This window comes from Dermacentor variabilis, chromosome 9 (genome assembly GCF_050947875.1).
Source record: "Dermacentor variabilis isolate Ectoservices chromosome 9, ASM5094787v1, whole genome shotgun sequence".
NCBI lineage: Eukaryota > Metazoa > Arthropoda > Arachnida > Ixodida > Ixodidae > Dermacentor > Dermacentor variabilis.
In genome coordinates, this window is record NC_134576.1 from 69,726,889 (window position 1) to 69,871,067 (window position 144,179).

The 144,179-nt window shown below is 47.6% G+C and overlaps 1 long non-coding RNA gene across 1 annotated transcript; it reads left to right on the forward strand.

The window, feature by feature from the left end:
• Positions 1–23,520: 23,520 nt before the first annotated feature.
• On the forward strand, positions 23,521–96,800 carry LOC142558050 (uncharacterized). The gene is made up of 2 exons (XR_012822937.1): positions 23,521–23,710; positions 96,359–96,800. It is a non-coding gene; the product is annotated as an uncharacterized LOC142558050 (long non-coding RNA).
• The last annotated feature ends 47,379 nt before the right edge of the window (positions 96,801–144,179 follow it).

Here is a 144,179-nt window from a genome sequence, read left to right on the forward strand (position 1 = left end):
TTGCAATATTCATAAGAAAGAAAGGAAGCAGACGTGTGCGGCCTTGGGATAATTACAACCCGATTTCTAGCGCAGCTACTTCCGTCGAACAGTTGCAATAGAAGTGTCAGTTTCTATTGACTATATGGCATGCTTTAAAATGTTGCTCATATATATATATATATATATATATATATATATATATATATATATATATATATATATATATATATATATATATATATATATATATATATATATATATATATGACAGTCGGCGTCAGTGTGTTTCTGGCCAGACTTATAGACGATGGTCACATCAAATTCCTGCAACCGAAGGCTCCATCTTGCGAGACTGCCTTAAGGATCGTTGAGATTCGCCAGCCAGCAGAGTGGTGGTCGCTGACGACACGGAAGGGACGTCCGTAGAGGTATGGGCGGAACTTCTGGATAGCCCATATGACTGCCAGACATTCTTTTTCAGTTGCTGAGTAGTTTTTTTCAGCAGCAGACAAGGTTCGGCTGGCATACGCAATGACGCGCTCAACACCAGCTTGAAACTGTACGAGTGTCGCTCCGAGACCAACGTTACTAGCATCAGTATGCACTTCTGTGTCAGCCTCGGTGTCAAAGTGACCAAGGATCGGTGGTGTCTGTAGACGTCGCTGAAGGTCGTGGAAGGCGTCGGATAGTGCCGGGCCCGAAACAAATGTGACGTCGTTCTTGATGAGTCATCGCAAAGGTTCGGCAATTTCAAAAAAATTGGGTACAAAATGGCGGTAATATGCACAAAGCCCTAAAAATCGGCGGACATCGTGTGTTGTCTTCGGTATTGGGAACAGAGCAACTGCCAGGGCTTTGTCAGGGTCAGGGCGCACACCGGTGCTGCTGACAATATGACCTAGAAATTTGAGGTCCTCGTAGCCAAAGTGACGTTTTTCGGGCTTCAGGGAGAGGCCGGTGGTGCGGATAGATTGAAGAACCGCCTCAAGCCGCTGGATGTGTTGTTCAAACGTGGTGGAAAAAGCAACTACATCGTCTAAGCAGACTAAACACGAGTTCCATTTGAGGTCAGATAAAACTGTGTCCATCATGCGTTGAAATGTGGCCGGAGCGGAACACAATCCAAAAGGGAGGACGTTAAATTGATAGAGACCATCGGGTGTTATAAACGCCGTTTTTTCCTGGTCCCGTTCGTCAACTTCAATTTGCCAGTACCCACTACGCAGATCCATTGAAGAAAAGTAGCGGGCATGTCGCAGGCGATCCAAGGAGTCGTCAATTCGAGGAAGTGGGTAAACGTCTTTTTTCGTGATCTTGTTCAGTTTGCGCTAATCGACACAGAATCATAGTGAACCATCTTTCTTTTTAACTAATACAATAGGTGAAGCCCAAGGACTTGTCGATGGTTGAATGGCATCAACCTCGAGCATTTCTTTAACTTGATGACGAATAGCATCCTGTTCTCTCTGCGACACGCCATAAGCGTGTCGCAGAGGTTGGACGGTCGGTTCTGTGATGATTCTGTGTTTGATTAAATGAGTCTGTTTGACCTTCGACGTGGTAGCGAAAAAGTCGCTAAATGACGATAGCAGAGTGAGGAGCCTCTCCTTCTCGTTTTGGTCTAGCTGTGGGTTGACGTTGATGTGACTGGTCAAGTCCACATCGCTGGGTTCCGGAATCGAGATTGTCGTTACCGAAGTGCAGGCGTTGGACTCGGCCACCGTTTCAAAGTAGGCCATGGTAGTATGCCTCGCAAAGTGCTTGTATTCGCCACTGAAGTTGGTAACTAGAATCGTGGTTTGCCTATGTTGGAGGTCAACGAGACCTCTTGCGACGGCGACTTCGAGATCCAGCAATATGGTGAGGTTACCTTCGGCGATGCCTATTCCTAGTTGGTCTTGGGGGCATTCAACGAGGACGAAGATGCTACTTCGAGGCGGTGACGTCACGCAGTCATCGACCACGCGTAAAGCCGCGCGGTGATGTTCATCCTTCACACTCGAATCCGAAGAAACATAGTTAGAAAAAGTCACGAACAAGTCACCAAGGTTAATGATCGCCCCATATTCCTGGCGAAAATCCATGCCCAGTATAACTAGCCGAGAACACTTGGGCAGCGCAAGGAAAGACGCTACGAAACTAGAAGTAAAAATTGCAAGTCTGGCGGTGCATCGTCCAATGGGTGACACGAGGTGTCCTCCGGCCGTAATCAGATGTGAGCCGTTCCACGCTGTCAGCACCTTGCGTAGCCGAGTGGCCAGTGAGGCACCCATAAGCGAGTAGTCAGCTCCCGTATCGACAAGTGCAGTTACCGGATAACCGTCGATGGAAGCAGTAATAGCAGCAGAAGTTCTTTTTGCAGTTTCGAATGAAGGCGTCAGCGGTACGTCGCGAGGGGGTGGCGTCGGCGGAGGATATTTGACGGTTCGCATGACAGCGGCCTCACCCTCGGAGGTCGCCGTTTTCAGTTTCCCCGGCGCGGGCTTCCACCGTTGACTCCAGCGGAATCAAAGGCGGGTCGAGCACGGTTTGGTGACGCGTATTGACGAGGTGAAGGCGACCGTGGCTGTCTTCGTTGTGGGGCAGGAGGAAGCCGGTTACTTTCTAAGTATTGCTCGATTTCGTGCGGGCGTTCGCCATACCGTGGGCAACGGGCGTCTGGATGGTATCCCCGCAGACCAATCCGTCGGTACTGGCAGTCGCGATACATGTGACCAGCCTCCCCGCAGTGATAGCACAACGGACTGTTGTCGGGGGCGCGCCATACTGTAGATTTGCGCGGACCAGGATGAAAGGCTGCTTGCGGATTCGTGCGATGGATCGGACTTGGGGAGCGTTGAGAAATCCCAGCAGGCTGCTGCGAAAAACGGCCCGTCGATGGGAGGTTCGGGTCGTGTTGGTGGCGAGGGATGAACCACTTTGCCGATTTCTTCCCGAATGACATCCGTAAGAACTGAGGCACTGGGAGGTGCCGGAGCCAATGCATAGGACTTCTGCAGTTCTTCTCGAATAATTTGTCGTATTAGCTCGGTAAGGGACTCCCTGTCGTCATTTGGAGGTACGAGGGAGCATGCAGCAGTCGCAGTCATGGTGGTCTGGCGTTCATACTGCGAGAGCCACTGCCGAAGCATACGTTCCATGACTGTTGCCTCACGAACGCACTGAGAGACTGTTGTAGGAGGATTGCGCACGAGGCCCGCGAAAATCTGTTCCTTTACGCCTCGCATTAACAGACGCACCTTCTTGTCTTCTGGCATTAGTGGATCGGCCCGACGGAACAATCGCGTCATGTCTTCGACGAACATGGTGACGGTTTCGTTTGGAATTTGGAACCTCGAAGACAGTGCCTGTTCGGCTCTTTCTTTCCTTTCGGGAGTGCTGAAGGCTTCGCAAAGCAGTCGGTAAAACTCCTGCCAGCTGGTAAATGAGGCTTCGTGGTTCTCGTACCATACTCTCGCCGCGTCTAAAAGGGAAAAGTAGACGTTCTTCAACTTATGGCGATCGTCCCAGTCGTTAAAGGCGGCGACCCGGTCGAAATGGTCCAAGCAGTCTTCAACGTCCTCAAAGGCGTCGCCATGGAACGGGTTAGGCGTGCGAGGCCCGTTGAGAATGCATGGTACCGCAGCATTTGGGATCCCCTCGGTTCGGCTTGCGGTAGTTGTTGACATCTTCCTCACGGAGCTTGCCAGGCGACTGTATTGCGGTGGAAGACCTTAGAGGCGACGGCTGCTTCGATAGATTTCTGCCGTCCCCGAGGTACTGGCGTCGGTAGCTTCTGGTTCAGGACCCGTAGGCATACGATTGATGCATACCCCGCACCTCCACCAGTTTGTCACGAGAGGAAAAGCCAGTGAGTCAGTTCGAAGCGAACGGCCGTTTACAGGTCGTTTTTGCAGCAGCTACCACGCACACTTCTTCCTCGACTTCTAGCGTAACTAGTGCGTGCCAATATATATATATATATATATATATATATATATATATATATATATATATATATATATATATCTATTGGCACGCACTAGTTACGCTAGAAGTCACGGTTTCAAGCGGAACAGTCATATATATATATATATGACTGTTCCGTTTGAAACCGTGCCCACAAGTAATGCTTTGGAGCACTTCTTGCTGTGAATTTTTAAAAAGCCAGCAATTTATCAGCACACATATTACTTAAACATAACACTCACCATAACGTCATTCCTTCCTTCGTGCTCCCTCCCCTCCCCATCTCAATTTCTGCTGGATTTGATACCTGTTGAGTTCACTGTTCTCCCAGGGCAGCGGGATAAATGCTCTGTTCGCAAAACACATTCATAAACCTGCGGATCGCTTGCATGCGTAATTCACTGCAAATGCCATAATTAGTCCTATTTCCTTGTACTTTACCTACATATTGCCTACAACGCGCCCTTGATATTCGCTGATTATAAACAGAATGTCTTGTTTAGTTTACCGAGGACATCGCTGAAACCCAGTGGGAACATGTTATGACGCCTGAAAATAGGGAAAGAAATTTCCCATTTTTTCTTATCAGTAATTTCCCATCAGTAATTATTTGCAACGCTTCTAACTGGACCACGAAGGTAAACATTTTGTCGCGCATTGCGTTTACCGTGTCCCCCGCCCACTTTCCAAAAGGTATAAACATTTTATAGAGCTATGTCGGGACAATGGGAAGCATAGTTGATAGCAGCCATATCACACGCTCTTAGACATGGATAAGAATTTTTTTACGAAGTCTGTGCTTGATACAGCCATACTTCGCACAGAGAGTTTCCATACTGTACCATCACATTTCCCTAAATTTGGCCTTGGTGGCTTTTATAGGTCTTCGAGTGCAGCAAGATCAGTTCTCTCCCGCATGTTAGGCACGCTAATAACACTCTAGAGTGCCTGCACACGTAATTTATTGCGAAAGCCCATGTATTTTGAACTTCACCTTCACTTCACCCATTAACTTGTCCTTACAGTCCTAAACAAAACGAATCCATCTCTTACTTTTTTGAGGGTACAAGGCGAAACTAATATATCATGCACTAAGAAGTAAAAAAAAGGAAAGATGAGGGTTCAATAATTATTCTTAACGTTTCTAAATAAGCCAGAAGCAGTAACGCTTAAAATGCTGGCTATTCCTTCAAAGCATAAACTATATGAAACGCAGAGTTCTCTTGGGACATTGGGAAACCTAGCTAATAGCAGCAGCGTGGCACTTTTGAACACTTGTTTAGAATTTTTTGAACGCTGTATTTGATCAACACGCATTTACCATTGCGCATAAACTTGGTGTATTGTTCCCCTTTTGTTCGCAAAATTTGACCTCATTTGTAGTTGTAGTTACGTCAGCGCTACCAAGTTTTACGCCGCTCGTAAAACAGACGAATAAGTTTATCGACCACTTGCATATGTATTATACTGGAAATTTAGCATTTAAACCACCTATTTGGAACATTGCCTACAAATTGGCCATGTCATGCCCCTAATTTTCCCCCCATATATAAACAAAATGCCTTGTTTAGCTCACCATGGATACGGAGAAACAAACTACGAATCTCGTATGAGGCACGACTACACATGAAAAAATGGGGATTTATTAATTATGTGCAACATTTCCATTTAAAGCAGGAAAGTGAAAGTTTGGCAACGTATTACGTTTCAAATTATCTCTATTTTCACGAAACGTCAACCGTCTATTGTGCTCTTGTTTTAGGAGTCTGGGAAGCATTTAGATTAGCGGCAGTATGAGACTCTGGAACGCTTCAATGAGTAACTTTCTACAAAGACTGCAATGAACCTACGCAGAATAAACATATATCGCTCGTCACTCAGAACATTGCTTCGTACTTCGAATGAACATAAACACCATGCCCCACATATTTTACCAAGGATCCAGGGAAAAATTACTAAATGCCGTGTATAACTTATAGGTATTGGGAGAAAGCGACTATCAGTAGCTGTTTACAAAGCCCGTAGGCAACCTACACAGTGCGAATTTCGGTACACGTCAGTAAAAAGTGGACCTCTTGTTTCAAAATACTGAATATCTGCTGGTTCTTTCTCCTGCCGGGAAACAAGTAATAGTGCAGCTCTTATCTATAAACAGCCTGAAAATGAAATCGTGAAAGTCAGAAGTGACGCATTCCTTTAGGAAAACTTCACGTCAGTGTTCTATTGGTAGTGAAATGGCTCTGTACGTCCGACCAAGGTAACTTTATATAGCGTATCTACGATAAGCCATGATTGCACTATGAAATTGGACAGTTATAACCGTAAGAGCTTTGATTAGATTGTTGAAGGCGTTAATATACTGGGACTGCAACGCTACGTAGGATATCTGTAGACACAAATAGTTACAGCATTTGATAAGCCAAAGATTTCATGCCATAAGGCACGCCAGTGGTTGGGCGCGGCTGATTGTAATCCTTTCTCCGGACCTCCCCCTCGCCCGAAGGTTAGATCTACGAAGCTGATTGTGTATTCGAATACGGAAGTAGCGGTCGCCATAACCTGGGCATGATGCAAGTTGCGCAAGCTGACATTTGTTAGGGCGGTAACTGCCCAGGGTCACGCGTTCTCCTCAGCGCGAGTGTGTATGGTCAATTGCGCGCGTCGCCCGCTACAGGGTATCCCGAGAAGGCGCAAAAGACAATCCTCGCCGTCGAAGCTGGGGATGCGTACTAAAGAAAAGTATGACTATGTGCCCACTCTATCAAAGAAGAAAATTTAGCGTCAGCTGCAGTTTTGTTCGTCTTTCCAACGTGCAGCCGAAAGTGCCCGCTATAAGAAGGGGGGGGGGGGGGGGGAAGGACAAATGACATACTTTGCCTCCGCACTTCTGAATGTTGGGGGGGGGAGGCAAGTGCCCCCCTTGCAACTCCCCCCCCCTCCCCGGTAGATACGCCTATGCAATAGGATGACAAAGTTGTATATGAAAAAAATGTGCTGGGCCAGTCGGTACATCTTAGCAAATAGATAAAGCCAGATAAGTAGATAAAGAAAGTTCCTGGTACGGTCTTGCGAACGTGAGACCCTCTTCTGCATATCCTTGTTGTAATCTTAATTTGAATTTTTTTTATTTGATCTGCAACATAAAAACAAGACGATGAAGACGGTGGGAAGGCTGGACTGTCAATTTAAATTTATTACGGGAAGAAGAGAAACACATGTTCCGACTAGCCTCCAGGCATATGCTCAAAGAAACATTGCAAAAAATATTTTCTAGCACAGCACCACTTAATAGTTTTACAATGCCACCGCACCGCTAAGGAAACTCATCTCTTTATCGTCCAGGCTCAGATAAGCGTTCCCGACGCAAGTTTTGTTCTGCCTAATTAAGTAAAATGTAAAGCAGGCATTGCATATAAGCTCCTATTATCATGTAGACGTTTCTGCTTAGGTGGTGTCGCTAAGGAAAGTGTATAAATGTAAAAGAGAAGAAACAACAGCGAAGCGGCTCACCTTCAGCTGCACTGCCGTGCACGCGTGTGTATGCACTTTAGTAAGACTTAACATCATCGTGAGACATAAGGATAGCGTAGCCCGCTTGATCATTGAAGCTTACCACATAGAGAAAGCAAGACAGATCCATCGCACATCCAGCAGTCGCATCAACAGAAAGTGAAATGCACTATCTTGACAAGTGGCAAACGCGTTGGTCGTACGTGCACGCGGAATGATGTAGCATGTCCAAAGGAAAGGTTTTCCGTTGTTGCGGGTGAGTATTTATTTTTTTTTATTCTTGCGCTGTGATAGGGTTGTTATACATGTGTAGCTATGATTTGAACAGAAGTTGAGTTGAAGCGCTTGTGTGTCTTCCTTTCCTACGGCCTACGTAAATGTTGCACTGTTTGTTTAGATCGTGTAATGATGTGAAAGGCCTCCACAATATCACTTTCTGTGCTTGTTTTCTAGCAGTCTATAACGGCGCCTGTCTTATGAAACTCAGCGGCGCACCCGCACTGCCTACAGCGACTAGGCAGGTGAGGGCCTTCAGTCACGGAAAGGGAAGCCTTGTGTTCCCTGAGGCGACTGCTTATCACTCAATATCAAGTCTTCATTTTGGCTTATACCCAGAATTCGGACACTCACCAGCCGCAACTGACATGTGCAGGCTTGGCCCAGATTTGCCAATAAATTGGACGGTCATTTCCTTCTGGAAGGTACTTGGTGTTCCCATTGGTGGTCGTTTATTTAAACACCAGTATGACCGACGCTTACCTTTCCACACTTATTTAGTCTCTGAAGCGCAGCCAACGTCATGTCTCCCATGCTTCCTTTCACCCTAGATTCTCTTTCGTCAGCCAACGTACGTACCTATGGCGGTGAAAACAATACGCACATTAAGCCTGTTTACCACGTCCTTTTAAAAATAAGCCTGCTTTGTCCTGATAGGGTTACACTGAGGACAAGAAAATTGCAGTAATACTAAATAATAAGCGTAGTTCAGTGATTATAAGAGCGCAAAGCCATTGAAACATTTTGAGTAAGCCGTCGTGTTCATAATGCGGTGGCAAGCCGGAAGTATTCAAACTTAATTTTATTCTGCGGACCAGCACGGTCCTTCAGTTGCGTCACACGCAAGAGGGCACCACTCAAACTTCTCGGGGCCAGAACACACGGTCAACGTTCTGTGACAGCGAATAGCAGCCAGAGTGGCGAACTTCTGTGCGTGCATGACTGGTGCCAAGTAGTATGCTACACTTCCACGGCACTTTGGTTTCGTTTCTCGGAGCCCACAATGAATCGGCGAACAAAAAAAGGTGAAACCTCGGGACCTCATTTTCGCCAACTTGCCACCGTATGTGCAAGAAATAATGATGGCAAGGAAAACAAAGGGGCACTTATTTGTAGCTTTTTTTAAATTGAAGTTTAGGAGTGATAAGCTAAAGGGGGAATGAAAGTACACAAAGAAGTTCCCAACGCTGGGAACCGAACCCAGAGCCTTCCCATTAGGCATGTGGGGCACTGACAATTTCGCTGCGGGAGCCGTTGTTTCTACGTCTATATTCTTGGATATTTATGTACCTACACAATATTTATGCCTAGAAGTTTTACCCAGTGCCACACAAGGCCATGGCGCTGGACGTGGAAGGGCCTTTTTTTTGACAGATGACGTCATGCAGGACGTGAACTTTATGAGCAAGTATAGCGTTGCTACTTGCAAAGGTTTAGCAGTTGCCATAATGCGTAACACCAAACCGAAGAACTAAAATATAAGTTTACCACAGCGCGAATTCTATGCTTATTAATAGCGTAAAGGTGGTTTTAGATGAAGCGGTTGTGTTTGCTGTTCCCTCAGTGTAAACAAGCACGAATGCGACGTCTTTCTTCTATCGGGGACTGTCTTACGTAGTGATGTCAAGTACGTGCTTCGATTACGGAACATTGCCTTCACTGGCGCAACAACCTGTCCACAAGTAAAGTCGTTTGACACAGGGAAGGTCAAAAAGTGTTTCGCTTTAACAGGCGTTTAGCTCAAACAACGGAAGGTAAAAAAAAAACGTTTCTTCTAAACAGACGTGACATGGTGGCGACGTTACCAAAGTTACACAACTACATATTGTCTTTCGCCTGACAGGGAGGGCGGCCAAGGATGTTAGGGACGCTTACTTCTACAACTTCTGGGTACGCCTGTTTTATATAATCTGGGAGCCCTTATTCGGGCACCATGCGCTTTCGGGCTGAAATTTGGTATGGCCAATTAAAGGAATAAATAAAAAATTGGAGGACGCTTAAGCTTCGCCGTCAAGAGTGGAACGCGACAGCGTTCCCGTCGAACCGCCAAGGGGTGTAAGACAATGGGCTACGGCGCAGCGACTACGCGCCCCGCATCGGACGCGGTGAGCGTCGAGCAACGCAGCGTTCGGCGCGACAACGAAATGTGCGCCTGAGCAAGCGACGCACGCCTGAGCCTTAGAAACAGCTCGTTTCTAAGGCCACACCGCGTTCACTAGAGGCGCTTTTGTACCGCTTTGAAGCATCGAAAAATAAAGAAAAAAAAAACTCGTGGCTCAGTGGTAACGTCTCCGTCTCACACTCCGGAGACCCTGGTTCGATTCCCACCCAGCCCATCTTAGAAGTTGCTTTTTATTTATGAAGTGCCTGCCGTGATTTATCGCTCACGGCCAACGCCGCGGACGCCGACACCGACATATGGTTCTATATGCCAATACCACGATCTCATTATGAGGCACGCACTAGTGGGGAACACCGGGAATTCGGACTACGTGGGGTTCTTTACCGTGCACCTAAATCTAAGTACGCAGGTGTTTTCGCATTTAGCCCGCATCGAAATACAGCCGCTGTGGCCGGGATTCCATCCCGCGAACTTCATGCTTAGCAGCCCAACACCATACCAACTAAGCGACCACGTGGGCTGAGGGAAATTTACAGTGCGGTCAACTGTTAAACGGAATAAGTGAATGCAGAACCCGTTTGCTTTCTTTTTTAATTTCTGGCGAGTGTACAATCGCACTGGTTTGCAGCAGATTACTTGTGATTGGTGGCGCCAGCACATTTCTACGCGCTGACCTAGACTTTGCCGGTACTTGCAGCGATATAGAGAGTTGGAAAAGCGAGAGCCGCATAACACTGCCTTCTTAAACAGTGGACATACATACATACTGAGCGATCGATTTTGGCCTCAGGTCTTCGCGTCATTGCGCTTAAGAAAGTCAAAGGCCCATCGATGAAGATTCCTCTATTACAATGTGTTTTTATACACGACAAGGAAGTAGTCATAATGTTGGCAAACGTACTTTCATGATCAGTCCGCAGGATGACGCTATCGCTTAGTATTTTGGTGCACTGGTGAAATTCCCAAAATAATGCTGCAGTGTAGCTGCTATTTGGCTTGCTTTCTATCTCTCTCATGGGCCTGAAACTCTCATCCATCTGTTCACAAGGCACTATTTCGTCGCCATCCATTGTAAACTATAAGAAAAGAATAGCTACTGGGTTTGCTGGACAAACAGGGAGGTCTTCAGCCTGAAAATGGCCATCTTAACATGCACCCTTTCAAGTTCAAGTAAAAGTCGCACTCTGAAGCAGTATTGTAACACTGTTCCCGCCGGACATAATGAGGGGTAAAGATGTTGTTTTCGGATATTTCTTAATAAACTAGTGATTCTTTCTTGTTCATCATTATTTCGGTTTATTTAGGTAAATGACCACTACACAAACAGGCTAACACTGAACGGCAACTGTACAAATTTCATAAAAAAATTATTCAGGAAAAATAAGAAATAGAATAAACTCTGAATTTTCTACAAAATATGGCAGGAACTAATTTACAGCAATATCGCCCGCGGGTGGACAATTCAGCCCAGCTGTTTGCAGATGAACTGAATATTTGAATACAAGTTAGAGAGTATTTGAGCATAACCTCTTCGCTACCAGTGTCCATATGCGTGGGTACTTTTTTATAACGCCACTTACTCTTGAGCGAAAACTGGCGAGACTATAATATCACGCGTGTTTTTTAGCCTCGACCATTGTTTACACAGATTCCAAAAGAGGACATCATAGAGTGGTCCAGGTGGCCATTAAAACAAGAACATTCCTGCGAGCGTTTTCTCCTATTTTACTGTTTGCTACTAGTGTCTTCATTTCGTATATCTTTGTGGACACTGCTATCAATGTATTCGTTGGCCTTCACTGGGGACACTTTCTTTAAAAGCCAAGTACATCTCAGGAAATAGTTCGAAAGCAGTCGAATCGCGCAATTTATCATCTTGCATTATGGCTTACCCTGTTTCCAAAGTAGGCCCCATATGTTAGCTGAAGTGGCTATTAAAGAAAAGAAAATGGCTGGGAGCAGCTTACGACGCATTTTCATCTTTTGTGTGCACATTCATGGATACGGCTTTCTGGCTTTAAAGTATTTTTAAGTCCCCAACTTTCTTTCTGTGATTTCTAGCAACCACACTACAGAAAAATTTTAAAACAGTAACTCATTTTCTTGCTCACATTGTTGACAGTAGGGAAGAGAATAAATGTACAATATAGGTTGTAACAGCTGAAACTTCTTCCACGTGATAGCCGATAAAAAGCTGTGTTTAGCTTATATTTCACATTTGACACATACATAACCCAACTTTAAACTCGCTTGAATAACGGTAGTCCCGGATCACCGAAGGGGTTCATGAAAAATTCACTCGCTTTAATGATGATTTGTGGGAGATGTTAACGCCCCGCACATTTCCAGGAATGCTGAATTTCGTACCGGATTTGGTTATATCAGGAAACTGCGAAGACTCGCGCTGAACGGCTGTATAATGCTTCCGAGTATTTGAATAAGTTTTTTTTTACTTCATAGGTAGAAATTGAACACATTATATCTTCTACGCACACGAGCCCCGTCGTGTACCGCATAATCACCAGGTGTGAAGTGCGTGCCGCATATAATTCAGCAAGGGCAGTAGACAAACTTATGATGTAGTTCGAATAAACAAACATCTTTCGTTAACAGCGCATTCATCTAGATGGAAAGTGGGTCGTCGCGCTGCTAATCAAAGATGCAACATTACGAACATGACTGTTCAGCTACCCTTTCGAATAAACACTTATGCTGCCCTATAGAGGATTTTGTGCTTTCCCGCATCTTCACAAGCAACTTCACAAGATCACTGATAAAGCGCAATTCGTGGTTTCTTCCCCAACAGAAGCATCAATTTGGGTTTCAGGCTGCTTGCCAACGTATAGAAGGGAGGAGGAAGTTGTAGATGACAACTCTCAAAGGTTGTAGCCACATCTTCTAGCCAAGTTACATCTTTTTACTGATGGCGCCATCTTTGGCTGGCATGTCGATATCCTATTCATGCTACAAGAGCTAGAGGACGCGACTGCTCAATGTAAACATTCTTTCGTAGCACCAATGAGTCGGCACCGACTACTATACAGTCCAGCAGGGCGGAGCAAGCGGGGCGAACGCGTTCTCTCTTGTTCTTTCAGAGCGTTTGCCGCTTTCCAGAGACTAACCAGGATGTTCTTTGTCTAACCATTTTCGTACTCTCATCCAAAAAGTTCTGCAGTATCTGCATTGGTGCCGTGTGACTGCACAATGGCACCATACCACCGTGTACAAAGCCTGAAATTGCCATAGAACTGATCTGTGAAGACATTTTTGGGAACTGGTTTTTGAGGAAGCAGCACTTGAAGGTACCGGCTGGCTCTCCCGTACTGTTAGGGTATGGTGGTAAGGGGAGCGCCCCTCATAGCACATACTGCAACGCAGTGTCACAAATAATCTCCTCCCAAACCATGGTAAAAGCATTGTTCAATGGCATCCGGAGCCGGTTATTTATGAGGTATGTTTATATACTTGGTTTTTGATTCCTGAAGCGGCAACATTCCTTTTCACTGCAGTGGTGACACCGGACCGTGGAACACCGTGTTCCAGGAGCTTCCGCCAGTTCACTGCCAAGCACTACGTTACAAGAGTCCTTGATACTGTGTACCAGCATGGTGCTCCCGCCTGTATACAAGTAGTGGGGCACTGCATCCTCGATCCAACGTCAATTCCCAAGTTCTTGCAGTTAAGCTTTACCATGGCACTCCTGAAGCTCGAGACACGATTCCACCTCCGCAACCCCACAATCCAGCAGTGACGATATTACATTACGACGGTCATGCATCCTCTTACATTGCGCTGCGATGCTCCACCTCCTGGGCCAGAAGCTCGTGACGCGCTTAAGACCTTCGTGATATCCCTATACATGAATCTCTATATTGTGCCACCTTTCTTGCTGGCAGCCACGCAGCCAGATTACTACAAACATTCGTCCGACACAACTGCTTTGCCCTTTCCCAGCAGCGTCGAGACCTCTCGGTCCGCCAGGTGTAAACGTGGCGACACATCTATGTCCACTACTGACCAAATGTCCCGGAGTGCACGCGACTCTTGCTGAGCGGACGCGATTATAAGCAACACTGAGTGCTGCTGACTGGGACGTGTCTAGGAATTTAAGGCGCCGCCGCAATGCACAATAGGAACCTAATAGACGAAGCATAAAAAAAGTATTTCGATATACGAGCCGAATTTTGATAAATCTTATAGGAAGGATGTAGGGAGTGTATTGCCTTCCAGTAAGATATGCATTTATGGCGCTGATTCGTAACTTTACTGCTGCGTTATAGCCGCTTTTTTTTTCAGGATTAGAAGACTGCAATAACGCGGCAAGTATGTTCCCATTAGGTGCAGTAAAAGCGTACCTAATCAGAAGGAGGCACCTTGTCGGCGTTTGTTAAGCAACCCAAGAAAGTTTATTTACGGATCTTGCCGCATTGGTTCGGTTTTTCTGTGCTTTGGCAAACAGAATTAGAACTCCGGCTTTGGTTCGGTAGTGAACATTTCGTCATTGAATCAGTGGTCAAGAACTTTAAAACAACATTAAACGCTTCCAGATCTGCGAGATAGCAGTCCGTGAAGAGCCACTAGATGTAAGGACACAGGCCAACGCTGAAATTCCTGCCTTCACGCCAGTGGAGCATCCCTCTACTTGAAACACATGAAGATTTGTTGTCAGTGGTAAAGGCTTGAACTTTAACTTTTTCTTAATCTCCTCTATAGAAGTGGTTATGTTCAGTAATCTGTCAAATATAGCTTCAAGTGCTCGTATCAAGTCCGTTGAAGAAGCAGCCGAATAATGAACTATCAATGGAGCTCTGAAAATAAATATAATGTTGATATACGATATCCCTTATCGAAAAAAACTAAATTTACTAAAGTGCGCTCAAGTTAGAAACATTTTGGTGGCGATAATTGTGTTAATGTTCTAGGAATCGCGTATCCGCTAACTTTTTCATGTTACAGAGCTTTGACTGCAGGGCTAAACTTTACATACACGTTTGTGATGATCCTGTGTTATCCCCTTCACTCATGTCAGTTCGCACATAGCTAAGCGGATTACCGGCCTCGGCTGTCCTAAAGACCTACTTAACCTACTTACTACGTAGAGCTCACCTACTCGGCAACGATCATGAATCGGAAGTAACTAGAAAGTTAACTAGTCGATGCTAACCTAAGTTACAGCATCAGCATAGACTCGTTTTCATACTCCCTCTTTCGTACCTTGCCTTGTTTATCTCGGGCACTTATTTGCCGCCCACATCCGCTTTTTCTAGACGGTATGACTATCCCTCTCGGAAGGTGCGCTGCTTCGGACCTCAAGGGGGCTTTCGACAAGATGTCCCACGCCAGCGTGCTCCAGAACCTGCGCAAGACGGGGCGTGGCCACAAGACCTACGGCTATATTAATGATTTCCTAACCAATAGAGCAGCAAATATCCGGATAGGATAGCAACGGTCAGAGCCTGTGGAGTTCGGAGACAGGGGTACCCCACAGGGGTCGGTCCGGTCCCCTCTGCTTTTCAACCTGGCCCTCCTGCCCCTGCCCGAACTACTCAATCAGATCGAAGGCGTGGAGCACGCGTTCTATGCCGACGATATAAAGGTGTGGACAAACCGCGCGGGGTCCGATGCCTGGGCGGAGGACGCCCTGCAGAGAGCGGCAACGACCGTCCACGAGTATGCCACGACCAGCGGCCTGAGCTGCACTCCACAGAGATCGGAGCTGCTCATCGTACAGCCCGCAAGACCAAAGAAAGAGCCGCCGCCGACCATAATTATCACCATCGACGGCACAGAGATCGAGCCATCGCAGCAGATCCGGATACTGGGCCTGCTGTTGTGCAGTGACGGCAAGGCGCACGCAGCCGTCAACAAAATCAAGACCACATCAGAGCAGGTCCTGAGCATAATCCGGAGAGTCACCAACGGGAACAGAGGGATCAAAGTAGAAGACGCACTGCGCCTGGTGCAGGCATTCATCGTGTCACGCGTAACGTACTCCACCCGGTACCTCCAGCTTGCGAAGGTGAACCGCAAGACGCTGAACACGACGTTAAGGAAAGCAGTCAGACTCGCCATGGGAATCCCAGTCTACTCGTCAATGCAGAAGCTGCTGGAAATGGGTGCCCACAACACGGTGGAAGAGCTGGTGGAAGCACAGCTATCTCACCAGAGAGTAAGGCTGAGCCGGACAGAGCACGGTCGGGCGGTCCTACGCAAGATAGGATGGCAAATTGAACAGCAACCGACAACGCAGCCACTCCCCACAACATGGAGAGACATTATTAAGGCCAAGTCCCTTCCCCGGAACATGCAGCCGGAGAGGAACGACGAGAGACGCTCAGCGCGGGCCAAGGCACTGGCTCGACAGCTGGAAGAGGATTCCGAGGTTCTCTACGTCGGCGCCTCGCTTCCCTAGCACGGAACCAGAGCAACGGCGGTCGTCGCCACCTTCGATAAACTGGTCACAGGCGCGTCGATATAGACGACGAATACAGCCGAAGCAGAAGAAATGGCCGTAGCCCTCGCACTCGCACAACGGGGAGCGAGGACCGTGGTCACAGACTCCCAGACAGCCTACGCAACCTACCGCAAGGGGAACATCTCTCCCGCGGTACTAGCGACCCTCACCAAATGCAAATCACCGGGACGGGTCGTTGAGCTCGTGTGGGTCTAGGCTCCCTCGCAAGTGGAAGGCAACGCACTCGCCGACCACTATGCCAGAGAACTGTCAATCCGGGCCGAGGACAAGGCAGAGCTACGGCACACCGTGACAAGTTACAAAAAAATCACCCAAACGTACAGAACCGCCAGATGTAGGCTTCCCCGTCCACATCCGCAACTCAGCCGAATGCAGCAAACGATCGTGCGACGCACGCAAGCGGGGTCGCTAGCGCATCCCGTGCTCTTGCACAAGATGTTCCCAACAGAGCATGTCACTTCATGCCCGTTTTGTAGATGATCAAAAGCCACTCTAGCACACATTCTTGCAGCGTGCACTAAGCTGAAAAACCCCCACCATGCCCCCCCCCCGAGTGATGGCAGACCTTGTTGTCCAGCCCCGACCTATACCGACCCAGCTCACGCTGGCGGCTAGGGGGCAGAAACTGCTGGACGCATATGGGACCTGAGCAGAAGGTTCCACACCATCTGGTGCCAGCGCGCACCAATCTTTACTAAGAGCTCGGTGTAAAAGTTGATTCTCTCTCTCTCTCTCTCTCCGGGCAGCAACAAAAAAACTTTATGATGGAGTGGCGCAAGTTCTTCAGTTCTCTTATAGACCACGAATGCCACAGTCTGCGAGCGCCTCATCATGGGGTGTATTCTGGGACTGGATATTATCGCCCAGATCCAGACTCGCTCCTAATGTGGTAGGAGACTTGGCAACGCGCCAATACACCTGAGCTCAGTGTGCGCATCAGCACAAGGAGCGCATTATTCACACGGAACTGAGCAGGATGCGTCAATTTCTTGCGTCACCTGGGCATATGTTGTTGCCTTTGGCCGATATGCTCCAGCGTTTTCTCCCTAGCGCTGTTAAGCATTAGGTCGCGGAATTAAATCCCGGCCGTGATGGCCGCATTTCGAATTGTGGACAAAATACAAAACGCCAGTGTCCCGTGCGTTAGGGGCCCGTTAAAGATCGTCTGGTAGTGAAAATTAACCAGGCGTCGCCGCATTCTGGCGTGCTTCAAAATGAAATCATGGTTTCGCCACGTTAAACCCCAAAATTCAACTAAATTTAATAAAATATTCGTCTCGAGCTGGTTTTCATTGTTGTCCAAACCGACCAAACTGTGGTTCTTCAGGAAGAATGGCATTGCGACCATAAAGCAGTCCAAATGATGTCAATGATGTAGGCTACCGAACAGGTTCGTTAAGAAATCTGACAGCACCTAGGCAGTCAATACGGATCGAGTTCACAAGGGTTTTCAGGACATCTGTTAAAGTGCGCTGAATCAGCTCCACAAAATCAGTTGTGGACGGGTGGCCAGGAGACGCTGAAGATCGTCCTAGAATAGCGTCCTGCACACAAGGACGGAAATTAATTCTCGTCTGTGTGCTGTACTAAAATTAAGTAAAATGCTGAATTGAGTGATAGGTTGTATGTTCATAGTTTATTACTAGACTCTTAAAAAAAAGGTAGTCTATAGTGACTCTTTTCGGGGTGTATCTGCTCGTCGCACATATGATGACCCTTTGGGTGGTAACACGTACTCTCTTAGAAATACAGTGCGGGCGACTCCCTCACAGTACCGGTGACTCTCTCTCGTAAGACCTACTGAGGTGTACGTATTACTGCCAAAGCAGGAGTTGATGGGAGTACCTCAGTGGTCCATGCAAGTACCCCTTGGTAGTCAGCGGTACGCCTTTAGAATGGCAACAATGACCCTTCCTATGGTAGTCATCTGAAGACTCACAATGGTGGTGTACATGACTACCATGGCAAGAGTTGGTGAAACTACATTTTGGGTGGTAACACGTACTCTCTTGGAAATACAGTGTGGGTGACTTCCTCAGTACCGGTGACTCTCCCGCAAGAACTACTGAGGTGTATGTATTACTCCCAAAGCAGGAGTTGATGTGACTACCTCAGTGGTCCATGCAAGTACCTCTTGGTAGTCAGTGGTACCCCTTTGGAATGGCAACAATGACCCTTCCTAGGGTAGTCATCGGAAGACTGACAATGGTGGTGTACATGACTACCATGGCAAGAGTTGGAGAAACTACCTCCAGGTACTTAACCGAACCCTTTGCAGCAACTGCTGTGACCGCTGCCTGGGTAGTCAAAAAACGATCTCTACTTTAAGATGGAAGCTCACAACATAATAGATTTTAGTCTGCGTGTGCAACAAAGGCCTAGTTCTTCAGCAGCTCCTAGCCACCATTATATGCTATGATAAACTGCAATACTATAAACACCTAAAAAAACACTGAGCACATAGCACTACAGTGAGTAAAACACCAAGAGCGAAAATTTCACTACTATAACTGTATTAACCTCTAACGCATCAATGTACTATACCTGGCAAAAACAGAAGACAGCAGTCTGATTTGCTCAACTGGAATCAATGGCCAACCTTGAGAAAAACTATGCTTCAGTTTAGAAGGCACAATGAACAGCTACAATATGTCCAAGGTTATCAGGTATTGTAGCATTTCAGGCATTTCAGCAAGAATTTAATTCTTTGCCATGACAAATGGCCCATTTATTTCTATATATCATGGAGGCATACGTGGACAGAATAATTAAATTTCCATATTGATATTAAATGGCCAATTTACAATCTCACCAAATCAAAGCACTCATACAGCATCGATGACAATGGAAGAAATATGCCTAAAGACCAGATAAATGCAAAACAGGGCATGACAAATAGTGCCAGTTTAATATACCTGCGCTGCCTGCGTAGTAGGTACATCCCATAATGTTTCAAAAGTGCAATTTCTTGGCCATCCTTTCATCCAAATTGTCAAAAAAGACTGTTGTCTCACTTCTTAAATGTTTCCGTTGTGCACTGCCACCATGTTTACGTCAAATTCTGTCTGCTCCGGTAAACATGTGAAAGAACAGCACAACTGTTAAACACTTGTAAAAATTTTATTCAATAAAAAATATGCACACATCAGAGTAACCTTTAGCAAGAGCACATATAGTGATGACAAGGAGCACTTAATTCTTGTAAGCAGAGCACCCAGTTTAGAGAAGAACAGGAAGAGCCTGAGAATAGCTTTACTGCATCCGTTAATGTTCTCGTGGAATGAACCACAAATGGCGTTGCCACCATGGTATATCGCAAGCCCACACATGTCAAAATACCTAGATTTTCGTTCTGTAAACCTTCATCATCATCAGCCTGGTTACGCCCACTGCAGGGCAAAGGCCTCTCCCATACTTCTCCAACTACCCCAGTCATGTACTAATTGTGACCATGTTGTCCCTGCAATCTCCTTAATCTCATCCGCCCATCTAACTTTCTGCCGCCCCCTGCTACGCTTCCCTTCCCTTGGAATCCAGTCTGTAACCCTTAATGACCATCGGTTATCTTCCCTCCTCATTACATGTCCTGCCCATGCTCATTCATTTTTCTGGACTTCAACTAAGATGTCATTAACTCGCGTTTGTTCCCTCACCAAATTTGCTCTTTTCTTATTCCTTAACGTTACACCCATCATTCTTTTTTCCATAGCTCGTTGCGTCGTCCTCAATTTAAGTAGAACCCTTTTCCTAACCCTCCAGGTTTCTGCCCCGTACGCGAGTACTGGTAAGACACAGCAGCTATACACTCTTCTCTTGAAGGATAATGGCAACCTTTTGTTGATGATCTGAGAATGCCTGCCAAACGCACCCCAGTCCATTCTTATTCTGCTGATTATTTCAGTGTCATGATCCGGATCCACGGTCACTACCTGTCCTATGTAGATGTATTCCATTACCTCTTTCAGTGCCTCGCTACCTATCGTAAACTGCTGTTCTCTTCAGAGACTGCTAAACATTACTTTAGTTTTCTGCAGATTAATTTTTAGACCCACCCTTCTCTACTTTGCCTCTCCAGGTCAGCGAGCATGCATTGCAGTTGGTCCCCCGAGTTACTAAGCAAGGCAATATCATCAGCGAACTGCAAGTTACTAAGGTATTCTTCATTAACTCTTATCCCCAATTCTTCCCAATCCAGGTAACTGAATACCTCCTGTAAACACGCTGTGAATAGGATTGGAGAGATCGTATCTCCTTGCCTGACGGCTTTCTTTATTGGGAATTTGTTGCTTTGTTTATGGAGGACTACGGTGGCTGTGGAGCCACTATAGATATTTTTCAGTATTTTTACATACTGCTCGTCTACACCCTGATTCCGTAATGCCTCCATTACTGCTAAGGTTTCGACTGAATCAAACGCTTTCTCGTAATCAATGAAAGCTGTATATAAGGGTTGGTTATATTCCGCACATTTCTTTATCACCTGATTGACAGTGTCAATATCGTCTATTGTTGAGTAGCCATTACGGAATCCTGCCTGGTCCTTTAGTCCTAAGGTGTTCCTGATTCTCTTTGCGATTACCTTAGTAAATACTTTGTAGAAACGGACAGTAAGCTGATCGGTCTATAATTTTTCAAGTCTTTGGCGTCCCCTTTCTGATGGACTAGGATTATGTTAGCGTTCTTCCAAGATTCTGTAAACCTTAAGGGCAACCAAATGCTCGGTCACCTCATCGCTAGTAACCTTGCTTTTCCATCTTCGGTCGAGCCCTAAAGGCAGAAAGCAGAGGTGATCTTGGTGCGAAATGACATGGCAAGTAATGGTCAGCTTCTGTAACTGCTAAGTGGGCAAGAATGTTACGCCTCGGCGCCCATCCGCCAAGTGGCGGCAAAGAAAAGCAAGCGTGCTACCATCCTGTATGCAGGTGGCATGAGTGGGACTTTTACCAGAGTGTTGAATGACTGCAATGTTTGTGTGGCGCATGTCCTTTCCAGCAAGCTAAGTGATGAAATGGTGCACGTGAAGAACTTCCTTGGTGTCGTGTATGTATTCCTATGCAAAAAATATGATTCACTGTACAATGGCAAATCTGAAAACTTCGAAAAGTGCCTAAAGCAGCATCAGCACGAAGGCCAGAAACGCAACCCTGTTTTCAAAACATTATTTATTTATTTGTTTATTTACTTATTTAACCATACTGCAGGGCAATTCTTTGGCCCTAGCAGGAGGGGCATTTTCGAAACGACAAACAATGAATAAAAGTAATAAATTAGAAAACAAGCAAAAGTAACGCTAAAACAATGGAGAAGCAATATTCAAGAAAACAAAAAAGAAAGAGAACCAAAACAGAACTAAAACCAGCAGAAAATACGTATATTTATACAATTTCAAGTATTTATAGCTCACAAAAGAAACGTTCCAGTTCTGCTGAAAAGTCATTGGCCTTGATAACACTCCAAACACCAGGAGAAGATAGGCAACTCTATAGACTAAGACTAGGTATTCGTTATAGCTACTGTATTACCTACGCGACTACTACTACAATCACTGCATCTTCTGATAGCGTAAACCAGAGGACTTTATGCGATTCTGTGATTCGTGCGATAACTTGCGAGTTGCAGCGCCAATTCGGAGCCGCAGAACACTGTCTATTTCGCGAGGCTTTGTGGCAGTATGCAGCGGAGTGCTTCTCGAACAGTTGTCAACTAGGCTGCTGTAGACGATGTCCCGTGTCCTATGCTGACCATTATACAGTTACCTATGTCTGTAATGGATCCGCTCTGATCATTCTCTTTCGTTCCTTTTTTTTGCCAGTAGTCTAAACGTCTTTTGGTTATCTCGACTTCTGTCCTGTTAATGCTTCCATTCGCTTCAAATCCCAGATCCCCTGGAAATTGGACGCCACCTGCCAGTTTTCCTAGGTGATTATCATCACATTCTATTATGATGTGCTGAACTGTGTCCGGATTTTCGCTGCAGCAAACACATGCCTCATCTGGATGCAAATATTTCGTGCGGTATGTTTCTGACCTCACACAGCCAGCTCCGCTCTCAAAATGGCTGCCCTTTGTGCTAACGCACGAATAACCTTTTGCACACCGACCGGCGAGTGTCTCCACGTAGGCATGTTTTGGAACCCGTTATTGAATATAGTAGCACAGGTTTCTATCCTCACAGAGACAAATAAATCTTGTTACAGCTAAGTAATGATTGAAAGAAGCCAATAGCACACTGAGCTGCCCTGCTCTTGCACACGTGTCTCCTTGGCGGCTGCACCATAGCCGACGGATCACTATGGTCGTAGCACCATAGAAACATATATCTGCGTCCATTAACGTTTGTGTTGCGTGGGACTCTTGGCACTTACTGACATAGCCCAAAATAAACCTGGTTTCAATATAAGCCCGCCTGCACTTATCAACGTTCTCCTCCATCCCTAGGGCCCGGTGACCCCAAGTTTTCACTGCGTCTTGACGTCAAACATTTTCCAGCTCGGTCAACATTATAGGGGATAGCTTGCTAAAGCCACGTGTAACGAATCATGCAAGACTTTTATCGCTTACGTCTTCGAAAGTGTATTACCCATCGCCTTGCTTTGGTAACGTTCAGTTGAGAAAGAAAACTATTACTCGATCCTGCATAAGTCCCGCGCACAGATGGAACCATTGCCGCGCCACGCATGACGCAATCGGAGCTAACTTTAGACTCTCGCTCGGTGTTCAGGGAGACATAGCTCGGAAGTCCATTCGTCGATTCGAGCGGGAACAGTCGCGTTTGAGGGAGCACATTTGACCATAGTAGGCATAGCCGCCCAAATCTTTCACTAGCGTGCGCAAGCGGCGATTTTTCTATGCGTCAGCGCCATGCGACGGAGCCAAGTTACACACAGGGCGAAAGTAAGCGTATGCCCACAAAGCGCGCTCAGCTGGGCCGATCGTCTGCTATTCCTTCTTAAAGAGATACAGAATAAAAATCCAAGAATATTGGGAAAGCACCACAATTGCACTCCTACGACACGATTGCTCTTGTATGAATTCATTATTCGGGTGATTTTTGAGCGGATGGCTTTATTTTTGACGCCCTGCCAGCGGCCACCGGGTCACACAGAACGCGCTCCCGACAAGAAGCCGGCGGATCTGACGTCACATCGACGGGGCGAACTGACCGGCTGACAACTGTTTTGTTTTCCCTGCGTTGCGTCGTGCACGTTGCTGTGTTCTCGTGAGAGTGATGACATGTGCGGATATTATGACTCCGATTTCGATGAGCCGCCTGGTGAACGAGCACACACGATAAAGGCATATGCATACGGTCCGTCCGCGTCATCTAGCAACAATGATGAAGACGCGCCGCAGCGTTCCCCCTCCGCGGTGCCGAGGGAGCCTGGACCAGCAACGCGGTAAGTGTTTACGCTGTGCATTGCATGGACCCGCGTAGAGGTTGAGAGATCAGGGGTGGCATCGTATGTGGAAACGAGACATAAGATGCAGTTTCTGCAGCTCGCGTCGCGAGCTTGCACCTGTCGAGAGTGAGAAAGCGAGACGGGAGGCGCACGCCTCATTGGCAATTTTGCATCCGTGGTAATAAGCCTAGCGTGGTCGTCGCGCGAACGCTTTGCCGTGTTTGGTTTCAGCAGAGAGAGGACGCTTATGTCTTCGACTATGCAATGTCAGGTGACGTAGGGAAATTAATCTGCCTTCTGCTCAAAGCTGCGTCCTGCGCCCGCTGGGTTGTATGTTATGCACCGCTGCTAGCCCGTAAAACTTGATTGAAGGTTACCTATACACACTATACTTTCCGTGAGTGCAACAACAACAAAAAAAGAAAACGTAGAAATCGTTGAAGATATTCACGCATATACACCTCCCCATACCTACGCCATCGCGCAGGCGCGGCCAGCGGCGTGAGCATAACAGTCGGCTTCTGACTCTCGCGCAGTAGGTGCTTGACGCGCGGAAGTAGCTCTGTTATTGCGAATAAATGCACTGGGGTAACGGGGCAGGATTGAGGCCAGGCACGTGCAGTGACTGAAATTGCGTTTTTGCATATTAGGCAGCGGCTCTCTTTATAAACAAGGAGCGTCCGGTTGTTCACCGAGTGAACGAGGGCATGCATAGCGCTAATAAAGCGCCGAATCTGCGTTCATTCTGAAGCACTCTTAGGTGCCCTACTTTTTTTTCTGTTTTGCTTTAGAATGGATGGTGTCGTGGAGACCAATGTGCTGACATACGGACGATAAGAGAGAATCTGCTGCCAAGAACAATCGCAGCACAGCGCTCCTTCCCTTGGCGAGAGCGAGATAACACCGCCAGTATCATGCAGGCGTTTCTTTGTTTGTTTCGTTCGTCGTCGCTGCAGACGATGCGAATTTCGATTCATTCGGGCAGAATTGTTCAAATATCTGGCTCAGAACGTCGTATAAACAACAAATTACTGCCAAACGGCACCTCTGCACGAAACGCCAGCGTGAACAAGCCAGTGGTTTACGGGACAAGCGTTCACGAGAAGCACGCGAGAATAGACTAAGGACGCATTCACACTTGCCGGTCGCAGAGGTCGTGCGACTGTCAGTCGCATGCGACCAGGGAGCGGCTTGACAACGCCGACGTTCACACTTCCAAGGACCACCTCAGTGACCTGCGGGTCGCCTTCTCGTTCGAAACGAGAAATCTCGGGAGGGACGCCGTTCGCGCACTTGCACGCTTGCGGTTTTTGCTGCCGGCAGTGACAACCGGATGCACAAAGTCTCGCGCGCTATGTCCAGTGACACTTGAGAAAGCCAGCGAAAAAATTTTCACGCAAATACGACAGAACTAGAACACCACAACGCTGGACTAGCAACTGACGTATATTTGAAAACACGGATCAACGCTCGTTCGAGGTTTGATTCATCGTGTTTTCTGTCTTTTTCTGTCGTGTTTGCGTATCAATTATCTCCCTGGTTTTCCCAAGCGTCAGCATGAACCAACTGGCCCAGCAAGCAGCACGCTACTTCCAGGGCATCACTGGGTGGTTTAACAGTTTGCGACTCGCAGTCGCAATGCTGGAAAATCGAGCAGCGCGCTATGGGCCTGCGACCGTCGCTTCTCTACCAATCAAGCTTTTCATCTTTCGGAAAAGAGTGGCACGGCAAGTCTCGCCCGACAACACTATATCGGCACCTTTGCACGCAGCAGAACCTCGGCATTCTGCGGCGTTGACACGGTTGCTTCTCACAACACACAACAAAACCACGAGATGAAGGACGAGATTCCTGAACGGTTCACACGAGGAAGCGGTGCGAATTGGACGGTCGAACAACAAAGCAAACGCGTCACAGCAGCCGTCAAACTCGCAAGCTTAGCAATCACTCGCAACGGGCGGGAAGCAGTGAGGTAAGTGTGACGCAATATCCAGTTTTGCCGGAGCCTTCAGAGGAGGCCGCTAGTTGCGGTGACTTGAAAAATAATTATTAAAACAAATACTTTTCGCTCATTTCTGCTCAGAAAGAGTGTTTTTTTCGGTCACTCTCGCTGTGATAGCTATAATTGGAGTCAGAAATTTCGGTGACAAATCTTTTTGTCTGTATCCTGTGTTATCTCATATTAGTGCGCATTCCAGTCGAACAACGAGCGTGAGTAGGTACATGTTTTTTTCTCGCATTTTATGCTCCGAAGATCATGCGTCGACGCATAGTGGCGCTATGGGGGTAGTGACAAGAGTGCACGCGCGTCGAAGAATCAGTTATTTTTTTATTTATTTTATTTATTTAAAGGTACACCGCAGGCTCCGGTCGGAGCATTGAGTGATGGGGGATTATACAATAATATACGCGATGAGCATGAACAAGACCAAAGAAAGGTAACAGTAAGCAGAACAAAAAAATTCATCATTATACAGTCTCAGTTTGCAAAATGTGTATATAAGCGCTCACGGAAATCTTCGCGGTTAGTGATTGAAACAATGGCATATGGAAGATCGTTCCAAAGTGCGATGGCTTGAGGCAAAGCCGAGGAATTGAAAGCTTTAGTTTTACCAAATATGCGTTTGATGCTGAGGTGATTACGAAGGCGCCTGCATGTGCGTAATGGTTTTTCAAGTGGCAGTGGGGATGGCGTTACGCTGTGAATATATTTATGTATTATTTATGTATTATGTAAAGAGCAGCAGAACGGCGAATACTTAACGTCTGGATTGAAATGCCTAGCTTAATTTTTGTTATACTGGAATGGCGGTTATAGTTACATGAAATGAATCGAGCGGCTCTATTTTGTACGGCTTCCAGCATTGATATTAAATATTTTTGATGAGGCGACCAGATGGATAAAGCAAATTCAAGCTGTGGGCGGACGAATCTTAAGTATGCCTATTTGCGTGTATGAGCTGAGCAATGAAGCAAATTTCAACGTAAGTAACCCAGCGTTTGTGACGCTTTAGCACATATGTTGGTGATAGGCAATTTGCATGAAAAGTCGGATGTAAGATGGAAGCCTAAGTACTTATATGACACCGCACGGGGCAGTGAAACGTTGTCTATTCAATACGTGAAGTTAGAAGGTGACTGTTTACGAGTAAAGGAAATTGCTTTGCACTTATTCGAGTTCAACGTCATAAGCCAGTTATCACACCAGGCATAAACGAGGTTAAGGTCCTTTTACAGGATCAAATGGTCCTCATGACTTTCAATAGTGCGGTATGCGGTGCAGTCGTCAGCAAATAGTCGCATGCAAGAGGAAATGTTAGAAGGTAGGTCATAATATAAATTTTAAAAAGCAAAGGGCCTAGCACGCTGCCCTGGGGAACACCGGATGTGACATCAGAAAAAAAGAAGCAAAATTATTGACGACTGTGAACTGCTTGCGAAAAGATGGAAAGTTATGAAGCCAAGACAGCGTTAGGGAGTCTAGTCTAAGAACAGATAGCTTAGCGATGAGGTGCTAGTGAGCAACGCGATCATATGCTTTTGGGTAGTCAAGAAAGATGCAATCAGTTTGAAGGTTATTATCCGTGTTAAAGTGCAAGTCAGTGGTGAATTCCAGTAACTGTGTATCACACGAAAAAGATTTTCGGAACCCACGCTGATTATTAAGAAAGAATTTATTAAACTCGAGGTGGTTATAAATATTCTACGCAATAATACGCTCAAGCATTTTGCAACATATGCAAGTGAGCGAGATAGGGTGGTAGTTCTCCGCCATATTTCTGTTACCACATTTACACACTGGAATTACTTTTCCAACTTTCCAATCAAGTGGAAGATGGCCTGTCGATAAAGATTGTGTAAAAATGTGATATAATATTTTGCTAGAGATAGACATTGTATTATTCAAGATTTTAGAACATAAGTTACCGGGACCAGCATAGGAAGATACCTTAAGGTTAGTAATGAGGCATGCGATTCCTTGAATTGTGATGGCATTGGGCACCATGTATCCAAATTCATGATCACGAATAATAGTCATTCTGAAATGATCTTCAACAGAGGATCGAAGCTAATGCAAGGACAATTGTTGTTTGGGACTCGTGACGTTGACTCGCCTTGCTCTGCCGAGAAGCGCGTTCCAAAAATCAGCAAGCAATCGAGGAAATAAAATTTAAAGGTGCGTCACACGCTCACAGTCATGAGATAAGCCGAAAAATATCGATCGTTCATTTGTTACTCGCTGGCGCTAACGCTTTTTTTTTCTTGAATTCTGTGGAAAGGACCGTTATCTTCAGCGCTCGTGCTTTATAGCTTCAGACATACTGAAATGTCATCGTCAAGCGAAGCTGCTAAAAAATTTGGTCTGGCTCACACATCAATTGTCAGTATCGCAAGGAAAAATCTCCCTTACCGTCATAAATATTACAGCACTTTTTTTTTAATTATGGGGTTTTACGTGCCAAAACCACTTTCTGATTATGAGGCACGCCGTAGTGGGGGACTCCGGAAATTTCGACCACCTGGGGTTCTTTAACGTGCACCTAAATCTAAGTACACGGGTATTTTGCATTTCGCCCCCATCGAAATGCGGCCGCCGTGGCCGGGATTCGATCCCGCGACCTCGTGCTCAGCAGCCCAACACCATAGCCACTGAGCAACCACGGCGGGTTACAGCACTTTGGCTGCATTTTTTTTTTATTCAGATACCCTAAAGGCCCTTATGGGCATTACATAGGGGGGGGGGGGTGTTAACAACAGGATATGTCAAACACAATTGGGGGGGGAAGGCAATATAGAACACCGTGGTAAAGATCACCGAATACAACAAGACAATATAAAAAGAAAAAAGGAAAGAGAATTGCATACATGATGAAAACAACAACAACAACACTCCGTACAAAGCATGTAGATACACTTACAATGCGTCAAAGGCATAAAATTCTGCTTTTACCCAACATGCGTAAAACTGCGCTTCAAATTACTAACAAATGAGTCATGATCACGTATAGAAGCAATTTCTTTTGGCAGCTTATTCCAGTGATGAATAGCTAGAAAGAGCGGTGATTGTCGCAGGAGATTCGTACGTGCAAACATGGGACGCACTTTGAAGAGATGGTCGAGGCGGGGAAAAATTTTTTGTGGGGGTTTGATATGGGATGCTGTAAAGGATGACGGGGTATGATACAATCTGTGGAAGTGGGAAAGCAGTGCTAACAGTCGTCGTGTTTCTAGAGACGGTAATTGGAGGGACTCTTTGATAGCCGTGATGCTGGATGTTCTAGAGTATGTTTTAGTGATGAAGCGTGCTGCTTTATTTTGTAAAGATTCCAGCTTGTTTATTAGGTAAGTCTGATTTGGATTCCATATTATGGAAGCGTATTCAATCTATGAGCGAACTAGAGCTGTGTAAGCTAATAATTTAGTTGACTCATTTGCTAAATACAAATTTCGCCTAATGAATCCAAGTGTTTTATTTGCTTTCGAAATTGTTTCATCAATCTGATCATTCCATGTAAGGTTAGAAGTTAAATGGACTCCCAAATATTTTAATGTAGACACATTCTCTATGCATATGCTGTTCATAAAATATGAACTTAAGTGAACGTTACTGGCTCTGCTAAATGTCATTGTTTTAGTTTTAGAAACATTAATTTCCATTTGCCATTGCTCGCACCAAAGTGAAATTTTGTTTAGGTCGGCCTGTAAAATATTAGTGTCTTCAGAGGTGATAATTTGTCTGTAAAGAACGCAGTCATCTGCAAACAATCGAACTGTTGAGGTCAGGTTGTTACTGATGTCATTAATGTAAATTAAGAATAAGATTGCGCCAAGTACGGATCCCTGAGGAACGCCAGATTTAACTTGTGCTAAAGCGGAAAAGTGATCATTTACGGAAACAAATTGGTAGCGATTGGTTATAAAACTTGAGATCCAGTTTATAATTTTACCATGTATGTTAAGCCGGCTAAGTTTCATCATTAAGCGAGAATGGGGAACTTTATCGAATGCTTTCTTGAAGTCAATAAATATGGCATCGATTTTTATGGAATCGTGAACAGCTTGATGAAGATCAGTTATAAGTTCAAAAAGCTGTGTTTCACAAGAGCGTCCTTTCTGAAATCCATGTTGATTGTTCTGAATAAATTCAGAAAGTTCTGATCTGAATATAACAAAACAAATATGTTTGTAAAGTATTTTATGATGTGTTGCGTGCTTGTTGAAATGCTAAAAGCCAAACAAAAATGAAAGTGTGCACCAATTCGGTGTGGGCAGGTCGTTCAGTAGCGCCTAGCGTCAACGCAAAGCTCCACTACGGCAGACATGCGATGTGGGAGGGAGTCGCAGGGCGCCGGAACGAGGTTACTGTCAACCTTCAGCTCTTCCCATTGACTTTTGATGGCCTCCCACAACTCATCAGTAGTTGCTGTATGGAGGCCCATTTTTGACAAATTGGCTTTTAAAATGCTCCAAACGTTTTCTGTGACCCTCTTGTCCACACCCTTGGACGGACAACGTAGCGTCATCACGTCTGCGTTTGCAATATGCGCTGTCGCTGCGCGTGCAGTGTGGATCTAGGAAGGAGCATGCTGCAGCAGAAAGCGTCCATCGCTTTACATCCATCCAGCACGTGAGGAAAGAGCTGGTGATCAATGATTTCTATGTAGCCTACGAAGCACAGTCGACCATCAATGTGGCGGAGAGGACCGAGACCATCTTTCGTGATAACCCCTCACGCCTACACCCCCCCCCCCCCGCCCCCCGACGTTCACAAATTTTCTACCACTTGTTTTGACGCCCTGGACGTAGCGGGGATCATACGTTAAAAATAGAATAGTTTATGCGAATTATGACAGTCGGCGACCAAACTAAGAGAATGTATATAAGAAAGCAAGCAACTGGGCCAAAAGCAAAAAGTAAAATTATTTACCGTTTACCGACTGGCCGATATACTTTTTATTTCTGGTCCCACTGAGTAGAAATCTACTTTGATCTGTAAACAAGACCAATCATCGACTGAAGGTGCTCTTGAGCAAAGGCGAGCCTCTTTGGCGCTGCCGGAGAGCAGGGGCTTCTGCGCAGCCGTTCTGTTTCTGATCACTGTCTCCCTTAACCGTTGCCTAATTAGTTCATCAGACACGTTAAGCCTGAGGGCAACTCTTATCTCACCCGCTGTTATGAACGGGTTGTCAGTAACACAGGCCACAATCTACAGCGCTTCTTCTTCTTCTTCGGTTGTTTTTCTAGTGACGAAGCGAGCAGCAACTTTGATTCGACCTTCGACCAGGTAGGCGCGTATGATTCTGCCCACAGAAGCCTAAGCCATTCTAGTTGCTTGAGTGACTTCCTTCTGCGATGAGCCGCTCAATGACATTCGTATAATTCGGAGTCTTTTCGCTTGAGCCATACAGAGTGGCATTTCGACAACTGTTTCAAATTGTGAGCACGGCCTATTGAGCAGTTTCACTCAGTCAAGGTTTAACAGCGGCCTTAAAGCTTCGCGGCCACGCTAAAGCTGTGAAGTACGCACCGTGAAGATAACGACACTTTCTACAGATCAAGAAGAAAAGCGTTTGCACCAGCAAATAAGAAATGAACAATCCATATTGTTCGGCTTATCTCATGACTGGGGGCATATGACGTATTTTACTTCCTTGATTGCTTGTTGATCTACGGAACATAAAATACGAACACAACCTACTCACGCTGCCTCTTCGTCTGAAGTGCGCTAGTATGTGGTGCCGTCCTTAAAGGGAAGCTGAAGAGTTTTCCAGAAAAAATGAGTGAAGAGCAGTACGTAATGGTTTTCAACCATCCGAATTCGAATATCGCATCGAAAGTGAGCGAAAGAAAGCGCAAACACATTTTATTTCAGCGATAAGTGCAGCAGCAGGCTCGGGCAGCTTGCGCGCCTCGTTTCCGCCTGTGATTGGTCGTGCGCCCCGTGGCGCCAACATTGGTATCCGTCCGAACCGGCCGCTGCCGCCACACATGAAGCACGGTGCAAGGTGGTTTGGCGCTGTGGTTTGGTGAGACGGTAATCGTAAATTTCGAGAGCTGGCGTTTCTCTGAGGAGTTCGGCGTTGCTCCCTACATGTATACGTAGCCGGCCCCTCCAAGAAGCAAAAGATTCTGGTAGCAAGCAGTACTTCGACGCGAACGAAAGCGAAGTGTTAGCATCTCCTCGTGTTAGAAATGTTCTTTGGTGAGTATGTTTTTTGCAGAGGTGTAGTCAGCAATCCAGTGAGTTCGTTTCCGGGCAAACAACTGTATTGTTATGTTCCTGCATGCCTCCTCGTGGAACCTAAGGAGGGATGCGATCGTCGGCATTTGTGCGCCGCCCCAAAGCTGTCGGCAATCTAGTCAGACGGTTTACATGCGGCAAGAGTTTTCCAGCTCATGTAGCATGTGTAGTAGCCTTCATCAGTGCGCCATCCTCACGCTACTCGTAACCGGAGCCGTGAAGGCGGCGAATTCCGTTGGCTACGTGATACAGCCGGTTTTTCTCTGTGCGCGAGGGGGAGAGCAGCATCCTGGCGTGCGCCGGCTTTCAAACACATGAAAACTTTACAGTTGCACTGCATTATGGTAGCTGCAAGTTGGCTGTTTCACAACACACGTGCCAATAGAAAATTAACGCCGATTTGCGACGAAACCTGCGTCAAGAATGGAAGATGAACATGTACCTTCCGCTCAGCGTGCTAGCACCAAGGAGCTGGCAATAAATCAAGATCCAGGTTTGGACGAGTTCATGTATTCATAAGGTCTTCCAAGACCAGTTACCATCCGTCCGCCCTCACCCTTCCCGCCTTTGTGCGTTCGTTGCCCCGACTTTTTCGCGCTGCGTTTAGAAAGCCTGCAAGAAGAAAGTCGTACTCTCACTCATTCACGCATTATTGATAAACACTGGTAGTAATTGTCGTCATGGAAGTGGTTAGAGCACAGCACTGTTGTTCTCGAGCGCTTGAAGTTCTTTCGATTCACAGCAACCTTCCACTTAGCTGCAAGCTTCTTGTCTTGCGGGAAGTAATGGAACATCGTCGCGGCCGCTGGTGTCCGTGCAACCGTAGGCTGCACAGAACGCCGGCATTATCGGCCCACCACTTCAATTGGTGCTGCGCACGTCAACTACCATTCTGCATACACACAAACAAAGGAATGCAGGCTCGAGCGAGGCAGATTATGACGGCATGCACGCAGAAACAAGCGCGGTCAGGCACGGTCGCGGAGACTGCGAAGGAGCGGAACACCAGTGCTGACGTCACTACGCCGCGGTTTCTGGTCTCCGCTCGCATCGTCAGCGTCATCAGCAGCGCGCAGCGCTCGACGGGGGGCGGAGCGACAGTGCAATTCAATCGGCGATTACGTCGTTCCTAAGTGAAAAATCCACCCAAAATTTTACGTATGTACTGAAGAAGAATGAGCAGTAGGCACTGTTTAGGGAAAGACGACGACAACGAGTGTTTGGGAGCCTTGTGCCTGTTTTGCCGAACCTCTGTGTCCTCTCGCTGCGGTGCTCTGCTATCTGAGCGTTTTAGCAATCGAACTATAACGCCTCTTGACATTTGGTGGAGGTGCTGGGCCCTTCCCAAACCTGGAACTCCGCAGTTGGACGCTCCCTACCGTTTCTGCCATGCCTCAGGACGCCGCGCAGCCCGATCCTCCCCTGGCATCGCCTGTCGTCTGCTCCGGTGCTCTGCGCCAACGAGATCCTCCGGTCTTCAGCGGCAACGACGACCATGACGTGGAGGATTGGCTGTCGTCATACGATCGCGTGAGTGCGCATAACAAATGGGATGACAAAGCTAAACTGACTAACGTCATCTTCTATCTTTCTGAAGCCGCTAACCTCTGGTTCCGGAATCACGAATCCAACCTCTCCACCTGGACAGCATTTACCCATTCTTTCAAAGAAGTCTTCGGTCGCCCTGCTGTGCGCAAGCTTCGGGCAGAACAACGCTCGCGTAGTCGCGCTCAGCAAACGGGTTAAAACTTCACAAGCTACATTGAGGACGTAGTTGACCTTTGCCGGTGCATTAACCCCGCCATGCCCGACTCTGAAAAGATCAAGAATGTCATGAAGGGCATAGAGGATGACGCCTTCCATATGCTCTTGGCGAAAAATCCTCAAACGATTGACGATGTCATTACACTGTGCCAGAGCTACGATGAGCTCCGCAAACAACGCCTTACTACGCGCCGAGCTGCCCCGCCCGACGACAAGATTTCGGCTTTAACTGGTACTTCCAGTGCTGCTCCCGGCCACTCTTCGTTCCTCGACAAAATCAAGCAATTCGTTCGCGAAGAAGTCGCGCGCCAACTGTCACTGCTGCCTCCTACCCAGTCGTCTGAGTCCTTTTTGTCCCCGGAACTCCGACGCGTCATACACGAACAAGTCAGCGACGCACTACCTATCGCTAATCAGCCACCCTCAGCGCCGGTTCCGCTCACGTACGTTGCCGTCGTCGCCAGGCCTAGACCACCGCCTGAAGTTGCGCATTACACCCCCACAAGCGTCTTCTACGCCTCGCCTTCTCCAGCTGCGAACTACTTGCCCAGAATCGGCTTCTGCGCGCCTCCGCAGCCCCTACGCCAAGCTCAAAACAGTGCACTGCTACCTAGGCCCTCTGTTGATAATCCGGGGCGTACCCAAGACAACCGGCCGATCTGCTTCGCGTGTGGCTTTGCTGGCCACGTGGCACGGTTCTGCCGCCGGCGGTGTTGGTATCCTCCCGATACTGCGAGATGTCAAAAGAATACTACTGATTCCCAGTCCCGCTTTTCGCCACAAGTTCCGCACTTCGCTCCTTCATCTCCTGATCCCCGAAGCTTCAACACACGTTGGTCTCCATCTCCCCCATCGTCCGCCGCCCTCCCGCTGTGGAGGAAAACGAGAAGGCGCAGTTCCGGAGGCAAGAACTGCGATCTCTTCGAACTGCTCAAGCCCTCGTTTATTGCCTACGACCATCATTGAAGTTTTTGCCGAAGGTGTCGCCGTTCACGCGCTTGTCAACACGGGTGCCGCAGTGTCCGTGATTGCCGACCAGCTTCGCCGTACGCTCCGAAAAGTCGCGACGCCGTTTTCTGTCATTTCGCTACGTACAGCAAGCGGTGAGCCAATTGAGCCCTTAGGAACATGTACCGTCGGTGTCGCCATACAAGACAGTCTACACCACATTGAGTTTGTCGTTCTTCCCCGCTGCTCTCATGCCATCATTCTAGGATGGGACTTCCTCTCATCTCATCACGCTGTTATTGACTGCGCCAGTGCGAAACTTGCACTGGCTCCATTTTGCGGCAGTCCCTCTGAAGATTTGCCTCCACCTTCTGCTCGGGTGTTCGTCACCACCGACGGTGATATCCTTCCTTTCCCTGCTGCCCTTGTACCCGTTTCCTGTGCTGCTCTCTGCGATTCCACAGTTCTTTTCACGCCATCTCAACTTGCTGCACGCCGTCATCCCTTCTTGCTTCCCTTTGCCCTCCTTCCCTTTCGCCACTGCTCCAGCGCACTATACGTTTCGAATCCGTTTTCGTGTCCATCAAGCTTACATCGTGGCGAGTGCCTGGGCTTTGCTGACGAATTCGACACGAGCTCTGTGTACGATGTGACTGATGACTCGACTCCTCTTCACGTTGACGCTATGGCTCTCCCTGCCTCTGCGTCTGCGCCTGCATGTGACCGAACGTTTGCTCCATTTATTGATCCTAACCTCACTCCGAGTCAGCGCACGCAGATCGTTGACCTCCTTAACCAATTTCGAACTTCTTTCGACCTCCAAAAACAATGTTTAGGACGTACCTCTACAGTCGTTCATCACATCGACACCGGCAGCCACGCACCGCTACGCCAACGTCCATACTGTCTGTCCGCGACGGAGCGCCGCGTCATCGATGAGCACGTAGGAGACATGCTTCGACGCGGCGTTATACAGCCATCACAGAGTCCCTGGGCTTCCCCGGTAGTGCCGGTCTAAAAAAAAGATGGGACTATTCGTTTTTGTGTGGACTACCGGCGTCTAAATAAGATAATCCGGAAAGATGTCTATCCTCTTCCCCGTATCGACGACGCACTGGACTGCCTCCAAGGCACTGAATTCTTTTCGTCCTTAGACTTACGATCCGGTTATTGGCAGGTCCCCGTGGCTGACGCAGACCGCCCGAAAACAGCATTTGTTACGCCTGATGGCCTATATGACTTTACCGTCATGCCCTTTGGCCTCTGTAATGCGCCTGCAACATTTGAAAGAATGATGGATAACATCCTCCGGGGCCTCAAATGGCAGACATGCCTTTGTTATCTCGATGACATTGTCATCTTTTCCCCAGACTATTCTTCTCACCTATTCCGCCTCAAACGCGTGCTCACTTGCCTTGCCGCTGCTGGACTCCAGCTCAACTAAAAAAGTGTCGCTTCGCCGCCCGGCAGCTAGTCATCCTCGGCCACGTTGTTTCGAAACATGGTGTGCTCTCAGATCCAACCAAACTCCAAGCCGTTGCCGAATTACCGCGACCAAAGAACACAAAAGAACTCCGCAGCTTCATCGGATTATGCTCCTATTTTCGTCGTTTCATCCGCAACTTCGCCACCATAATAGCGCCTTTGACGCAGCTTCTCGCGGGTAACTACGACCTCTTGGCCTGGCCGCCAGTTTGCGATGCCGCATTCACGACGCTGCGCTGTCTTCTAACCTCACCCCCCATACACCGACATTTTGACCCAAGCGCACCGACAGAAATACACACGGATGCCAGTGGCGTCAGCATTGGCGCTGTTCTTGCACAACGAAAGACTGGCTTCGTTGAATACGTTGTTGCTTTCGCTAGCCGCGCACTCACAAAAGTGGCTATCATTTGGGTCATAACTAAGTTTCGTCCTTACCTCTACTGCCGCCCGTTCGACGTCATCACGGACCACCATGCGCTCTGCTGGCTGTAGTCCTTGAAAGATCCCTCAGGCCGCCACGCTCGATGGGCGCTTCGCCTCCATATTCGAGTGCTGTACCGCTCTGGTCGCAAGCACTCTGACGTGGATGCCTTGTCTCGCTCCCCAGTGTCAGGCCAGCCCAGTCATCAGAAAGTACAAATATGCGAGTCCTCCCTCACCGCCACGGATATGCTTTCGGAGCAGCAGAAGGATCCGTGGATTGTTACCATGCTGGCTTTTCTGTCAGACCCATCAGGGCCTTCTACTGGCCGTGCATTGCGTCGCCAAGCACACCACTTTGCTGTTCGGGACGGGCTCCTATACCGCCGTAACTACCTCTCGGATGGGCGCAAATGGTTACTCGTGGTTCCTCGGCATGTACGTTCAGATATATGTGCAGCGTTTCACGACGACCCGCAATGCGCACATTCAGGAGTACTCAAAACATACGCGCGCCTGCGAATTCGTTATTACTGGCGCGGGATGTACCGATTCGTCCGCCAATATGTCCGCTCCTGCCTCGCTTGCCAACGCCGCAAGAATACCCTTCATGCCTTAGCTGCTCCACTGCAACCATTGCCTTGTCCAGCACGGGCCTTTGACAGGGTCGGAGTTGATCTTTATGGGCCCCTTCCGAGTACTTCAGATGGCAACCGCTGGGTGATAGTGGCGATTGACCATCTCACACGCTACGCCGAAATTTCACCTCTGCCCAACGCATCTGCGCGAGATGTTCCCTGGTTCCTTCTGCGTAACATCATACTTCGCCATGGAGCCCCCAGAGAGTTGCTGAGCGACAGAGGCCGCGTTTTTCTGTCTGATGTTATAGAAGCCTTGCTCAAGGAATGCAACGTAATTCACCGTACCTCTACTGCATACCACCCGCGAACCAATGGCATGACTGAGTGCTTTAACCGCACTCTTGGCGATATGTTAGCCATGTACGTTGCATCTGACCAAACTAATTGGGACCGAATTCTCCCCTTCGTGACGTACGCTTATAATACCGCCACACAGACCACTACAGGATTTTTCCCGTTCTTTCTTCTTTACGGACGCGAGCCTTCCTGCACAGTGGACACCATCCTTCCGTATCGCCCTGACACAACGGAGGCTACTACCCTGTCCGAGGCTGCTGCACACGCGGAAGAGTGCCGGAAGCTCGCCCGCACATGTACTTCGGAAGATCAGCAACGACAGAAGCACATTCGGGATATTCCATCTTCTCCGTCACCCTATGCCCCTGACTCACTAGTCTGGCTTTCGGTTCCCGCTACCAGCCCTGGACTTTCAGCCAAGCTTGTGTCCAAGTACCAGGGTCCCTACCGTGTCATCAGTCAAACGTCTCCTGTGAACTATATGGTAGAACCCCTTGAGCCGCCTTCCGATAAGCGCCGCCGAGGGCGCGAAATCGTGCACGTTCAGCGACTCAAGCCGTACTTTGACCCACCTGTGCTATCTTGCCCGTAGGTCGCCGAGACGGCTCCTCTTCCCCGGGGAGGCAATTGTACTGAAGAACAATGAGCAGTAGGCACTGCTTAGAGAAAGACGACGACAACGAGTGTTTGGAAGCCTTGTGCCTGTGTCGCCGAAGCTCTGTGTCCTCTCGCTGCGGTGCTCTGCTATCTGAGCGTTATAGCAATCGAACTATAACGCCTCTTGACACGTGCATGGTTTATAATGTTCCCGCATCCAATTGGACAGAATCTTCAGCTTCCTTTTAAGAAGTAGCCTAGCAGGCGATGGGCCCAGCTGAGTGCGCTTCGTGGGCAAGCGCTTACTCTCGCCCTGTTCACAACTTGTCTCCGCGTATGGCGCTGACGTGCAGAAACGTCGCCGCTCAAGCACGCTGGTTAAAGATTTGGCCGGCTGTAGAGTTCACGAAACTAAAGGCTATGATCATCATGAGTTATAAGGCTCAAACTTGTGCACTTCGCTGCAGACGGTTTACAATGGCATGTTTATGGCGCCGCATAGTTACACACGTATGGTTCAGAAATAGAGAGAAGAAATTCTGGCAGCAAGACTCACGGATACCCATTCGCGCCCACCACCAATGGTAGTGGGCTACGGCGGGCCCACTACTAATAGGGGCCGAGCATGATTGCAAGATTAGGCCGTTGAACCCTCGCTAGCTGTATTATAATTTAGTTAATTTTGTAAGCAGTATAGTTCGTAAGTAAATATCATTTGTGTTCTCTACTTGCTCACGTCAAGTCTGTACGATGCTGCCTATATATCCTCAGCAGTAGGCACAAGCCGTTTCGCATACCCGGCTCCGACTTCGTCCCCAATAAAGAATGCTCAATTTTTTTTTTTGCGGAGCCACGTTGTCCAAACCGCCACCACAACTAGCGAAAGGCCAGCGTATCATTGGCCGAACAAAAATAGTGCTCTTAGTGATTGACTGCTGTCACTTGAGGACCAGAGCTGAACTACTTTGTGCCTCGCGACGGAATACTGCTTTTCTGTTGCCGGCCTCCGCTGCCCGCTGCGCAAGCACATTCCATCGTCTCCGCACTGTCCCAACCGCCATAGCCGAGGTTACTGACATTTTGTGCGCTCCTATCTTCGTTTCGCCATTTGATGACATAAATGCTGTCCTGCTGCAGCGCACCACTCAATCGTTACTCAGTAATCTAGCGCAGCTGCTGTCTGTTAAAGAGATCAGAGACTGAGGTTTTGCAACTTTTTCATCACTTGCGTTCGCTGCTGGGTGCCTTGACAACGCGTTCGTATAAAATCTCCCTGCAGTGTCTCGCAAATAGCGCTCAGAGAGGACTTGCTGCTGCCGGTAATAGGAGTCTGCTCGACCTCATTCGTTTGACCAACGATATGATGGAAGTCACTGCACAGCCCATCTCTGCTCTCATTCCCTCTCAAGGTCAGATTTCTGCGAATTTTATTAAATACCTTCACTACTTGCAGCGCCGTAATTTTTGCTTACACAGAAGTGAAGTAGATAGGGAACCATTTCGTTACATTTCTCCACAAATATTGTAAAAGATGGGCATAATCCAATGAAGATGTTTGGCGAAAACTTGCACCAACCAAATTTCGCATGGGTCGCTGCGATTATGACACTATAACGAGTTCAAGGCGATTGGTAGAGGTGGACCTCTCAAGCCATTTCCGAATCTGGTTCATTCGACGAGACTCGTCACACGCAAGGCTCCAGTGCGGACGTTGTCAACCAACGCTACGCCATTCGGAAATAGCAGCTCCCCCACGGTCTTCAAACCTCGGCGTATAGCTTTAGCGTACCAAACCTTTGTTGCCTGCATCACACTCGACGAAGCCGTACGCAACGATGGAAAACTGAAGGAAGCAAACGAGAAGTCGCTATTTCGCCCGAAAGGCGAAGTATCGATTGCGCTAGCTAATTAGTGGACAGCTATACGAAGCAATGATACTAGTTTTATGGGCCATATAAGCTTGTAAACATAGGCATACTAACTAAATTAACAAGCATGGTGTCACGCGCCAACAAGCCAACATGAACACATCTCACTCGATCACCGCGGAAAGTCGCTGTCAAAATGCTGCAGCGAGGAAACGCGGCAGCAGCAGCGAGCGAATTGAGCTACGTACAGCCGCTCGCATCAACGTGAAGTACGCCGCTAAAAGACAGCGCAGCGCGAACCCTGTACCCAGTCGTAGATGGCGTTCGAGATACAGCGGCCCGGCCGGGAGCGCACGGCCTCCCGGCTAGGCCGGAGTAGAACCAACCCTCTTCCCTACCCCCCCACCCCGCCCCCCGAAGCATTGCGCGAGACGGAAGGCGGCGCGCTTCGTCCCCGCTTCGCGCCTTTGGGTGCGCGAGATTGAGCTGCGCTCACCGGCTCACCCTCGCACGCTTTAACTTGTTCATACGCCATGCGGCACGAGCCGACCAATTTAGCGCCTTTGAACTTTGTATGGAACCTCATGGCGACGGACGCGCACGCTGACGCTGACGCCAATGCCGACTCTGACGGAATAAATGCGCCGGGAATGTCCATACAATTGCTATCGCAGTAAAAATCATCGTAAGATTAAAATCAGATGAAACTGCTGTAGCGCTTTACGCTATAGGGAAAAATGACCATGGCAGTTTAAGTGTGCAGCTTAAACATGCAGGGACAATATGATAGAGGAGCCACAACAATGTGGCATTTTACGTGATAACAGACGCGCGTCTGTGTCACATTCGCTTTAGTTCTTTGCATGAAACCCAGCTATCGTTACACCGATGTGCGTTGGAGAAGCGCCTGCACTCATACGTTCTAACAAACTCGTTCTCAGTCAGGTCAAAATCTGGACACATGATGCTCAAGATGAGTGGTGAAATTGATGATGCGAAGTCGCAGCATGGGCTAGTGATAGCTATTTCCACTATTTGCGGGGCTATGTGTTAGAGTACTGCTGTTTACACGCGATGTTTCAGCGCTGGCTGCTCATACTTTTACTTTACAACCCACAGGGTCTTATCCCTCAACAGGGTGTAGTTTTTCTAACTACTGATGCCTAGCATGTGAAGAACTGGTCCGCAGCTGCATGGTACGTCTCCAGATATAAGTCCATGTTTTGAGCACAGTTTACTGGGGACCTTGAAAACAGATCTGCTGCCACAACTCCGTACCCTGAATGGGCTCTACAGTGAAATTGAAATTTGTTATTCTCAACTTTAGCTTGCGAATATGAACCGGCATTATGCTCATGTGGAATGAAGTCCAGCTCAGCTATGGCTTTCCAATAACAAGATGGTGAATCAACCGTTTTTCTACTCATGTTGCTTAACCACAAGAAACTTTTCAAAACGCTCCTACACCCGTATGAGGACGCATGATTTCTTTTCAATTGTAGTATACATTATTTTGTGTGAAGAGGTATCAAACTCTACCCGCAGCATCGTCCCGGCTGAGTCTTCACTAATCAATTCTCTGTTCAACATTTAGTATGTACGTTTATCATGGGAATCCTTCTTGGAAAATGTTTTCGCTTCTCCTGAAGCAACATAAGGAACTATAGCGAGTGATGCTTGTTGTAAAAATACTGTCATGTAAAAATACTGAAAGATATCTATACCGGCTCCACAGCCACCATAGTCCTCCATAAACATAGCAACAAAATCCCAATAAAGAAAGGCGCCAGGCAGGGAGATACGATCTTTCCAATGCTATTCACAGCGTGTTTACAGGAGGTATTCAGTTACCTGGATTGATGGATGTAATGTTAAGGGATAAGAAAAGAGCAGATTGGGTGAGGAAACAAATGCGAGTTAATGACATCTTAGTTGAAATCAAGAAAAAGAAATGGGCATGGGACTTGTAATGAACAGGGAAGATCACCGATGGTCATTAAGGGTTACGGACTGGATTCCAAGGGAAGGGAAGCGTAGCAGAGGGCGGCAGAAAGTTAGGTGGGTGGATGAGGTTAAGAAGTTTGCAGGGACGACATTGCCACAATTAGTACATGACCCTGATAGTTGGAGATGTAGAGATCTTTGCCCTGCAGTGAGCTTAACTAAGCTGATGATGATGATGATGATGATGCTGCTTCTTCAGCAGAGATTCGCTGAACAAGCCTCTGCTGATCGTTAGATGTAACTATGTCGTTGTCCTCTACAAGCTCAGCTCCAGGTTCTTTGTACGACGATAAGGCTACTTCATGCGCTCACCTTTCTGCGCAGTATTCTTCACTAGTGCAGTCAATGTGTTTGAAGGCGTGAGTTGTTCATCCACTGGATAGATGCCCACTCCGTCTAAAGTTTAGTAGGATTGCAGCCGGTCATTGATTTCAGCTTTCACTTGTAACGTCTGCGTTCTTAGTACGCAGACTATGCCTTGACCAGGATGTGCCTTGCACAATGTTCCTCTTTTTCGTGGGACATGGTTGTGTCCCTTCTCCTAATATAGTAATGACTCAGCAGCGCCTTTAACTCCGCTGACAGATGGGCTTGGGCCGAGAAAGCTGACTGACCAATATTTCAAAAGCTTTGTTCAAAGTGTGAAATTGTTTGCAGTCTCGGCATCTTCTTATGCTTTTACGCTAAGGGATATTCTACTGCAGAGTTTAGCTGAATACACCTTCAGGGATTATGATCGCTACCAAACCCATGGGACCTCCCCTCCATCATCAACCCATGTAGGCGCAGCAGATGGCCGTCGAAAAGAGCTCCTAAAATTTCTTGATATTGAAATAAAAATAAAGCCTGTGAAATGCGTACTTAATAACAAAGAAGCAGCAATTCGGCCCACTTTACACGTGCGTCCTATTCCACACTTTCTGGGCCCACAGGAAACACAACTTGCTATTTCTGCAACAGTTCTGAGCACTGCGCAGAAGATAGTTCGTCCGCCCCATCAAAAGGAGACAAGAGGAGAACACTCCTCCCTGAAAGACTGTGTTTGTTGTACTGAGGGTACGTAAATCTTCTCAGCCTAGTCAGCTAATTGCTGGCACTATATTAACCGCAGAGACGCCGCGTCACTGCGCCAGCAGGGTACTGCTCAAAATCTAAAGTCTGAGCATGCTGTTGCGTGTAGCAATAAATTCTCTCGTAACTCAGTTGGCGAAAGTATCACCCGTTACCGAAAGTAATGCCTTGATTCCGACATTTAGAGTCTCGGCTGTTTCAGCGGACAGCAGGTTTTTCATATGAAGTAAGGATATGTTGGAAGCCCAAGGACGCTTATTCGCCAGGACGTCACCGAGAGTATAAAACTGCCAACTATCGGTGAAGTTGTTTTGGGTATTAACGTATCAACACATTCGGTCAGGTTGCCAATGCCAACTGTCGGAAGTGCCGAATGATGTTACTGAGCCAGTCCATCAGCTTGCGGCGCATGTTACATGCAGTCGATATATACCATACATCTGCCAATATCTATTAGCTGACTTTCATGGTCTGTTGGTTCAGAAGTTACAAGCCGTTTAGAGGCTTAATCTCAGGCCTCAAGAACTTTCAGTCGAGGACTGAAAGCTAGAGAATAAAACTTTGGATTAGTGCTGATCAAGTGCGGCTTATTATGTTCTCAAAGATTTTCAAAAGGCCAAATTCGAGACTAGTGGCAAGTGACACCCATCATTCTATGAACATATCAAAGTTGATCTAGTCAGGAAAGCTGCTTGAACTCTAACCTCATACAAACCATCTTCATGCGAACCATGTGTGGGAATAGATGACACAAAAGGGACAATTTCATTCGCACTTTCTTGGACAGGGTGGTGTTGTCATTGAAGTGTCCAGCTAACAAGAGATAGACAAAATTAACTAGCATACTTTTGAGTCCAGATTGGTGAATAATATCTTTGGTACTGCATTGTGCCACCTTTGAAGAACGAAAAAACGGATCTTGTGAGGAATAACAATAGGAAGGCATGCCAGCTCGCGTCCTGAATTCCAAGTCATGCTGAGTCATAGGCCAGTACATTCTCACTGTCATGTTCATCATCATCAGCCTGTTACGCCCACTGCAGGGCAACGGCCTCTTCCATACTTCTCCAAATGCCCCGGTGATGTACTAATTGTGGCCATGTTGTCCCTGCAAACTTCTTAATCTCATCCGTCCACCTAACTTTCTGCCACCCCCTGCTACGCTTCCCTTCGCTTGGAATCCAGTCCGTAACCCTTAATGACCATCGGTTATCTTCCGTCCTCATTACATGTCCTGACCATGCCCATTTCTTTTTCTTGATTTCAACTGAGATGTCATTAACTCGCGTTTGTTCCCTCACCCAATCTGCTCTTTCCTTATCCCTTAACGTTACACCTATCATTCTTCTTTCCATAGCTCGTTGCGTCGTCTTCAATTTAAGTAGAACCCTTTCCGTAAGCCTCCAGGTTGCTCCCCGTAAGTGAGGACTGGTAAGACACAGCTGTTATATACTTTTCTCTTGAGCGATAATCGCAACCTGCTGTTAATGATCTGAGAACGCCAAACGCACTCCAGCCCATTCTTATTCTTCTGGTTATTTCAGTCTCATGATCCGGATCCGCAGTCACTACCTGGCCTAAATACATGTATTCCTTACGACTTTCACTGCCTCGCTACCTATCGTAAACTGCTGTTCTCTTCCGAGACTGTTAAACTAACTAGTCCAGCGGTAAAAGCAGATATTAAGCGCTCTACAGGAAAGCTTGAAACGCGGACACAATCACTACAATACTTGGAATTGCATTTGGTGCCTCAGTGCCGCACAAAAACATTCTTCTTAGAATTAATGTCTCGATAAAGGCACTAAACTTTTGCTGCGGTTAAGGAATACAGTATAGGGCTAACATTGAGGAAGCATACTTGTAGGATGGCGTACAACCAAAGGACAAAAATACATTCCACTTCATGTGGTTTGAGCCATTGCCAACAGGAACTTCTCTGACCTATTGAAAGGGCAAATGAAGCACGTCCTATCCACGTAAAGATGAAGTCTCTTCTTACTAGCCAAAATTCGATATCATGTAAAGAAACTCAGTGGCCGCGGTGTCGGGACCTCATTAAACTACCTAACCGCAGAGTCGTAACAGAGGAGGCTACACTAAACATATACCTGCGAGTTAATGAGTACATCAACAATCAAAATATTAGGCCAAAAAGGTGGTGCACAAATTCCACTGCTCTTCTCCCTCCCTTAGGCATTACAGAGCGAGTGCTGAGGGCTATCCAGAGCCTGCTCATTCCCCAAAGCATCGCAGAATAATTAATAGCCAGTTGGCAGTGGAGTAGCCAGGAATTTTGTGCGGGGGGGGGGGGGCACGTTGCCGCTTGGCCTCCTCCTTAAGAGGAAGCGTTATCCCGGATGCTCCTATCTAAATACATGTCGAAGGCGAATTAGTTTTTCTCGGCAAGCACAGCACGAGATTTCATGAGGTTTGTTGCATTTCAAAGAAAAACTTAAATTCTGCTGTCTTCTGGTTTGGAACTATTCATTTAGGTTGTAAATTTTTATTAAAAATTAGCACAAATCTTTAATGCTCAGAAAACGAAACTATCATGTTTAAAAACTGCGTAACTCAAAAATGAAAAACATTATCACAATTCAGTAAATCGCATCTAATAGTACATCTAAAGCGGACAAAATTGATACGTTACAAATTCATTTCACACAATTTAGCATCATCGAAATACGGCTTTTGCAGAACCCTTGTGCACCACGTAACTAGTTGACGTAAGATACAAATTGACATACCGAATTCGTCCGCTTTGGCTCTTATAATAGATGCCGTTTGAAGAACCGTGATATCTGTTTTTGATGAAGAGGTTTTAGTGTATAAACGTCGTGCTTTTATTTTTTCGAACTTTCAAATTTTTCAAAATATTTTAAACAAAATTCGGGCCCTAAATCGAACTTCTGCTTCCAACAGATACTAGAAGTTAACTTCCTCAAATTCAACGAATTCCATTAAAAGTGATCCAGAGGTTATCACAGAAAAGCGTTTCTGAGTTTTACATTTATTTAAATAGGCTGCGTCGAAGTTGGGCTCGAGATAAAGCTTCATCTTAAACAATTTGTCGAGAGGTAAAACACATGAATAATAACTGCATTGCCATTGCCAAAGATGCTGCAAACGAATTCTTCATTGCTACGCTCTGTCAATACAAGTAATATATGTATTTTTTAATAAAAAGATACACTCGTATGTGCCAGAAATTGTGCTCAAAATAACTGGTATCAATGCTTCCTTGTTTTTGTCTATTTAATAAGTAAAGAAAATATCACACCATCCTTAGAACTACATCAGTTTGAAACCAGCAAAGCAGTGCATGGCACTGATAAGAAAAATGTAAAGGCCATAAATGAACTAGTTCAGGACAAATATGTTAATGAAACTTTGTCATTCAACAAGCTTGTTTACATTTTTGTACATATGCAACGGCCAATGAAAATTCTCAATGACGCTGTCATTTATTCCATTGTATTACGCAGGAGCGGCTGTCACCGGTCGTGTATCGTGAGTAATCGCACCGAAATTATTGTCCCAACAGAGAGCACCTATATAAACCCGTTCGGCAAAATATACGGGGGCGAGTCAAATGAAAGTGAGCCAATGCAAATATATGACAAACGGGGTACTTAATTTAAAAGTAGTCTCCATGAGCATTTAGACATTTATCCCATTGACTAACGAGTAGGGTGATTCCCGTCTCATAAAACTCCTTAGGTTGTTGCTTCAACAAATCTGCAACTGACTCTTTCACGTCATCGTCCGACAAGAATCTGTTTCCCTTAAGCTGTTTTTTCATTTGCCCCAAATTGTTGAAGTCGCAAGACGACAGGTCTTAGCTGTATGGCGTATGTTGTAGCATTTCCCACTTGAACTTTGCCAGTTTTGTATTAACCACATCAGCGACGTGGGGACGGGCATTGTGGAAAAATTAAAAATTAATTTATGGCGTTTTACGTGTCAAAACCGCTATCTGATTAAGAGGGACGCCGTAGTGGTGAACTCCGGAAATTTAGACCACCTGGGGTTCTTTAACTTGCACATAAATCTAAGTACAGGGGGGTGTTTTCGCATTTCGCCCCCATCAAAATGCGGCCGCCATGGCCGGGATTCGATTCCGCGACCTCGTGCTGAGCAGCCCAACACCATAGCCAGGCCGTGGAACAAGATGACCCCATTCGTCAATTTTGCACGTCGTTTGTTCTTGATTGCGATACGCAGCCAATCCGGCGTTTCAGAATATCGGAAACGATTGATAGCCTCTCCGGCTTTAGAAAATTCTAGCAGTAATGGCCCCTGACGATCGAAAAAAATAGTAAACAACACCTTTCCGGCGGAAATGATGGCCTTTGCTTTCTTTGGGGGCGGTGAATTCGGATGTTTCCACTGTAAGCTTTCCCGTCGTGTTTTAGGCTCGTAGTAGTGGCACAATGGTTCGTCCCCGATCACAATTGCAGACAAGAAGTCGTCACCCTCATTGTGATACCGGATCAGATGAGTCAAGGCAGCGCAGAACCTTCTTCTGGCGGTGTTTCAAAATCTTGGGCATCCGCTGCGCACAGAAGAGCCGATGACCGAGATGTTCATGAATTATGGTGTGAACCGAACCGCGACTGATGTTCACACGCTCTGCCAGTTCACCGAAGTTTATCCTCCGTTCTTCTCTCATCAGCTCATCAACTTTTTCACTTGTGTTGGGGGTGATTGCACGATGGCTTTGGCCCTGTCTTGGATCGTCTTTGCAACTTTCACGTCCTTTTTCAACCGTTTGCTCCAATGCTTCACAGTGGCCAATGAAATGCAATGTTCAACGTACGCGGCAGCCATACGGCGAATAGTTTCCGTTTGGGAAACACCTTCAGCTGTCAAAACATTCACGGCACCCCACTGCTCAACTTCTGAAGTGTCCATTACGTCACGCAACCATGTTCAATCCAGTGTATGAGAGTATTAAAGAACATTTACCCTCACATCTTTGTGTCACTTTTGTAAATGAAAGACGCCTGTGTGATACGCGCATGCCTCGCAGGGGTGGGTAGGCTCACTTTCATTTAACTCGCCCTCGTTCATTAGAAATTCGAAGATACAGTGGAATATACAAATGCTTGATAAAGGGCAAAAAAGTGTCGCTAGAAGGAAAGTTCACTGCACGTATACACAAAACCTCGCAACAAGAAATTTAAATATACCGCCCCCCCCCCCCCCCCGTATCAGTCTCCAATAAATCTACGCATCTAAGAAAAAGTCACTGTATATAATGCGTCAAACAAGGCAAACCAACAAGTAGCGCAATCACAGATTCACAGAATCCTATATCCCGCCCCCGTTCCATCCGCTCCATCCTATCTATCGCGTGCGACGGCAGGCGGCGCGCTTGCTCCCCGCTTTTCTCCTTTGCGCACGCAAGACTGAGCCACCATCGTGGGCTCACCCATTCCACCCCCCTTACTCTTTCACTCGCACATAGAGCATGCGGCGCGCGGAGACGACGTTATTGCCCTGAGACTTCATACGAAACATGAGGGCGACTGCGACAGCAGGAATGCGCCTGGAGTCTTTATATAATTGCTATCACAATGACATAATAATAGTATCCGGCAACCGAAGCGTGTCGTGGACGATTACTTTCCGAAAAATAAGTAACAAACTGTCACCTTGCGGCAATTCGCTGCACCGCAACAATGTATCGCTTTTTTTTTCCTTTTGTGGGGCGGGGGCCGCGATATGAAAAAAAGAACGCAAAGGAGAGTATGTTGGCCACAATCCAATGCCTACTTTGGGCACCTAATGTGGCTACCGAATGAATATCGAAGAAGACGTGAGACGCTTGGTCCACTGACAACCATACGCAGAGTGCTCGATATTTTACACCGGCGAGACAAGACTTTCCGCAGAGGTTGCGCTCAAGCGAACACGGTGTAATCCGCCAAGTCTTCACAGTGACTGTGAGCGACCATTGTTTCTTTTTCTCGTCTGCTAGCCAGAAGCTTCATTATTCAAAAGACTAGCGCAACGTAGCAGGGACAAAGACAGAGAAGACGACAGGACGAGCGCTCGTCCTGTCGTCTTCTCTGTCTTTGTCCCTGCTATTTTGCGCTAGTCTTTTGAATAATGATGACACACCAACTAGCCCAGCTTTCTGCCTTGATAGCCAGAAGGCGTCCAAACTCTGCCAGGCGAGAATTCACTCGGTCAGAGAAAACCACACGCGCACCGAACTACGCCGCGTGGTAGTTTCGAGGCAACACAAGAAAAACGCATGCGCTCTGGCTGGCTCTGGCAGCCCGCGGGTAGGGTAGTGAGAATAAAAAAAATTAAGAGGCTCCAATGTGTCCTCACGAATAAAAGTCAAAGTAGAAAAAATAAATAAGAACGTAGTTACCCTGGCTGGCTTTAGTGTCTTGACGTGGATGCTCTGGCGTAGGTGAAAGAAAATGTTGATATTTTTTTATGCGGCATGACGGCACAAATGAACCACCACAACACTTCATCTCATCATATCTCGCTGCGTGTTTTGTCAACTTGTCTGACAATGTGTTGATTTGGCTCGTCTCGTGGTATGTTCCGATCTAAGACTTTAGAAATGTCAGCGCACCTTTGGCGTCAAATGTTTATAACAACATTAGGCCCACAAAGTTCCGGAATTAAAAATCCAAAGCACGACGTTGGAAATGTCAATGCACCTTTCGCTTTAAAAGTTTATTAGAACTTTATACCCATAAAGTGTCAGAATTGAGATCCAAGCGCTCCCGATTCCGCGGCCTCAGTGAGATGCCGCGACAAGCCCGCCCGCCACGCCTTTGGAACTTTGTGCTCGGATGGAACTCCTTGCGTTACGATATGTGACTTCCGGTGCGTGGGCGTTGCCGCGAAATACCGCTCGATTTCGCATTGTTCGCGCTAAAATGTGTTTTCGGGCGTGAAAAGGACATTCTAGACGAAATCGAGCATGATATCCGGCGCGGGGGGTTGTTTTGGCCGGCGGCGCATGGACAGCACGAAAAAATTTCGGGGGGGGGGGGCTGAAGCCCTATAAGCGCCCCCCCCCCTGGCTACGCCCCTGCCAGTTGGGCGGCGATCATACCTTGTATGCGACCATGAAATCGGCGCTCATCATTATTGTCAATGAAAAACGGACAAGACGAGGTGAACTAAAGGGGATTGTGTTGTGGTAATTTGGGGTCACTATGATTGAGATGTCAGCAAAGGATGTGAGTTTTTCGTTTGTTATGTTGCAGCTTGTCCCGAACCTCAAGGGGGAGGTCGGCGCTTGCCATCTTGCTAGCTTCATAGACTCGGCCAATGGTGTCTGTTAAGGATTTCGATACAAGGATAGTTGAAATAACTTTCACTGGTTTTTCAGGTTTATCATTGCGGATAACGTGGTAGCATGGAAAAGACTATGTTGAACGAAGAAGTTTAGGAAGACTTCAGTACGTACGCGCTTTGCAGCGGCACGATAAGGCAGCTGTGCGAAAGATGCTCTATGCATGTGAGATTATGATACTTCGGCCACAATGGCAGCCACCCACCACGGAACACAAGGGGCCAACAAGGGGACGCTACAAGTTTGACGGAGCAATGTCTTGCACATGCCAGCAGTGCATCGCTGCTATAACCGAATGGGCCACACTCAAGGTTGGATATATCGCACCAGGTTAACCCAAACTGCCTGTTGAGAAACAGAAAAATTCTGAAGAAAGGAGGTGATGGGACAGAAAAGGTAAGTTAATAGGAAAGCAATGCACTGTGGAGAGGGACAGGAAAAATGCAACTAACTACCTGTTTCCCCCGGGTGGGTCGGCGCGGGTCATTACGTCGACGTGAAGGGGAGGCCAAAGGGGTGTGTCGCCTCCGCCGAGGGGACGTAAAGGTCCAAACACCCGGAATTTGCCAACCCCCAGGAACCTCTTTACCGCGGACATGGCTAAGCCGCGCACGGTTAGGCGCGGGATCACCCAACTCCCAAGAGCTCTGGTCCGTGGTGTCGCCACACACCAAACGCTTGCTGACGAAGAAGCTCTTAAGGCGGCAATACACTCCGACGCAACGCGCGCGCGCGCGCGTTCTCGTCATGGCGACGTTACGTTGGCGAAAACACCACCCCCTACAGTCCGGCGGCATTCAGCGCGCTCGGACGTCGTCCGGCGCCGAATGCATCCGACTGCATTTCGCGCCGACCGCGCCGAGCGAGTTAGCGCCTAGCGCCCTCTCTCGTCGAGGTAGACACTCGCTACTCGGCAGGCTGAGCCAGGCCCCGGACACTCAAGTTCAACAAATGGCCACAGAGGGCGAAAAATCAATCGAGGCGCTTTTGACGTAAGCGCGCAAGTGAAGCTAATGTAATTTGGTCTAATACTTTTAATTTATGCTTTCTCTGCTAGGGCCGCTGAACATGCTGAATTTTTTACTTTACACAAACCATTGTCATAAGCAATCGAGGTGTCTAAGGATGTTTTGTTACCTCAGGCAAATAGGCAGTTGATTTTTTTTAATTTGATTGTTGAATCTGCTTTTTAGTCATAGCGTCAAGGTTCTTGTACTTGATTAACCACCGACAGCCGACAGCCTATTGGTATCGATGTGTTTTCTGGCCGTTGGCGTTCGAATACTACGGCGGTAAAACCGGTAAATCATTTTCGAAAGCATGCTGGTTTCGTCTGCGTGTCATTACATAGACTTGCTGTAAAGAGGTCTACTCTTGGCAAAAAATAGTGCCTCATTTTGTTTAGGCGTTGATTATCATAATGAAAGCGGCGGAGGTTGAGGGTGTACGCTTGAAGGTACGTTTTTATGCCCTTGATCTCCATGACACCGTAAGTACGCAAACCGATGTCACAGAACACCCGATGCATCATTGTGTGTTCTCCGTCATCGCTTGTTTGCTGTACGCCTACTAATTCTTCATTTCTTCAAGTGTTGTACCCTCCTTTTGTCCTTGTTCTCTTGGGCTTCACTTACAGTATGTCGTTCCGTCAGCTGTAATGCGCATTTGCAAAACCAATACGTTTGATAAGACGCAGTGGTTATCATAATTTCACTACACATGTATTAAGCTGGCACATATGGTCCATATACAGATGCCTGTATGCGGACTTGCACGACGTTGATGCGGAGATTAGGATAATTATGACACCCGTAACGAGGAGGCAGCTGACGGCCGTAAGCTGTTGCGTTCTTTCGGCCAAACTACCCGGCCTGGTAGTGCTGTAAAGATGCTGTATAAAAGTGACAGGCGGTGACAAGGAAATTATTATACTTAGCAGCCGACCGTACGTTTTGTAGCTTAGGTCTTCTTTCTTGTGCGCTTGTGCTACCCTTGTTAATGAGCCATTTCTTGACTATGTAACCGCGTTTGTGTGGATGCGTAGATGTGTGCTTTTTGTTGTACTTGTAAAATGCAAATAAAACATTTTCAGGCTTACTCAATCTTTGGTGTCGTGTGCGTTTATTCCAGTCGAGGCCATCGTGCCACCTGGAAACCGCATTCTGTCAGTAGCCCTACACGAAATGCAACAGCTGGAGCGCGGCGGCACAACTCTGGGTAACGGCGGCGTAATAAACGAAAAACCGCTCGGGATGCCCTTAAAAGTCAGTTCAGAGTGTGCCTTAACTCGATATGACTCAGCGCTACATGTATTCTGCTGCGCCTCGATCGTGCTTCCTCCAGTTTGGTTGCTGTGTGGCAAACGCAGCGCCTACATATATATGTAGGCGCTACGTTTGCCACACAGCAACCAAACTGGCGGGAGCACGATCGAGGTGCAGAAGCTAGAAACCCAGTAAAGCCACAGAACACCTGGTAAAGCGTGTGCAAAACCCCTTTTCCGTTTCCTGTTGTGCAGCGCCACCTGTGGTCGCATACTTTAGTTCACGACGCCACCGCTACGCTTATTTCCGTAGCACTATGGAAGGTACAGTTTCCCTTCTCTAAGTTTGTATAGGTGTTCTGTCGGTTCTGTGGCTGAGCCAGAACGAGATGGCCTCTTCGCAAGAAAGTGTGCCCGACCCGTGCGGCTCCGAAATCGAAAGGTTTCTGGAGGCCGTCCAGCAACACCTTTGTGTCTACGACACCAAAAGAATGGACTACTGGGTTGCGCAGCGGGAAAACAACGCGTGGGAGCAGACACACATGTACTCCGGCCTCTCAACAGGAGCGTCAATGCTACGCACGTGTGTGTATACGTCTCCGAACATGCTATGCACTCAGCGCCTGTTTGTTTGTCTTGTTTTCCTTGTTTCAGTCGAAGAGTGCCTGAAACTATGGAAGCGGCTGAGGGACCGCTATAGTCGTGAACTGAAAGCTATTGAAGCGACGAAAAGGAGTGGCAGCGGCTACGTGCCTGTGTTATGTAAAGAGAGAGACCTGTTTCGTCTTGCAGAATGTGTCTGCGTCCGTACCATTACCGAGCGACGGTCCGGTCCGCGGTGGCAATCGCTATTAACAGAGAAAGCGCGCGAAAAGATTTGTTTCGATGTTCCACGACAGGCGGCACGGAGCGGCGCGGTGTTCTGCGCATGCGCTACTCCAGCTGCGGCAGGTGCGCGCCGTTGTACTGTAGGGGGACGGATTTACGCCTAAAGGCCAGAATACATGGAGCGAATATGCGACGAATAGTCGGCGTTCGACGCCCGGCGGCGTACGCGCGACGCGCGGCGGCGGAGAAAACGTCGTCCGCCGCCGATCCAGCTGGCGCAGAAAAGTTCGTCGGGCGGCGACGATACCGGAAGCGGCAAACGAGCGGCGCCCCAAAGCGAGCCAATCAGGTCTCACTATCCGCCCCGACTTCCGGCTAGGCTTCCCCGCTTGTCCGTGTATCCCGATCCCGCTCTATCGTTCACGCCGGTCTCCTGCTTTTCGTATTCATGGCATCCAAAGCGGCGCGGCTGGAATTTAACAAGTTAATCACAGCCACGGTTAGACAAGCTCACGTGCGCTACTTTCGGGTCTGCTTGCTTCGGCCGCGCGCGCGTTGAGCCACAGAACAGAGCCGCGGAGACGGAGGAGCCGAAAGTTGTTTACCCGCCCAGTGTTGCCACAACGCATAGCATCGCCGCTTTCTTTAAACTACATCGGCACATGAATGTCTCAAATAAAAAAGACTAGAAATCATTTCTAAGCAAAATTTTACGCGTTTTTAGAGTGTTTCGTAATTCAAAAGCGATAATAATTGTCGTTAAAGTTTTTTTTGTGTCGTGTGTTTCACGACAGCGCATTTGCCTCGTCTAGCCACACTGATAACAACGCAGCGACTAGCCGGCGGCGGCCGGCCTGTCTTCGCTCCATGTAGCGCAGCCCGACGAACATACGGCGTCGCGCCGTGGCAGATTTTCTGCCGCCCGAACTTCGTCGTGGAAGTTCGCTCCATGTATTCTGGCCTTAATGCGGCATAGCCGACCTGGCGTGACGTAGCGCAACCACCGCGCGCGCGCGCGCCGAGTCACGCCGAAGTGTATTGGCGCCTTTACGGGAGATTTTGTTTTTAGAACTGAGTGTAGCCACTGCACAATGCTTTTATTATCTTTATCAACATTGATATAAGGAGCTGCGGTAACGCAACCATTCTAATCCAATGCTATTTGCTTCGGCGATTCGTCAGTGGTCCGAGGAGAGCCGCATTTATGTTATCACCAAGACCAGCCGGTCATGAACGGTGAGTCTTAAGAATAGAATCAATCGAAAGGAATCCTTACACCATTCCGGTGTAGCATAAGGTTCTCATCGGATTCTAAACGAATTATGCACATTAATGTGAATACTTTTTAAGGCACTAAAACTTGCTCTGGTTCTTGAATATAAATAAATTTCCACACGCAGAAATTACTTACTCGATGTTGTGGCGTTCGAAACATAACGTTGTAGCTAAGCCTTCAAAGTGGTATGACGGACAGGTACATAAGTACTCTTTGTACGTAATGTCATGGCCAGCCTGAAAATACAGCGTCTGAGGAAAAGCGCTCAACCATAATTCAAGTTAGAAAATTTGGAAGCGACAACTCAAATTGAGCACTATGTAATGCGAATCAGTGTTGTTTAGTATAGTGCAAGGGCACATACGAACCGTGGTAATTTCCTGAAGCGAAACATGAACCGCAAGTTGTGAAGGTGAAATCTTGAGATACCATTGCACTGTTATAGTTGATGATTGTGTACAATTTCGCATTCTTAGAGTATGTTAAATATACGCATACACATTGTTTGACATTTTTCAATGTCCATCGGTTCACTGGTTTAGGTTTCGACCGTGTCATGACCGGTGTCATCGTTGGTGATTTCCCTAACGGATTCGCCAATGAGGTCAAAGGAAGCGCGGTGTGCCTCATTGATAATGTAAATGCGCATTTCTAGAAGAGCCCAGATGTGCTATGTCAACAATCTGAGAGCGGATGTGTCAAGCAAAATCACTCTTAAATTTCTTTAAATGAATGTGTTTCTGTTCAGTGAAAAGCCGACCAGCGACGAACTGACAGAGCCACGTGAACCCATGGAGTGGTAGGAAAAGGAATATTCGCGTTAAAGTAGAAAACTAGTCGCACTGCCACTGAAGTTGCAAGTCTTACTTCTGCGGCAAGGCATACAGTTCCCATCAGGACGGTGAACCACCACGTTATCCTGCAGCTGTGATTTTATCGATGCGTAGCGTTTAATGTCACGGAACAATGTTCTGTCCATGAGAGATACCGTAGTTGGAAAGTTCCGAATAATTCTGACACCAAGGGTTCTTTTAAGGCGATATGAAACAACATTGCACTTTGGTTACGTTGGTCGCATAAGTGTCGACCGGACCACAGCCCAGGCCTCCGCCAATCTGGGACCCTGAACAATATAGATACAGGGTGTCTCAAAAATTAACTGTGCTATGAGAAAAAAAAGAACATGGGGATAATTGTGAATGATATAGCACTTTTAAGTGCAATACAATGACTCAAGACCTGCAGATCGTCTGATAACGTGTGTACTGTGCAATCGAAAGAACTGTGAACGAACGCAATCCTCAGACGCTGGAGGAGCTACGCACAGCCATTGTCCTGCACATCGCACAGATAAGTGCAGGAACCCTTCATCGAATGTTTGACAATGTGCAACACCATGTGCTGGCATATCTGCAAGCCGGTGGTTGACATGTTCAGCATCTCCTGTTGTGATCACTGCAATGCCGTTAAGTAAATGTTTAAACTTTAAAACCACCATTTCCACTGGGCTGTTAATTTTCGCTTTCCCAGAAATACTGAAATACTCCTGGCAAAAGTGCGGCGCTGGCTACTGTATAATTTTCTTATTAGCAATCTCGAAATGTCATTTGAGCGAGGGACTCGAGAGCCTCGTGGTCAGTGTATGTGACGCTAATGACAGTGTGTCGCCTCCGTGATATTCATCGAACCAAGGTGCCACCTAATCTCGAAGGGCATGCCGAGATACCGCGTTGGTTCTGAACGTTCAGGGTAGAGTACATTCTAGTTCTGGGCTATGCAATGCTTCCCGCGAGTTCTGTTAAGGGCGTCTTTTTAAAAAAACTTGATAGCTAGAACGTGGTCTGGCTGTACTACGTGACCTTCTTTAAGTCAAGAACGAGCAATGCCACCAAGACAGCGTTAGCAAGTTGGGAGTGCCGTCAACAACTTCAAGCTTGTTCGAACTGTCCAGACTGTTCGGTGTTCAAAGAACCAACGCGAAGCCAAAAGTTGCCATTTAACTGCTAAAATCTATTTTACACTGCAGTTATTGCAGAAAATTGCTGTATACAATAAGCACACATGCTTAAAAATTTTCCATGCGTGAACAAATAACAACTGTAGTCGTTCAGACGTGTATATTGACATTCTAATATCCGACATGGTCTCCATACGGTTTTGTTTGCGGAAATGTAATAACCGTACGAACTATCGTGTACGCGACTGAAGTATAAAGCTGAAGGCTTGTCGGTTAGCATCGCCATTTCTTCGCCTTCAAATCGTCGACTTTAAATGCTACATTTATCATTTCGCAATAAGTGTGTCGTAATTGGTGAAAGTGACGACGTGACAAATCTTCAATGCCTATAGTACAAAAGAAATTTGTGTTTTATCAGCCTTCGTCTGGGAACCCGTTTGAATGTACAAAAGAAGGTCAGCTGCGGCAGGCCAGAACGTAGCAATGCTGCCGAATGCATGCTTGCTATTTTATTGTTGAGTTCCAACTCTGCCCAAGGCTGGACGCCGGTGTCTTCCTGATGCAGACTGCAAGTGTCAAGCGTTTTCGTTGTCGGCGACGTTAGCGAGGGCGCTCGTGTCTGTAGAGCTGCGTAGAAACAACACTATTTTAAGCAATATTTGGGGCGCTCGTCAGCTACTTGTCCTTTTACAACGAGAGCAAAAGTCAATCAGTTACATACAACCACACCATAAAAGAAGATTACACTCTTTGGGGCTCATTCTGTCCCTAAAGAATAATCTCCATCACGCTCACGCTCAGTTGAATATGCACATGCCCTGAAGTTACCGAGAGCGCAAAGCTTTAAAAAAAGAACTGCAAGCAAAATATAAGAGTAATATTGTTTGTGAACAAGATAAGAACTAAACGGCGCGACGTTTCCCTAGGCTGTACCTAATCTGTGTTTCTCAGATCAACTTTGTATAGAGTTAAAGGAAGAAGTAACCCACATAAAAAGCTAGGCCAGATTCACTAACCCGCTACGTATGCGATGGCATACTAACGTGTGACATATCAACAGCTGCGCGCGTGTGCGTCAAGGGCAACCTTAGCACTCTTCTTCATCAAAGCGATGTTTGTATAGATCATATGTGGTGCAAACTTGCACATTTGCACACACTGTGATGCACTCGCGTGCGCTCAACACCGCTCGAGTTTTCTGTTAGGTACCTCCGAAAGCGAGTGAAGTTCACCTATAATGCTATAAAGAAATACATGGTCGATGGCGGGATCAAAACCCTGTCTGCTAGCACATCATCGATATGCTCTAACCATTAGGCCGCAAGTAGCCAACAAAGACACCAAGGCCAACATAGAAGGCATTACTTCTACTTACTAACTGAAATAAAGAAATGATCAAATAACGCAACTGAAAGTGGATGAAAAAGCACCTGGCCGCAGGTGTAATATGGGCCCACGCCTTCGCATAATGCGTGCAATTCTCTTACCAGTTAGCTACCTCGGCGCCGTTTTCCCGCCCACATTCTAGGGTACACTCTAAGAAATGTTTACACCCTTTGGAGTGCCGCTTCTGCCACACAACAATAATCGTCATCTGCCTTGATGCGTTTCCTTTCTTGAAAACGCCGCGCCCGCTGCTTTCCTTTCGGGAATGCTATCATGCTGATAACGCGCATGCCGTTCGTTACTGGAACGTACCGGGCTCGCAGCGTTAACGAAAGGAAACGCATCAAGGCAGATGACGATTATTGGTGTGTGGCAGAAGGGGCACTCCAAAAGGTGTAAGCTTTTCTTAGAGTGTATTCATATTTTGTTACCAGAACCAATCCTGGGAGTGTTAGCCAACGCCACCACTCACAAACCTTGGCGGCGAATGTGTTACATCCTTTCTGCCGCATGCGTCACGAGTACGTGATCTGTTTGCGTGATGGCAACTGGTCAATAAACCAGCACATGCTTCCTGAAGGCATCAATGTCGCCAGATTCGAGACCGTCGTAATGTAATGAACGAGAAGAAAGGGAAATGAGGGACCCGATTTTTATTATTAATATTATACCATAAATAGGACAACTTAGGCAACACTGATGCCTTCTGGTAGCATGCGTGGATTTATTGAGCAGTTGCGGTGACACAAATAGATGATTTACTGGTGACGCCTGCGGCAGAAAGGATCTTCCGTATCCGACGCCAAGGTTTGTGAGTGGTGGCGCTGGCTAACACTCGCACAGTAAGTTCTAGTAGTAAAACATAAATACCCCAGGAAGTGGATAACAAAACGGCGCCGCAGTATCTCAAATAGTAAGAGCATCGCACGCGTAATGCGAAGACGTGGGTTTGTATTCCACCTACGGCCTGTTGTTTTCTTCATCTGCTTTTATTTGTATTAATTTATCATTTGTTTAATTCAGTTATGACGTAGAAGTAATTTTCCCTATGATGTACTTGGTGTCTTTGTTTGTTGACTATGTATGGCTTAATTAAAAACACGGCTCCTCCGGTTCCCTTTCTTTTCGGTCAGCCATCAGGCCGCTGTCACGTGCATGCTTCTGTGGCGCCAAAGTCGCTTTTTGAAAGGCCTGGAAGCGTGCGTCAAGTGTGACTTTCTCCCACTCTTTCATTATGACAGCTAACGGTTGGAGACGCTGTGCTAAACTGCTCTGCCTTTGGAATCGGCCCTCACATCTTTTATGTACGTCCAAATGTCGTAAAACTTGCCAATTATGCTGTATCACTATAAAACACCGTTAATGACACAAAATCAAGAAACAAGCAAAGCACAGCGTTGGAAAAGCGATAGTGCTGGTAGGAACCAAAGATATATCAATAGGCGGATAACGGAGGCCGTTCAAATGACCGCCAGTGAAACAATCATGATCATCAGCCTCACCGTCATCACGCTATTTTTGTGCCCCACTTAAGGACGAAGGCCTCTCCCAGCATTCTACAACTACTTTTGTCTTGCGCTAGCTCATTCCAACTTGCGACTACAAATTTCGTAATTTCCCCACCCCACCTAATTTTCTGCCATCCTCGACTGGTCTTTCCGTTTCTTCGCTCCCATTCTGCAACACGAATGGTCCACTGGTTATCTGCCCTTCGCATTACATGGCCTGCCCAGTTCCATTTCTAAGTGCGTAAGCGTTTGACGTACGCCTACACAAAGAGAAATTTGTCCGTAACGTAAGACAATGAATGGCTCACACCCCCTTAAGCAATGGCTCATTCCCCGTTAGCAAGCAAAACATGCAATGGCTCATACCCACATAAGGCTGCAAGAAAAATGAAGCGAACAGTGCGTGCACTCATTGAAATCATCCATACAATGTACAGATTAGCATACGTTTCAATGAAGAACAAGCTCAAAACAAGCATCCGATACCATGAATAAAGCATTGCATACCCCGCTCAGCAAATGTGATGGTCGCTTTGCCGCAGCTTCGCTAAATTAACCTGAATTTACCTTAATACCAATGGTTGTGGGTTCGACACCCACCAAAGGTCGAGTGTATGGGGGCTATAATTTGCTCTGTTAATTACCTGGTGCTAAATACCTTCACCTTAATTAACACCAGTGGTCGTGGGTGCCGGAATTAATTCTACCTTAATTAAATCTGCCTTGTCATGTTCGATAATGAACGTGAGAAGCGAACGACCGATGAGGGTTGAGAAGAGATTATAGTGACCCGCCGTGGTTGCTCAGTTGTTATGGTGTTGGGCTGCTGAGCACGAGGTCGCGGGATCGAATCCCGGCCGTGGCGGCCGCATTTCGATGGGGGCGAAATGCGAAAACACCCGTGTACTTAGACTTAGGTGCACGTTAAAGATCACCAGGTGGTCGAAATTTCCGGAGTCCTCCACTATGGCGTGCCTCATAATCAGAAAGTGGTTTTGGCACGTAAAACCCCATAAAAAAAAGAGATTATAGTGGTCAGATAAAGTTCCATAAAGTTGATAATGAGACCGAGCTGCGTAGAGCTGCAAGTGCCACAATGCTTACGCATACTCGTAGCACTACCAGAGGAGTTTCTGCGTGATTTTTTTTCTGTTCGTGTGAACTAGACTATTGACTATCCCCGTGGGCTCTCTTGACCATTGTGCTCTCTTCCTGTCTATTAACGTTACGCCTAACAATTTTCGTTCCATAGGTTGTTGCGAGAACCTTGACTTGTTTTCGAAATTCTTTGTTAACGTCGAAGTTTGTGCCCCACATGCGACCGCCGTTAGCACGCAATGATTGTGCATTTTGCTTTTCAACGACAGCAGTAAGCTCTCAATATTCGGTATTGTCTGCAACATGAACTCAAACCCATGTTTATTCTGTAAATTTCCTGTTCATGATTAGGGTACCCTGTGAGTAACTGGCCTAGATAAACTCACTTCTGCTCGAACCATGGCGCTGACCCTAAAGGCTAGAGGTCAAGCACCATGCGGCAGCAACCCCCCCCCCCCCGTTTATGAACATAGGAGCCACAGTTTTTCCACATTACGCATGGAAGCCCTAACGCTTCGACAGCAATGTTATTTTTTGTGTTCTTATTTTTCTGATTTACGCAATTGCCTGGGTATCTCGTACCTACTGTTCCTCGCTTCTATTGTGACGTGTTCAACGCCGATCTTAAAGGAACAAAGTAGTTGGATGCCAACGTTGCTCCTGTAGCTTGCTTTGCTTGTGCTGCTAATTTCTTGCAAAAATATGGCACGGCTCCTCCCGCATCCCGCGACCGAACACCCCTCGAACATCCGTCAGTGTCATCCCGCTCTGATCGTCACCGATGTTCATAACGGTATCTACGGTGAAATATTCGCAGGCACGAGAGTAGCGGCATTGTAGAGATATTATGAGATGTTGCACAAAAAAAAAACGGAAGTGTAGTAATTTTCGCAGCATATCTCTTCTGTTCTCTTCTCTTTTCTGTTAGCTTGTTCTTTTGTGATATTGTGTACATCATTTTATTGTTTCTTTTTATATTGTTAAACAAAATACTGTTAGGCAGTTTATCCCATAAGTGAGCAAGCTTTACTCATCCTCAACAATGCACCCTTTCATGTAAAAAAGAATAAAAAATATGAGGACACCTGATATTACATAGTAAGATTAGAAATATTGTTTTTCTTTGCCTTTTTTAGCACATTTACATTTTATATTGCAGTACACGTGCTAGTGGCACTAGCGAAGACTGCCTGATAACATGCTAAAGCCTGTAAAGATTGATTAGGTCGCCAGGGACCTCATAAGTCTGGTCAGCCCTGTGTAGCATGTGCAAGAGTGTAGACCATAATAACAAAATCATCATAGAAAAGACATTAGAGGTACTGAACTGCAACTACAGGAAGTGGGCTGACAGAGTACGAATATTAGCGAGACAATTAAAAAGTGTCTCGTTAGCAGAAAGTGCCTCGTTCCAGCAGTCTGGACATGATTATAAATGTACGATGAAAAATAATAACACTGGTGGGAGCTGCATCAGCCGTCAAATTATTTTAGAAGTGAAAGTGGTCGTCTTAATCTTGAACGAATAAATCGCGGTTCTGCATAGCTTGCTGATACGAGAAGAACCAGCGTATTGAGCGCCCGCAGCATAGCCTATTGCCAAGTTCATATGCGCTCTTCGCACTTTCTACAGTTGATATCTGGGGGTGCGAACGCTTAGGCATATTTCCAGGATGTGTTCCAAAAGTCCGTGAGAAAAGATTTACCGTTTTGGAGATATACAGTGCATATGTTTGTTCATGCAACGCGGATACATATATAAACAGGACCTTCAGGATATAATCGGGCACCCTTTGAACATCCATGCTCTCTGGGGCAACACCACCTAACCATCATAACCACATATTTTAAACTTAATTATACATTGATTACGACAACCCTCCTAGAAATACGAGTCATTGGAGTATAGTCAGCTCACTGTGAATTTATTATTGCTCAGCTTCAAATTCGCAATTAAGGCTTGTACCCTAAAGAAAACAGCCACGTGGAAAGTGAATTTTCATGTAAGTTAACGTCCGCCTTTTCAGGTAATCCACCTGAACAACACAATGATGCTCTATGCTTCATGCTCTTTCTAAAGAAAAAAATCACCGCCCAAGCACTTTGTACAGACGGTTCACGAGCGAAGCTGAAACGTCTGGTACCGGTGTGTATCACTCGATTAATGCAGACGGTTCATTAAATGACGGCTTGCTAGGCTGCCAGATTCTCGGTACGCAGTCAGTTTCTGCTTGCATTCGGTCTCACGAGCCTATTCTCGTGCCCGGGCTGCAGCATTGGCACAGCGTAGACCAGCTCGTTCGCGGTTCTGCTCGCGGCGTTGCTGATCGAAAGCTGCCTGCTCATCAGGAGTATGTATGACCCGTGGCCTACTCCTTTCAGAGCCGGAGAGAAACTGCTGCTCGGATGCTCTGCTTCGACGGAGAGCAACAACGCCACTACTGGCGTAGCCAATCGCGCGCCTCGCTTTATCTCTCTCTGTTTTCTTGCGCATGCGCATAGGGTTGTGCCGCATGAGTTGTCGGCGTACAGTTGGCTGACTGAAGGGCGGATGAATCGGCACGCGATACACAGCGTCGCTGTAAAAGATGTTTCATGAAAAATAAACACCATTTACATGGGAAAGAAACATCAAATTCTTGGGCTACGCGAGCCTAATGCACGACCTAATTATGAGGCACGCCACTGCGAGGGACTCGGAAATAATGTTGACTACCTGGGTTTCCGTAACGCACACCTAAATCTAAGTACATGAGCGTTTTTTTTTTTACAGTTTGCTCCCATCTGAATTCGGTCCCTGCAGTTGGTATCAAAACCCTGACCTCGAACTCATGTGCATGAGACACAGGAGGAAACCACCACAGTGTATGTCTATGCGAAATGTAAAATACTAAGATACTCGAATGAAACATAGGAATTGCATATAACATATCAGGCCCCTACTGCTCTATATCGAGTTCGGTGAGATTTTGACGCCATAACTGAAATTAAATGAGCGAAGCCCCGAGGATACGGTAACAGAGTAACCTGGAAATGGCAGTTTTTCATAGCACTGTGCCGTTAAAGACATTTTAAACCGTATTGTTCAAGCGTGTAGTTGAGCCTGATAAGGCATTTTATTTTGATCTACAGCAGAACACCAATATGGAATTTTTGTTTCCATACAATTGGCAAGTATCGCATTTTTAGATTCACAGACGGAGGTGATACATGACTACGCTAAATGTATGTACTACGCAAGAAAAGAATAAGACGCTGAGACACTGCGATGAGTAGGACCTTGTGTTTGGGTACATTACGAATAGAGAAATGGGGCACAAAAGCAAGTCGACAAATTAAGGAAATATTGCGGGCTATGCAAATGCACCTTGCGCAGCATTACATAGATTCAAAAAGTGTATCCAAGGTAGACAAAGTCAGATACTGAAAGAAATAGCAGGCTAGCTCAATTCTTCTTGCGTGGGATAAATTAAACTTTCTTTTCGGTTATAGCTCTCGATGCATCTGCCAAAATATTTGGAGTGACTCTTCCTGAACGGCTTTGGCACATAGAACACGTTAAAGTTACCTGCCCTAAAATTTCTCGATATGTTGGAGTAATTCAAAAACCTAAAGTTCCTCCTGTCACTATGGCTAAGGAAACAGCTTTACTTGGGTGTCAGTCAATCCCATTTTTGTTGTTGTTTGTCAGTCTGGTCTCATACAAGTAACACAGGCCTCAATTCAATCTCTATTTTTTCAAACGAAAGCAATTACAGATGTTAACATACCGCATACTGAAATGGCGGCTACAGATTTCTGTTCACTAAGTATCGCAAATGTAAAGAAATAATTAACCTACCCGTCTGCAGTATACTCGTATCATGATGCAAATGCAACTAGGTAATAGTGAAAGCAAAATTATTTGAACTTCAAATCACATCCGCTAACCAATCATGAATTGAGGCTTGTCTCTCATAAAACACTGCAGATAAGAACAAATTATGGTGCGCGAACAGACATTAACGAACACATCCAAAACCTTAGGTATGAGAATACTTCAATTAGGAATTACAAAAAGAACATTACAGAGTGGTTGATGCTTAACATGAAATAGTCGATGCACTGACTGTAAGTGCTCTTAGACGGTGTTACCGAGTTTATGCCTTTATAATGTGTTCCAGATCTCATTAATTTACGTTCACTCTGTGGCAAAGCAACATTGCTGCTGAGCTTCAAACGCTATGTTTTCTTTTTTTTGTAGAAGGACGTGTCGTATCAAGAAATTTGCCTTTAGCATTCCGCCTAAAGAGCACACCTATTATTACACTTTGAATAAAACTAATTTATTTATTTATTTATTATACCCTCAGGGCCAAAGGCATTACAGAGGGGAGTGGGTAATATAGGTTACAAAGACAATAAATACAATACAGTGAATTTTGTTAGGTCATAATTTCAATATTCTCCAAAACAAACAAAGGTTGTTAGTGCATCACGAAATTGTTGACTATCCTCAATGGCTGCAATATCGGGAGGGAGGCGGTTCCATTCGACAGATGTCTGGGGAAGGTATGACTGAAAACTAGCTTTAGTTTTGCGTTTTTGGATGCCAACCTTGTGCCGATGATCAGTGCGATGGGAGATGTATTCCGGTGGTGTAATAAGATCGTCATGTAGCGTGACGTGATGATATACCTTGTGGAATAGTGAGGCGACTGATTTTGCGACGGGATTTTAAAGATGGGAGAGGAAGGTTAGTTTTCATGGCTGTGATACTTGCAGTACGGTTGTAATTTGAAAAAATGAAGCGAACGGAGGTATTTTGTATAAGTTCAAGAGAATATACAAGATTTTCATGCCCAGGGTCCCATATAGATGACGCGTATTCAAGCTTAGGGCTTATTAGTAATTTATAAAGTAGGAGTTTTAAGGACGAAGGAGCAGCAGAGAAGTTACGACATAAATACCCTAACATGCGATTAGCGTTATTGGTAACGTATTCAGTATGGGCATTCCATGTTAAGTTTCGTGATATATGTACGCCTAGATATTTATACGATGTGACGGAATCAAGAGGAATGCCATTAAGACAATAAGAAGAAGGGGGAGTGTTAGAGCAGCGAGAAACACGCATGAACTTACATTTGTTAATATTTAATTCCATTTTCCAAGTTTTACGCCAGTTAGAGACCAAATTAAGATCGGTCTGGAGAGTATTAATGTCGTTGAGGTTACGTATTTCGCGGAAAATTACACAGTCGTCAGCAAAAAGGTGGCTGGCAGAAGATAGGGTGGACGGAAGGTCATTAATATAAATTAAGAATAGAAGGGGTCCGAGGACGGATCCTTGTGGTACACCAGATAGTACGTTAGTAAGCGGTGAGGTTGTGCCATTAGTGAAAACAAACTGCCTGCGGTTGGGAAGGAAAGATTGAATCCATCTAAAGACATGTGGATCAAGATTAAGATGACTTAATTTATAAAGCAACAATTGATGGCACACTTTGTCAAAAGCTTTCGCGAAATCTAAAAAGATGCAATCCGCGCAAGATGACTGGTCAAGAATGCGATGCAATTTATCAGTGAATGAGAGTACCTGCGTTTCGCAGGAGTATGTTTGACGGAAACCATGTTGCGCAGAAGAAAAAAAACAGTTATCATCAAGAAAGGTGGCGATGTGTTTAAAAATTATATGTTCTAGTAATTTGCAGCATGTGCTAGTGAGTGAAATGGGACGATAATTTTGAGGCAAGTGCTTATTACCGGATTTGTGAAGTGGGACTTCACTGGCGCAATATAAATCAGCACTATCAGTACTGTCCGTGATTCTGTTGCATTCGTAAAGAGTGTGTGTACCCGCATTTAGAAAATACACTTCGAACTGCTCAGACAGGACATGTAACACTGGCCAACCGTGTCTTGGGGCACGTTATGAAATCCCGGGAGGTTAAAATTATTGCAAGCCTCCCCGCCTCCCCTCTTCGGCAGCCCTGACCGAGTCCGATCCTTGTCACGTCGCGGGTTTTTTTAGAAAAACTGACCATTAATTTTTTTAAACAGGGCAAAATGGTACTGACATCGACAATGATAGCATATTATTTTTTTAAGTAGAGAACAGCAATGAGAGACCGCGGTACAGCCGCAAGCATAGCTTTTATCCATGTGCAGGCAAGTGCGAAACTTCAGACTCCAAGATCCTAGATAGCGTAGAATTTTTGTGAAGTTTTTGACACTAGCCAGCAAACTTGCACGGCAATCAGTGTTTCGTGAATATTTATGCAGGCTAGATACAGGAACACTAGGCTGTGTTCCGTAGCTGTGGAGATATTTAGTCGCGGCTCCTTCTATCAAAAATTAAATAAAAGTGTGGATTGATAATGATTGACTAAGGGACTGACTTTTGATTGATTGATTGATTGATTGATTGATTGCCATCTAGTTATTTTCTCAGAACACGGAGTCCCTGCACCGTGTGTGCATATACATTCGCATGCATGTTTAATTCTTAACATCGCTATGATGTGGCAATTCACGCTTCCAAGCAAAGTCTTGTCTCTTACTTGCAGTTCAAGTTGGCCATGCTTCGCTCGACATACTTCGCCGCCCTATTTACTGCCTCCGCGTCGACCACAGCGCAGTTGAGGCCGTTTTTTCTCGCGTAACTTGCCTTTGTAGAGAAAATAAAAAAAATATATATATTATTTTGCTTACTGTGCATCTAAGGGCAATGATGATTCCTCAGATGAATGCTCTGAGTTTCACACGGTTTTATAAGGTTAGCCTAATAATGGAAGGTAAATAACTTTACTGTGAAGTGTGCTAACCGTTCTTACAGCGATCATCGCGGCGAGGATGATGCGCCATTTTGAGAGGCGAACGTCTCTTGAGGAGCAAGAATGAATATCTTTCACATGCCGTAGCTCGCAAAAGCGTAACCGTGCCATATATAAAATTCCCAAGCGTTAACTCAAGCACTTTATAGGAGACTCGAAAGCTTGCAGAAAGGGCTTCACCCAAACGTAAGTTGGGCACATTCACCGGCCCTTGAATACTACAGCGCGCACCGCACTCTTCACTCAGCGAAACTTTAATATTTTATTTCTTGTGATTCCTGAGTACTTGAAACACAATTTTACGATAACATACTCTCTTCGAGTATGCGAGATAATAATGACGAGGTAATATGCGGTTTATCTTACTATTGTCTTAAAGCTAAGCTAGATGATGCAATAACACCATACAGGGTGTCCCGGCTAACTTTAGCCAGAGTTTAAAAATGTGCGAATGCCACGCAGCTAGACAGAACAAAGGTAATGCTCGCCGTGGCTTATAGATACTGAAACTATTCTCTTGAATTCCGCCTAATTAAATAATGAATCTTAAATAATTAACCAACTTCTCAAATATTATAAGTCATTATAAGTCATATTAAAACTGTCAATGAGAAAATTGTAGAGCGACATGAAAAACTTCCGATACTGCTTTCTGTTGCTCAATAAGTGCTACATAAAGGAGCTTTCCGAGCGTAAAAGAAGCCCGCGTATACACGAAAAGCGCCTTGAGTGGCCAGTCGCGCGGCAATCTTGCGTCTGTTGGCGGTCTTCTTTCTCGCTCTGGAAAACTCCTTTATGTAGCACTTGCTGAGCAATAGAAAGCTCTATCGGGAGTTTTTCATTATGCTCTACAATTTTCTTATTGACCTTTTTCAGCTAATTATAATATTTGAAAACATGATTTCAGATGTATACTAAGGGACGCAGATTTGCAATATCAGTCACACCAAAAAAAGTACACGGTTTCTTTGAAAGCTGTAGCTTAGAAGATACCCCAGCAATGCGGTCTGTCTTATATACAGCCGTGAGGTAGGTGTCTGAATACTATACTGCAAGAACATAGCAATAAACTGCGCAATGGGCTAGAAGGGTTTCTAGGTATCCATTGCTCACGATGCGGCTATATTTCGTTATTTCAAAAGACCAGTACCTTAGCTAGGCATCCGAATGAAAACACTAAACTTACCATTGAAGCAGCAGCGATCACTGACTCTATTAGTAAACCGTCAATTTCATTAGCAAATAAAGACCTTGCTTTCTTGAGATCACAGATGCGCTCTCGTTTGTCTTAAAGCTGCGGTTATCGTTCGTTTGAATTTTGAATGCGCACTCATGCTGGCTTCGTGTTTTGAAGAAGGCGTTTTTGTCTTGTTGACTCGCTTATACATGCTTGTTATTCAAAATTTACATTCACTTGAAGGAAGGAAGGAAGGAAGGAAAAAGTGGAGAAGGAAGGCAGGGAGGTTAACCAGTTTTGCCTAACCGGTTTGCTATCCTACACATGGGAGCGGGATGGGGGGGGATGAAAGATGGGGAGAAGAGATAGAGGGCACATAACACGGCACACACATCGTTGGTTACAGTCTGTCACTCTTGTGCGGTACGTGACATCACTGTCACAGCCGCTTGTCCAAGCCCGTATCCTTCATAAACCGAAGTAGTCCCTTCGTCGCCTTCAGCTGCGATGACTGCAGTCGGCGATATGTGAAAATGGTTGCAACTGACAATGGTCTATTGTCAAGGTGCGCTAGAACGGACGCCATGGACTGTCTCTGAACATTATATTCAGGACAGTCGCACAGAATGTGTTCCAGCGTCTCCTCGCAAAGACAGGCATTGCAGAGAGCGTTGTCGGCCATTCCAATGCGAAACGAGTAAGATTTCGTGAAGGCCACCCCTAGCCATAAGCGATAAAGCAGGGTGGCCTCACTTCGGCGGAGTCCGGTTGGCATACATAGATGTATCAAGGAGGGCAGGTCGTGTTGATGATTGCTGCGGTTGGTCTGGCTGCTGGGTGTGCACCATAGAGAGAGCGTGATCTCCCGTGCAAGCACTTGAAGTCTGCTGGCTGCGTCGGACCGTGAAAGTGGTATGGCCTCTTCCTGTGTGTCTTCAAGTACATTCACTTGAAAGTGAGCGTTTGTCTTAGTGGTTCTTTCGGCCCCTTTATCTATGTCAATTTCTAATTCTACTTTTTTATTATTTAATGTGTCCAACCTTTGGTCTGGTTTGGATAGGTGCGATCACATCAGAATGCTTGATGTAGTGGTTGTGCGGTAATGCTTACGCCGTCCCAATATATTTCATCAATTTGGAAGTTATATGGCAAACGTGCACATTTCGTTTCTTACCATTGCCGTCATTGCTGCGTCACTCTCGGCGTAATAAATTTTGGAAGCACACATAAATTTTTTCTGCTTAGATAGTGCAGGGCAACCCTGCAAAAGAAAGCAGATAAAATCTCAGTGCCTTTCAAGAAGCAAGAAGGACGTATGGGGACTGCATAACGCCGGCTTCAGCCCCGCCGCGGGTCGGGCCGGTATTGCACTATCTTCTAGATCGGCCCACGTATGAGGAGTGCAGAACGCCTGCTTACCTCTGTCGCGGGTCTGGCCGGTATTGCACTATTTTCGGCATCGGCCCACGTATGGGGGTGCATAACGCCTGCTTCACCTCCGCCGCGGGTCGGTCTGGTATTGCACTATCTCCGTGATTGGCCCACGTATGTCGAGTTTTTTGCTTACAACGACACGAAAATTTCCTTTGACGGTAGAGGTGTACAGCTTCGCTGTAAAACACTCACAACTAATGGCCTCGTTCGATTGAGTGTAAGGAAAGTACCCTTCACAATCGTAAGCAGCTATTGATATCACATGCCACTTACTGGTACACCGCATCAGCACTCAGATCATTAAACAAGGTGAACTTCGGGGTTCATCTCAGGGGCGTCAACTGAGCAAGACAGCCGACAGGAAAGACGGCATGCATATCATGCTGAGTCCCGCAAATATTTTTATTCGAGGAGGGGAAATCATATACGAGCGTCTTTAACCAAATCACGGAAATATCAGTTGCAGATGCACAAGAAAGCTAAATTTAAGAAAGCATGGCGCAAGAGCACTGAGCGCTAATGGCGTCTCAGTGGCAATTTGAAAACGCGTTCTATGTCGGACCAGGCACTGAAGGGAGACTGAGACACTTCTAAATATTCTTTTATCGCCTGTTATGCCGAAACAGGTGTCGTCAGTATAGCAGGCAGTAGTACGTAGCGAGGCTTTAGAAAACAACCTAGTCAACTGCTTTCTCCTACCTGCAACTCTCCGGCCACCTTCTTGACGCTTTGGCACGCACCGCTTTGACCTGAAGCATACTGCAATTGCGCCACTGCCGCTGTAGTGGCGATTGAAACGGGTTGTGGCAGTTTCTTATTCAGTAGAATGGCAAGGTCCTAAAATGAAAAGCACGCACAAAAAGAGGATATTATAGATAATGTCGGAGAAACTTCGGGAGAAATCACCGAAATAATGACTAGGTAATGTACAAATCGGCTAAGGTTTCCAAATGTGTTAAATGGTGGCTGAAACTGTGGGAGTACTTCAAATTTCGAATATAAATCCAAAGCTCTGCCATTTCAATTGTATTAGATTTTATTGTTCGGCCTTCAAAGTTGTCGAATATCTCTTCCTAAAAACGAATCATATGGCATAACAACGCTTCTCGCATTCCACGAAAGAAATTCGGATATAGCTAGCGTTTCTTGTGAACGATTCTCATGTAGAAAAGCACGAAGCAAATTTCTGCAGCCTTTCTGCATCTAATATTTTCATAACTACTTTTCACTGGTACAATCCCAGAGGAATGAAAAATTAGGGATGTAACTCCAATATACTAATAAAAAATAATACCTCTCCTCAATTCCCGCCCCATCTCACTAGCAAGCGTACTCAACAAGGTCAAGGAGCATGCTATGTACTCACACGCCATGGAATTTCTAGGCGATAACTTTTTTTGTTCCATTCTTTGAAGCACGGGCTTCACAAGCGCTTGTCTTGCGAGACCCAGCCTGTGTTCTTTCTTCATGAAATTAAGGTCAACCTTGACTTTAACATAGGAACAGACGCCACATATTCGGATTACACGGAAGCGCTTGAAAAGATATTACACCAACATCTACTGATGAAACTTTCTCATTTGAATGTGCATCCTGATATTCAAGCATAGCTCGATGAATTCTTAACTGCTAGGAATATGTCTCAGATAACAACCACTCTTGCAACATTGCATCTGTAATATAAGACTTGCCACGATAGTCCATCCTCAGCCACCTTCTACTCTTAATTGACATTCACAACTGGCTCTTGCACGTGTTCTACCACATTTCCATTTTTGTCACTGACTGCGTTATATGAGCTGCTGTCAATAACAACTCACAAAACAGCACTTCAGTTTAACTACAGGAATGGTGCAACCTTTTGCTAATGACCCTCAGCCTTAATATTTGCATACTCGCTACCTTTGCCCGTCGGCATCACCCGTTCTGTTTTGTTTTAATATTATCGACGTGTCTGTGTTCTTATTAGAAGCGTAGGTGCCACCGTATCTAAGGACCAAATATAGAACGCGCACGCTACTAAGGTGATTTCTTCAGCTCACAAATCATTGCGATTTCAAAACATTGCTCTCCGAAACGCTTAAAAGTGACAGTATCTATGTACCTAGAAAGAACAAAATTTGAATATGCATCGTCCATCTGGGACCGGCATCAAGCTGACTTTGTCAAAGACCTTGAGGCACTTGAACATCGGGCACAGCAAGTCATGTGCTTTCCTCCGACTCTGACGACGTCTCCGTTTTATACACGGAAAAATAATCTCCCTTAGCCCCTCTATACAGGCGTCGTCGCATTGCCACCCTTTTCTTCTTCTGCAGGTTCAATTGGTCGCCTAATCACCCACCATACATTGTCCGCACATCACACCAATGAGAACGCACTGGTCATGTCTTTCCGGTAGCACAACTACGCTCACACTCAAGTACGTCCTCAGCCTCGTTTTTCCACCGTCGAGCAGCTAAGCACTGTAACGTGATTGCTCAAGTCGCTGTCGTGACGGGCCATCAAACTTTTTGTTTTCGAGGTCAAATAAATTTTTTGTCGATACTTAGCTTTCATTACACCCTTCTCTATACGTTATATAACAGCCCTTCTTGTGGTACCCCTTTACGAAGTTTTTAAGCAAGTTACGCGATACAGTGCGGCGGGGAGAAATCGTTAAGTTTGGTATAAAAACCTTACACAAAAGGGTGTCAAGTGCAAGGAATCACCCTGATATCCTCCTCTTACGGAATCATAGGCCTTGCATAGCATTGTAGCACCATCAGACAAGGACAAACAGGAGCTGTAGGCCCCACTATGCGCTAAAGAAAGCACGTCTCCTTATTATCTCTTCCTGCTCGCGCTGCAATGCCATAAAATTTCATATACTAACACACCCAACGCACAGCATATTGTCACATGGTAGTGACGTTAAAGAATACAGTAGCAATAATGTGAAAGACAAACCTAGCTTTTATCCGGCGAACCTGTGCCCGAAAAACAGGCTACACTTAAAGCACAACGAGAGCGGTGAGCAGTCCGCGATCGACAAAAACTGCTCAGCCGGAGAAGCGCGTCGGCTTTTATAGATCAGTTGTCGAATGTTCCAGTGTAATCGCTGGGACCCGCATGCCTCCCACAAAGTTCTACTCCATTCGCGTCACGCATACATGCAATCAGATTACCAGAGGTTCGGCGATAACTGACAGCGGATAGAGGTATCGATCACATTCTAGAGGTTTCCGATACATTTAGACGCGTCCTGCGCTGAGCGATAACATTTCGCGGACGGTAGAAGCGCTCACCTGTAAAAGACAAACGAGTTCACGTGTCAATTGCCAATCTGAAAAGGCATCGTCCCGATGCTACAAACATAACAGGAGAGTAAAACACAAAAGGACACTTGTTAAAGAAAGTAACAAAAAAGAAACAAAGCCCAATGTGACGCAGTAAAGGAAAAATAGAATCAAAAGTTCAGCTATGCGACGTCCCCAAAGTTCATTAGCGCTGGTGAAACGGCTTAAGAAGCACAACATGAACTACTTCAGATCGTGAGTGGTGCCATTATGAATGCGAAATGCCGTCTGGCACGGCCTCATAGTCCAGTTCGCCAACACGTCGAGTGACCTTGTAGGGTCCGAAATAGCCTCGCAATAGTTTCTCACTGAGTCCTCGTCGACGTATTGGGGTGCAAACCAAAACACGGTCGCCAGGCTGGTACTGGACGGAGCGTCGTCGGAGGTTGTAGTGTGGGCTGTTGGTACGCTGCTGGTTCTTGATCCGTAGGCGGGCGAGCTGTCGGGCTTCTTCGGCGCGCTGGAGATAAGTAGCCACGTCAAGATTTTCTTCGTCGCTCACGTGCAGCCGCACGGCGTCGAGAGTCGACGTCGAGTTCCTGCCGTAAACCAGCTCGAACGGCGGGATCTGTGTTGTTCCTTGCACCGCCGTGTTGTAAGCGAAGGTTACGTACGGCGGGACGGCATCCCACGTCTTGTGCTCCACATCGATGTACATTGCTAGCATGTCGGCGAGGGTCTTGTTCAGGCGCTCCGTGAGACCGTTCGTCTGCGGGTGGTAGGCAGTTGTCCTCCTGTGGCTTGTCTGGCTGTATTGCAGAATGGCTTGGGTGAGCTCTGCTGTAAAAGCCGTTCCTCTGTCAGTGATGAGCACTCCTGGAGCACCATGTCGCAACAGGATGTTCTCGACGAAAAATTTCGCCACTTCGGCTGTGCTGCCTTTCGGTAGAGCTTTAGTTTCAGCGAAGCGGGTGAGATAGCCCGTCGCCACGACGATCCACTTATTTACGGAAGTTGATGTCACAAGCGGTTCCAGTAAGCCCATCCCGATCTGCTGAAAAGGTCGGTAAGGGGGCTTGATCGGCTGCAGTAATCCCGCTGGCCTTGTCGGTGGTGTCTTGCGTCGCTGACAGTCTCGACATGTATTGACGTAACGGGCTACATCGGCGGTTAGGCGCGGTCAGTAATACCTTTCTTGTATCCTCGACAGCGTCCGGGAGAAACCGATGTGCCCAGCGGTCGGGTCGTCATGTAGGGAGTGCAGTACTTCTGGACGCAGCGCTAACGGAACAACAAGAAGGTAGTTGGCGCGGACTGGTGAGAAGTCCTTCACGAGTATGTTGCTTTGAAGCGTGAACGAAGACAATCCGCGCTTAAATGCCGTAGGGACAACGTCGGTGGGCCCTTCCAAATTATCGACGAGGCCTTCTTGCTCCGGGTCTGCTCGTTGCTGTTCAGCGAAGTCTTCCGCTCTTATTATTCCAAGGAAGGCGGCAGTGGGTCAATGGGGGCGCGTGATAAGCAATCGCCATCCGAGTGTTTTCCTCCGGACTTTTAGGTTACAGTGGTGTCGTATTCTTGCAGTCTGAAGCTCCACCGCGCCGGCCGTTCTGAATGCTCCTTCAAGTTATCTAGCCAACACAACGCGTGATGGTCGCTTACCACTTTGAATGGCCTCCCTTATAGGTAAGGGAGGAATATTGCTGTAAATGATGCCGAGGCATTACTTTTCAGTCGTAGAATAATTGGCTTCCACTTTTGGCTGCGACCGGCTAGCATAAGATATCACCCGTTCAAGTCCGTCTTTCTTCTGGAATAGGACGGCACCGAGGCCTAGGCTACTGGCGTCAGTGTGGATTTCGGTATCGGCGTCCTCGTCGAAGTGTGCAAGTACCGACGGCGACTGCATGCGTCGTTTGAGTTCTTGAAATGCATCGGCCTGCAGTGTTTTCCACTTGAACTCGACATCACATTTGGTTAGATGTGTTAGCGGCTCCGCGATGCGTGAAAAGTCCTTGACAAAGCGCCTGTAGTAGACACACATGGCAAGGAGTCTACGCACTGCCTTCTTGTCGATGGGCTGCGGGAACATTGCGATGGCAGCTGTCTTCTGCGGGTCGGGGTGGACTCCAGATTTGCTGATGACGTGGCCTAGAAACAGAAGCTCATAGTAAGCGAAGCAGCACTTTTCCGGCTTCAGAGTGAGCTCTGGTGACTTGATGGCCTCTAATACTGTCGGAAGCCACCTAAGGTGATCGTCGAAATTTCCGGCGGAGAAAACGACGTTATCAAAGTGAACAAGACACGTCTGTCCCTTGAATCCAGCTAATGCCGTGTGCATGACGCGCTTAAGCGTTGCAGGCGCCGAGCACAGTCCGAATGGCATGACCTTGAACTCGAAAAGGCCGTCTGGAGTGATGAAGGCGGTCTTTTCGCGATCTCTCTCGTCGACTTCTATTTGCCAGTAGCCAGATTTGAGGTCCATCCACGAGAAGTATTTAGCGTTGCAGAGCCGATCCAATGTGTCGTCTATCCGTGGATGGCGGTACACGTCCTTCTTCGTGATCTTGTTCAGTCGACGATAGTCAATGCAGAAGCGTAGGGTGCCGTCCTTTTTCTTCACCAGGACTACAAGAGGTGCCCACGGGCTTTTCGACGGCTGGATGATGTCATCGCGCAGCATTTCGTCGACTTGTCGCCTCATAGCTTCACGTTCTCGCGTCGAAACTCGGTAAGGGCTCTGGCGGAGTGGTCGAGTGCACTCTTCGGTTATTATGCGATGCGTTGCAACTGGTGTTTGTCGAATCCTTGATGACGTCGAAAAGCACTCTTTGTGTCGTCGAAGCAAACTTCTGAGCTGTTGTTTGTTAATCATGGGGAGACTTGGATTTATGTCGAAGTCTGGTTCGGGAACCACGGTCGTCGGGGTAGATGCGGCAGAATCCGGGAGGACAAACGCATTGCTGGTTTCCAGAATTTCCTTGATGTATGCGATCGTCGTACCCTTGTTGATGTGCTTGAACTCCTGGCTGAAGTTTGTCAGCAACACTTTCGTGTTTCCTCCGTGCAGTCGAGCGATTCCTCTTGCGACGCAAATTTCGCGATCGAGCAGTAGACGTTGGTCGCCTTCCATCACGCCTTCTACGTCAGCAGGTGTTTCGGTGCCTACCGAAATAACAATGCTGGAGCGAGGCGGGATGCTCACTTGATCTTCGAGCACACACAAGGCGCGGTCACTAGAAAGGCTCTCCGGCGGTATCGCTTGATCTTCCGACAGCGTTATTGACTTCGACTTCAGGTCGATGATTGCGCCGTGTTGTTTCAGGAAGTCCATGCCGAGAATGACGTCTCGTGAACACAGTTGGAGAATAACGAAGGTGGCAGGGTAAGTCCGGTCGTTAATGGCATTTCTTGCCGTGCATATTCCAGTCGGCGTTATGAGGTGTCCTCCAGCGGTCCGAATTTGAGGGCCTTCCCGTGTAGTCTTAGCTTTCTTCAACTGGGCGGCGATGTGTCCATTTATGACGGAGTAATCAGCCCCTGTGTCAGCAAGGCGGTGACTGCGTGGCCGTCGAGAAGCGTGTCGAGGTCGGTGGTTCTTTGTCTTGCATTACAGTTCGGTCTTGGCGTCGGATCACGGCTGCGTCGCGTTGACCTGTGGCTGGTATGTGACGTCGTCAGGTCGTCTTTCGTCGTCGTATTCGTTGCTTCCACACTTCGTTAGGATGGCGGCATGTCTTTATGTCGTCGAAGTAGTTTCTTCGGCGTCTTTGTCAGCGGCGAAAAATCTTCGTCAGTTTGACGAACACCAACCGCACCTCCATCGGTTGTTGCTTTTAGTTTTCCGGATATGGGCTCGCTGACCGGCCCCGGGCTGGGCCAGTGTATGGTCGGCGCTGCGGCGACAGTAACGGCCTGGTGACGGCGAACGGAACGGTCGTCGAGCGCTCCACTGAGTGGCGGCGAGGTAGTTGGCGATATCGCGAGGTCGTTCGCCAATCGGTGGTCGCGGCGCGTTAACGGCGAACCCTCAGAGTCCCATCTCCCGGTATGAGCATCGGCAGTGGATGTGCCCGGCTTCTCCGCACTGATAGCAATGCGGACGGTTGTCGGGGGCGCGCCAAACGTCAGTCTTCCTTGGAACGCCGCGTGAGGTGACGGGTTAGTGTGCTGCAGGCGGGGGTGGTGGTGGACGACGGAACTGTGTCGTCACTGGGCTCTGCCGCAGGCGTGGAGGGGTAACGTGATGGTGGGCTACATAGCTTTATGTGGCCCCTAGGTAGAAAAGGAAAGGAAAAAGAAAGGAGGGGCAAACCCGCACCACCGTTAAGGTATAACGGGTATAAAACCGAATATGAGTGAAATGAAAAGGGGCCGCCAAGGCAGCCCAAATCAGTTTTAGAGAAAAAGCCAATTGAGAAAAGAAAAGAGGCGGAGGCAAGCCGACAATGAGGCCAAGATGTAGAATAAACAAATACACTGGAATAGAAGGGGGGAGCAGTAAATTAAACTGCCTCCATGGGTCTGCAAGCAGCGGTGTATGTCATCGCTTGCGGCTAAGGCTGCGGCAATTCAGGGGCTGCTCCAAGTTGTTGTTGGAGCTCCTCACGTACGTTGTCGGCAATCGATGCCACTTGAGGCTGTGATGATGGGAACAGCTTCGGTAGCTCCTGCCACACGACCACGCGGATAGTCTCGCGCAGGTAGTCGGTGGCTAGTGACTGATCTCCGGCGTAGTTTGTCGCTTTCGTGCGGCAGTCGAATAGCCGGTTTCGTATGTCGAGTGTCTTCGCGATGCAGGTGGCCTCGCGAAGAAGCTCGTCTACGGTCTTCGCTTGGCTTCGTACCATTACGGCAAAAAGTTCCTCCTTCACACCACGCATGAATAGGCGGACTTCCTTCTCCTCGTTCATTTCAGGGTCGGCGTGGTGGAATAGACAGCTCATTTCCTCCGTGAAATTCGCGGTTGTCTCATTAGGTAGCTGCACCCGGGTTTCTAATAGCGCTTGGGCTCGTTGTCGGCGTACGACTCTTGCGAATGTCAGCAGGAAACCGCTCCGGAACAGTTACCAGATCGTTAAGGTGGCTTCCAGATTCTCGAACCACGTCCTGGCAGCGTCTTCCAATGCGAAAAAGACATGTCGCAGTTTGTCGTCCCTGTTCCAGCTGCTAAATGCAGCGACTCTCTCATACGTCTCAAGCCAGCTTTCCGGGTCCTCGAACGTTGGACCGCGGAACGTCGGAGAATCCCTGGGCTGCTGCAGCACAATGAGGGACGCTGGGGCTGCCATTGGGGTGGACATGGTGGCGATCTTCCCGGTCGTCTCAGGCAAAAGTCCGCGCTCTGGGCAGTCCTTGCAGCCTGTGGCTACCTCGCTGGTTCTTGGCGACGTTGGTGTTGTCCTCCGCGTGCGGGCTTGGGTCACGGCTTTGTGGGGGCGTCCGGTACATGAATGTAAAACACCTCCACCAGATATCACGGGGTAGCGACGTTAAAGAACACAGTAGCAATAATGTGAAAGACAAAACTACACTCTAAGTGCCCGTTCTGCCACACAACGATAATCGTCATCTACCTTGATGCGTTTCTTTCTTTAACGTTGCGAGCCTGGTACTTGCCAGTAACGAACGGCACGCGCGTTATCAGCATGACAGCATTTCCTGTCGGCAATGCTATCATGCTGATAACGCGCGTACCGTTCGTTACTAGAAAGTACCGGGCTCGCAGCGTTAAAGAAAGGAAACGTATCAAGGCAGATGACGATTATAGTTGTGTGGCAGAAGGGGCACTTAGAGTGTAGCTTTTATTTGGTGAACCTGTGCCCACAAAACAGGCTACACATAAAGCACAACGAGAGCGGCGAACACAGTCGGTGATCGTCGAAAATCTGCTTAGCGGGTCAAGCGCGTCGGCTATTATAGATCAGTCGTCGAATGTTCCAGAGTAATCGGTGGGGCAAGCATGCCTTCCACAAATTTCTACGCCATTCGCGTCGTGCATACATGCAATCAGATTACACAAGGTTCGGCGACAACAGACAGCGGATAGAGGCATCGATAACATTCTAGAAACTTCCGATACATTTAGACGCGTCCAGCGCTGAGCGATAAAATTATGTGGATGGTAAAAGCGCTCACCCGTAAAAGATAAACGAGTTCACGGGTCAATATAACAGTGCAACAATTACAAGCCTGCTGAGTTCACAGATACGCGTGCATTATCATCCTTTCGAAACGACATTCCAGAAGTGTACAGTGCTCATGGAACGAAGCGTGACAGGGAGCATTTAGCGTAACCCTGCATATTTGCAAAGTACTCGGGAGTACGAGGTCATGTCGCTAGGAATCTGGTCACCAAAGGTGACACGGACTCCGATCTAACTGCACGTGCCAAAATTACGTCGATGTGGCACGGAGTGCAGCCGGTGGGAACGAAAGTATGCGCATAGCTAGCCCTAATTTGACGCGTTTCATTTCACGTGCACTGTACATTGTGCTTTGTGTGCCCTAAATATTCTCTGGCGCGCAGTGTTGACGTAGTGCAGTCGTCTTTCGTATTTATGCATCATTTGAGCAGAATTTATTTCCTAAACCCGCTTCCCAAAGCCGTAACCGCCGTTGGCGCTCCTTTCAAAGTAGAGATGAACAATTCACGGAACTGATCCGATTGACACCAGCAACTGAATGACACGCAAAGTTCCGCAAGTCCGCTTTGCGCACGTCTCAATTACGTCGCCAAACTAATATGACGAACAGCGGATTGTAATCGTTACAAGGCATCACTGAAGCCATGAGACCAGCCCTGCCGAGCAACAACAAAAAAAAAAAAACTATTTTGCTGACTTTGCAACCAGTAGTACGCCGGCCCACCGACCGCGATGTTAGTAAAATTTTCGCTTTTTAGCCAGACGCGTGAGTCTTTCTTTCACAACAATTTCCTTGAGTTCAGCGAACACCTTTACCACCGTAAAGAAAAATACATAAATGAATAAATAAATAAATAAATATGCGAATTGAAAGAAGTACAGGCGCACGTAAAACAATTTCAGCGACGATTACGATATTCCCTAATGCGAAATTTGAGCGCAGGTGTGTAGGTCTTTTCATATCGCGATATATCCAGGCGAAGAATTTAGAGAGACATGTAGCAGAGCCAGCAATCGTCGAAAATCTGATCTGCGGGTCAAGCTAATCGGCTTTTATACATGACTCGTCGAAGGTCCCAGCGCAATCGCTGGTGCCGCTTGGCTTCCAGAAAGTATGAAACAATTCGTGTCGCGCATACAATCAGATTACAAAACGATAGAAAACAATGTCAGTCGAAACAAGCGCGAACGAGACCAAGCGAACCAAGCGAAGAACAAGGAAGCGCGAGAGAGAGCTGACGCGAGAAGACGATGGTACGGAACTAGCGGTCCAGCTGAGACCAGACGCGAGTACGCATCGAGCGGTCGGGCGGGTCAGCATAAAACCAGCTTCGCGCGCGCACGTCGCCGAAGGGGCCGCTCTCGCTAGTGTCTCCGCCCGCAAGCAGCTAGCCTCTTTCATCTTTCTGTCCGCGTAAACCCTTTCATCTTTCGCAGTTGTGCTCGTTCACTCGGTTACACACATTCGCCACCGACGCTCGCAGCAGGAACGGGCCATTAGGAGCTGCGCTCTACATGCAAGAACGTAAATTTAATTTCGACGCTTCGGCAGCGGTCTGGTCCGGCCTTCATAATGACCCCGGCCGAAACGTTGAAATAAATGATTGTTCGGGATGTTTTTACGTGTGCCTACACTTATTTCAGTTTATTAAACACCGGATCCGAAGAATTCCTTCGCGCACGCACGCACACAGACACACAAACACACACACACACACACACACACACACACACACACACACACACACACACATGCGCAATTGTTTATGGTATCAATATTGTTAAACACTAGAGTGCTGTTCGCTGTCTGTATTCATGTTCCTAGTATCGTTGCTGTAACCTCTTCTGTCCTACATTTGTTCACATATTTGATTGTTTTGTAGACGTTTCACATATTGTATTGCCCTCCTGCTATGCTCTCAGATGAGAGTAGCACTACTGAAAATAAATAAATAAATATACGAGAAGAACGCCGCTTTAACCGAGGGTCCCAATTTTTATTAGTCATGTCATAAGAAGCCAACAAACACTGACACCAAGGACAACATAGGGGAAATTAATTGTGCCTAATAAATGAAATAAACAAACGATGAATTCATGGTAATGAAAGTGGATGAAAAATCAGCTTGTTACCGGTGGGCAACGATCCCACAACGTTTGCATTAGGCGTGCGATGCTCTGCCAATTGAGCTACAGCGGCGCCATGTCCCCATCCACTTTCTATGACATTTATGTTTTGTAGTAGAACTCTCCGAATTAACATATATACCTTAGAAAGTTGAAGGGGAAACGGCGCCGCGGTAGCTTAATTGGTAGAGCATCGCACGCGTAATGCGAAGGTTGTGGGATCGTTCTCCACCGTAGGCAAGTCGTCTTTTCATCCACTTTCATTACCATGAATTCATCGTTTGTTTATTTCATTTATTAGGCACAATTATTTCCCCTATGTTGTCCTTGGTGTCGGTGTTTGTTGGCTTCTTATGACATGACTAATAAAAATCGGGACCATCGGTTAAACCCGCGTTCTTCTCGTATAGTTATTTATTTATTTATTTATTTTCAATAGTGCTACTGAACTGAACAACAAACATACGGAGGGAAACGTCCTGTTGCTCTGAGGTAAGGCGTTCGATGATGGATCGCAAATATGGGTCACGACGCTGCTCGTTGGTGATGCGTGAGAAGTCGGAGATTGACAAAACGCAGGTATCTGTATCGATTTTGGTGCCATCGCCAGCGTTGACAGGATAGCCGGTGAGGCAGTCGGCGTCCTTATGTAGCCGCCTAGATTTGTAGGATGCGGAAAAGGTGTACTCTGGCAGGCGTAAAGCCAAGCGGCAAAGACGGCCTGTTGGGTCTCTGAGTGAGGATGGCCAACATGAAGCATGATGATCTGTCACGATGGTGAAATGCCGACCGAACACGTCAGGGTGGAATTTAGCAATGAACGAAACAAGGGTCAAGCATTCACATTCTGTTATGTAGTTGCGCTCTCTGGTGCTGAAAGAAGACGGCTAGCATACGCGATCACGCGATTGGTGTCCCGCTGTCGTTGGGGAAAGATAGCGCCAATGCCATGGCCGCCGGCATCAGTGTGAACTTCTGTATAGGCATGCGGATCAAAATGACCCAACACGGGTGTATTGATAAGGCGACTGATAAGCGTTGAAAAAGTTGCAGCCTGCTCGGGTGCCCAACGAAAAGTGGTGTCCTTTTTGAGGAGGTCTGTGAGAGGACGAGCGATTTTTGGCAAAGTTCCGGATAAATCACCGAATATAGGAACACTGCCCTAGGAAACTTCGGACATCTGTAGAAGAACGCGGAAGTGGAACCTCACCAACGGCATGAACTTTATGAAGATCAGGCTGGACGTCAGCAGCGTCAACCAAGTATACAAGTACTCGTATTTGGCGGTGGCCGAAATGGCATGTTGCAGAATTGAGCTCAGGCCAGTTCGTCAAAAAAGAGCAAGGATAACTGAGTGTCGGTGGAGGTGGCTCTCAAACGTCGGTGAAAAAACAATGACATCATCAAGTTAGGAAAGGCATGTGGTCCATTTGAATGCGCGCAGAAGAGAGCCAATCATGCGCTCAAAGGTAGCAGGGGCATTGCACAGTCCGAAAGGCATCACTTTAAATTGGTAGAGACCATCTGGGGTGACGAAGGCGGTTTTTCTTTGCGATACCGTTCATCCACTGCTATTTGTCAGTAACCAAAGCGCAAATCAATTGGCGAAAAACATCAGGCAACGTGTACGCATTCCAGCGCGACATCAATACGCGGAAGCATTTGCACGTCCTTTTTGGTAATCTTATTGAGGTGACGCTAACCGATAAAAAATCTCTAGGTGTTGCCCTTCTTTTTAACCAGAACAGGTGTCGCCCACAGACTGCAGGAAGGCTCGATAATATCTTTGGAGAGCATTTTGTCCACCTCCGTTTGGATCGCCTGGCGTTCAGCCGCAGACACACAGTAGGACCTCCGGTGTATAGGAGGAGCGTCACCAGTGTGTATTAGATGGGTGACGACACGGGTTCGACCGACGGGTTTGATTGCCAAAATCAAAGATGACTTCATAGGACATCTGAATGCGGCGAAGGGCGTCGGCGTAAGCAGGTCATAAATCAGTAGCTATCATTGGTGTAAACTTGTCGTTGCCTGAAGTAGGAGGGGCAGAAGCTGCAGCAGTGTCGAATCGTGGTTCGGGCGTTAGAGCAGCTACTCCACAGTCTTCCACAGGGGACAGCACCGCGAGAGATACACCCTCAGGAAGCACTTGCAGCCACGAACCAAAGTTCAGAAGAGGAAGCCACGCTTGATTGTCGACAAGAGTTACAATTGAGCTTGGTAGTGCTATTTGACCGGCCAGGAGGACGTCGCGAAGTGGGTACACCACGTAAGCCGATATGAGGACGTAAGTCGCAGCATCAGCTTGCAGTCGAACAAATTCCGTAGAAGGAAGGTGGGCCTTGTGGTTGTCGGTCGGGTCGGCAATTTAATGGGGCAGTTCAAGGCGAAGGGTGGCGGTTGCACAGGCAATAGTGCTGAATGGGCAGTCAGGAAGTCGATTCCAAGAATCACTTCGCAGGGACACTCGGCCAGTACAGTCAACAAGACCAACACTGGATGGCTGGTAATGGAACACGGGCGGCGCAGATTCCCATCACGGTTGTTGTACTACCATTAGCTACTCGGACGGCAGGCGACTCATCAGGTGTCAGGACTTTACGGAGACGGCTACGAAGGTCTGATCGCATAACAGACTCCTGAGCGCCAGTCTTCATGAGTGCTTGAACGGGTACAGCATCAACAAAAATTTCAGCAAGGTTCGGTCGAGCAGCAGGGTTCAGCAGAGGTTTTGCAGTCCTAGTCGTCAATGCAGCCGCACCTCCGGAGGCTGCATTGCTTAGTTTCCCGAGAAGCGGCCCGCGTAGGACGAGGACGAGGGACGTCGAGGTGTAGGCGAACGGGACTGGCGGCGTTGCGGCGAGGGCGAGCTGCTAGTGGTGTTTCCCCGAGGTGGAAGGCGGCATGATATGGTTCAGAGAGGCGCGACAGATGCCGAGCGTCTCGGTCGAAGCGGCAATCAGCATATGGTCGAGGCGAGGAGTACCAGCACCTGCTACGGCGGTGGCGGGAGATTTAACTGACCCGGAAGCAAGCAAAGCAAATTTGCCTGTCATCCGGTATTCGCCACTCAGAGGGGTTCCAATATCCATTCCGGAACGACTGTCGAGGCGCAGCAGAGGCAATGACAGGAGCGGTAGGGGTGGGAAATGGCGGACGGCAGACTGGATATCCTTGTTTGCAATTTCTTGGCCCACAACAGCATGAATGAGCGAGATGGTCATGTTGTCATGCGTATGGGGGCAGTGAGAACTTCCAGCCGTAGCCTCAAGTTCGCGACGGATGACCTGCGTCAAGCTTGGCGTTGTAGGCGAATGTGACGCTGGAGGGTCATTGCAAGGGTAGTGGCAAATGTGTCCGGAAGTCGGTCGAAGCGTTGTACGATGTGTTCGCTCTACGCTTGCTTAAAATCCCGGCATCCCTTAATGATATACTCAACGGTTGAGCAGTTCCTGCAAAGCAGGAGGTTGAACACATCATCCGCGATGCCCTTCAAGATGTGTCCGATCTTGTCCGCCTCCAGCATGTCCGCGTCCGCTTTGCGGCAGAGAGCCAGAATGTCCTAAATATACGCGACGTATGATTCAGTTGACGTCGGGGCACGAGATGCTAGCTCTAGCTTGGCCTCCATTTGACGTCCCACAGGTCTTCTGAATAGATCGCGTAGCTTTTTATTGCAGGAGTCCCAGCTTCTAATGTCGACTTCATGCGTCTCGAACCGTTCCTTCGTGGTTCGTCTCAAGTAAAAAATCACGTTGGCCAGCAAAAGTGTGGTATCCTACTTGTTGTGCTTATCGACGCGTTCATACGACGTCAGCCAGTCTTCGACGTCGACCTTGCTAGTGCCGCTGAAGATTCTCGGGTGACGTAGCTGGGTTAGCACTACTTTCGCTGCTGTCTGAGCGGCGGAGCCAGCGTCAGCGGCAGAGAGAGAGAGAGAAAAAACTTTATTTTCATGTTCGGTGGTAACGTGGAAAGGCCCTCAGTCCAGAGCCTCGCTTGCGGCATTCTTCAATGCAGCACTGATAAACGCCGCAAGGTACCGTTGGTCGTCGGCGCTGGCTGACTGACCTGATGCGGCCGTTTAAGCTTGGAGAGGACATTGGTTTGTTCCTGGTTAACTTTGAGCGAATGCGCGAGAAGCAGAGGTTCTCTCGGGAAACGTGGCCACAGCGCTTGCTCACTTTGTTACCCGGCGAGGCAGCCGACGTAGTCGCTAGCTTGAATAGAGAAGAGGCAGAGGATTTCGACAAAGTGAAGTCGAGTCTGCTAAAAAAGTACAGGCTGTCAGCGGAGGCGTTCCGTCGGAAGTTTCGGGAAAATGAGAAAGGCAGAAGTGAGTCATATACAGAGTTTGCGTACAGGCTTATGTCAAATATGCAGGAGTGGCTCAAAGAAGTGAAAGCGTTTGGTGACCACGAGAAAGTTCTGCAGTGTTTCGGGCTGGAACGGTTTTATAGTCGGTTACCTGAGAACGTGCGGTACTGGGTCTTGGATAGGCCAGACGTTAGTACGGTGGCTAGAGCCGCTGAGCTAGCCGAAGAGTTTGTGACGCGTCGGGCTCGCGGAGCTAATGACGGTCAAAAGGGTGAATGTGGCTCCAAGTTTGAGAGGCCGAAGTTCACACCCATGAGAGCAAGGGGGGACACACGTAGTGCGGATGCGAGTGAAAGCAGTCCGACCGAACCTAAGGAGACGGCGGCAGCCGAAGCGGAACGCAGAAAGCGGTTCTAGACGAGGCAAGCGCGCGTGTGTTATTCGTGCCAGAAGCCGGTTTACTTTTCGGCGCAGTGTCCAGAAACAAAACAAAAGTCGTGTTTTTGTCATTATGCAGCACTGACGAGAACATGAAGCTTCTCGAACCTTACATGCGAGACCTCCTCGTGAACGGGAAAGAGTGCCGAGTGCTTCGCGATTCCGCAGCTACAATGGATGTAGTTCACCCCTCTTACGTAGAACCCGATATGTTCACGGGCGAATGTGCATGAATCAAGCAAGCCGTGGAAGCTCATAGCGTGTGTCTGCCTGCAGCAAAAGTGCTTATTGAAGGACCTTTCGGAGCACTTTAGACGGAGGCCGCAGTGTCATCTATGCTGCCCCCCCTGTACCCCTACCTATTTTCGAACAGGTCCGATCACCTCCTGCGCGAGAAGGGGCTTTTGTTTGGTGAGGCTAGCGTTCAGGCCTTAACCAGATCGAAGGTTCGGGAGCTCGCTGCAAAGGCGGTAGTTGCGGGGCCGACGTTGTCGAACAATGAGAAAGGGTCGGAGGCGCAGCAAGCTGATATTCAGAGCACGTCGGAACTGAATAAAATTAAGCCTGTAGCGTTGAAGGCACCAGATACTGGAGAGGAAATGCCCGACACGGGAAAGTTAGAAGAGCTGTCTGCAGATTTGCTCATCGCGCCTACGTCAGACGGACTTAATAGGTTGCTAAAAGTCAGCCGGTCGGCTTTGATAGCCGAGCAAAAAAAGGATGGCAGCCTAGAAAACATACGCTGCATTGTCACGGAAGGTATCGCCAAGAAAAATGCTCGTTTTGTGGAAAGAGGTGGGGTCCTGTACCGGAAGTATCTATACCGCAGGGGAGTGGAGTTCGATCAGCTGATCGTGCCTCAGTGCTACCGTCAGGATCTGTTGCGCTTGTCGCATGGGGGTTCGTGGTCCGGACACCTAGGAGTTAAGAAAACTAAGGACCGTCTCTTGCAAGAGAACTATTGGCCAGGGTGTTTTCGGGACGCAGACCACTTTGTGAGGACATGTGACACCTGTCAGCGGGTGGGCAAACCACGGGACAAATCGAGGGCGCCGTTGAAGTTGGTACCTATCATTACGGAGCCTTTTAGACGGCTCATTATTGATACAGTGGGACCTCTGCCAGTAACTACCACGGGGTACAGACAAATTTTGACTGTGATTTGCCCAGCGCCAAAGTTCCCTGAAGCAGTGCCGCTTAAAGAATTCAGCTCAGTGGAGATATTCAATGCACTACTATACATATTTGCGCGTGTTGGTTTTCCTGCGGAAATCCAATCAGATCAGGGCACAGTGTTTACTAGCGCTTTGACGACGACTTTTCTCGAAAAGTGTGGGGTAAAGCTGTTATACAGCTCAGTGTACCACCCACAGTAGAATTCCGTTGAGAAGCTCCACTCCGTCATGAAGCGCGTGTTGAGAGCATTTTGTTTTGAACAACAAACTGACTGGGAGCTGTGTCTGCCTGGGGTGAAGTTTGCATTAAGGACCGCGCCGTATTCGGCTACAGGGTTTTCGCCAGCTGAGCTGGTGTACGGTCGCTCGCTGCGATCTCCGCTTCGCATGCTTCGAGAGGGATCACTGCCCTCTCCTATGGCTGCAGACCATCTCTTCCACAAATGGCCGCCTCCTGCGCTGGAGCCTCGCTTTGCAACAATATTCCTTTGAGGTGCGTTACAAAAGGGGGAGTCTCAACGGTAACGCCGATGGCTTAAGTCGAAGCCTCTAACGTAGGAATCAGCCTCAGAGTTGTTTGTTACGGATGTTTTTCTTCCTGAGGCAGGATTTTTAACATATTGCTTTTGTTTAGTGTTTCAAAGTGATGACGTGCTTTCTAGTGCAATTTTCCAATTTGTGGACGCGTTCTGGGTGCTGCTAGACTGCTGTAAGGAACTAGGCAGTAGTATAAAAGGGGAAAGAGCCTGGCAGGGCTTAGTGAGGGTTGTGTCGTGCTTGCTGACTGAGCGGTTGAGTTTCGGCGTAGTTCTAACGCTTGCTGGGAACGAGAACAAAAATGGCAACTCTCCCGAAGTCACTTTGCAGTGTCCTGTGTGAACCTGAACGTGAGAACGAGGCCTTCTCTGTGCGCTGCGCTCAAGAAACGCCGAAGGACGACCGACTTAGGTTATGAGCATCATCGAGCGACATCCCTCCGGACAGCGGATGCAGTCCCCTGACCATCGGGATCTCCTTCCCCCGGCGGGGCGGTCTGTTACGTTTCGCCTACGACGCGCGGTATAGCCGGCGCGGATGCAACGGACGCCGGGGCTTCGTTCAAAGCGGCGGACATTTTGGCCCGTTCAGCGCCGCCGCAACGCCTCCCCGCCAAGCGCGTCCAGGCATGTTTCAATGCCACGTGTCTTCAAGTGTGCGTGTGTGTGTGTGCATGTTGGTGCCCACGCTTGTCAAAGCGCGGCAGCCGGAGAGAGGAGCTCCCCAAGTGTGAAGCGAGGAGGTCTGACCGGCGCCGGCCCGGCGGATGCGTCACCTTCTTGTCTCAACGTGTCTCTCAGCGTGTCCGTGCCCCGCCGTCATGTGACCTCATCCCGAGACGTTCCTTCCTGCCCTCACCTCCGAGAGTATAAAAGCAGCTGCCCCCGAACGCCAAGGGAGAGGCTCCGATTTCTTCTGTCGAGTAACGTGCTCTCCCGTCTCTCCACTTCGGTCGACCTGACGGGCCGCTCTTTTGCGATGCTAGAATGAACAAGTTGTTTTGTTAGCAGTCGACTCATGCTTTGCCAGGACCTTCGGATGCTTCCAGTTGTGCCCCAGGCCGCCAGGCCAACGCTACCCTTGGGGCTTGCGAACCATTTGCAACAACTCGTGCCAGCGGTGCGATTGCAACACACTTCAACCTCCTCTTCCCCTCACAACTCCTTTGTCCACAGCGGCACAAACTCGCACGCGACAACATATATATATATATATATATATATATATATATATATATATATATATATATATATATATATATATATATATATATATATACAGGGTGATAATTTTAGCTTCTATAAAATTCTAAAGAGCCTGTTGCCGATAACATGATTCTAGTCCTTGAGCTCGTTTATTCAGAAAGGCGGACATTACTTGCACGAGAAATCAAAATACATACAGATAATTAACAAAAATCTAATTATACTTTAACTAAGTTTACTACAACAGATATCGCAATTTACGAATTGCAGCCTGTAAGTTTGTGCTAACTTGGAATGAATTTCCAGAGTGAAACCACTTTAGAGATATGCCCCATCAAACTTGCCGCAGAAATGCACTATTGTTCCACTTACTTTTTTACCAAAACGCTCTTTCATGCATTGAAGCACAAAAGTAACTGGAAATGCCCGTGTGTTTTGTTCCACGATTGGGGAAATAATATCGCGCAACTGGTGTCATCCTGGAGGTTAGTTTCATGTGAATACGTCTTGCAAGCTTACCGGCTACAATTGGTAAATTCCAGCATGTGACGTAAAGTAATTACCTATGCAGTTAATTATTTATTAACCCTGTACATAGAAGGAACGTAATCACAATGACACGCCTCAGCGTTAGTTGCGTAGCTGCATAACCCTGAACCAACCGCTTCGCTAACATAGTTTCCATCAAGTTCTTAAGCCACTGAAGTATTAAAATAAGCTGTAAGGCACCCCTGAAACTGTCTTGTATGGGCTTTTCTTCCTGAAATGTTGGTTACTAATTTTTACGTTCTCGTCACTTCGCCTCATCAGTGTTAATAAATTCGCGGTTGCTACGTGTGGGTTTGTGCACATGAAACACTATGGTTTCGTCATTTCATGAACTTCCCGAAAATACCATAGCTCTTGTTTTGTGTGTGTTGATCTGCTGGTAAGCGAGCCTCTGCCGCTATACAGCCTTGACTTACCAGCGACTCCTTTTGCCTCCAGAGGTAACCTGTCGGGCACGAGTAGCGACCCTTTCTTGTGCCAACCACGATGATGTGGACGCTGGAGCAAAGCACGCAAAAGGTAGTTGCGCAATGATACTGAGGTGGAGCGCACATGTTGCATTGGAACGAAAACTATAATTGCGATGAAAGTTCGTATGCGTTCAAAGCAAGCGAAAACACGTTAAACTTAGGCAGCCTTAATCGAGCTGATTTGTGCAATGACTAACACCAAAGGACTCTGCTAGCCATGGATCGGCAAAGTAAAGGGTAGTCACAAAGACTCACTCACAAAATATATTCTCTGCTTAGGGTTTGGTCAGTCTAACACTAATCAAATTTGTGCTGCGAAAATTCAATGAGAAAATGTAGACCGACATGAAAAAATTCGGGTACAGATTTCTGTTGCTCAATACGTGCTATATAAAAGTGTCGTTCTGAGCGTAAAAGAAGCCCGCAAATGCACGCAAAATTGGCGCGCATCTGGCTGCTCCAGGTGCGTTGCCTGTGTTCGCGGGCTTCTTTCACGCTCAGAAAAACTTTTCGGTAGCACTTATTGACCAAGAGAAAGCTGTATCGGAAATTTTTCATATCCCTCTACAGTTTTCTCATGGACACGTTTCGTCTAATTATAATATTTGAAATGCTGATTAATTAGGTCTAATTATCTAATCAGGCGGAATTAAAGAATTGAGTATCTACCAGCGACGGCAAACAACATTATATTTGTTCTGTCGAGCTACGTGGCATTTGCATCATTTTAAACTCTGGCCTAAATTAGCTGGGACACCCTGTATACAAATCTACATGACCGAGTTTTACAGAAATGGCTCCATCACTCCAGGAGCACACTACATGCTAAAGTCTTTGCATGTCCAAGCGTCCTCCATAGCAGTCCAAATCCGCTTTTTAAAGCGAGAGCTTTATTGGCCCGAATTTGGGATTTCGCCATGGCGGTGCTCCGAGGAGGCACATGACGTCATAACGCGCGCCTCGCCGCGGATATTTCTCTTATCTCGCGCCCTAGTCACTACTGCGCATGCACCACTAGTAGCACCGAGCCACAGGTGTTCTGCCGCTGCGCTGCGCCGCGCATGTCCGCGCCGCCGTTTGGTATGACGTCACACCGCGTTCCTGGTCGTTGCGTGCGCCGCAACCACAGTTGAGGCGGCAGTATGGACGGCGACAATTCTGATAATCACTATGAGGCTTGGAATCGACATCGGAACGAGATGAGGAGGAAACGCATCGCCCAGGAAACAGACGAACAGCGCGCCGAATGACTGGCTAAACACCGCAACATAGCTAGACAACCAGACTAACCTGGACTTGAAGTCAATATTAACCAAGGGTAACCATGCTATGCCTTAGCTTTCGCTACGTATATCGTGGCATAGCCGAGCTAAGTCACTGCCAATTTTTTATCCCTTTTATCTACCCCTTTCACTCGTCGAGGGAATTCACTTCTCTCCATGGCCAAACACAAACGCCGAACTGTTCTCATTATCCCTCCCCCAACGTCCCATCGTTCCGCCGGATTCCCGCCTCCAACGTTGCACCATCTCTACCGCATATGAGGAAACCACGTGGCAAACTGTGAACCTGATGTTGATGCCGTTCCCATGAGAGTCCTCGAAAATGACCGCTTTCATCAATTAGTGGTTTCTTCGGGACAGTCAATCTGTGAGGATCGGGAGACTAGCCTTCGTGGTAATCGGAGGGTGGCACGACCATCTTGAAATGAGCTGTCATTCTTCACGCGTCGCCGTCGGCGCCAGGTCAAGTCCTAGTCCGGACGGGCACTCGACTCGCCTGCCAGCTTTGGGCGGTCGAAAAGCCGATGGTACGGAACATAATTGCTCATCCGTAAGTTTCAGGTAACGTTGATTTAGTGGCCTTTAGAAAACAACGAAACGTGAATAACACTCCCCTGCTCCACGCTTGCTGGTGAACCACGCTTTGTTCTGAGGGATCGCCAGGCAGAAAATGCTCTGTTACACCCATTGTCTAAGCGAGCTGGCCCTGAAGTCAAAGTTATTAATGTAGTTTTTTGTCCCATGTAAAATGCTGACTCTGGCGGACACAGGAATTAGTTTCGGCGCCCCTGACGACTGCAGAAGAGCCCTAATGTGGCCGGACAAGGCAGCCTGAACAAATGCAAGGTGTGCCGACAGATGGGAGCTCAAGTTTAAGCTGCATAGCGCAAAGAAAATCTTGTTCTCACCGTACGTCGCACTACCGTGAACGCGGGTGTGAGCCAATTTCGTCAGACGGCTCAGTTTGTCGCGAGGGACGGGAGCGCGGCTGGCTAAGGCAGACATAATCTAGTAATGCGTCCCTGAGGAACAAAAATACTGACTTTGTTTTCGGCACCATCCAACCTCGGCAGCTCGGTATCGCCTTGCACCATCGTCCCTTCCCCGCACGTAACGCGATAACATTCGAGAGATGGTGAAAGATAGGAGAGTGTGTCACGGCTGCTGCGGTGCGGTGATGAGGCCGCCACATCACTTCCCCTCTTAGCGAGTTAGTGAACATATACAGAATTGATTATATTCAAAGGCCTTTCGCTGAAGCATCAAAGTTCCAAAGGACTGGGTGCCCTGGGAGGGTGTTCACTGTGTGTCGTGGTGACTTCACGTGTTTGCACTGCTTGAGCCTTAGCGGATGATGTGACAGATGCCGGAACAGGTAAAAAGGCGTCTGCGTCCTCGATGTGCGCCGGCTTCAGCCAATCGAGGGGTACTACTCGTGATGAATGCGCACGTCGATCGTGAAGTGCTTCTCGCTTCGTTGTAGCACTGGGACCGGCCCGTCATACGGTGGTTGAAGAGGCCGATGAACGGCGACGAGGCGTACGAATACGTGTGTACACGAGGCGAGTTCTGATGGTACGTGCACCGCACGCGGCGCTGCCCGTCGCGGTTGGGTAGCAAGAAGATTGCTCATTACGACTCATAGCCTTAAGTGGGTAGTCCGCGGTGCCTTGTAAGCGCCTTTCAGAGTGGCCATCAAGAATTCTCCTGGGAGGCGGAGTGTTCCGTAGACCAATTCGGCCGCGCTGTAGCCGATGTCTGTCTTGACAGCTGTCCGGACTCCCAAGAGAATCAGTGGCAGCGCTTCCGTCCGTCTGCGCTCGTCTGTTGCAGCAAGCGCAGTCTTCAGCTTGCGATGAAAACGCTGCGTCATGCCGTTGTTTTTCGGGTGGTAGGCAGTTGTTCTGATGCTTGAAGCACCGATAAAAGCTTGATGCTGGCAAAGAGTGCAAATTCGAACTGGCTTCCATGGCCCGTCGTTATTAATGAAGGTGCACCGAAACGAGCAATCCTGTGGTGCAAAAAGGCTTAGGCAACGGTGTCAGCGGTGATGCCTACCATAGGTACGGCCTCTAGCCAGCGCGTGAATCTGCCGAGGCATGTCAGCAAATACATATGTTCTTGGCAAGGCGGTAGTGGTCCGACAATATCGAGGTGAACATGGTCGAAGAGTGCGTCCGGAGGCGCGAGCTTTGCCAACGGCACCACAGTATGGCGATGAATTTTGGCGCACTGACACGACATGCATCATTCCCGATTGGTACCTGGTCAAATCAACATTGCTGTGAGCAACTTTTGCGTAGCTTTTATTCCTCGATTGGATAGCTTGTGAATCGAGAGGAATACACAACAACGTAGACAGGCGGGCGTGAAGGGGCGTGGGTTGCCTGTAGAGGTGTCGCAGCAACTTTGGCCGTCTGATCCAGGAATCTGCATCCATAGCAGCTTGAGAGCGGTTTTTATCCAGAGGAGGCTTTTTAGCTCGGTGTCTTCAACCTGAGCTACCACCTGTGTATCGAAGGTAATTCCCTCAGGAGCGTTGACAGCATTTATGGCACTCCGCCAAAGGGCGTCGGCCACGATATTGTCGCTTCCCTTTACGTGGCGGTAGTCTGTCGCAAATTCGGAGATGTATGCCAGTTGGCGAAGTTCACACGTTGTGTGCTTGCCACTGTCTGAGCGGAGAGAGCGAAAAGCCAGGTCAGAGGGTAATGGTCGGTCAAAATGAAAAACTCGACGCCTTCCAGAAAATAATGGAAGTTGCGTATGCTATAGTAGACGGCTAGCAGCTGGCGCCCGAAGTTGCTGTAGCGGTGCTCAGTAGCTGCGAGCTTCCTTGAGAAAAACGCAGTTGGGTGCCATGTACCGTTGCTGAGTTGCTGCCACACGGCACCGACAGCTGTGTCCGAAGCGTCCCTTGTAAAACACTATGGAATACCTGGTCGGCTGTACGCCAGGAGAGCCGCATTAGCCAAGGCCTGCTTGTTTTATGGGAAAGCGTTCTTCGCTTCTATGCCCCAAGGCAGGTTGCTTGAGAAGCCTTCCGCTGTCTTCAGTAGTCTATGAAGTGGCTCTGTGATTTGGGCCCACTTAGGCACAAAGCGACGGTAGAAGTTTATCAATCCTACAAATTAACGTAGCTGACGCTTCGTGTGGTTGTAGGAAGTCATGTATTACTTGCACTTTAGATGCGTTCGGCCGTACTACGGATTAGGAGATGACATGGCCCAAGAATTATAACTCGGGTACTCAGTGTCCACTCTTGGCCGCGTTAAGGATAACGCGTGCTCGAATATATGCCGAAAAACAGTGCGTAAGTGCTCTTCGTGCTCTTCCGGGGTGTTCCTGGCGATGAGCAAGTCGTCCAGGTAGCTGTGACAAAAATTGAGGCCTGGTCGAACGCCGTCGATGAACCTTTGGAACGTCTGACCTGCGTTGCGATGGCAGAATGGCATGCGCAGTAATTCGAAAAGCCCGAAAGGCGTAACGATGGCTGTATTCGGGAATTATTCTGGTGCCACAGGTATTGGGTGGTAAGCTCGCACGAGATCAGTTGTCGAAAAAAATTGTGGCGCCATTCAGAACTGCCAGTATGTCGTGGGTATGTGGTACAGGATATCTGTCGGGCGTCCTAACATTGTTCAGCGCCCGGTAGTCCCCGCACGCACGCCAGTCCCCCGATGACGGCTTATCAACCGTGTGGAGGGGAGATGCCCAAGTACAGGAAGAAGATTGGATGACACCCAACTACCACATATGGTCAAATTCCTGCCGTGCCACTAGTAGTTTTTCAGGCGATAGTCGACGGAGCCGGGCGTGCACCGGTGGTCCTGCGGTGTTGATGTGGTGGAACAGGTCATGTGTCACAGGGGATCCGATTTGGCATCGATGCGTCAGGACTGAATATTCGTTCAATATGGAAGCGAAGCGAGGAGTGCCAGTGGGTCTGAACAACGTAGGGCTGAGTGGCGAATGTCTTGAGGGCTTGCCTCTTACCTCACTGTGTGAGACAGGGTCTTGTAATATTCGGTTATGCACCTCGACTAAGAGACCGAAGTAGCGCAGAAAATCCGCCCCTAGGATAGCGAATTTCATGTCGGCCACTATGAAAATCCAGCAAAGTGTTCACTGCAGGGAGCGGTATCCGTACTTGACAATGGTGGTGTTGTTTACCGCTTGTAGAGGCGATGTGTTCGGGCGCTAGCGGTTCGTGGGCCAGGCTGGAACTAAGCTTATTTTGGCACCTGTATCGACGAGAAGCACATGCCGGTGTAGCGGTCAATTAGGAAGAAGACGGATGAACGCCGTCGTTGTGTGGAAGGGGCACTGGTTGCCCTCAGTGCTTGCCAGCGGCGCTTCCCGCGAGCTCTCAAGGCGGTAAAGATTTGCGTGCGGCATTGACAAATTTGTGGTGCTACGAACATACATTTTGGTGCTTGTTAGGCAACTGCGAAGCACTCTGACACATTAAACGTGACGCTGTCTGGAGAGCGGTCACGGAGTCCGATAGGCGCGGAATTTCGTACTTCATTTCTTGAAGCTGCTCGCATAGAGATGGTTCGCTTGTGACGGTTGCGATAGATGTGGGAGCTGCCACCATGAGCTTGTCTGCCAGCTCGGCCAGCATGCATAGGTATGTTTCATTGGAGGCAGAAGTAACCATTCTAATATTCGGGGAAATTCTTTGTGGAAATATCTCTCGCAGGAATGTACTATCGAGACCATCCACCGTTTCCCAGTGTTGCCCAACGGCTAGCTGGGCGTGTGGTCACCGAGGTGGGATTGCTGGAGCAGCTGTTGCAGCCATTGGTTCTCAGGGGGCGTGACCTGGTGCAAGATGGTGCAAGATGGGAGAGGGAGTCTCGGCTGGCTGCGGTGCAGCCATGACGCCGCCACAAGTTGTTTTTTAGCATGGTGCTGAACTAACACGAGACATAGTGGAAGCTTCGGAAAAATCATCCAGAGAAATTGCGACACGGTGTGTTAGCCAACCGTCACTGACTCTTGTCAAGAATGAAGTGAATCTGCTGAAAAAAGAAATCCGTTTTATCTTGACGGAATGTCTTGCCCGCGCATGCTCGCCTGTGTTTTGTTTCTCTTGTTTTACTTGTCCACTCATGCGTCTATTAAATTTCAGCTAGAAATCAGCGCTTGTCCTGACCTTTCTTCACCTCGTGGCCGCGTTTCTTTCTTTTTTTCTGTGCTAAGCAGCTCCAGCACGAAGTCATACAAGCTCACCCAAGCCTCTAAGCCGATGAGTTGTCTGTGATCAGATGAACGTGCCTTGTGTCCTGTTATTTAGTCCTGCTTCTAGCTCTGTTTTTTCTTAAAACTCAGTTTAGCTATACGATAAAGTCCACTGGCTCCCCGACTATAAGGCTCCTTCGAAGGGACCATGACACGACGTTTCAGATCCTAAATTATGCATCTCAAGTTCAAATGGACGTGTCCGTCAAGAAGGTGGCCAAGCTTGAGCGCATTCGGCATGATATTTTTTTAATACTGTTATGTTAGGGAGTGGGCGGGGCGTCGCACTGTTGAGACGTCTGGCAGCACTAGAAAGTAACATAACAAAAAGAAGGGCTTTCCGCATGGTAAATGTACGCGACAAACGCGTTGTTTCAGTTCCCGATGTGGTTCTGTAGGCGTTTTCGGCTTTCTGTTGTTTTTATCGCGCTAGTGAATTAAGTACCGGCACAATGCCGTATCAACGCCCTCGCTGCGCCGTTGCGTGCAAGAGCGTGCGTGGTTAGGAGAGTTCAGGACGGTGCAGCTTAGTTTCGAAATGTTTGGAAGCAGACAGACCCGTGGCCGCCCCGCACATTCCCACTTTAGAAAGTCATGCCAAAATTGTGACCACTGTCGGTGCGTCAGCTTCAGAAGCAACCATTTCTAATTAAAAATTTCGAATTAAAACGTGTCCGCAGCGACATAGCCAGTCCCCGTCAAGATCTAAGCTGGCGGTGAATTCAAGAAAGACGACCTTCCCTTCCGGCCCAAGGCTCTACAAGGGATCAGCTATAGTGGCGGACTGCTTCTTCTCAAGATCCCCAGTTAATTACAAACCACAACGAGAATCCATCAGAATGACCCCGTGGCAACAGTTGTTTTGTAGTCTTTATGCTGCAGCCTTTCCGTTGATTCACCACGTTATGTTGTCGTTGGCAAAATGTAATAAGCGGGAATTCATGAAAATCACCGATATTGAAGACTGGCCGACACTAGGGAAACCCGCACGTGCAAAGAACCCTTTTTTTACAAGTTGCACAATCAACCACGTGACACCCGCCGTGGTTGCTTAGTGGCTATGGTGTTGGGCTGCTGAGCACGAGGTCGCGGGATCGATTCCCGGCCATGGCGGCCGCATTTCGATGGGGGCGAAATGCGAAAACAGCCGTGTATTTAGATTTAGGTGCACGTTAAAGAACCCCAGTTGGTCGAAATTTCCGGAGTCCTCCACTACGGCGTGCCTCATAATCAGAAAGTGGTTTTGGCACGTAACACCCCATAATTTAATTTTCTCAACCACGCGACATTGTTTTCCGCTCAGCACCCTAAACGGCGTCGCCAGGCCTTTGTCCTCCGCGAATTTACCTCTGCCATGCCCTGAGAAACAGAAGCGCAGGCTGGTATTCGATATCGCATAAAAACATTCACACTCGGGTATTGTACCTCACCATATGTATTGACTGGTGAGCTATTGTACCTCAACGGCTTCGGCACATCAAGTTGTTGAGTCCCAGCTTATATCTTATGTGTTAAGTTTTATGCCAGATAGGCAAATAAGGCTCTCATGCGCCAAACACTAAGCATAAATTTTTCAAAAAGCTTGTGGTATGAATTGAGTACACCAAGCATGATTCCGCATCTCAGAGGTCATACTCATGCGGCCTCCTAATCAACAATGATGACGCCAGATACAACATAACACTGCAGCGATCTTATTAAATTTTAGATTTTGCGTGCCAAAACCACGACCTGATAGTGAGGCAAGCTGTACGAGGCACTCCAGATGAAGTTTGACAAACCTTTTTCCCTGCACCGTATGCAGGGTACACGAGCAGTTTCGCATTCAGCAGCGTAACACCGTAGCCGCTGACTGGATCCCGTTATAGGCCAATAAAGCAATAAAACATATGAGAACTCACAGCGAATTACCTAGTAGATGAAGTAACATCACTTACCCAGCCATTTTTGATGGTGGTATGGTGTCCTTAAGCTTGTTGGTGTAATCATCAGGTTCAATGCTCATCATTACCATTTCTTTCCGCATATCGATGCTCACGCTATCAATGAATTCCTGAGAAAAAAAGTTAAATGCCATAAGGAAATGAGAATAGCGGGAGTGCAGCTTATATTGAAACATTTACTGGAATATAGGCCGCAAAACAAACACAAATCACATCGAACCACTGTTAGAAGAATAGAGAGATAGAGCAGGATTGCGATTAAAAATATTAATAAGCAGGCACACAAGATATACGCATACATTCCACAGCACTGCAGACTAAACAGAATGCGCTATCCCTCTCCACACACCACTCTCTACAGAGAAGTGGTAACTTCCAGGAAGCTAGAAATGAGTTCCTACGTACGCGGCATTTTACACCACAGGACCTCGCTCACGCCACACCCATATACTTGCAAGTTCTGCGACGTCCCCAATGCCTTATGCCATATGGTGTGTGTGCTTGGCGCGAGGCACAGGTTAGATCATACTTTACTACCGAGGCGCACGCTGGCAGCCTCAGCTCAACAACAAGAGAACACATAACGATACTCGGGGCGCGTATGTAAGCACGCGCTATCTCTCGGTGCATGCTCAGCCAGCAGTAGCTTGCGAGTACACAAAAGTGCCACGCGAATGAAAATGACTGATGACATCACACCTCCCTCCCGTAAAATTTTAGAAATGATCATAAGTGAGGCGATAAGGTGGGCGCCGATCCCTTGTGCTTCTTCGTATGGTCACCGGCTGCTCGCGATTGCCGGAACGCAGTGTCGTCGTTGCTGGCGATGACGGCTCTGGCTTTGGTCTGTCGTCGATGTAGTGTCGGTGACGTCAGGTGTATGTGGCAGTCCCACTTCAACCAGTTGGTCACGTCATAGCGCTGGCTCAATGCCCGATTGTCGCAGGTAGGCTGCCTGCACGAACCTCACTTCGTTTCGCAGGTTCACTAGATATGTTGAAGATGACCTTACACGTGTCACTTCTGCAGGCCATCTGTTCACCACTTCTCCACGCACAGAACGCACTAGTACATGATCACCCACAGCAAATACTCGCGACGGATTTCTGCGCACATCATCAGATGATGTTATTTTGGCAGGCTTTGCGCTCAACTGCAGCCGCGACAATCGGGTTCGCAGCTTCCTTCGTAAAATTAATTCAGCAGATATTCTTCCTGTGAAGGTGTGAGGCGTTGTTTGATAACAGAATACGAAGTTATCTATCCTGTGTTCAAGTATTATATTAGTGCCCTTTTCGGCATCTTCTAGCACTTGTTTGAGCAGTTCTCCTTTAGTTGTCTGTGTAACGTGTATCTGGTGCAGCACAGGCCTCGCATCTACTGCACGTGTGACGTGACCGATATCTGTGTCACACATCCAACATGGTGGTGAGGGAACGCACTCTCTCCCACTTTAGTGTTTATGTACACGGCTGTTCAATAGAGGGGGTTCACTACTGCTCCCCTTGCTTGGAGCCTCTAGTATTGTGTCGTCTGGGGCGGCTACGATACAGTGTGAACTGCGCGCTCTGGCGTCAGTGTGCCTCACATCATTATATAGCTCTCAGGAAGGCTTTGAACTCAACGGCTCGAAACTGCGACCCATTGTCCGTCACTACCTCCAGAGGAAGGTCATGCGCCAAAAACCAAGAACGCACAACTTCAACTGCCTTCAAGGTGGGTTCCAACCATTTGGAATACGTGCCGATAGCAACAAGAAACATCTTCCCTTTTTCTTCGGCGAGATCTAAATGCACTCGTTCCCACGGATTTTGACTTACTTGCCATGAGGACAAAAGTACGGATGGTCCTGCAGGGAGAACACTTTGGTATATTTCAAATTTCTGCACAATGCTATCGAGGCTTCGTCTATTTCCAGGCCACCATACTACTGACCTCGCTAATGATTTCATTCGTGTTATGCCCAAGTATTCTTCATGTACCATTTGCAGAAGACCCCTTTTGCAATGGCCCCGGTACCACAACTGTGCTCGTCGTCGACACTGAGGTCCAACCGGCGTGTCCAGAATGGCTTTAGCTTTTCGGACAATGTTTTGGGTCATCCATGCTAAATCATGTCACGTACAGCACTGAGCACTCCACCACGCCCCGTTTCCCGACGGACATCTCTTGATATTAACGGCAAGTCATTTCAGGCCGAAAAGTAAAACATTTCCTCGTAGTTGCTGCCTGTGTCGGGTAGGGGTAAGTGAGACAATGCATCCGCATGCTGGATAGCCGATCCTAGATTGTGTTTGATTCTGCATCTGTAGTCGGCCAAATATGTCAACCAGCGATGGACTCTTGCAGTGGACACTGCTCTGCGCGGCCGTTCATGATCGAAGAAAGTTGTCAAGGGCTGGTGATAGGTAATTATGTCAAAGGCTCGTCCGTAGGGGTACTTTTGAATCTTTTTATAGCAAACAGGAATTAAGCGCTTCTTTATCAATTTGCCCATAGGTACGTTCGGACATAGACAACGACCATGAAGCAAAAGCAACTGGCCTTTTCGTCCCCGTTCACCACGCGCGATCGCACAGCACCTAACCTATAGTCAGACACATCGCATATGTGACCGAAATCTCTTTTTTCACATCATAGAGTAGAGTTGCAGCACACTCTTAGCCATCAACATTTATTTGCATCAGCCGAATGCCTCATCACATTCACGTTACCAGTGCCATTTAGTTTCTTTTCGAAGCAAGCAGTGCGATGGTTTCAAGACCAAGGCGAAATTTCGCAAAAAATTACCATAGTAGTTAATCAAACCCACAAAAGCCTTCATCTGAGTCACGCTAGTGAGCCTTGGTGCTTTTCTAATGGTTTTTACTTTTTCCGCCGTTGGCTGGAAGCCATTCTTGTCGATGTCGTGCCCCAAATATGTGACGCACTGCTGAAAGAAACTGAATTTCTTAGCGGTCACTTTTATGTAGTCTTCGCTAATGCGTCGAAGCCCTTGCTACTCTCCGTGGTACAACTCCTTTTAATTTTCACCTGCAATGACTATATCATCTAAGTAGCAAGTGGCTCCCGACATACGGCGCAGTATCTAATCCATCATTGCTTGGAAAATAGCCGGTCCACACGCTACGCAATAAGGTAGGCGGCGGAACCTGAAAAGGCCTAAGTCGCTTTAATGGTGAGCAGTTCTTGGGCTTGCTTGTTTAGTTCAAGCGACAAGTACGCTTTCGGGAGATCTACGACAGAAAACACTGTTCCACCCTACAGGTTTACGAATATATTGTTACGGTGAAGGGAAGGAAGAAGTTGGATTGGACGAGAGGAAGACAAAGTCTGGCGGTTGCCTGAACGCCATTAACCTCAGTTGTAAATATACGTTATTTTACACTCGTGGGCCTGCTTTCTTCCTGCAACATTTTGGTGGAAGGTGCGGGGTACAATCACGGAACTTCGCAGCGGACGTCATCTGCCTGCCGCCACAATGGCAAACCAACCGACACAAGCGACATTGCCCCAGCAGCCCGTGCCAACGGTCATACTCACTCACCCGCGGGACCCAGGGACATTTTGTGGCACTGACAACGCCGACGTCGAGGACCGGCTTACGATGTACGAGCGAGTGTGCGACAACAACAGGTGGGATCCAACAATGATACTTGCAAACGTAATATTTTCTCTGAGAGGAACTCCGAAGCAATGGTACGACACACGAAGCTAACCTAACGAGCTGGGATGCCTGCAAAGAAAAAATGCGAGACCTGTTTGGCAGACCTGTCGGTCGTCAGCTGGCAGCAAAAAAAGAACTTGCGTGCCGGGCTCAGACGTCCACAGAATCATATGTCATGTACATACAGGATGTGCTGGCCCTCTGTCGCAAGGCTGATGACAACATGACCGAGACAGACAAGATTGGTCACATACTGAAAGGTATTGCAGACGATGCCTTCAATCTCCTAATGTGTAAGGATTGTGCCACTGTGGATGCAATTGTAAAGGAGTGCCGGCACTACGAACAAGCGAAGGGCCGCCGCGTCGCTCAAACTTTCGACCGGCTGCCCAATACCGCCGCGACATCTTCTTGCGAAGACCCGCCGCGGTTCGTACAGCCCGCAGGACCGGAAGATATCACGCGCATCGTTCGCCGTGAGCTTGAGGCCATGGCTCCGGCTCCAGTTTGTCCCGACTGTCGAGAAAGCGTGCCCGCTATCTCTCTTATACACGCGGTCGTTCGGGAGGAAATAGCAAGTTTGGGCATTCCATCTCTGTGCTCGGTCCGCCATACAAATACCTACCAGATTCCTCCGGCCGCTCGCTCCCAGACGCAAAGCTTTCCGCCACGCCGTCGCAACCCAGCTGACTGGCGCACAGCGGATGATAAACCCATCTGTTTTAATTGTTCCGGTATTGGACGCATCGCCCGTCATTGCCGCAACCACTGGTCGTCGCCTCCTCGGTGGTCGTCTCCGACTCACTACCGCCAAGTACCAGACAATCGTACTTTCTCGCCATATACGCCGACTAGGAACATCCACGCCGACAGTGTTCCACGAAGATCCAGCCACTCCCCGTCTCCGCAAGGTCGTAGGTCCCGTTCGCCTCTCGTTCACCGCTCTTCATCCCCTTCTGCAACCGGTCGCTTCGCTTCGGGAAACTAGGCGGTGCAGCTCCCGGAGGTGAAGCTGCAACTCCGACCCGGCCCACAAATCCTCTGTTGACCCTGCCTACATGTGGAAACCTACTGGACATTGAAGTTGATGGCGTTCCTGTTAGATCTCTCGTCGATACATGAGCGCAGCTTTCAGTTATGAGCGCTGCTCTCCGCCGAAGGCTCAAGAAGGTTCTGACACCCGCCGTACTGGGCACTGTGCGAGTCGCCGACGGGAGTACTTCACCTGTCCTTGGAATGTGCACAGCACGTGTGACCATTGGGGGCCATTATACCTTTGTTCTATTCATCGTCCTTGAACACTGTCCGCACGACCTAATTCTCGGCCTCGACTTCCTTTCCAAACACTCTGCCCAAATTGACTGCTCCGCAGGTGTTGTAAAGTTGGATCTGCCGCTTCCTGCCGACGCAACAACTTGCGCTTCACATCGCTTATGTTCAGCTGAGTTTGCAAGGCTGTCTCCACAAGCGGCTACAAATGTCCTCCTGACGCCCTGTCCTCCCGTACCAGATGGCGAGTACGTCGTGTCGCCGCTTACTGACGTGGTTTTTTCGCGCAATATTGCCCTGCCGAGCACCTTAGTCCGGATCCGCGAAAACTGCACTCGTATGCCCATCCTCAATTTTGGATTTTCGTCGCATGTGCTGCCACACGGTATCACCATAGCGCATATCACTCCTTTGGAAGAATTTGAGGTTTTTTTTTACCTCTGAATCCTTCCTCAGTACCAACGGACCTTTGTCACCCACTCCTCCGTCCTCGACGCCTACGGACGATGTTTCTAAGATGATCGCCCCAGACCTTCCTTCCGAGCAAACAGCAGCTCTTCTTCACCTCCTGTCATCTTATCGGGACATCTTTGATTTGGACGACCGTCCACTTGGCCAGACATCTGTTGTCACGCATCGCATCAACACCGGTGACGCCAGCCCCATTCATAGGCGGCCATATCGTGTCTCCGCAACAGAAAGGGCCATCATACAAAAATAGGTAGACAGGATGATGGACAAGGACATCATTGAACCTTCAAGTAGCCCGTGGGCATCACCAGTTGTCTTAGTAAAGAAGAAAGACAACTCGTGGCGCTTCTGCGTTGACTACCGTCACCTAAACAGAATAACAAAGAAGGATGTTTATCCCCTAGCTCGCATTGATGACGCTCTTGACTGCCTTCACGGATCCCAATATCTTTCATCAATTGACCTCCGCTCCGGCTATTGGCAGATTAGCGTCGATGAGATGGACCGCGAGAAAACCGCCTTCGTCACACCGGATGGTCTGTACCAATTTAAAGTCATGCCCTTTGGATTATGCAATGCGCCAGCTACATTCGAGCGCATGATGGACTCTCTCTTGCGCGGCTTGAAGTGGTCTACATGCCTCTGTTACCTCGACGATGTGATTGTGTTTTCGCCGAACTTTGAGAGCCATCTACGGCGTCTCACAACCATACTCTCCGTGTTTCGCAGGGCTGGCCTTCAGCTAAACTCCTCCAAGTGCCATTTCGGTCGCCGTGAAATTAACATGCTCGGCCATCTCGTAAACGCCGCCGGAATCCAACCTGATCCACAGAAAGTTCACGCCGTGCGAAATTTTCCTGTACCCTGTTCAACAAACGATGTCCGTAGTTTTCCCGGCTTATGCTCTTATTTCCGGCGTTTTGTGAAAAATTTTGCGGACATAGCTCACCCTCTCACTGACTTTCTTAAGCAGGACGTCTCTTTCTCTTGGGGACCACTGCTCTAGAAGAAAGCGTTCTCCACCCTGATTGAGCGGCTTACAACTTTCCCAATTCTGTCACACTTTGACCCTTCTGCGCCCACTGAAGTACGAACTGACTCGAGTGGTCATTGCATCGGCGCTGTCCTCGCTCAGCGTCAACAGGGCCAAGACCGTGTCATCGCTTACGCTAGCCGCCTTTTTTCCACGCCCGAGCGAAATTACTTCATTACTGAGAGAGAATGTCTCGCGCTCGTATGGGCGGTCGCGAAATTTCGGCCGTACCTTTTCGGTCGGAGATTCTGCGTCGTAACCGATCATCATGCCCTCTGCTGGCTCTCTTCTTTGAAGGACCCAACTGGACGACTTGCACGTTGGGCCTTGCGTCTACAAGAATATACATTTTTTATTATGTATAAGTCAGGGCGCCTGCATAAAGATGCTGACTGCCTGTCCCGCAATCCAGTGGATCAACCGGACGATACCGATGCAGACTCGGACATCAGTGTTCTATCCCTATCCGGCTTCCTCCATATTGGCGACGAGCAGCGCAAAAATCCTGTTCTTCGAACGCTTATGGAACGCCTATGCTCCTCGCCCAATGACCCGTCTCTCCGGATATTCACCTTGCGCGATGGAACTTTATACCGTCGTAGCATTCGTCCTGACGGCCCGGAGCTCCTCCTAGTCGTTCCCAAGCACCTTCGACTAGCCGTGCTCCAGCAACTTCACGACGCTCCTACTGCTGGACATCTGGGCATCACTCCAACATACGACCGCCTGCGGCGATGCTTCTTCTGGCCCGGCATTTATCGCTCTGTGCGTCGTTATCTCGCTTCTTGCGACCTGTGTCAGCGCCGGAAGACGCCTGCTATGACTCCCGCTGGTTTGCTGCAACCAATTGACATCCCTTCAGAGCCCTTCTTCCGTGTGGGCCTAGATCTCCTTGGCCCCTTTCCAATTTCCATCAAAGGAAACAAATGGATTGCTGTAGCAACCGATTATACCACGAGATATGCCATCGCACGAGCGCTACCAACCAGCTGCGCTACAGATGTCGCCGACTTCTTACTATACGACGTCATTCTGCACCACAGCGCCCCTCACCAGTTGCTGACGGATCGCGGCCGCTACTTTCTATCGAAGGTCGTCGATGATCTGCTCCGCTCCTGTTCTACGGAACACCAGATTGCTACCGCGTACCACCCTCAAACGAACGGCCTCACCGAGCGACTCAACCGCACGCTAACTGAAATGCTGGCCATGTACGTTTCCGACGATCACCGCGACTGGGACGTCTCTTTACTATATATCACTTTCGCATACAACTCGTCCCGTCACGATACTGCCAGATTTTCACCATTTTACTTGTTGTATGGCCGCGACCCCACCTTGCCCTTTGACACGATGCTACCTTCCGCAGTACAATCACCCAGCACTGGTTACGCTCGCGATGCTATTGACTTAGCCGCCCAGGCCCGAGATGTCGCCCGTCATCGCCTGACAGTCTCGCAAGCTTCTCAAAAGCGACGCTACGACCTTCGGCACCGAGACTCCCATTTTTCACCTGGTTCCCTTGTCCTTCTTTGGACGCCTTCACGTCGCGTCGGCCTGTCGGAAAAACTACTTTCCCGTTATTCTGGACCGTACCAGATCTTACGCAAACTGTCCGACGTGACATACGAGATCGCCCCAGTCGGTCAGCCTTCAGTGCCTTCCAACGTCACCAGCCATGTTGTTCACGTCGCGAGGCTGAAGCCCTATGTCCCCCCATTAAGTGAGGCTCTATAACTTGCACCGGGACGGAGCTACTCCGCCGGGAGGGTGATGTTACGGTGAAGGGAAGGAAGAAGTTGGATTTGACGAGAGGAAGACGAAGTCTGGCGGTTGCCTGAACGCCATTAACCTCAGTTGTAAATATACGTTATTTTACACTCGTGGGCCTGCTTTCTTCCTGCAACAATATTTTGAGGCAGCGGCAAGGCATATTCGCTGACCTTCTTTGGTGGATTTAGCGTGACGCAATAGTCGCCACATAATCGCAGTTCCTGCGTGTTCTTTTTTGGGACGAGAACAAGCGGTGTTGCCCAGTACTACTGTGTCTGACCCTGTATGTGACACCAGCTATTTCTAGCTGTGGCATCGGTCGCGTTTGACACCAGTCACGCTTTCACGATGACAGGACGCACCTGACCCTTCAATTCGATACTACATTCAAACCCTTTAATGGTACCAAAACCCGCGTCAAACACTTCAAATTTCTCAGCAGAGAGTACGAACAAGCCAGTACAGGCAGGACTTTAGCCAATTTCTTTAGATATTAGAAAGCCAATCTCGGCCAAACAACGTAGCATTCTAGCCCTCTGCGCTTCTTTCGCTATGACCAGTTCAGTTTCGAAGTATTGGTCTTGATATTACACCTTTACATCCATGGCGCCTACCGTAGAAACTGCCGTTGCGTACGTGGCTACTTTGACATTAGGTTGTCTGCATGAGGCATTAGAAAAGTGTTTAGCACACTCTACTACTTATGTTACTGACACTGCTGCTCCCGTGTCAAGTTCTATGGGTATCACTTTATCATTTTTTCAGAACCTCTAGAAAATGGGCCGGCGTGCCTTCCTTGTTGTTCATGTGACACAAAGTAAGTAGTTCGTTGTCGCACTCTTCACTCTCTACACTGTGGACAAGCTGGACATTTTGGCAACATGTCCCATTTTCGTGCAATATTACCAGGTATTGTTCAAGAATCGGCAACTCACGGGGGATGGCTGTCCTCCGCATCAACGACACATTCGTTTCGTTTCTTTTTTCGCTGACCACTTTGCTTTTGCGAAGCCGGACTTGGTCGGCGCTTTTCTCGTTGGTGCTTTGCTGTGTTGCGCGACTTTCTGGTGCCAGTGGATGTCTTCAGTTTCAGAAACCGCTCCTTTGGCATTTGGTTACAGCGGTTCTTTCGTGTCGTGCCTCGCTGCTTCCATGTCTATTGCAACGCTGCACGCACATTCCAATGTCACTTCGTCTGGCATTGCGAATAGCCAGCACCGTACACCCTCGGTAAGTAGCTGGGCAACAAGCCGGTCCCGCAGAGCCTCGGTCAAAAAGGTGCCGAATTTGCTTGTTGCAGCGAGTTTCTTCAATTTGACTATGAAATCTACTGTGGTCTGATGTGGCTCTTGCTTTCGCTGGAACTCCGTCACTACGGAGCCCTTAGGAGCGCAATCCTTCTTCAGAACGCCCACGACTTCCGTGAATAACGCCTTAGCTCGTGTTGTATGCAGCAGGCTCCGCAGCGTGACGTACGCCTTCTCACCAATAGCAGTTAAGAACACTGGGGGCTTCTTGTATTCGGCTACGCCGTTGGCGGCAGCGAATACTTGGAACCGACCCAAGTATATCTCAAAATTGCCATCTTCCAGCTGGTTGGAGCTCCGGTAGCTTTACAACAGCGGTCACCAAGCTTCCGTTCGCCCTGGTTGGGGTGGGCATCCTAGTGACCCGAACCGAATCCCACCCTCTTCGCCAGTTGTAGCTTGACGCCATGGACGGGCTAGAATATGCTTTCCTATCGAGGCGCACGCTGGCAGCCTCAATTCAACAACACGAAGAGAACACATAACGATACTTGGAGAGCGTGCATAAGGACACGCCATTTCTCGGCGCATGCGCAGCGAGTACACAAATATGCCGCCCGACGGACTGATGACGTCACAACAGTGTGAGAGTGGGGGGGGGGGGGGCGTGGAGAACACACCGCCAACGCTCCCAGTGGGAGGCCCAGCTGTCCCGCTTGAACCCTGAGGAACAGCTAGCACTGGTGGACAGGGCTTGGAGGGCGGCCAGCACCCATGGTCTCCTGGAATGAGGAGGCCGCCAACCTTGGGTGACGATTTTGCTGGCTCAGAACAAATCGTTGATTTAAGATCATCATCATAAGAAGAAGAACCATGCTTCTCTACCCGACGTTATAGGGGCGAGTGGCAAGAACTAACGAGTTATTGACGAATTAAAGATTATGAGTTATTCCGCGTTCTTATGTTACCAAATTCAAAAGGTGTTGCAATTGCACAAGTTTTGCTTACTTTCATGTTACTTAGAAAACAACAAGCTTAATCGTGTCTAATTCACGATAAAAATGGGCTTCGATGACGCGTCTGGTTTGTACAGAGTTTCAATCGCCAAAAGACGGCGAAAATATATTGGACGACTTTGGATTAGCTTGTTTCAAAGAGACGTATGTTCTCAACAGCTATTTGCTCAACAGTTAGTTCTTCTTACATATTTTTACTCGAAAACCAGATAAGGTAAAGCGCAACTTGTTTAATGAAAGTGAAGGCCAACAAAGTACGTCAATCTTGCAGACATTATGCAACGCACACTTAGAACACGCGCAAATTCTCTTGCAAGCTTGATAGAGCAAAAAAAAAAACACAGCTATTGCACGTTCCGGCAGGGAAATGACAGTAACGTTTGGAGCTTTGGTTAGAGTTTCACTCCTAACAATCTACATGCCAAACATATGGTGTGCCCAGGCGACTGGCTGATGAATATTTAGGCAAGGGTAACGCGTATTCCGGATGCTTGCGTTATGTGAAAAGTGTTACGACAGACGGCTCCGGCCAGTCTATAAGTAGCGTGGTGCACGAGGAAAAGAAAAGAGAAAAAAAAAAGACTCAGGGCCGTGTAAATTTTAGTGGAAAAAGGGACGATCACTAACAGAGACTGTGGAACAATGAAGGCATAAGAAGGGGTCGTCTTCGAATTTTCGTAAACTGTCGCAGAGCTTTTAAAAACGTTATTTCATGAATACCAATGCAGGGGCCATGTAAGATAAAATTATTTCATTCTGACACTGTTCCAATCTGCTGACGTCAAATTTGCGCAAGCGCCGACGCGGGCATCAAGCGGCCACTCGCATCTTAGTTTCACCGGTGTAATCAAACGCTCTCCTCGTTTGCAGGAAGTTCCTTGTTTGCTTTGAAATCAAATAGCATTATCGACATTGACAGCTTTTCTTTTTTACAGTGAAGCTGTCTCGGATATAGCGGATCGGATTTTTTTACAGTGAACGGCTCGGATATAGCGGATCGGGTCCTCACGTAGACCAACAATTTTGCACACGTGGACCGATACAGAAAATGTGCAATACTGGGCAACCCGCGGCGGAGGTGAAGCAAGCGTTAGGCACTGCCCATACGTGGGCCGATCCCGAGAACAGTGCAATGCCAGGCCGACTCGCGGTGGTGGCGGAGATATTAGAGCGCTTCTGCTGCTCCTTTTATTTCACGGGTATTAAGGGCTGGTCAAGCTGCCAAAAGTACCTGTTTTTCCCACTTTCGCAGTGAAATACTGTGTTTTGTCCTAGTGCTGCTGCTTAACATGGGTTGCTTTGCCAGCGCCGCCGCCACTACGGCTTTTATTTATTTATTTATTTATTTATTTATTTATTTATTTATTTATTTATTTATTTATTTATTTCGCCATATTTTTACATTTTAGGTATTGCTCAACATATCATGGTATATTCATAATATATGGACAACCTCGACCCTTGCGTTGAGATTTCGGCAACAGACGACAACGCTCGCCGCGAACTTCGCGCTTCGACTTTTGCTGGTTCTCCTTCTGGGCCGAAGTTCGCCCCCTATTGGTAATGCTAGAATGTTTTAGTCGCGCCAGCAACACTGTCTAAGTAAGCAAAGACGGCTACGACTATACAGGGCCATGGTGACAGCTTCGCTTGGTGCTGTGCTCAAGTTCCTTGATTTTGTCCCCGAATCGCAGCGTTTCCACAAAGCCGAAAGGGCATACTAGCTGTCGGTTGACTTATGTCGGCCGATCTCAAGGACTCCAGCGACGAAACAGTGGAAATAGCTGCTGGGCATGCAATCGTGCGACTTTCGCGTCGAGTCACAACACATTTTCTCCCCTTCTTTTTGAAGAAGAGCCTTTCAAGTGAGCCGGAGGCTAAAGGAAGCTAGTGTTTGCAAGCGTAGTAGGCCTCTCCGAAATGTTCAAGTACTTGTTTGTGGAGTTGTTCCACCACTGCAGGTGGTGAACATCACTGTTTTCCACCTTCGGAGGCAAATTCGTTCTACTACTCGAGCAATGCATTACACGGCTCCACACAGTGCAGGAAGTAACGTCTATAATCCCTTCGGAAGCTAATTGAACATGTCGTGCCCTGAAAAAAAGAAAGGCTAAAAATGTACAGTTGTGCGGTCAGTGTCTCTCTTGCGATTAAAGCAAACGAGAGCTCGAATCATAGTGTTCCCTTCTGTTTCTTTCGCTGATTGAGGTAGTAAAGTTATATGCATCTGCAGCACGCACTACTTGGAGTAGGACCTTGGCTTGGGAACATAGCACCCACCCACCAACCATGTGGGGGGGGGGGCAGGGGGGGGGGGCGCTCACACTCCCATGAAACTTGGAAATGTTAAAACGCGACGACAATCAATTGTACCAGATTGTATCTGTTCCGTCAGGGTTCCAAAAAGTAGCCTTGATTTATTTTGAGCAAAGACATTTGTATTAATTTAAATGTATGACTTCTAAAGCACTCAAACCAGTTGTAACGGAATTTAACTGCGTTCACAGTGTCGGAAAGCAAACCACCCGCACCATTACGCATGCTGAACGCTCAAAAGCTGCAACGAGTGCGAGCAACTTTTTGCGAGCAACTAAACTGACAACTGACCCCGTTAAATAAGGATGCGAGATATTCCGCTAGCACCTAAGTACTAAATCACGTTGTCAAATTGATATGTCGTTTTGCGGCATAACGCATATCACGACCTACTTGACACAGTTCGAGCCAGCTATTGTTCACTGCTACGGCACCCGCGGACAAAAGTAGATCAGCGAGAATATTCTGGCTGCATAAAGCACCGGTGGCAGTAAGCCTCGGGTAAAAAAATATGAACTAACAAACCAAACGAAGCTTAAGCTTACGGCTCTATAATTTATCAAAGCGGCTGCCAAAACGAAAGTGAACTCCGCGATTTCAAAAGTCCGCATGATAATTGAAATCTACGAAAAGAAAGAAAGGCTCAACCAAACGGGAAGAAACAGTAATCCAGAGTAAAGTGCTTCGAAAGGAATAGCATAGTTTGAGTCACCCTTTTCGCCGTGCTCTAGTTTCGTAGCGAAGGGGCGGGGGTGGGGGGGGGGGGGGGTCCATCTCCAATGCGCGTCGTCTGCTTCTTTCGGCAAGCGGTGAAATGATCCATTGCAGTCTTTCCACCGCGTGGAGATGCACAATAGTCACAGGAAAACAGTTTCGACGTCCGTTTTCTCTTTTTCTGGCTTGTGTGTGGCGGCATGGCGGCAATTTGAGAACTGGGAGGAAACTTTCCAGCTCGCGCCGAAATGTGTAAACCTTTTCGCTGCTTCTCGGTGCTTCTCGGTGCTTCCACTAGGAGGCGGGCGCTCCGGTGGAAGCGCGAACAGATCTCGGTTCTTAACACACAGTTTTGGACAGTGCTTACTTCTTACCCGTCACCAGACCACAACAATACATGCTGAAATTTATACATATACTTCCGGGGCCGTAGTCACAACAAGCCACTTACACTGGACTTGTCCTTACGAGAGCGAGAGAGAGAGAAGTAACCTTTGTTGGAGGCGTAAATTAGTAGTTGAGACTCTGGCGGAGGAACTAGCGTGGAGGCCATGCGGCCGCAGCGCAGTTAGCCCACTGTGTCAGCATGACTTGGCATTCTGGCTGCTGCTGATGGTCATGTGATTAGCGAATACGCCCAACCGATATGAAGGAGTTCATAGGAGGAGGAGGAGGAATAAACTTTCTTTGTGCACAGTAGATTTGAGACCTAGGCCTCTACCTAAATGACGGCCTCGAGCCCTTGGGCCCTGGCGGCATCTTCGGCCTGCTGGATTGCCTTGAGTTGGTCTTCCGGTGCACAGCTGAGCAACGCGGTCTCCCACTGTTCTCTGGTCTTAATTATTTTATTCTGTATGGGTGTACGAGGACAAGCCCAAACAATATGTTGGAGGTCCGCCTTTTCTTCACAGAATCTACATCTATCCGTGTAAAGGTCCGGGTAGTAGCGGTGGTAGGCCACCGGGTTCGGATATGTAGCTGTTTGTAAGAGGCCCCATGCAGTCGCTTGCCGTCTATTTAACGAGGAGTGTGCCGGGGGGAAATGGGCCCTTCCCAATTTATAGTGTTTGGTGATCTCGTTAAAGCTGGTCATGCGGTCTCTCTCCGTTCCCAGTATTTGTTGCGTGTCACCTGCTCGGCCTGTCAGTTCTCGAGCCAGGTTGTGCGCTATTTCGTTCCCGGGAAGGGAGGAGTATGCGGGTGCCCAAATAATGTGGATGTCGCGATCTCCACGAAAGTTGCTTAAAATTCTCAGTGCTTCCGGCGAGATTCTTCCCTTTGCATAGTTCTTGACGGCTGTCTTGCAGTCGCTTACTACGATGTTAGCTTCCGTGGAGGCTATTGCCAGTGCTAAGGCAGCTTCCTCCGCCACCTCTGCCTTCCATGTTTTTACCGTCCCACTAACTCTGCAGTCACCCTCTAGACTCGTAGCAACTATGGACATACTATGTCCATTTGCGTACTCCGCCGCGTCCACATAGACCACGTCTCTGGCACTACGGAATCTTTTGTGGAGAGCTCCCGCTCGTGCGTTTCTTCGATCTTGGTGAAACTCCGGGTGCATATTTCTGGGGAGTGGGGGTATTGATAGATGTTCCCTTATTTTCCTTGGGATGTCTCTCCGCACTCCGTGCTGTGCTTCGTAGGTTATTCCGATGTCATCTAAGATGTGTCTCCCCGTCAAACTCTGTGTAAGCCTTTCATACTGCTCTACTATCTGGGCCTCAATAAGTTCGTCTAATGTGTTGTGCACGCCGAGCGCCAAGAATTTCTCGTTTGACGTATTTGCCGGAAGTCCCAAGGCTTGCTTATACGCCCTTCTAATAATGCAATCTATCTTGGTTTTCTCCGCAGCGTAGAGCTTGAGGTAAGCAACCACATATACAATGCGACTGATTACGAATGTTTCTATTAATCGGATGAGATTGTGCTCTTTCATGCCATAGTGCCTGTTGGATATCCGCTTTATTAGTCTGATTGTTTGTTGAACACTATTGTCAAGGAGTCTAATGGTTTCTCCGTTATGGCCGTTTTTGGATATGCGGAGTCCCAGTATTCTCAGGCTCTCCACTATCGGTATCGTGGTGCCTTCTACTGTGACCACAATGCCCGGCCTTTCCCTAATGCTTTTCCGACCTCGGCATGTGGGCCTATAGAGCAGAAGTTCTGATTTTTGTGAGGAGCATCTCAGTCCCTTGTCTTTGATGTAGTCTTCCACCGTGTTTACTGCATAGGAACGAAAAGCTTTGTGGATTCGGCACCCAGTATGCAGCTCAGTGAGCGTGCGCAGCTGGCCGGCTTAACAACAGGGCTTCAGCGCGGCGCGTTTGGGTGACGAGATAGAACATGCAGACAGCATATACTTAGTGTTATGCTAACAATAAGTAATGTTAACAGAGAGCGAAAAGCTCTGTTTAGGTGTGTCATCCAGTCAGCCTAAACAGGTAAAGATGGTGGCAGCAGTTTTAATCGTGCAGACATGAGGGAATGGTAAAAACTAAGCACATCACGCAGACTACGGCGACTATGCGTCTATAATGACTGTTCCTTTTTTTCAATGTGAGAAATAATGAAAAACAAGACGTGCTTCTGAAGTAAACGAACAATCAATCATATCTGAATAACATATGTGGTTTCATGTGCCATAATCACGATGAAATTATCAGCCACGCCCTAGTGGCAGACTCCGGTTTCATTTTAACGACATAGGTTTTTTTAAAGCGCACCCCGTTCAAGCTGCAGGACGGTTTAAGTACCGACTTCATCGGAGTACGGCCGCCATGGCCGGCATCGAACCTGCGACCTCGTACTTAGCAGGGAAACGCCTTAGCCGCTGAGTTATCGCAGCGGGTAACCGATCATAGCAGTTGTTTTATTTTTGTGCCTTCTATGTAAAAAATATGTCTAATGTACATAAGGCGCAAGCGCAGATGATGTGAGAGTTACTAAAACAATGTATTTTGTCGAAAAGAAGTGCCATATCTAATCGACTGGCTCGTCCAGCAACAGAATGTTTTTGTTTTCTGAGCGTATTACTTCAATCGCAAAGGGTTGCTTTATTTTGCGGGGGAAAGGTAACGAGGTGCGAGCTAAATTTTTCACAATAAGGAAAACAGATCATTCCATTTCGACAAACTTACTTTGACCAAGTCCGTCATAAACGCTTCTTGAAAAGGCACGTCCAGCAAGGCGCTACCCATCTTCTTCCAATCATGTTGCTGTCTTAGGCCTTTGAGCAAAAGCGCCTGTTTTTTTACGCCACGCAATGCGATCGCGAACCTCACTGTCTTCGGGTGCAAAGCCTGGATAGCTCCGACAGATAGCGGAACTGAAAAGAAAAAAAAACACATGTAGATGTCTCACTGCATACACACGCAATATCGTTCCACACAACTTCAACTAAGTAGGTACAACATTTTTGCAAATATGCATCCGCTTACTTACTAGAACATGTTGCACATACGGCACGAGAAGAAGAGGTTCCAGTTGCTTAGTGGAAATTATGTGTATTAATATCATGTTATTACTGGTGTCGCACGACCAAAGTCGATGGCAATCGGTCCCATTTAGGTTTGAGCTCTATGCGGATCGAGAGCTGCTATATAGTCACCTTAGATCGCGACCTTGCTCGATTCTTATCCGGACAGTCGCGACGCGTGCATCGCGATAGAGCCTATTGATTGTGGTCGTAGGCTTATGACCACATATATTTCTGAGAATAGCAGACGATCAGCAGGCGATAGTAGCCTTAACCGCAATGCCAAACGAAACAATGTTGCATCGAAAATAGAGCTCATATCATAAATTTTACAGCATAGTGGGACATATCTTATAAGCGCCCTGGACCAATGGAACGTTGGCCTCTGGTCCTTCTTCTAGTGCTCTAGCCTTGTCCCTTACCCAAGAAATTACCAAAGATACACTTTTGAGAAACGACTTTGTTTTTCGAACCTGATTTATTGTTTCTCTTTAGTTACCCGCAAGAGACATCAGGGTCGATATCTCGAAGTGGCGACAAGACATGTTGTAGGATTAGTGGCTCACACATCTCACAATACCAGATTGTTTAACCACGTTGTTGGGAACTCCGCGCTGACGCCCGTTGTTGCACCTGGGTCGCAAGCCCCAAAGGTAGCGTTGGCCTGGCGGCCTGGGGCACAACTGGAAGCATCCGAAGGTCCCGGCAAAGCATGAGTAGACTGGTAACAGAACAACTTGTTTATTCTAACATCGCAAAGAGTGGGCGGTCAGGTCGACCGAAGTAGAGAGACGGGAGAGCACGTAACTCAACAGAAGAAATCGGAGCCTCCTTCTTGGCGTCCAGGGGCAGCTGCTTTTATACTCTCGCAGTTGAGGGCAAGAAGGAACGCCTCTATAGACGCGCACGTGACTGTGCCGCTCGGGCACGTTGGGAAGAGTAGGTGGCGCATCCCCCGGGCCGGCGCCGCTCGGGCACGTTGGGATGAGTAGGTGACGCATCCGCCGGGCCGGCGCTGTCAGACCTCCTCGCTTCACAGTTGGGGGAGCTCCTCTCCCCGGCTGCCGCGCTTCGACAAGCGTGGGCACCAACATGCACACCCACACACACGCGCACACACGAAGACACGTGGCATTGGAACATGCCTGGACGCGCTTGGCGGGGAGGCGTAGCGGCGGCGCCGAACGGGCCAAAATGTCTGCCGCTTTGAACGAAGCCCCGGCGTCTGTTGCATCCGCGCCGGCTATACCGCGCGTCGTAGGCGAAACGTAACAACGTATACTCCACCTCCTTTACTGCCTTTACTGATCTGGATCAAAGGAGGCCTCTTCGTCGAAGGTCAGCTTTATGTACAGTCTAGCGCACATGTCGTCGTACGCAGAAGTGGACACTTTCGAGAGGGTTTCAGTGATGCACGTGAGTCCGACTGAAACAGACGAGCGAAACCTGTTGAGCCTATCTGCATTTGAGTTTTGTACGGTGAGCGGCCTTTGTTCCCGCGTGCTTGTGAGACGAGCGAAAGTTCTAGTATTGTCAGCAACCGAGAACGTTTATGCTCGTGTCTGCTTACTCAGGTAACTTCATGTTATTTGTTTTGAAGCGCTTCGACGAAAGCTCCGTTAATTCGAAGCAGCACGGATCATTACATGGTAAAGGTAACAAGAAATTAAAAACATAAATGTATTTCGCCGAACATACCTCTTTTGACGCATGTATAACCGGTGGCAACGCAAAAGTCTATCTAGTTTCGTTCACGTAATAAAGAAGAAAATACACAGCTGTTTATTGCACATAAATGAGAAAAAAAAAACACACAAACAGTCAAATATTTTCGCCCCAAAACGCGTACCACAGGCAAGGATGCGTTAATCTTTAAGTCTAATTTCACTGCTAATAAGCAGTGCAAGTTCCGGAGTCCTAACACAAATGCGTTAATACACCCTCTGCTATGACGTGAGGCGTAATTGCGCCCAGCCGATGAGGCAACATGACGACGTCAATTTACAAGAATGGAAAGCGGTTTCTTAAGGCTTAGTCACATCCGCCACTTCGGGAGGGCGCGACCATTTGCGACTGGCGACCATAAAGCGACCGAAGGCGATCTATGCTCACACCGACGATTGCGACCGGCCACTCCCCATCAGATCACAATTGCGTCGCCACGTAAAATAAGTATCAGTGTATGCAGACTAGCAGAGTAAACAAATGATAAATATGTACAGTGTTCCAGGCAAAATGTCAGCATCAAGGGACTGCGTCGAAGCATGAAGACTTCTGTTCTGAGCTAGTATTATGGTTTTTGAGTGGCCCGAAAAGAAAACCTTTCAGTCGTAGATGTCCATACAGACGTCCTGTTCCTGCGTATCTGATTGGTTCCACAGTTTTGCGACTGTGGCCGCGCGACTGAAAAATCGAGCAGCGGAAGACTGGCCCCAAACGGTCGCTTTTCGAGAAAACCGACTATTGGGTACCGTTTGCCAATGGTTGCACTGACACCAACGTGGTCGCACGAACGGTGTCACTCGCCGGTGCGAGTGAGCCTTTAGCCACGCATAATAGACGCCATCAAATGCATATATGAATCCGCATACAAAAACGCCTTCTTCGACGGTAGGCCCAAACGTCCTGCCGAGCATACGATGTGGAGGCTCACTTTCACGATGTTTATGTACTTCTCAACTCTGCACCCACCAATACGAGAAGAGGCTAAACATCAGGGGAAAAACAAGAGTTTAATTATAAATAAGCATATATGATTAAAGGAGTCTGCGTAAAAGTGCTGCTCTCAATACTGCCTTTGGCTGAATGGGAAACTGCCTATTCAAAATGCACACGAAATTGGAAACATGTCCTCGTCGGTGGTAGCAGGGAAATTATTGCTAAAGTAACCTGTATGAATGTTGTTGTAAAAGCACCACAAAGCATTCTGGCATGTCTAAACCAGCAGACACTAGCGAATTCGATCGTCAATGAACCGCCACAAATTTCTCACATTTTTCTACCTCAATACCAAATTTTATGCTCTGCTGACACAATTTGCAGTCATAGGTGGCTCGGTGCCACGTGGGGCGCTTGCAGAACACAGGGGCTCCAGCGAGCTTGATCGGCTTCATCGGACCTTCGTGCCAAAATCCCACAAGAAAGCCCGCCCCGAAAAATGAAACATCTAGTGACTTCAAGAAGCACTGATATGATATATTCAAGCCTCCATTTTCCCCCTGGTAAATACACCGGGACCCACCGTGATTGCTCAGTGGCTATGGTGTTGGGCTGCTGAGCACGAGGTTGCGAGATCAAATCCCGGCCACGGCGGCCGCATTTCGATGGGGGCGAAATGCAAAAACACCCATGTACTTAGCTTTAGGTGCACGTTAAAGAACGCCAGGTGGTCGAAATTTCCTGAGACTTTTACGACGGCGTGCTTCATAATCAGAAAGTGGTTTTGGCGCGTAAATCCCCATAATTTAATTTTTAATACACTGGCAAACCTCGAAACGCCGCAAATGATGTAATATAAAATGTTTTCTGCAGCCACTGTCGGTTTAGCTTTCCGGGTGGCCACAGTGTCGGGACGTCGTGATTCAGAAGGTGTTCACGTGACAGGAAGTCAGCGCGACCAAGCAGGGAGGCAAGACGTAGGAGAGAGCATTACGTCACGTAGCCAGTCATGGCAAGCGGCCTTTCCGTGAAGTAAGTCTCTTCGCTCTTTTCCTTGTAGTATCGGCCCAGCAGGTCTCGGCTTATTGGCAATAGATCTTTGGTTACCCATAGTTTTCTATCAACACGCACTAGTTAGGCTGTCCCGCTGTAGCTTTCCGTCCAGAGACGGAACAGTAAAACCGACCGCACACTCTGACCAGACGATCGCGTGTTGTGCCAATTCGTTTGGACTCAATCGCGTCGCGCAACGCTCTCTATCCTCCATTCGAGCGCGACGTTCCGGCATACGATGTGTTCCACTCGAGCGCCTGCTGCACCGCTGCTCGCTAGGAGTCCGGACATCGCAGTAGAGGAGAGGACACAGGGAGCGGGAGCGAATGCCACAACGTTGTGATGTCCTGCGTCCACATGACGACCCTCTGAATCATGACGTCACCACAGAGTCGTCCCCCGATAAACGGTGCCAGAACTGGCTGTAGAAAAGCTATCCTGTTCAACTGTCTAGGACGCTCTGAGGGTTGGTATGATATTGCTCGAATCCTACTGAATTAAAGAAAACTGAATAGCCATCGTTGCACCGAAGACGACAAGCAGAACGGTGTCCTTCTGCGGGCGAGCTTGTTGCCCATCGCAGTCTAACCACCTTGACCTCTCTGGCTGCGTCGCTGCACAAATGCAATGTTCTTACTTTATATCACCGGCTCTTGTTGCCTCATAGTCCGAGCTTGGTCGCATCTCGTCTATGGCCGGTACTCCCGATGATCCTGTAGATACCATCGCCTGTGCATCAGCCGGACAATCCAACTGTTTCTGATGCCTGTGTCCACTTGCCGATGAAGGGGCGGTGAGGCATAGCATATTAGACCTAGTGACGATTTCGGCTGCCGCTTCCCTCCAGTGGCTTGATCAAGTGATGCCAACGTGCGTCGTGGACTGTCTCTCGTGGCGTTGTTCATCTCCCTTCAAAGGGGGATTGCTGCTGGAGTACGCTGAACTATCGTGAGAGGCTGCAGCAAGTCCGAGGAACTTCGTTAAAACGTCGTCGAGGTCGACGGCCACGCGTCGGAAAGCCAGCATCACGGCCTCTGAAACCGAACACTCGCTGCTCCAGTAGCCAGCACGGCGCTGGCAAGACCACATCCTTCAGTCATAGCCACGCAGACAATGGCAGCTCAGCGCAGCATTTGTCCCGATCACGGCTCGGGTCACGAGCCTCGTGCCACCGAAACTTTCACCTCATGGGCTCGTGCCGCTTCGAACGCTTTCCTCTCGTCATCATCGTCGCCGTTTCGCGCCGCAGGCATCTTAGACATGAGAGGGCGAATACGCATGTCTGTCCGAGAGGGCGGTCATGAAGATGAAACATCTCCATGAGAAGAGAGAAGGCGACGAAGAGGTTCTGTTCGCTCAGAAGTGAGATCAGGAGCAATCATTCTACAAATGTCGTCAGGAGACGAAAAACACTAAAGAGAGGATGGCAGGGACCCGCTGTTACTGGCGAGGGCTTCAGTGGACAATGAAGAAACCTGGAATTTTACAGGAGTGACATGCGCCAGGCATATGCTATGACGAAGAACGTACGTTGAAAACACAAAAATGAGGATGAGTAGGAAAGCATAAATTTCGAGGACTCCGATCGTGGCTTTCGGGGGCGCAATACTGCGCAACAGAATCACATCAGTGAGTGGGGATGCGACGTACTTGCAATCAGGAAAGGGACGACAATGGGTCACGAGGACATTTGCGGTGACCTGTGGAGAGGCACGGGTCAACTCGGCATAACATAAGTGGTGTTGTGTACTAGAAGTCGCGTGGGTAAGGAACGGCAGATCCAAATGCACAGTACTGGCGGAACAGTTAATTTGGCTGGAGCCTTTCGAAAGAAAGTCAAGGACGAGAAGGAGGCCATATGGGCACTGTTCGAGGACAATAAATAAAGCAGTAGTGTAGTGGCCACCAGTGGTCACTCGTGCTGCCCACATTCCCATGACAAGTGAAGTGCTGCCTTTAGTGTCTTCTAATGTACAGGCCACGGAGGATGTCAGAACTTTCCTGAGCCTTCAGCGATGAGCAGCACTCATAACTGACAGCTGCGCTCCTGTGTCGACGAAAGATGCGATGGGAATACCATCTACTTCCGCGTTCAGTAGGCTTCCACGTGTAAACAGGGACAAAAGAGGATTTGTAGGCCGGGTAATTGTTGCAGCTTGATCTCCTGGAGCTGTGCCACTTAATTTTCCGGAGCGTAGTGACCAGTTGTAGATGGGTACGATTAGCGCCGAACGAGAGGCGAACGGGATCGACGACCTTGTGGAGACGAGGAGCGGCTGGGTATCCGCGGAGTGCTGTCAGCATTAGGGTTCTGAGTCGGCGTGTGAGCAGAGGAAGTACAAGGGCCTGGAGCTTGACGATAGTAGATGCGATGGCGATCCAGGAGACAACGACCAGTGGCGGCAGCAGTGACGGCCGATATGTCAAATTCGGAGACAATTAAAGCCTATGGGCTTACCGTTCCTTCTTCAGGCGGGTCCCTACGGGGCGGGGGATAAATGCGTCCGGAAGCAAGTGGCTGGTGGAAAGTGATAAGCGTTCGAACAGTGGACCGGGCACAAAGACAAAAGCCCAAAGCTTGCTATCTCCTCTCGAACAAGCACTTGTATAAGTGCGAAGGAGGGCAGGCTGTCCCGTAAGTCAGATCGAACAGGAGCCGGAGACATGGCATCCACCTCCCGGCGAATAATGCGTGGTATGTCTTGCTCCCGGCACCGGAGTTAACCGCCGTGGATCTTCGCACGAACATGTCGCGGCGGTATTGGTGTCTGTCGAACATTTGTGCTATCCGGCGAATCTTTCATTGTTCAAAGCGCAAAGACCCTGATAATTGCATCCACTGTCGCACAGTTCTTGCATATGGGAAGACTGAAGGCACCATCTGCTATGCCTTTTAAGATATGGTGAACTTTGCCTCTGTCATGTTGCTGTCGGCTTTGTAGCTGAGGGCCAGCCCACCTTCTCTATAAGCGACATGAGATTCTGTTGGCGTTCGAGCGCGGCACGCAAGTTCCTTGCTCGCTGCCAACTGACGACTGACAGGTCGGCCAAACAGGTCTCGCACTTTTTCTTTAGAGACATCTCAGGTACTTAGGTCGACGTCTTGCGTGTTATTTCCGCACCGTTCCTCGAAGAGTAAAACTATCGCTAGCATCGTTGTCTGGTCCCACTTGTTGTAGTTGCACACTGGCTTGTATTATCAGCGTCAAATCAAACGGGAACAACGGAGCGCGTGGCCCAGTCATGATTGAAGGTATAGTGCGCACCGTCCAGTCGTCACCATCGACAGGCGCGCACATCCGATTTGGCCGCACGGCGCTCGTTTGAGTCAAACGAACGGCTAGACGCGCTCGGCACGCTCACGCCGGCCACCGTCGCGGCTGCCGGCGATACGGCGTTGCTCTAGTTCGCCGATCGAATGAATGAATGTGGCACACAAGCGGCAAACCGCGTGAGCGAATGAAAAATTATGACGGTGAAAACTGCACCACGCGCACCGCTGTTCCCACCGATAGCACTTATGGTTTCGGTGAACTGTGCGACAACGCTCGCCGTAAACTGCAAAGTTTAGCTTCACTTCTCTTTTAATTTTGGTTTCTCCCTTTCAAATTGACGAACCAGAATAGAAGCGAAAAAGGTACGCTCGGCGCGGCCAAACCGGATGTGCGAGCCTTACCGTGGAGGGCGCGCGCAATACCTTCACTAATGTTTGCGCCAAGCGCTCCGCTGTTCACGTTACATTTGACGCTGATAGTACGTATCAAGTAAGTCCTCGATGTCAGATTCATTCATACCACAAAATGCTCACGGGTCCCGTGGATGGGCCAGGATGACCATAGGCACAGATTGATGACACGTTGTCGCTTCGTCGACCATCGTAGTGGCAGGTAGCTGGCGTCCATTGCGAAAATCCGTGATTGTAGCCCACACGGAAAAAGGGAGGAAAAGGGCAGACGCACAGGTGCGAGCAGGTGTTTATTTACAGGAGATAGAAATGGCGGCCAGGCAGCAGCCATAGCCTCCGTCGTCTGCTTCTCGTGACACCTTCTTCTTTCGCTTCCCCGCAACAATATTTACATGCGCAACCGTTTATTTCTTTTGGGGGGGTCACAACTTTTTACCGGCCAAGAAATGCTAAACGTTATCGCTCGGCGCAGGCCATCCCTGCTTATATCGGAAGTTTTCTTAGTGTTATCGGTGGTTCTCTCCCCTTTCTGTTGTTACCGAACGTTGCGTAATCTGATTGTATGCGCTGTCCGAATTGTGTAGTACTTTCTGAAAGTAACGCGGGGGTCAGCGATTAGTTGGAAACCTCAACGAGTCACGTGTAAAAGCCGCCGCACTTGACCCGCCACCATCGTTGTGCTTCGATTATAACTTACTTTTGTGGGCACAGGTTCGCCCAATGAGAAGTTATTTTCGTGATTGTTACATGTAGCTACCTATGGATATGTCACAATTGTTATTAATGGATGTAACGAAGAAGACACACATGTGTTTAGGCCGCATTGTAAGCGTCTCGCTCCAGGATAGAGTTCTTGCGCTCGATGTCTGACACTTGATGAAGAAGCCTGCCTGCGTATCGTTTTGGCTTGTTAATTAAGCCGCGTTGCATAATAGGTGGAGGTTCCTAGGCTTTCCCCAACCCTTGAACTCCGCAGTCGGTAGTTGCTGCCCATCAAGCCTGACGACGCAAGCCAAACGTGACCGCCAGCCTCGCCCACCATTCCATGTTCCGGCCCGCTTCGTCAATGGGATCCACGAGTCTTAAGCGGCTCGGGATGAATGCGACGTCGAAGTTTGACTCTCATCCTGTGAACGCGTTAAGTGCCCACAACATAGGGACGGTGCTCAAAAGTTGAGAAACGCGGTCTTTTACCTTACGAGCGTCACGAACGTGCGGTTCCACAACGACAAATACCTTCGCACCTGGTCCGACTTCAAGAGAAGCTTTGCGCAAGTACTCGGTAGCCCCGTGGTGCGAGAGATTAGTGGTGAAAGGCTCTTGCGCAACCGTTCGCAAGAGTCCGGTGAAAACGTCACCGACTGCATAAAAGGCGTCGTTGACCTTTGCAAGCGTGCTAAATGCATCACTGATTCAAACCGATAAGTTCCGTTATATCTTGAAAAGTATCGAAGATGACGACTTCCAAATGCTACTATAGAGAAAACTATGAACCGTTGTCGAAATAGCTGTCCCTAGTCAGAGTTATTATGAACTGCGCACACAGCGACTGCTGACTCGGACTCTTCCACTCAGCATGCCTCGGTTTCAAGCTTAACTACAGTTCCCGACCATGGACTCCTTCTCTGCGAGACCAAGGAGTTCATTCGTGCAGGTGTCGCTTGGCAGCTGTCTCTACTCACTGCCGTTCCAAGTACCTAAGACATCTTTGATTACAACTACCCACCACCTTCGCGAAAAGCGAAGATTGTGGGTTCGGTTCCCACCTGCGGCAAGTTGTTTTTTCATCCACTTTAATTTCCATTAATTTATCGTTTCTTTATTTCATTGATTAACACAAGTAATATCCGCTATGTTCTCCTTGGTGTCAGTGTTTGTTGGCTTCTTTTGCTATGACTAATAAAAAAATCGGGCCCCTCGGTTGAACCCCCTTTCTTCTCGTTGATTACATAACGAGGGTCTCGAATCCGGCAACATGATGCCTTCAGGTAGCATGTGTGGGTTTATTGACCAGTTGCGTTCACCCGAAAAGATCACGTTCTCGTGACGCCTGCGGCAAAATGGACGTTTCACGTCCGCCGCCAAGGTCTGTGAGTGGTGGCGCTGGCTTAACACTCCCAGGGTTCTACTAGGGCACATAAATACCCAAGAAAATTGGTGGGGAAACGGCGCCGCTGTAGCTCAATTGGTAGAGCATCGCACGCGAAATGCGGAGGTTGTGGGTTCGGTTCCCACCTGCGGCAGGTTGTTTTTTTTTTCATCCACTTTAATTTCCATTAATACCCGCCGTGGTTGCTCAGTGGCTATGGTGTTAGGCTGCTGAGCACGAGGCCGCGGGATCGAATCCCGGCCACGGCGGCCGCATTTCGATGGGGGCGAAATGCGAAAACACCCGTGTACTTAGATTTAGGTGCACGTTAAAGAACCCCAGGTGGTCAAAATTTCCGGAGTCCTCCACTACGGCGTGCCTCATAATCAGAAAGTGGTTTTGGCACGTAAAACCCCATAATTAAATTAAAATTAATTAATTTCCATTAATTTATCGTTTCTTTATTTTATTGATTAAGCACAAGTAATTTCCCCTATATTGTGTCAGTGTTTGTTGGCTTCTTATGCTATGACAATATATATATATATATATATATATATATATATATATATATATATATATATATATTGACGTCGACCACGTGACTGGATTTCCACACTTCAAACGCATAATTTTTCTCACTTTGACACTCTTAATGCTGACGCATTAAAACGGAGTGTCATATGCGAGTTTGTGATCTTTTCATTTCTAGTAATAAAGCGTACCTGAAGGTTTCGAAGGCGTTGGTGTTACTCTGACTTCAACTTTGACTGGACCACTCGTTGTAACCTTCGCTGCTACTGTTGTCTTTTGACCGGCATACGCCGGGCTCTCTGCAACAGAATTTGAATATTACGCTATAATATCAGCGGCAATTATTTTAATGTTTGAACAGTAATGGGATGATAAGGAACTTATGGCCTCCTGTGTGCCGTAGCTACATCCTGCTTGCGTAAGAGAATGCTCCGCAGTTTTTGACAAAATATTGCGGAGAAGCTAGCGGCGATCATTTTCTGTGCGAGTGAAGACCAGAATGAACAAATGAACGAACTAACAAGCGAACGAAAGAAGCAGAGAGGCAAGGAGAGAGAGAGAGATAGAACGAACGAATGATTGCTCGCCCAGTCCGACCATCGAACACCGACCGACCACGGAAACGGCCGAGAGAGCCAAAGCAAGGTATTCGCATGAAAAGCTGCAAGAATGGGAGGTGGGCTATTAGAATGACTATAGCCTGGAACACATAGCGGTTCGATAAGATAATCGCCGTTCGATAGCCGTTAGATTAGGTAAATGCTGCCGCTGAAGAAAAACACAGGTCAATCGATACAATAGGAGCGAGGCATTTTAGGGCGACAGTAAGATTTAAATTCAAGAGGTCGCAGCACGCGCGGATGCGTGTCAATATTTATTTTGTTTCTTTAATGCATCTTGGTTTCTGTATAATGACCATAAACTCCGGAAAATTCCGGTTTTTACATAGTGCACTTTAAATGATCCACAGCATATTCAGTGCGTCCCGCGCTTAGTGGGAATCGTTCTACGCTAAGTAGGTTCATTTAGTCGGTCCGGGGAAACGCCGTTCTTGCCTAGCGATCATATGCCAATATAGAGCACACTACAAGCTCGGACATATTCTTGTGGGACAACAACCGCTCAACGCAATCTTTAGGTTCTGAAACATTGCAGACACGTCCGAAGAAGAGTCAATAGAGCACACACTGCACACCGAACCAAACTCGTCCCGCACAAAGTGTTTCTCAATATACTTGTTCGCAGCCGCAAACAGAACGCTCCCCGTTGCGCCACACTCTCAAAATTGCGTATCGACGATGCCCGTCGCCTCGTTTGCGAGTCAGAGTGAACTTGTCTTCTAAGCCATTATTCGCTGGGCATCACGGTTTCTCCACTTGGCATTTACGAACCTGCATGCACTCGCGCTGTGCACCACGCTTTGCTGCGTGTAGAAGCCGTTCTCGCTCCTGCGGGACGCTTCTTTCGAGGCTCTGTCTTTCTCCCCTTTGAATGCGCGTTTACACGCTTCGGCACCAGTCTGCTTGCGTTGGTCCGCGGGAATCCACTCAACGTAATAGTCTGCCTGACTTCACCGGGTGGATTCGGTTGTTACTGGTTCTCTTCGATTAGCCGTCCAGCACTATCCAGGGCAGTCAAAGAAACTGCGGACGCCCGCGCTCATTGCCTGAAGGCACCGCCTTCCAGCAGTCCCGGGCCATCTCGACGACCAATCGAAGGGACCCGGCAACTCTGGGGCCGACCCGTTGTCCAAGACAGGTCAACAGCGAGCAACGGCAAAGTGAAGGGAAGAGTGAGGCACTAAAGCTTTTCTTTTGAAATTACTCCCCTGGGAAAAGCTTTTGCATGGTTACCTTCTTGTATTTCTTGTCCATGACTTCCGTGCTCAAGATGGACACGATAATGATGACCACCAGGGGTACGTATACCTAATGTATATTTAAAAACCTAAGTCCATGTTCGTTTTTGCGCTCTACTTCCGTCGAAAAACAGCTGCCAATTCAATCCATAACTCTGCACTCAGTAGCAAAACGTTACCGCCTTTAAACGACCGCAGTATCTGATCCCATAACCAAGGTAAGTATTCAGCGGAGTATTTAGGCTCACAATTCTATTACGTTTTTATATTGATGACAACAAGCTAGCCTGGCGGATAAAGCATACTATAAATATTGGGTTATATGTCTAAAGAAACATTTTGGCTACGATTATCGACCCCAACTGGAGTGACTCCGGCTTCATTTCGAAAACCGGACGTTTTTTAACAGCGTATAAGAAATTGTTGAAAATTTGAGCAGAATAAGGTCTCCACTATTGTAGAGATACTTTTGAGGTCTGCTTTGAAGGGAGTGTCTTTAATCCAGGCGGAACTACTTTGGCCTTCGAAAAACGAAATTTCCATCGCCTGCATGTCCTCGGCCTTTGACGTTAGTCTGTCTCTCATAAAGTAGGTGACGTGGTATTAAATAGGTAGGCTAATCGATTTATGTAGCCATCTCTACTGGCTCTACAGATGTGCTAGTGTGTAGCTGTGTTCCCTACAAGATTACACAATTAAATGTTAACAGTACTTAAACAACTCAACTGCAACAAATATCCACCATCAAGCGCATAATTCCTTTAGTAAAGCGAAAGTTTATTTCCCTGATTTCTGGAGTTTTGAACTATCTGTTCTGCTGCATTCTCGCCGAGTAAACTGGCCCGAATGCTTAGACGGCGCAATCAAAACAAAACTGGGCCGATTCTAGAGACGGTGTAGTCGGTGGTCACCTAGGCCACGTGGTGCAGTGATGGTCGCGTGGATGGCAGTAACTATAAGTAAAGCTGAGCATATAAACACCCGCATTATAAGAGATGTGTGTGTGTAGGGCGGCGAGGCGGGGGGGGGGGTCATCTTGCAAGGGCCAGGAAAAACAGTCCAAATTAGCCGAGGCCATCATTAGGCACTTATGAACACAGGTTCTCTTTAAATGTGCGTTCGCCTCTGCGTCCTTAGCTTTGCAGCAGGCTCTGACATCACCTAGCGCTCCCGTAACTCGTGAGCACACGACTAAGCGTCTCAGTGCCTTCCCTGGAATCAGAGTGCTCGCATACCGTACTAATACTACTCCTACTACTACCGTATTAATACTACTCGGCAACAAATATTTTTTTAGTTTCCCAGAGGGAGATATCTCATTATGCTTGTCTTCACGCAACACTTCTGCCTTTTCCCTGAAGGGAACTTGAAAGCAGGACGCAAACCACCGTTAGCTGACTACAGCCTCTGCTTCCTCGAAGAGAAACGACGAATGATGGCGTAGCACTTTCTAAGCAATAAAACCGTGCCTTAGCATGGCGGAAACGACGCCCGCCGTTATACTATTCCACCCAAGCAGGTATCGTTAGTCGAGATACCTGAAGCGAATCCACGGGGGCCCCGTTATATTTCATCGCACTGGCATGACCTCGGGATTACTGCTAAAGCTATTTGACTTTTGTCTTGTGCGTCAAATTTTAGTCGCGGTCCTTAAACACAGCTAAACACTTGAGTCCCACCATGGGCATTTAACGAACACAAAGTCTCTTTCATTTTTCTGGTATATAATAACCAAGTGTCTAGGAATAGCCGATAGGTAACGTAATATCTTATCAGCTACCGCTCTTTTTTTGCACTATATCTTGGCTGATTTGACTCGCGCGATGGCCTAGTTGTCTCAAACGAAGGCCTTTCTCTCTCTCGCCTATCGAATTCCCTTGCCCTTTGCCCGGTACAGGGCAGCTAAGCGAAGATAATCTCTGGTTAACCTCCCTGTCTTTCCTTTTCCTTTCTCTCTCTCTCTCTCTGTCTCTCAGATGAAGGCCTTGAAACTGGACGGCTTTAACGAGAGGTTGCTCTAGTGAAACAAGTTTTCTCGTAAAATTTGTGTATTTGCAGTTTCAGGTGCTGTGCATTTAAACTTCACTGCATCTACGGGACGATAAGGCACGCAGTACGTACTGACGAACAATGATCACCAAGTGAGAACCAACCGCTTACCGCTTACCTTAAAATGAAAAGTGTAACATAATTCTTGTCTTACGGTAATACCGCACGGGGTGGAAGAACCTGAGCTTGAATAGAAGTTGTGGGACCACTCAGCAACCGATGGAACAAGAAATTATTGGTGTAAAGACAAGAAACAAGACGGCGTTGTGGTTTCTCGAGCAAACGGGAGCAGCCGATATTGTAGGGTATCTTTTATAGAAAGTGAGTAGCGATGGCCGTGCAATCCGCAGGACTGATGACCGATGGTCTATTGGTGTTACCGAACGAGTACCAAGGGAAGGGAAGCCAAGTTGACGAAGGCAGAGAACCAGGTCGTGAATTAAATTAAGAAATTTCTACGCATTTGATGGCATCAGCTGGTACCCAAAGGGTGATTGGATAGCGGTGAGAGAGGCCTTTGTCCCGCAGTGAACATAAAATAGCAGGATTACGACTACCAATGCGTGTTGATCTTGTGTGCTACCCTCATCAAGAGGTTCTAAGTAGATCCAATGTCCCCTAATCAGTTCTCGAAAGTCGCACCCACACTTTGGCCCTTTAATTGCCTTATCATAGTTTTGAATTATTAAAAATGGTTGAAGCAAAAGTGCCACAATTCTTACCTTTCCCTTGAAGAAGCCAAACAGCAACGACCACACAGTGGCAAAGGACTAAAACCACGCCGGCCATTACCTTCTTCCTGTACCTGTAATGGCGAAGGGAGAAATCTAGTATATACATAATGTCAACTAAAACATTTAAACGGAAGCGCAGATCCCTCTTTTTTTATTTTCTGGCCGTAAACAAAATATTCTTAGACTGCCAGTGACTGTACTTATGCCTGATCTATGGAAGGACGAGAACCGCGGTTTAAACCACATGCCCCATCTACGAATGGCGTTAAACATGCTGCCTTTATTGAAACCTACGTATCTGAAATTATTTTTCTGTGATAGGGAATGATACATCGTTCGCTCATTTTATTAAATTCATTAATTTCGTACGGAAAATCGGAAGGGTCAGACACTGCACCTGATAACACATGACACATATATAAAATAAAACAAAATTATTTATCTCAAGATATACATCGCTCGCGATCCACAGGGCCCTCATAAACAACGCTAGTCGTCTTAATAATGCTTAAGACCAGTCCGACGTACAATAGACCCTTTTCAAAATCATCAAGTATGCTTCTCTGCACTTACATTTGCCCATCTAATGATAGCATTGGTGGTTGTCCATATGAAAATGAAGTGCGAGTGGCACATGCAAAGGGCTTGTCTCTGGCCCATGGTTCCATCTTAAAGACTACTGCTAGGTACTTGATGCTGTAAAACAAGAAAACTGTGCTCGTACCCCCTAATTTCAAAAATGACTAAAAATTCGGCGTGGCAGTATGCCCCGTGGGAAAGCTAGTTTTACAATTATGTAAAATATTGTGTAACCACAGCTCTAGCCTTCTCAGGCCTCACAAAGTACCAGGGGTCGAGCATATGTTACCGTCTGATTTATGGGCACCAGTTCTACTGCGAAACTGGAGAAATAATTGCTTAATTAGGTGACAAGGGTACATACCGACAGCAGCACCTCCGTGCGTGTAAAAAGAGAGTCAATTTGTAAAAATTCAGAGGAAAGCGTCTTTTGTTAGCCTAAACAGATCTGGGTTAAATATAATCCGGCGATTCACTGCCTTTACTTTTCCTCCTGAATGGCTGCGTCATTTGGGGGTACTGGAAATGCACTGCATATCCATTTTTTGTCGTGACGCCGTGGTACGTCTAGCACAATGAATTAGTTTTTTTTTTCAATAACAAGTGGAAATGAAATCACTAAAAGGCCAGCGTATAGTTCCATCCGCATGCACTCGTATATCACACGCAATAATTTTTTAAACTTGTTTTTCGTTGACTTTTTAAAAGGGGGATAGCTGTTTATTTGGCCGTTTGCCTTGCAAGCGTGCTTGCGTGTTTGTTTCTTAATGTTATCGCCAGCCTCACTTTTGTTTGCATGGTTTTCAGTGCGGCCTTCAAATAAACATGATTGTTTGTTTCTTTGTTTGTTTCTTTGTTTGTTTGCTTGCTTGTTTTTTGTTTGTAAGGGAAGAAAGGCGATGTCCACAAACATGAACACTAGCTTTCAGGAAATTGATGCGGCGTAAATCCTTCAATCCTTGAGGTCAAGAAGATGACGGGGATATGTGCCTTAGGTCTGAGAGAAACCTCGAATACAGTTAAAAATACACATAAAATGCAGAAATGTTCTATTTACCACCCGTGGAATCGCTTTGAATAAAATTAGTTCAATTTAGAAACTAGCTTAGGGCAGGCTAATCTATGGCGCAGATGTTTTCTTTAAGCTTGTTGATTTTATGTGAACTTTCGTAATAAGTTGACAATATTATAAGACGGGGGCGCGACGTTAGCAACTCTGTAAGTCACATTCAAAAACAGATATTACAGTTCTGCAAATACCACAGCTAAGAACGCATTTAGGCGCACGAATAAATTTTGTGTACAGTGGTCGGACATGATCACGATTAGTTTGTATTCGCTAAAACAACAATTCATTAGGTGGTTTTCTTATCACTAGCCACATCCTTAGAAAATTGCGAATGCGCAAATTGATCTCGTAGTTTTAATTGCTGTGATGTCAACTTCACTTTGCTTACTTAGAAAGGAAAAAATGTACATGAATATCTATATAGGGCATATTCTCCCACACGTGCGCCATCGCTTTCAATATTGCTATGCGCAAGCACCATGGCTATGTTCAGTTTCGCTATCGGACGCAACCGAAAAATGGCTGCTATGGTTTGATATTCGCCCAGCAACACTGTAGGAAATAGCGTTGGGATTGTTAAGTTAGCACAGCACATTGCGGCGAACGTTTTTTATGCACCAGCCGTTGTCTTCTTTTAAAGCATTAGAATTCTTAGGGTACTTCCCTCACTCTATCCGGGGTCCGTCCGTCCGTCCGTCCGTCCGTCCGTCCGCCTGCCTGCCTGCCTGTCTGTCTGTCTGTCGGTCCGTCCGTCCGTCCGTCCGTCCGTCCGTCCGTCCGTCCGTCCGTCCGTCCGTCCGTCTGTCTGTCTGTCTGTCTGTCTGTCTGTCTGCCTGCCTGCCTGCCTGCCTGCCGGCCTGTCTGTCTGTCTGTCTGTCTGTCTGTCTGTCTGTCTGTCTGTCTGTCTGTCTGTCTGTCTGTCTGTCTGTCTGTCTGTCTGTCTGTCTGTCTGTCTGTCTGTCTGTCTGTCTGTCTGTCTGTCTGTCTGTCGTGTGATCAGAAGTCCAAGGGCTCCCAGGAGTCTATTGACACAATCCTAAAACAGGCGGCGCAATTTTCGCGACCTCTCCATGAAAGACAAAGCAAGGATCACAGGGTGTGGAGAGTCTCCATTAGGCAACTTGAGTCCTCTTCACACACAGCACAAAAGCACAAATAATATGGATACAGAAGTATTACACTGGAACGTGAGGAGTCTTATCCACAACCTCGATGATATAAAAGTACATCTTGCAGGACCACACTCCTAAAGGGCTGTACGTTCAAGAGACACATCTTAAATCTACGCAAACAAACTTTTTCTGGCAACACGCTATTTTCCGGAAAGACCGAGACGACGCTGTTGCATCATCCGGTGGTGTAGCTTTAATAGTCGACAGAGGCGTTGCCTGACGGCGACTGCAATTCCGAACTCCTCTTGCTATCGAAGTTGCACTGCTTCGATAGCAACTGCTAGCAATTGTGCTCCATCACAATTACATAGTCGTCGGTGATCTAAAGACGCATAGTACACTATGGGGCGACTCTCGCTGTGATGCGAGAAGACGGCTAATAGAAAACATCCTATTCTCTGCTGCCTGCTAGGTTAACAAGAAAAATACCAAATACTACGGCCCTACACACAAAACCTTTTCTTCAATAGCCCTAAGCATAGTTTCCTGTACAACATTTCCAGCCGGTCTTGCCCGTTTGCACCTTAGATGCTGCGCCCTTCATCAACATGACTGCATCTGCGCACATCACCCCTGGCTCCCCCTTACGCTCATTGGTGACATCGCCAGCTGTCAGCTATATAAAACGCCCGCCTGTCCCGTCCGCCTTTAGTGGGCACGGGAGCAGTACCGATGGCATGACTCTTAACCACTATGTTTTCACTTCGAAGGTTTGTGCCTCCTTTTCTTTGTACGCTAAGAAAAGCGATGACCCATGTTTGCTTCTGCTCCCGTGCCCAAGAGTATTCTGTGAAACCACTGGTGAGTGTTTTTTCTATGGCATTTCTTTTGTTGTGCTCGGGGGACGTTGAATTGAAACCTGGCCACAACACCCGCTCTGAATCTCCACTTCACATTGAGTCCTTGCCACATGTCCCCTCTGAGCAGATGAGCATAATCTTCAAGCTCATAAAAGACATGCATGCGCGTTCCTTGCAAAGATCAAGGTTCCAGGACGGGATTACTGCTTATGTTAAGGCCATCAGAAGTGGACAAAAATCGATTGAATCAAAAGTTTCTGGCATTGTGAAAAGGCTAGACGCACTAGAAGAAAAATATCAAAACCTTGATAATGTCAGCCTGAAAGTTTCCAGCATAACAGAAACAATTGACGAAGTTAGCACTCGGAATAATCTTTTTAAGTCTTGTTCTAATGAATTAGAAGATTGGTCGCACTGTGACAGTTTAATTTTCCATGGTCTCCCTGATAATTATGAAAGATTGCAACAAACAGAATCGAATATAACCACATTATATAGTATTATTACCAATCCACTTCCTGCAGACACCATCCAACGTGCGCACCGCCTAGGTTCGTATGTGCCTAATAAATCCCATCCTGTTATTGTGACGTTCGCAAAATTCAATACCAAAGAAAAACTACTGTGTCTGCGCAGCCAATTCAAGCATAAGAACATCTATCTAAGTGAAGATTTTTCCGTTTCTACATGAACCGCGTGAAGAACACTGACTGCATTCGGTAAGAGCAAAGCCTCTTCTGAACCTTTCAAATTGCGATAACTTAATCCTAAAAGGAATATCAAGCATGTACAACGCCAATTCATATCAAATTAACTCAAGCACCGTAGTGATAATACTGCCGCGTGCATATCCTTTTCCACCACGTTCTCCGATCTAGGAAAGCGCTGGGGCAGTGGTTTATTTTCTTCATTTACTCAAGTTTAAGTTTTATATTTTAACGTAAGAAGCACCTCCAACAAATACGATTCTTTATTTTCTGCAATTCACACACGTTCTGCAAAAATCGTTCCGTTCTGAAACATGGTTACCTGCGCATGTCACATACACAGAAGTATTTCACGGTGCTGTGCATTTTTTGTTTATCGCTGCGATCGTACTGCGAGCAGAGGAGGTGGTGTCTTTTTGGCTATTTCAAATGACATTCCGTCTTCTCTTGGCCCTACGAGCGACGACCTAGAGGCTGTCTGTGTTTCCGTAACTTGCGGTCACAAAAAATTCACCATAGGCATGTGCTATCGCTCACCCTCTGCACAACCTACGTTTTTCCATGCATCGGCACAGGATTGTACGGTAACCGAGGGAGAGGAAATGGCTGTTGCCCTAGCAGCTGTGGAGGGCTACCGCACAAATTATAATTCTAACAGACTCCAAGGAAGCATGCCGAAACTACATTAACGGCAGAATCGGTCTAAAAGCGCTCCAAATGTTCCTCCGCGCTGGCCAACAGAGTAAACGCATTAGACACCATCTTTTGGGTACCGGGGCACACTGAGATTGAGGGCAACCAAAGGGTAGATAGGATCGCTCGCGAGCATACAAACCGAGCGGACCTAAACAGAGATCCTGAGGACTTCATGACAGTGATCCCAACGTACTCTGACGTACTAAATTACCATAGAGGGACGAGGATCAGATATCCCCCGCCTCACAATACACTCAATCAAGAACCGGCAGTTTACTGGCGAAAGCTGCAGACAGTAACTTTCCCAAATTTACATAAACTATGCAAAATGTTCCCAAGTCAATACAGGACAGGGCCCGTGGTGTGGCGCAATACCCACACTTTATCACATCACATGGGAGTGCAATACGAATAAGGCATTCCACAAAATAGAAAGTCCGACGGCGGAGCAGTGGGAGAGCGTGCTCTCCAGCGGCGACCCTAACCTCCAACGGAGGCTGGTGGATCATGCCCGACGAGCAGCCACGCTCAGTGGTGCCCTGGAATAGGGGCGCCAACCATGCAGGCCGGAGATAATAATAATAATAATATTTGGAGTTTTACGTGACAAAACCACTTTCTGATTATGAGGCACGCCGTAGTGGAGGACTCCGGAAATTTAGACCACCTGGGGTTCTTCAACGTGCACCTAAATCTAAGCACACGGGTGTTTTCGCATTTCCCCCCATCGAAATGCGGCCGCCGTGGCCGGGATTCGATCCCGCGACCTCGTGCTCAGCAGCCCAACACCATAGCCACTGAGCAACCACGGCGGGTTGTGTCTATTTCATGTGGTGTATGTTAAAACGACAATGGCATTCGTTCTTCGGCCAAGAAATCCTCAAGCTTGAATAACTTGGGCGATTATGAAGTCCCTACACCATCGGGAAGTTCCTATGTAGCGTAAGCTGCTACGAAGAAATTACTGAGCGCAGTGGGCCGGTCCCGGTGACAGCGCACTGGAACACGGCGCTTCAGGGCGCGGGTTTTCACAAGGAAAACACAACAAAGTACTACGGGGTGCACGGACCGACCGTTTCAATGAGTTGGCTGGCTGTGGAACGCAAGAAGCGCGCTTGCAATCGCGGCCCGTTATTTATTATTAATGTGGTTAGAGAACTCGACTGCTATCCTAAACGACACAGATTCGATTCGCACATAGGCGACACATTATTAAATTTTTCTTAAAACGAGGCCAGACAGGAACCTACTTTCTACAAGGGCCAAGAATGAGACAAAGAATGCTTCACATTTGAATGGATCACGCACAGGCAGACAGAAACTAGCACAGGTATCGTGCTCGTGTCTGAAGAAGTGTTGAACGGGAAGAAGTGCGGTTAACCGAGGGGCCCGATTTTTTTTAATACCATAAGAAGCCAACAAAGAAAGACACCAGGAACAACACAGGGGAATGAATGAATGAATGTATGGCTTTTATTGGCGCAAGGGCCAGATATGGCCAAAGAGCGCCAGGTCCGCAGTGATGAGTTTGCAATGTAGGTATCAGTTCTATGAAGTTGGTGTGGCGTGGCTGTAAAGGCGCCTTAAAATAGTCGCTCTAGAGTGCGTAAAATCTATCTGTAATAAGATGATGTCGATGACAAATGACGTGTTCTATGAGCATCAAAATCCATCGTAAAAGAATTATGCAAAATAGAAAATATATGAGATGGTAAAATTTCCTGGAGCACTGCTGCCTCGCCAGAGCCCTTGAAACACAAGGGCCTAGAGGCATGTGCTATACGTAAGAGTTATCACAGCGGCATCCTCTGAAGAGAGGAGACGCGACGAACATGTGGGGCTAACAACATGCAACACAATATCTTTCAGAAAAGTTAGGACTGTTTTGGTGTCGAATAGCGGTTCTGGGCTGAGTAACATTACAGGATGAATGGGGATGTGCTGCCGGTATGTTAGGGGAAAATGTTTCTTTCTCTCAGATTCGGCTGCTCGACACTCCAGAAGGACGTGGAGGGCGGTCAGCCTGTCCCCGCATCTACCGCAGGTTGGAGGTTCATTTTCAGTGAGTAAAAAGTTATGCGTGCGAAATGTGTGTCCTATTCTGAGGAGACAGAATAGGACATCTGTTCGCCGTGATTTTGTTACGGAGAGCCAAGAACCTAACTATGGCTTTATCACGTGCAGTTTGTTATTTACTTCTGCATCCCACATACGTTGCCAGTGGTTTCCTCCTTAATAAAGGTTTTAGGTCTGTGACAGGGACCGAAGCAGTACGATTAACTGCATGCAATAAAATTGATGTGGCCATCTGGTCCACTAAAACGTTACCCTCGATGCTCCTATGTCCAGGCACCCAGCATATAATCGCATGTTGGTTAGATATATATGCTTTACACAGGACGGAGTAGAGTTCGTTAATTACCGGATTTTTGTGGTTGCAGAATGACATTAAGGTCTTCACAACACTAAGGGAGTCCGTATATATAACTGATTTCTGGAGTTTTGATTTCTTTATATGCTTTACAGCCGACAACAGTGCATGAGCCTCAGCCGTAAAGATACTAGTTTCCGGATGCAGTACATCGGTTTCCGAGAAGGATGTACCGACGGCTCTGTAGGACACCCCATCGTGTGACTTCGATGCGTCTGTGTAGAACTCTGTGCAGGAGTGTTTGTACTAGAGTTCCCGGAAATGCATTTGGATTTCAATCTCTGGAGCGTGCTTTGTTACTTGCATGAAAGTTAAATCGCAGTGTATCATCGGCCACTCCCAAGGATGTAGCAGCTTAGCTGGAGGTATTAGGCGATATTTGAGGATTGGGACATCCATTTCAGCACGAAGCTCCCTCACACGCAGCGAGAAAGGTTGTCTTACGGAGGGACGATTACGAAAGAGTGTAGCATATGCCATATCGTTAACGGTATTGAGGATGTTGAAGATTAGAGTGGACTTTCAGAAAATATGTTTGGCTGATGTAAGTTCTGTGCAGATGAAGTGACCACTCATTTGATTCTACATATAAACTTTGTGTGGGACTTGTTTTGAAAGCGCCAGTGGGCAGTCGGATTCCTAGATGGCGACTGGGTATAGCATCTTTAGCGCGCTCGGGGCGGCAGAGTGATAAATCACGGCACCATAGCCTAATCGTGATCGAATGAGGCTCTCATAGAGATTCATTAGGCACTTCCTGTCGCTACCCCACGTAGTCTGGGATAGAAGTTTCATTATGTTCATTGTTTTTAGACATCTTTCTTTAAGAAGTTTAATGTGTGGGACGAAAGTGAGTCTGTAGTCAAGTATAACACCTAAAAATTTGTGTTCTTTGTTTACAGGTATCTGTTGTCCACACAGTTCTAAGCAAGGATCTGGGATCAGACCTCTCTTTCCTGTAAAAAGAACACAAGAACTTTTGTTAGGATTGATCTTATATACATTTTGTCTGCCCACTTTGACACTTTGTTCAGGCCATGTTGTACCTGTCTCTCACACACTCGAGTTACAGGATTTGAAAGCTATTTGAATGTCGTCCGCGTAGACGGAATAAGAGATGGCCGCTGGTAATGAAACACGAAGCGTGTTCATCTTCACGATAAAGAGCGTGCAGCTGAGCACGCCTTCTTGGAGTACACCCGTTTCTTGCATAAAAGGATGTGAAAGTACATTGCCGACTTTTACCCGGAAGGCACGATTGGACAGATAGTTTTCTATTAGGTTTAGCATATTACCATGGATGCCCATTTCTGACAAGTCTCTTAAGATTCCGTAACGCCACGTTGTGTCGTACGCTTTCTCCATATCAAGGAATATGAATAAGAAAAACTGTGTACAGATTCGTCCCGGATATTTCCTTCAATACGTACAAGGCGATCAGTTGTGGATCGCCCTTCTCTGAAGCCACACTGTTAGGGATCAAGCATTTTGCTCAGTTCAAGGAAGTGAATGAGTCGCCGATTAATCATTTTTTCAAATACCTTACAAAAGAAACTTCTGAGGGCTATCGGGCGGTAGCTTGCCACTGTGGAAGGAACTTTGCCTTGTTTCAAAGCAGGGACCACAATGGCTTCTTTCCCTGCACTTGGAAGGTATCCTACAGCCCAAATGGTGTTGAAAAGTGCGAGTAGTGTACCTTGGGTGTCATTGCGTAAGTTTTTGATCATTTCATACATTATTCTGTCAGATCCCGGTGTAGAGGTCTTGCATGCGCTCAAGGCATCTCTCCACTCGGCAATACTGAAAGGACGGTTGTAAGGCTCATTCTCTCAACTTTTTCTTGTGAATGGCTTACGTTCTTCTATTTGTTTATATTTCAGAAAAGATTGTGAATAATTGGTTGAACTTCACACTCTCTCAATATGCTCCCCAAGTGAATCTGCCTGCTCTTGCAGGGTATCGCCTTGTGTCTTTACCAAAGGGAGCGAGTATGTTAGTCGCCCTCTTATCCTATTAACCCTGTTCCAGACTTTGGCCTCATCTGTATACGAGTTGATACCCGATAAAAACTCCTGCCAACTCTGTCTTCTGGCCTGTCGGCGCGCTCTCCTGCCTTAGGATTTTACGTTTTTAAAGTTAATAAGTATCGCCGAAGTGGGGGAGGCGCGTATCAACCCCCACGCTTTGTTTTGGTTCTTACGAGCGATCCTACATTCGTAGTTCCACCACGGGACGCGTCATTTGCATGCCAAGCCACTTACTTCAGATATGCATTTAGAGGCAGCATCTATAATGAATGCTGTAAAGTACTCCACAGCAGCATCAATTTCTAAAGAACACATATCAGCCCATGAGATACTAGTAAGAGTTCGAAATTTCTCCCAATCGGCTGTATCGACCTTCCACTTAGGAGACTGTGGTGGATATTCGTTTTCTTTAGATGTTCTTAGCAGTACGGGGAAGTGGTCGCTGCCGTAAGGGTTGTTGGTAACTTCCCATTCATGTTCAGGCAGTATAGACGGGGAAATTAAGCTAAGATCTATTGAAGGAAAGGTTCTGTTTGCAAGAGAGTAATATGTGGGTTCCTTCTTATTCAACAGGCACGCACCAGAAAAAAAAAGGAACTGTTCAACAAGACGTCCTAGCGCATCTATACGAGGGTCGCCCCGCAAGTAGTTGTGTGCATTTAAATCGCTAAGAACAGCATAGGGTTCTGGCAATTCATCTATAAAGGACTGAAATTCATGTTTGCTTAGATTGTAGTGTGGGGATATATAAAGCGAGCAAGTAGTGATAAGTTTATTTAGCAGAACAACTCGAACCACCACTGCTTCAAGAGCCGTTCGTAGCTGTAAACGTTGACACGCTGTGCTTTTTTGAATTACAATTGCAACACCACCCGATGATGCGATTGCATCATCGCGATCTTTGCGAAAAGTAACATACTGTCGAAGAAAGTTTGTGTATTTTGGTTTTAAGTGTGTTTCCTGTAAACACAGCACTTTTGGATTGTGTTTGTGGATGAGTTCTTGCACATCAACAAGGTTTTTAAGGAGACCTCTGACGTTCCATTGAGTAATTTGTGTATCCATATTGGAAGTAAATAGGTCCTGTGTGTACGGAAACGGTAGTGATGCCTTAGATTACAGAGCTCTTGCGAGGCCCTGTAATCGGGGTTTTGTCCTTTCTGAAGCGCTCGAGGGAGCCTCGCCGCTCCTTAGGCGTTTGGTGCGCCTTGATGACAGGTGTAGTGTCCACTGCCTCTAGTGAGGCTCCAGATACATGCTCTTGCGAGCGAGAAGTTACCAGAGAGAAACACAGGGGAAGTTACTTGTACTTAATAATTGAATTAAAGATATTATGAATTACTGGAAATGAAAGTGGATGAAAGAACAACTTGCCGAAGGTGGAGAACGATCCCACGTCTTCGCATTACGCGTGCGATGCGCTAAACAATCGAGTTACTGCGGCGCCGTTTCCCCATCCACTTTCTTGAGTATTTATTACTACCTTTTTCATCCACTTTCATTTCCATTGATTTATCATTTCTTTAATGCAAGTATTGGGTGTAAGTAATTTCCCCTGTGGCTGTCCCTGGCGTCTTTGTTCGTTCGCTTCTTATGATATTGTTTAAAAAATTGGGCCCCTCATCGTTCATTACATAATGAGGATCTCGAATCCAGCAACATTGATGCCTTCAGGTAGCACATGTGGTGTTATTGACCAGTTGCCTTCCCCCGAAAAGATCACGTACTCGTGCCGCCTGTGGCAGAAAGGATGTTCCACTTCCACCACCAAGGTATGTAGGTGGTGGCGCTGGCTAACACTCCCAGGGTTAGTTCTCGTAGTAACACATAAATACCCAAGATCTGCAAATCTGCAACGAGCTCATACGTTTATGCGCGCTGTGTTCTCGCCGCCCTTGCGTTGAAGCCATAGACCGCACGAAGGTGACTTCGCTCGCTGTTGCTGCCGCACTTAGTTACACCAGCGTTTTGACAGCAAGTGTCCTCGCCCATCGAGTGCGATGTTTTCGTGTTTGCTTGTGCGCCCTGACATCGTGCTTGTTAATTTAGTAAGTGAATGTTTCCAAGTTTATGCGGTCGTTAAAACTACTATCTTTACTTCGTATAGCTGTGTACTAATTTGCTATCGCAATTGATGCTTCGACTTTCGGGCGAAGCTGCGACATTATAATATTGCTGAAAGAAAGCGTTAGGATTACAACTCTTCACTAGACAATTATAAAAAGTGATATCACAAATGGTAACCTGCGTCTACTGGCACACCTCAAATGTACAAAACCGACAGTTTATACACAATGCTGCACTATATCGATAATGCTTTTGGGAAAATCTCGTAAATGATGAAATGATGACTGCGTTGACAATTGGGACGCTTCAGAAGCCGTAACAGATGCAGTTTACGGAATTATTGTATTTGTCTCTGCTCCATATTTAGTGGGTGCATAGCTGATCCATCCTGCGGAACTAATCAAGGAATTGGAAGTTCAATGAAAGTTTCGAAAAATCTTCTTTTTTTTAATTTAACTGAGGTCCGACAATTTCACACAAATGCCCGAAGCCATGATGAAGATAATTCTTACGGGAGTTCTATATTTATTTATGCCCCAAGTTCAGTAAATTTCATTCAAATTGTTCAGCGGCTCGTTGATCGGATCATTTTTCAGTTTCGCGTGTATTTATATAAGTAAAAGATAGGCGGCTTTCCGCTGAACCTTCTATTGTAATTCCATACCTCCGCGGCTGCTTAAGAAATGTAGAGAATGTGGGTTTCCTTGAAAAAAGGTTACGAAAGGCTCACTCGCTGCTCTCCTGTTTGTCATCCTTTCTCTCTGAAAGGGAAGAGCTAGGATTTAGGCAGTAGTCATCGTGATGACACAAAAACAGCACGCACAAAATGTTCTTTTTTTAATGTTACGTGACCACAAGCTCCAGCAAGGCGCTCACTTTGATAGGTCGAGAATATAACTGCTTCACGATGCGGAGCTGCATGTCCAGCGTACCGCCCGTCAAGCAAGCCCATAAACTTCCCACTTTCAAGCCTATAAACTTCTAGGTTTCCGGCATCTAAGTATTTCTTCTCGTTTCTATAATTCAGCCACTGTACGTCTAATCTCGAAACCAAATTGCGCACAGTTTAATTGTGCCCACATAATCAAGATTAATCAGGACCTTTTCTCCCTCGTGGAAAAAAAACTCCTGCAGAACCTATATGAAGATGACTGTCGATGTTATAGCGATTAACATTCAACCAATGAAGCGAAACCGTATTGCTGAATACAGTTTTACCATGTGGCTCACGACAGTGTCGGCATAACGAGGACTCTGTAGCGACGACACAGTGACGACGAAGAATCGACGAAGTAGGAATGATTTCGCTGGAACGACGACGGTGGTATAAGGAAGACGGCTAGACGACGATGACTTGACGATTATGAAATGACGAGCCCGGTATAACCAGGACAGCGGGACGACGATGGTATGACGACTCGGGTATGATGGCGATGGCGTGACGACGACTGCATGACTGCATGATATTGACGACTGCATGATTACGAACGTATGACGACAATGGCATGACAACAGCGTCATAATCACAATGGAATGGCGACAGCATATATAAGATGGAATGATGAAGGAACGATGTATTAGGAATGACGGCACCACGACGACAATGGCAGAAGGACAATCATGACAACGCTGTAACGAGAGCCCGATGACGAAGCCTGAACGATGACGATGCAACAACCCCGACATCATTATGACCACGACGACATACCTAGTAGCACAAGCTAGTAGACAAAACAGGTAACCAGGTCACAGAGAGACATGCACGGGCATTAGGCAGGCAGACTGACAGATGACGATGAACCGATGATGATGACGATGACGATGACAGACAGACTCAAAATGTTTGTAGCGGGCAAAGCGTGCTAATCGCCTTTTTAGATATAAAATAGATAAATACCGGAAAGTGCGTCAAGTTCACTAAGAATGCTAATCGCAATAAAGCACGCATGCAAAAACCTTTCAGCATAGGGCATTTGCCAGTTAACGTTCCATTTTAAAGACGTTTCACAATTTTAACTGCTGCAAATTTTGTGCTGTTGGTTTGTGTACCTCTTTGGAACCCGTATTTTTGCGGAAAAGTAGGCCTCGTTTACATGCGCAAAATGTTCTCCAACTTTTCTTTGCAAACACGTTCCTGTTCTCTA